Raw genomic sequence first — 127,792 nt, forward strand, 5'->3', positions numbered from 1 at the left:
GAATAATATAGTGTTATTCTTATCATACTGTGAAAATTTTGTAATAGCTTTTTGCAACTATTTACGAGAATATGATTAAAACTTGCTTAGTGAAGCATATCTATAAATGGGAAGAAAATGGATGTTTGTTTACATTCAAGAGCGAAGAGATTTTTTGTTAGGGATTCCCCTTTAAAGCATGGTACTCCTTCGTCGATAAATGATGTAGACAAATTACGTTAGAGAATATAAAAACAGAGACGAGTAAGACACTTACTCTAATTAAGATAAATAATTGTTCATATAAGTCCGACAATATTAATTTTCAACTCATATTTATTAAGACTTTTTTTCTTCCATTTTGTGAATACTACCTACCCTTAAAATCCTATTTTTTTAAACACCCTATATATGCAAGGTATCTGGGATCTATTGGAAACGAAAAATTATCAAGATTAATCAGATCAAACAGAGAAAAAAAAATCAAGTACCATTTTGTAAAAATCGCATTAGTTGAGTTATTAATGATTGAAGCGATAAATATAAGTATATTGAATTTTAAACCCTGAATCTTGACCTGTTGCTAGGCACAGTAACCGTCATATAATTGTAGGTTAGGTTATTCTGAACAAAAATAGTCCTTTACCATTTTGCAAATAAGCACGCAAATTTTCAAGTTATCGATTAAAAATGTGGTCATTTTCAATCATTAATAACTTAATAACTATCGTGATTTTTGCAAAATGGTACTTGACATTTCTTCTCAGTTTGATCTGATCAATCTTGACAATTTTTCGTTTCCAAAAGATCCCGGCACTCTGTATATATATATATGTGTATGCATGTATCGCACACGCGTGATAAATTTATAAATTATTAGCTTCTTATCAACTACCAATAATAGAATAATAATAATTTCTACAACCATAAATTTCCAAATTATTAACTCCGTTATCCTATCCTTTATATATATATATATATATATATATGGAAAATAATTTCCGCAACAGCTGTCGAATTATTATACAAATCGACCACCGCATGCTGACGCGTTTCACTTCCCGCGTCATCCTGTGTCGTTCTCGCGATATGACGCGAAAGATAACGGCATACTCCACAGATGCATGTTGTTTCACTTCGACCAGAAACTTCAGTATCTTATGTGAGGTCCCCTCGCCCACTTTACAACTGCGGCAGGTTATCTACCCGCGGGCGAGTCGATTCTTCTCTCTCTCTCTCTCTCTCTCTCTCTCTCTCTCTCTCTCTCTCTCTCTCTCTCTCTCTCTCTCTCTCTCTCTGCTCTGTGTACATCCGCACCTCGAGTTCGTTCCTCACCTGCACTCACCTGTCTTCCGCTCACTTTCCTTGCCCTACGTGGACAGCGCTCTACTTTTGTTGCATTTAAACGACGCGACTCGCGCCAAGCCGCGCTGTGTGCTCGAGTTTTCACGTAGCCGTTCGACCGCTATTCGGACACGCTCACGTTCCAACAAAGAAGGAAGAAAAGCAAAAGAGCCTTTCTTCATCACTTTCTGCTCGTGCCTTTTGCATTTTCGTTTCGCCGCGTTTCGTAACGTCCAGCGTGTCTCTTTTTTGCATTTTTCGGCACGCTCGAAGCCAACTTCGTCACTCCGGTAAATAAAAAAATATCGTGTCATCGTTTTGTTCCTTCCGGATTCTTCCGCCAGCCTCGCGATTTCGAGAGGCATAACCTAATAACACGTGTCGCGCGTCGCACGTGCAGTCGTCTATTCGCAAAGTTAGAAAACTGTTTGTCGTGTAAGAGGAGGGCCATCGAGCACTTCTGTTCATCGAAGTGAGCGATTCAGATCTCGGATGCGAGGAGACGAGAGCTCCGCGATCTGTGCGAGAGGACGTATCTGGGAGATATCTATCTAATCATTGTCCATACCGAATTTCGTGCATCGGGTTAACGAATGCACACACGACTCCGTCGCGGAGATCGTTGAACCCGAAAAGAGCCGCTGACAGGACAGAGAGTCCCCTCCTACATCGCGGAACACCACCAAACATACAGGGTGCCCGGAAAAAAAAAAACTACAGAAGCAGGTAGCAGCGGAACTGCGCTTTCGGACAGCTTCTTACACATTCGCAGGTCCCTGTCGATTGTGCTGAAGCAAATTGATGATTAAATTTCACCGAAGACTGCGGATGCGGTTGAAGATCCGTTCTTTCTACTTTCTTTCATCGGTCGATCATAAGAAGGACTTTTTAAATACAACTCGTTGTATTTTATGATAATTTTATGTAACTCTCGATGACACGCGGGATGATATCGAAGTGTCAGTAATCGCTGACCATTATGCTATTCAACGTTTTGACCTTCTACAGCCTGATTGACGTTGAAAATGACGTAACGGGAATGCACTGATTGTGGTAGCAATATAAATCGACAGCCAAGTTTCGATTTATTTAATTACCTCCAAACGATACGTATTCCGACACGAGAAGCGGGAACTAATAGTTGTTGTAAATATTATTTGCTGGCGATATTATTGCTTCAGAGTTGTAAAGACACATAATAGTGAAGAAACAAAATCAATCTTGTAGATACACGGGCGTGTAAGTTCGAAATTACATGGCGTAAAAAGAGTCGAGTAATTCTTGAAGATAAAAAACTCCAGGTATATCAACCTTTGGATTCGGGTCGTTGAGAAAAAATTTAATCGGATACGAAGAACAAAATTCGAAGGAGCTTCGACGTAAATTTCCACGTCAAGTTACAAATTTTTGCACGGCATTTCTACGAAAAGGTTTCGTTAGGTTACCAAAACCACAACAAATGGCTTGTTAATGTGAGATAGCAAATGACTCCATTGTGGTAACAGATGATTTGTTACTCATGACTTGTTGCTCTAACCAACAATTTTATAATAGGAACAAATAATATTGTTATGTTAATCCAATAAATCATAAATTTTTTATCTGTTGGCGATACAGAAGATGAGCAAAGATTAGAAATTATATATAAGCAAATCAGTTGTATTAACTCTTCCTTACCAATGTATAATGTATAGTAAAATACGTAAAATAATTGATAAGATCACATACGCAATGCTACACTAGCGCGTATCATAATTAGATAATTATGATAATTCAAATTTAGCTCCATTACATCCAATCAAACATTGGTAGAGAAGGGTTAACAAAATAAGAATGCTGCATAGTAATGCGTGTTTTGCAGGAATTCAAGGAAACAAATAGAGCAGTGCATTATTACATTAATCTTTATTTTTAGCACGACACATTATATAAAATTAATAAACTATTAGATGATGTTAAGTAATGTTAAGGGGGATATATATACACAAAGGTTCGTAATATAAACGTACTTTTATCAATAAAAGAAGTCTAAAAGTGGTCCGTAGTTGCTTAAAATAGCTTGTAAATCAGCTTTAAGAGATGCTTTTATCTATAGGGTGTCTGGGATCTTTTGGAAACAAAAGATTGTAAAGATTAATCAGATCAAACTGAAAAGAAAAGTCGTGTGTTATTTTCCAGAAATCGCAATAATTATTAAGTTATTAATGATTGAAAATGACTATATCGAGAGGCTCTTTTAATTAACAACTTGAAAATTCGCATACTTATTTGCAAAACGGTAAAGGACGTTTTTGTTCAGAATGACCTAATCTACAATTGTATATGACAGCTATTTTATCTAGCGATAGATACGTGTATGTGTGTGAGTATATTGAACTTTTGAAATTTGAATCTTGAACTTGTCACTAGACACAATAGCCGTCATATAATTGTAGCTTAGGTCATTCTGAACAAAAAAATCCTTTTCTATTTTGCAAATAAGTACACAAATTTTCAAGTTATCAATTAAAAAAGCTTCTAAATGTGGTCATTTTCATCAATAACTTAATCATTAATAACTTAATAATTATTGCAATTTTTGCAAAGTGGTACATGACTTTCCTTCTGAGTTTGATCTGATTAATCTTCGTTTCCAAAAGATCCCGAACACCTTGTACGTTACGACGTTGCTATTCTTTTTATTAAAATACATCCAACAAACATACATGATTTGCATCTCCAGCGATGTATATTTGTTAAAATTACAAATAACAAGAAATGATATGTTGCGATAACTGTTTGATTTGTTCTCCGTACAATTATCAAACAGTAAACGTTCATTTGTTGTGACAACAAAAGTCCTTCTTTTCTTTCAGTATGGAGAACGTACTTATGTATTTTTAAACTGGGTATGTACTGAACGAACAAACAACGAACATTCGCCGTTCGAAAATAATCCGGGTTCAAAACATATGTACGTCTTAACAAATTCGAAAGGAACGTTCGATTATCATATATATGTATACAGTCTATAAAGTAAGAGCGTGCACGGCATAAATGGCAGTTGGCTTCAAATATCGTCCTAGTTTTTTGTGAGCCGATAGATGAAATCTTTGTCGTGAATGCTTTGTCACAAAAGATTCAGTTGGCGTCGAACTCTAACCTGAGAAACACGTTAACCGCCATGAGTGCCGCATACGCATCGTGCTACGAGGCTGTGTTCCTTTGTTCCCACCCCAAAGGACCAAAAATGTCATATGCAGTGGCTGCTAAATACATGGGCAAGTCAAAGTCGTTCGTCGCTAAGTGGGTTCAGCAATATAAGAAGATAAAAAATGTCGATGACTTGCCAGAACATGGCTCGATAGGCAAAATGACGCCGAATATGGAAAAAAAATTGTGAATTTGTTTAAGCGGAACCTGACCTTAATGCTTAAAATTTATGAGGAGTGTTTGTTGCCGACTGCTGAACGATGCTTCATAAAAGAAAACGAGGACTGCAGGATCTTACAGGAAGACAACGAGCCAGAACACCGGAGCAAGCTTTGCACCGAGTGGAAAGAGCAGTCTGGCATCGTCACACTTGATTGGCCATCGCAGTCGCCAGATGCAAATCCCATTGAAAATGTGTGGGCGTATCTCAAGCATAAGCTTCGAGGAAAAAGAGTGTGCACTTTGAAGCAGCTGACACGACAAATTCGTCTCATTTGGAGGTCTTCACCGAACGAATACGCAGTCAACTTAGTGGAAAGTATGTCTCGGAGATGCCAGGCAATTATCAATGCCGGTGATGACTGGACTCATTATTAATGGTATAGCATTTTTCTTCTCATGGAGTACAACAAATTCATGTACTTAAAAATCATTAAAAATAAATTTTTCTACACATTAACCCGTGCACGCTCTTACTTTACAGACTGTATATATGGCTGTTTATCAAAAAGAGTTTGTGCGCACATGTATCGCACACTCGTATGCTCGCTGTTGATTATAACTCAGTACGTTCCTTTATTGTATGGACATTTGTAATTAGCATAAAAATGGAGTAAACTGGAGAAATTACCGAGATATCAATCGAAATGCCTATAAACAGCTCGAGTGTTATGAAACCTATTTTATCATAAAAGAATCTATTTTATCATAATAAAATAAAAAAAAATCTGATACATGCGGAAAATTAGTAAAAACATGTTCAAAAGCTCTTGAGATGTTATATCTGTATGAGTAGAAGTAATGGAAATCTGATAAAAATGTAATTATAACGAGACCGGCACTTGCAATGATTAATGACTACTCGTCTGACTTTTTATACCACGCGTGGCGGACATTCGCGTTCGATGTTCATTCGTTCGTTGTTTGCAGGTGTTGTAACATTTTTTGAAATAACTAGGCACAGATGCGAATTTCAGGTAAATAACTATGTGCAGATATGTAGATAATGTGTGAATACATTTAGATATATTTTAGATATTTTTCAAGTCATGTTGGATAAAGACAAAAATTTCTTTTTGTTCTATATGTTACTGAAGTTTGTAACTTAAGAAAAGTAGAAACTTTTATAGATATATAGGTGTTGTAAATGTATAAATTGTAAATTTAACAGCTGTCTCAAATTACGAATCGCATATAGAAACAATAAAATATAAAATTTTATCGTTTGGTCATGTTTCACATTGTCGTATTTTGGCAAATGTTTGCAAGAACAGTGTAAAGAGTTAAAATCTCATTAGGTGAGTGCAAAAGTTTTAATAAATTTTATGGTAGAGAAATGCATCAAGTAATTTTGTTAAAAACGACTCATTCACTTTATTAAGTGATCGCCATTGTTTTTTGTTGTGTTTTTAGTGTATCATATACAGGGTATTTAGGATCTTTTGAAAACGAAAAATTCTGAAGAGTAATCAGATCAAACTGAAAAGAAGAGTCAAGTACCATTTTGCAAAAATCACAATATTTAGCAATTATTAAGTTATTAATGATTGAAAACTACATCCAGAGGCTCTTTTAATTGAGTAAATGATTGATTTGTTTCTTGTACAATTATCAAACAATAAACGTTCATTTGTTGTGACAACAAAAGTCCTTCTCTCAGTGTGGAGAATGTACTTGTGTATTTTTAAACTGGGTATACACTGAACGAATAAACAACAAATATTCGCCGTCCGAAAAACAACAATTAATCATTAAGTTATTAATGATTGAAATTAGGTTATTAATGATTGAAAACCACATCTAGAAGCTCTTTCAATTGATAATTTGAAAATTTGTGTACTTATATTTACAAAATGGTAAAAGATTTTTTGTTCGGAATGACCTAACCTACAATTATATGGGAGTTATTGCATTATATATAATTATATGGGGGTTATTGTGTCTAGTGATAGATATGAATATATTGAACTTTTAATCCTGAATCTTTAATTCTGAATCCTGAACCTATCGCTAGGCACAATAGCCGTCATATAATTGTAGCTTAGGTCATTCTGAACAAAAAAATCCTTTTCTATTTTGCAAATAAGTACACAAATTTCCAAGTTATCAATTAAAAAAGCTTCTAAATGTGATCATTTTCAATCATTAATAACTATTGCGGTTTTTGCAAAATGGTACTTGACTTTTTTCCCTCAGTTTGTCTGATTAATCTTCACAATTTTTCGTTTCCAAAAGATCATTTCCGGACATCCTGTATTGTACCTTCATCTAAAGTGAAATTTTAAATATAGATACGAAAAGAAAGATGAATTCAGAGAAAGAAAGAAAGAGAGAGAGAGAGAGAGAGAGAGAGAGAGAGAGAGAGAGGGGGAGAAAATTATAATTAAAATTATCGAACTAAAGAATGTTAAATAAATTACAAAGGGACATGCGCAACGGAAAATGCCCAAAACTGTAATTAGATACAATTAGATACAACTGAATATTATATTGCAACACCGGTCGTTCGTTCGCTGGGCGTTTTCAGACGCAAAGAGCTGTGTGGAATACGTTTCTACGTTTTCCGCGATGTACCTGTGCTCGGCCGCTAATGAGGGAAATTGATCAAGATGAGTTCTCTCTCTCTCTCTCTCTCTCTCACACACACACTCTCACATACACACGCACACATCCACAACCTGGGGTTCCTCTTGCAACTCCTCCCCTGCATCGCATTTCTTGTTACATCCAGCGGCCAAGCGGCATGCCGGGCGTGTCGGCGTCGCACGCACGTATGCATTTTCTTTCGTGTTCGCTCGTATCAACGATACGTCCGCGTGCTTATCGCGCTTATCGAAAGCATCCGCCTATAAAAGTAATACGACCTAACGGGCGACACGATAGTGTGACGAAGGGGGAGGGGCAGTTGCTGATTAATGCTCTAATTCCATAATAATGATCCGAAGCAACAATTCCGTCCGAAGCTCGCGACGGGATTTTCCTTCACCCGTTCGTTCGATTCACCGGACGCCGCTCACGCCACACTCATTCACGAAGCGACGGAGATTCGGTGAAGGCTACGGATTCTGATTTGTCGACTATTTCCGACTATTGCCGACGAATTTGGCGCAATGTGATCTGCTACATTTACTTTGTGCAGTGCCATCGCGACTGCTCGCTAGAATCCGAGAAGGCCTGCTCGAATTCACGCATAGAATGCGCCAGGCTTCTCGAGAAACGAATCTCGCGGGCGCGAAATGCCGACGAAACGATTTTGTCACGTATCTTCGTTCTATACGTCGCTCGTACGATCATGATAATGTAAGCAAAATTATCTTGGCGCGAAGCGCGCGTAAGAGCGGCAAATTTATATTGGAATTTTCCTCGGATTTTCCCAGATTGCACACTTTCCGATTAATTACAATTAAATTAATAATAATATATTGGGGACTTGAATAAGTTCTCGCTGTTTCCCGACAGGTGGTGTTGTCTTAGCCTTTTTGGCAATACTACAGCCAACTTCATCGTGAAGCTCTACCATTAGGCTCGAAGTAACAATATATGTTATTCCGCCGAAGCGTAAACAACATATTTTTTCATAGTGTTAAACATGTCGAATTTCGTGCCAAAAAAAGAGTATTTGCGGGGAATTTTACTGCATTACTTCTTTCAAAAAAAATCTGCAGCTGAAGCACATAGAATTCTTGTGGAGACTTACAGCGACCATGCTCTGTCGGAAACAACATGCAGAGATTGGTTTAGACGTTTTAAAAATAATGATTTTGATGTTGAAGATAAAGAACGCTCTGGTGCACCGAAAAAGTTTGAAGACGAAGAATTGGAAGCATTACTCGATGAAGACCCATGTCAGACGCAAAATGTACTTGCAGAATCATTAGGAGTTGATCACACAACAGTTGCCAAACGTTTAAAAGCATTAGGAATGATTCAAAAGCAAGGAAATTTGGTACCGTACGAATCAAAGCCGAGAGACGTCGAACGGCGTTTTTTCACGTGTGAACAGCTGCTTCAACGGCAGAAAAGGAAAGATTTTTGCATCGTATCGTGACTGTGGCGATGAAAAGTGGATACACTACGATAACCCGAAGCGTAGAAAATCGTGGGGTAAACCCGGTCATGCATCAACATCGACGGCAAAGCCGAATATCCATGGTTCCAAGCTCATGCTCTGTATTTGGTGGAATCAGCTGGGTGTAGTATATTATGAGCTCCTCAAACCCAACGGAACCATCACGGGAGATCGCTATCGACTACAATTGATGCGTTTGAGCCGAGCATTGAAGGAAAAACGGCCGCGATACGAGAAGAGACACGACAAAGTAATTTTGCAGCATGACAACGCTCGGCCACATGTTGCAAAACCGGTCAAAACCTATTTGGAAACGCTCAAAAAGGAAGTCCTACCTCACCCGCCGTATTCACCGGACATTGCTCCTTCCGATTACCACTTGTTCCGATCGATGACTCATGGTCTGGCTGAGCAGCACTTCCATTCTTATGAAGATGCCAAAAAATGGGTCGATTCGTGGATAACCTCAAAAGATAAGTCGTTCTTTCGACATGGTATTCGTATGCTGCCGGAAAGAAGGGAGAAAGTAGTGGCTATAGCGATGGACAATACTTTCAATGACATGTCCTTTACTAATTTTTTTAAATAAAGCATTCATTTTCACGAAAAAACAGCGAGAACTTATTCAAGTCCCCAATAATTTTTTTAAATAAAGCATTCATTCTCACGAAAAAACAGCGAGAACTTATTCAAGTCCCCAATAATAATAATAAATTTGCCCCAAAATTGGAAATCTGGTCACGATATCAGTTAGGAACCTCATCCTTTTCATCTTGTGCAAAATATGAGACTTCTGTTTAGAATTGAAGCAGAAATATCAATTGTAGGAACTCCTGCTTTTTTCAATTGGCAACGTCAGAATTTTTATTTTTATCAAATAGTGAATGTTTATTTCATTTTCAGATCGACTAATGTATCCAACATAATAAAAAACTAAATCAACTCAAATTTTAAAAAATCAAATCAAGATTAAAATTGGATCGAATCACAAAGTCCGAATTAAAAGAGTAAAACTCTAATAGAAGACTCTAAACTTTTAAAATGTAAAATGTAAAACTAATGTAAAATAAAAACTGAAAAAGATATTGGAAAGAGACATTTGAGTTTCGCGCTCGGAACGGCACATATTTCGAACATTATATTCACAGCTGAAGTCTGCGTAGATTTCGACAGATCCCAATTATTAAATCTATAAATGGATAACCCAAATTTTTTAGCTAAATTCAAGATTTATTTTAAAAGAAAGTAAAACAAATTTGTCAATCAAAGTATTCGCCGTTGTTTTCTATAGCTTTGAGCCATCTTTCAGGCAGCTGATGAATTTCATGTCGGAAAAATGTGTCTTTGGATACGATAAAGTCGTCAAGCCATTTTCGGATCTTATCCACTGATTTGAAGTGCCGGACAAGGCATGTTGCATCGATCGGAACAAGTGATAATCGGTAGGAGCGATGTCTAGTGAATACGCCGGATGCTGCAAGATGCTCCCAGCCAAGACTCATTATGATGTCTTTTGTCGTGGAAGCAATGTGTGACCTAACGTTATCATACAACAATTTCACAGAACGTTCTCCTTTGCCACTATATGGGCGTTCTCGTTCTAATTCTTGACTCAAGCGAATTAATTGGTGTTGGTAGCAGTCCGAAGTAATTGTTTCATTCGGTTTTAATAACTCATAATAAATCACGCCTTTCGTATCCCATCAAATGCAGAGCAGAATCTTCTTTTCCAAGTGTTTTAGCTTTGCGATCGATGTTGATGGTTCGCCAGGATTTACTCATGACTTTCTATGTTTCGGATTGTCACAGAGTATCCACTTCTCATCGCCCGTAATAATTTTCCACAAGAAAGGCTTTCTACACTGCTTATTGAGAAGAGAAAGACATACTGCCATTCGTCGATTTTTGTTGGCTTCAGTAAGTTCATGCGGAACTTATTTTCCTTCTTTCTGAATCTTCCCCATCTCCTGTAGGTGTTTGGAAATAGTTTGTTGCATTACTCTTTTGCAGCTCTGCAAGCTCTTTTTGCATTTGTGCTGAATTCTCAGCGAGCAGTTGCTCCAAATCATTGTTGCCGCACTTCCGAGAGACTCCAGGACGTTCTTTGTTACTCAGACTGAAATCACCGTTTTTAAACCAAAATGCATACACATCGTGCGATACAACATCATCGCCGAGAAAGAAACAAATCGATTCGCATGCTCTTGCGGCATTTTTTCCTTGTTGGAATTTGTAATTAATGCAGTGTCGGATATGCACTTTATCTATTGCCAGTTTTGACTGTACTGAACTGAATAATTTTTGAGGTTATGTTGAGCTTTCCGCCATATTAAATGTAATTTTTAACAGCTATATGTCAACACTGCATAACCGTGAAAGAGCGGCAAAATTTGATCATTTGAAACTTAATTTCTTAGTCGCTTAAAAATATTTGGATTATTTTCATTTGTACACCTAACAAATCCCAGGAAATTCTCTAAGCGGTCGTAACGTTCACGTTTAATCGTCTCGCGAGAACAACGCCGCCTTTGAAGTATCTATGCATGCGATCGGGATGGATTTAAGAAACACACACGCATCCCCTTGCATAATTGCGGCGTTTATCCGACGCATGGCGAAATAATTCAATATCCCGTTATAGCGAGAGTGCTATGGAAAAGAAAGAACGAGACAAGGAGAGAGATGCAGCGGGCACGCGCGCGTGGCGCGCAGGATGGCGCGCAGTCGCGAGGAGGTCACGCATTATCTAAAATATTTCTCGGTTTTTTATTACATCGTACGAGGCGATTCTTGTGACATTTATAACCGCACGAAATGTGCTTAGCTCGCGGCCAGCACCTGCGCTTTCGCAACAACAGGCAGAAGCAGGTTGCCCGAAAGATGCCACGTAATTTCTTCCTACATCAGATCCAGATCCTTCGAAAACCCAGGCGCGACGCAGCCTCGCAGGCTCCGCTACAATTTTCAACCGTGCTATAACCCCGATAGCACGGCCGAAAATCGCAGTAACCCTGATAACGCAAGTGGTGATGCTATTACGTCGACCTCTGTTCGAATCTCGCAACGTGACTGATGCGCGATATACGTGCTTAACCATCCATCAACTGCCGTGCACTTTTAAAACTACACATACACATATGCATCTATGCAATTTGGGCAAAGATGTGGAAAATATTTGTCCCAAGCTGAAGTCTTTTCGAGCCTAAAAGAATTGCAGGTCTATGAAACTTTTAATCTAAGATCGCAAATTTTTAATCCTAACTTTCAAGGATACATCGCCAGTCATTGGTTTCCGCCTCTTGTTTCCGTAATAAAATATTTATAAATTGTAATTTGAGTACTAATTTCTCTACTACGATCGTAATACGCACGGTTTTCTTCTATGGTGTTGGAATTTTGTAGGAAAGGATAAAATCGGGTTGTGGGAAATTAAATAACTTGAAAGAAATGTTACTCTCGGCTTTTTCATCATACCAGTCTCAGTGCACAGGTCGATATACAGTATAAAATCGATCATATCGAGCACAACACACGGACGCGAAGCAACGAGCGACGTTAGTTGGGAAATTAATATGCATATGTATTCGATCGTTCGGGAGTCTGACGAAAAAGATCGAATAAACGAAGGGAATACATAATGCGAAGAGTGACCCCTGATTACTGACCCTTCACCTTATCCTGGCCAGGTGTAAATTATTCATCAGGCTGCTTAAAAATTAATCGATGAACCTAGCGGAATGCTGACCCCTCTCCGAGACGAAAGAAAGAAAAAAAGAGCCGAAGAAAGTCTTCAAGCAAAATTCATGAAAAAGAGGAGGAAACGTAAATCCATCAATAACGTAAAAGAAATTCAGTCATATGAAGGATGTACGTTCTTTCTGGCTCAAACTTGCGATTTAAAAGGTGATTCGGGCAATTCGATGGAGCTTCTCGACGCGAAGATCGTAATTCGATCAATTATTTATATAACACGGTCAATATATTCCCAATAAATTTTCCTATTAATTTATATACCGGGTGAACTTTTAAAAACCACGCACACTCTATTGTCCTGAATTTTGGTAAAAATACTCAATATGATCTGAAGTGAATGCCTTTAGATAAATTTATACCGGAAAAGAAATTTAATACCAGAAATGTTTAAATATAACATTATATACTGCTGTTATAGTATTACGTTACTTTCTCAGATGAATCTACATGCCATAGTCGTAAATTTGTTTACTCAAGGATCTAAATAGAAAGTTTACAACTGCAAATCACCAATGATCTATGTTATAAGCGATAAATAATAAAAATATGTGAATATTATGTACTATGGCAGTATAAGTTAGGTTAGGTTAAGTTAGATCAATGATTTTCAACCAGCACATCGCGGCAGTGCCGTGGTAAGAATTTTATTGTTATCTTTTTATTACAAATTATAATAAATTGTTTTGTTTTATTTTTTGACCGTGATAGTGCATTTTGTTTGTGTTAATAAATAAATAAAAAAAGTATATCCTTTTTTATACTCTTCTTTTGATAATTTAAGTGTCCTGCAGAAGTTTAACTACAGGTTCAAGTGTGCTGTGAGATAAAAAAAAGTTGAAAAACACTGGGTTAGATTAGTATGCTATAAACTCTGATTTAAAAGTAACCATATTTTTAATTGATAACTTGAAAATTTGCGTACTTATTTGCAAAATGATAAAGAACTATTTTGTTCAGAATGACGTAACCCACAATTATGATGATTGTTATTATGTCGAGCGACAGATTCAAGATTCAGGATTCAAAGTTCAATATATTCATATCTATCGTTAGACGCAATAGCCGTCATATAATTGTAAATTTAAAAAATTTGCGAAATTGTAAATTGAAAAAGCCTCTGGATGGTCATTCTGAATCATTAATAACTTAATAACTATTGCGAATTTTACAAAATGGTACATAACTTCCAAGGTTGGGAAGTAACACGTTACTTGTAACGCCGTTACTGATATCGTTACTTTTTTGAGTAACGATTAGGTAACGCCGTTACTTTTTTGTGTCAGTAACGAAAAAGTAACGGCAATACATTTCTTTTGTAACGAGTAACGAAACGTCCGTCACTTTATTCGTTACTTTTTAATTTTTATAAAATTAAACTTAATTGTATTTAATTTCTATGCATTTTTTGGTTTATGCTGGATTTAGTGAGAACCAATAAAGATGGACTCATATATTGTCATCCATTGGCCGTAACTATACAGAAAGGTTTAAAAGAAAGGTAAGTTGGTGTAATTTGGTTAATACATACGTTCATCAAACAACATTCATCTGATCGAAAAGAAAAATCAATATGTTCATATTTAATTTTACTGATTTAACTTTAGGTTTTGTACTACATTCGAAAAAGAAGAATTGATAATTGCCAGCTGTTTGCACCTCAAATTGAGTTGGTTAGTCGGAGATAAGCGAAAACTTCCGCAAACATATTTAGAAGATTTATTAGGAATTCCTTCAATTGAAAATTTTTTTATGTCTGATAAGCACAATGATAACGATGACTTTTTTAATTTCAAATAGCAAACATCAAATGAAAAATCTGCCTATGATGAATGGCAAAGATTTTTAAAGTCAACAGGCACTAATGTCCAATTATTAAATTCATAGCCACTAATTAAGAAACTTTTCATTAAGTACAACACTTAATAACATAAAATAATAAAAATATTTAAATATATATACATATATTTCTAATCGTCTTATATCCGATTTATATCTTGTCCTAGCACCTTTCTTATAATCCTGGATTTACAACAAAAAAGGGTAACGGAAAGTAACGAAATAAAATATCGTTACTTTCAAGTAACGGTAAAGCGTTATTTTTTAAGATCAGTAACGAGTAACGGTAACGAGTTACTTTTTACCGAAAGTAACGGTAATGGTAACGTGTTACTTTTAAAAAGTAACTTTCCCAACACTGATAACTTCTCAGTTTGATCTGATTAGCCCATTAAGGACCCATCATCTTTAGACCAGTAGAGATATGAAAAAAGAATTGCGTTTCTGACATGGGTCCTAGTAATGATTATTGGTGCTTCAAATTGATTGAAAAGAAATTTGAAGCACAAATAATCATTGCTAAGACTCATGCCAGAAACCCAATAGTTATTTTTTTTCATATCTTTACTGGTATGGGCTGGAGCGAGTACATCCATATAGAGATTGTTTGTAATTTTTTGACAACAAATGAAGCGGAAAATCGAAAATGTAACTCATGTTTCTTTAGTGACTTTTCCCGCAGAATCGATTGGCGTGGTTACTTTTCCAGAAAAATTAATTTTTCTTAGTTTGTTTACAACAAAAGTCGGTTTACAGAAATTCTTTTTCAACCAATTTAAAGAACCAATAATCATTGCTAGGACCCACGCAAGGAAATCCAATAGAAATCCAATTTTTTCATATGTCTACTGGTCTAAGGATGACCCTTAATGGGTTAATCTTCACACTTTTCGTCGTTTCCAAAAGATCCCGGATAAACCCTGTATAAACTTATTAATCTATGCGACCACGGTCAATATTCACAGACGAGATTTTTTCTCATTTCGTCCGGCGCGCCGAGGAAATTTGGCGGAGAGCGGTTGCTCGTGAGCCGCATCTCGGCGAATTTTCACGGAGGAGCGCGCGCCGCACGCAGATGCACGCACTCACGTCCAGATGCGTCCACACGCGACGGCGGACGCTGGTGTACATCGTGATACGTGCGCACATTACGTGCGCGCGCGCACACCGCGCCGTGTGTGGGTCCACCTGAGTGAGCAGACGAGTGAGTGAGCACGGCGGAGAAGGTGTCTCACATGGGTGCCTCTGTTCCCTGCAACACGAGTCCCACAGATGGGGGAGACATCCGGGCAGCTGACGTTCAAATGAAACTGACTGACTGACTTCGGCTTAACCGACTCCACATCCTCCTTCGATTAAGGAGAACTACGTCCGGAGAGCCTGGAGAACGCGAAGCCGAGACGAGGGCCCCGGCGAACGGAGTGGCCCTCTGGCGGGAAGAGGGGGGCGAGGGTGGGGGGATTTGTACGCCATCAAATTATTTCGTCGATGCCACCGCGGCTAGAACGCGACGCTCTCTCCGCTGTTTCCTTAAGTATACGTCGGCTGTGTGTATGTGTGTGTGTGTGTGTGTGTGTGTGTACATCGTGGGAAGAAGGGCGTTTACGGTCTCCCTTGGTCTCCTCTCGAATTCCGATTATCTCCGCCGCGCGAGAACGTCTCTCGTTAACACGCCGATGCGCGCGGATCTCCCGAGACTCGCGACTTCGCAGCCCGCCGATATCGTGATTAGACACGGCGTTATCTTTGCTAAGTACTCGGACAGTCGCTTGCGGACTTCAGAGGTTCGCTTCGATCGCGACTCTGAAGCGGAGAGACCAGCGCACACAGTGGGCCAAGTGCTGGATAAAAATCAATTTTTGCACTTATTTCCAAATTTGTTTTGCAATATATTTTTGTTTTCTCTACCTCTTAAAGTAATATTTCGTGTAAGCATAACGTCTTCCGTGATGTTCTTCTTTTCATTTAGTACTATCTCAACGTAGCTCAAAACTCAAATTCTGTAACTCTCATATGGTATCTTATATGGAATACATATGTATATGTTTGATAATTGAATGCCTTGAGATGAACATTTAACAATGTTTTCAATATAACTATTTTTAATATATAAAGTTATAATTTATGTGATCATATTTTGAAAAAAATTTTGGTTTCTTAATGTAAAACATAATAAAAAGAACATTCATCATTTTCCTTGTAACATATTTTGAGTATTCCACATCCTTCCATTTAGCGATAATATGCATTTCGTTAGTTAATACCTCAACTTTAAAATCACGTCTTCGTTGCGTGCGGAAACGTGCGTTTTTAAAAATAACATAATAACTATGAAAGCGGCATGGCATATATTGTAGGATGAGCGGCTCGGCAAATAAAATTATTAACGTTTTTCAACAAATAAAGGATTTCGCTTTATTATTAAAAAACTTTGTTTTTCTATTTATCCGACACTTCATAAAAGTCAATTCCTTTGAGATGAGTCTAGGTTTTCAGGATTTCGAGAGCGACGCCAATTACTGAGTATAGCCAGAGCTGCCAGATTCTGACGAATTTACAGCAAATTCCTATTTAGCTGTTCAAGAACAAACTATTATTATTATTTTTTTTTGTTATTCAACGGACATTTTTTAAGTCAAATTCGAATTCAGCAAAACCTCAAAAACCCTTTATAAAAACATATTTTTTCATTTACACGAAGTCTTGATTTTTGTCCAGCTTTTGACCGATTTCGGTCCGCTGTGCAGCGTTCTTCTCTTGCGGATTTGCTAAGACTGTGAATCCGCCTTTACGTAAACTCTGTAATATAGCAAGTACAGTCTGTTTGTTATATCGGCGGATATTTCTTGATGAACTTTTGTGACTTTTGTGACGCCATCGTATACTGGAGATGAACACACGCGCTTTATAGACAAGACTCGACGAGTTACCTCGCGGATTATTAATAACAAATTTATTGGTTCGAAGTCGCTAATGTGATAAGTTGAAGTTAAATATTAAAGACCACCCTGGGTGAAATGTTTTATCCCGTATGAAGTTTCATTTTGATCTTACCAAATGTTAAATCATACGTTGCAAACAATAATTTCTCTACTGTTCACCTAATATTCAATAACAATAGAACGCTTAATTGCATTCGTTCGACTTTTTTGATTTCTGAAATAAAAGAAATATATTGGAGTGAACCCAATTAGCAGACAATATTTTTTTAACGTTTTTCACATATTTATTTTATATATTTTTACATTTCTTCCATTTATTGTACAAAAATATTTATTTAACGTTTATTTAATATATATTTTATGTTAAATCTTCATTTAAAATAATGTTTAAAAAAATATTAATTTGATGTTTATTTAATATTTATTTTATATTAATAACTCTTTCAAAATTATTTTTAACGTTCTAAAAGTGTTTTTTTTAACATTTTGAAAACATTTTTAAAATATTTTTTTTCTGATTGGGAAACTTCACCCATGATAGTATTAACATGATTTTCCTTTAAGGGTTAATATACATTTACAAAGTTTACCGGTAAGAACAGATTGTAAACCTGCAAATATCATAATGGGAGAAACAATCTTTTGTCACATACGATAACCGCACAGACGATATTCAATGAGTTCGTATGTAGATTATTAACAAGATATCAAGTTTCATTCATTCAGACACATCAACAACAAATTGAACATTTGCGACGCATTACTGAACGGTAAGGACAGATTGTGAGCTTTCAAAGTTATAACGAAAAAGGAAGGAATTTCTTTGTAAAACAATAACCGCAGCGGGAATAAAGGTTATAACGATATGTGTGACAATGGCCGTGAAAATATATAATGGTTCTCGCGTATAATAAATTACCGCAACCATGAATGTGAAACGGAAATTTAAGCTGGAAAATTAATCGAGATATTGCCTTAGGATTGCTTTATCTACGTAGAACATACCTCCCTCCTCCCACTCGCCTGATCTCTGAAAGAAAGATAACATAACAGCGCGAAATAGTCAAATATTAATCGCGATATGTAAATGTTAATATTTATGTTTAAATTTCTAATATCTACAATAATTTAAATTTATAATATTTACAATAATATTTTCACAATATTCAGTCTGATGTAAGAAGAGATAACTAACGGTTATTACACATTTATAATGGCAATATTATAACTTAAAATAACAGTAATATTCCAATTAAACAATTAAGATTCGATTTAAAAAATATATAATAATTGGATATAAAATAATTGAATTACATTTAAAAAAAATATATAATGTATATAAATAGAAGGGGAGAGAGAGAGAGAGAGAGAAAAGTATGGTGCGTTATATAAGAGTTAAACGATGTTATGTAAAAAGATATAAAGTGTTACATAAGAGCTAGATAAATTTGACGTATGTGACAATCAAATTTAATGGCGGGACGAAGGAAAGACCGCGGGACTCGCCCGTCTCGCAATTTCATCAACACGTTATTAACGCGTAGCCTCCTCTGTGCGCTCTGTAATCGACGTGAATGGGTATTTAAACAATTGAATTAGGCTCGCTGTTTTGTGTATGTTATTGACTGTTACATGATCAGAAGCTAGTAAAGCCGCGGAGCTTGTCCAGTATGTTGATCTCTTCATCCGATTAGGTTCGTCCGGAGAAACGGCTATTCCTCCATATCATTCATCTCTCTCTCTCTCTCTCTCTCTCTCTCTCTCTCTCTCTCTCTCTCTCTCTTTCTCTTTCTCTCACTTCCCTGCAGTACTTTTTCTCTACCTTACTCCTTTATGTTCGTTCTTTCTTTCGCTTCGCTTTGCCAACGAGATCCATAAACAAAATCGATACGATCTTTTCGTACTTCATGTACATGCCTTACAGTTTGCGCACGAAACGAAACGAGCGGAAATTTCTCAAAACCACACATATATCAGCTCGCTTACGTTACGTTCCCTTTCGTTGGATTGCGGTTGTACTATTATTATTAAATGTATCAATCTCTGAACTTGCACTTAGGAGCACTATAAGAGAATATTATGTAAAGCCTGATTACAAAGAGAACCTTCCGACAAGTATTTAAAACATTTAAGACCGGACAACTCTTCAAAATTAAAATAAATTAGCTTAAAGTTAGTTTCTCTCCATGACGAGTATACATATATAACGAGCCAAACATTTTTATAAACCAAACTTTTACCAGTATATTTTACGTAATAAATTTCTAATAGACTCAACTAATTAAACTAGCACTTTGTATTTCTCCATAACTAAAAAACCGTTTCATGTTTTCTTATAATTAAAAAATGACTCAGTTCGTCATGAATGTGAATAATTTATTTACTTCTCACTGCAAAACATCGATAGAGGTAGCAAACTTTTGCATCCGTTACGATGATAAATAAAAATTATTTATTTTAGAAAGAGTATAAATTCGTTGTATATTTATAACTAAAACGTCAAAAAGCGCACAAAAATAAATTATTATTTTATATTGAGTGAGTGAGTGAGTGAGAGAGAGAGAGAGAGAGGAGAGAGAGAGAGAGAGAGAGAGAGAGACACCTTTGGATTATTCTTATTCGCATATTAACACGACAAAAAGTTTAATCCTTCAACAGATGTATGATTTACGAATATAAGATTACATACCGTTAATAAAAAATGTGTCGTTTGTTTCTAATATACATAGTCTATTGTATTTATACGTATTTCCGAAAAAAAGCCTATTGTAAAAAATGTCTATTATACTTATACGTATTTACGAAAGAAAATACATCTTAGCAATGGAAGATTTTATATCTTATACGGGGTGTCCGGAATCATTTCCGGAAACGAAAAATTATAATGACTAATCAGATCAAATTGAGACGAAAAGTCAAGTACCATTTTGCAAAAATCGCAATAATTATTATTATTAAGTTATTATTGATTAAAAATGACCACATCTAGATACTTTTTTAATTGATAATATGCGATAGATACTGATATTGATATCATAGCGATAAATATGAGTATATTAAACTTTGAAGCCTGAATTTTGGACCTGTCGCTAATCATAATAGCTGTCATATAATTGTAGGTTAGGTTATTCTAAACAAAAAAATTTTTTACCATTTCGCAAATAAGTACGTAAATTTTCAAGTTATCGATTAAAAGAGCCTCTAGATGTGATCATTTTTTAATCATTAATAACTGAATAACTATTGCGATTTTTGCAAAATGATACTTAACTTTTCTTCTCGATTTGATCTTATTAATTTTTACAATTTTGCATTTCCAAACGATTCCGGACATCCTATATAATGGTTTTAAAAGTAAAATAGAAATAAACTTTACCCCTGGAGAGCGAACGAAATATTGCGGTCTCTTCAATGATAGAATAAGCGGCTAAAGTGAGATAAAAAACGCACGCGCATTTATTGAAGGGTTAAGGACGCGACCAGGTATTGTTACTTTTACCCTGTTATTCTTTTCTCTACGCTCGTTCGTGTTCATAGCGTAGCTCGTCGTTTGTTTGTTCTCCTCCTCTCCCGTTTTCGTCTCTCTTCACCTCTTAACTCGTTCCTTTTCCTCTTGTTCGCGCGCACTCGTTCCGACGAGTCAAAATTTCTCTTCTCTTTCTCTCGATTATTTTCCAACCACGAACGAGATGGTAAGCCGCTCAGTCCCTAGGACCTCGAAGAAATCATCGTACGGACGTGTAATTTTTCTAAGTGCCCGCGTTTCGAAAAGTGATACGCGAATTCGACAGATGGATATCGATAGGAATTATAATAGCCCTTTCCTGGCAAATATTGGATATTGCTGTGCATATGATTAGATATATCTGCACCGCGCAGCGTGCATTGCACGCGTGTATTGGTATATGCGCACCACCTGCTACGCACACCCGCTGTTAACCGTCACGTCGATTATCCGGCCACACCAGGAAATTTCGTTAAGTCGATGTCCGGGACACACAGAACGGAAGGTGGGATATCGATTATTCGATATTACCGGGAGAGAGAAGGACGGAAGGGCAGAGAGAGAGAGAGAGAGAGAGAAAGAGGGGGAGGGGGGAAGGGGGCGATTCCTCCCTGATAAACAATTCATTAAACAAGCCGTCCACGACGGAGAACGCACGTTGAAACGTAGACGCATAGACAATAGATGCGTAAATACGCGTGTCTTTCTTGCGCGTTCCCCCGACGCTCGAACTAATTTCCACTGCACTTTTGTGCGTGTGGTCCGATAGAAAAGTTTCCTCTCTGGAAACACAAAGAAGCCAGACGCGCGCTACAGCGCGCTACAAAGAGGGACTTCGGAGGAGGAGCTTGATCCTCGGTAAAGCTTGTGCCCGACTCTGGAAATTCACTGCAGAGAATTGTGTCTGTCGTACATGTTGCGATGTCTACAAAATACAAAATTTCAACTTTATTATCATACGACAAAACTGCAGGGGTCTTTTTAACATAACCTTTCCTCTGCAGTGATATAATAATAATAATAATAATAATAATAATAATAATTTTCAATAGAACGTTTTCTCGACTAAGATGAAATAACATGTATTTATAGTCGCTTACAAGGTGTAAAAATGTCTGAAAATAATTATCATAGGACAAAAAACACAGAAAATATTTTTGGAGCGTGTATATGCGCGCGTTTGTGAAATTCGAGCACTTTTTTCCACGCACTGGAAGACACACAAAGAGTTTACGATTAATCGTCGAATTGACAAACGAAAGAATTACAAATTTAATGAGCTAGAAAAAACGCGACTATGGGTACTTCCGATATAATGTCTCTTTGAATTAATTTCTTTAGGAATGAAATAAATGACAGGCACAACCATCTATTATCATCGTACCTCATGACAACTCAATGCTGTCTGGTATCGCATTGAGTTGAGTTCGGTAATGTCGTAAAATCTTACTAATTATAAAAGTATCTCGTAATTAGCAAGACTTGACGAAATTATTATCTCATAACGTATCTGTTATGTTACCTATATGTTACCTGCTGCCTGCTGCCTGCGCCTGCTGCCGATTCCACTCAATGCGGTACAAGACATGCCCTGCATTGAGTTGTCATAAAGTATGATAATAATAGATGGTCATGCTTATATCGTTTATTTCCTCCCTACAGAACTAACTCAAAGAGGCATTATCGGAAGCACCCAGTGTGTTACGTTTAATTACGTTTAATTACAGAGCAACTTATCGGAACGAGCTGAAGCTCGTTCCTCGGCGAGAGGACGCCCTAGTGGACGCGCGCGTGTTAGCAGCTTCACGGAGTTACGTTACCGACGTCGAGCGTTACGCGCGCGCCGGCGACGCAGCCGCGTCGTGTGCGTAACACGCCCGCGCGCACGCACGCATGCACACACACACGCACGCACGCACGCACGCACGCACGCACGCACGCACGGTACGTCCATACGTACGTGCGGGCGAAGGGGACAGACCGACAGAGATAAAGAGCACTTCCGGACGTCCGCGACCGCGCAGGGAGAGACCAAGGTCCGCGTATCTGTTGCTGCTGGCAAGGAGAGGCGTAGGAGAACCCGCGGGAGAGTCACACCTCAGTGCCCACGCATCCTCTTATCCGTTCCCTCCCTTTTGTCTCCCGCACTCGTTCGCTCCCGCTCGCTCTCACGCGAGTGTTCTCCTCTCCCTTCCTTCCCCCTGCCGTCCCCGCCTACCCGATCTCACCCTCCTCACCTTCACTCTCACCCTCACGCCCTTTTACTCCCCTTCCCTCTCGATCCTCTCCCCCCACCCCTCACTGCCAACCGCTCCCCTCTCTCTTTCTATGTACTCATCTATCAATCTATCAATCTATTCATCTGTCTATGTGTCTCCACATTATGCATGGAATAACACGCGGGAGATCAAAACTCGACGACCACCGGCCTTCCGGCAGTCGGCAACGCGTGCCAATCGAGTTGCTGAGCGACGAAAAAATAATATCGTCTTGCATCTATATTTTCCCTGACGTTGGATATTCGATTGAATGTTTGCGAATTTGTACGACGCTCTGCAGAGGTTGGCACTTAAGCGGTCGCTACCGTCGGATTGATTGCGGATAGATCACGTGTGCTGAGTCCCAAAGTGGTTTAAACACCTTTTTGGAAGAAAGGCCAATGATCTGGCAAAAGAATTTATTCCTGGAAAGTTCTCGGAAACTAAGTTCTCTCCCCTTGCATTAAGGAAAAGATTCAAGCCGTGAAATCCGGTACACACAGCGAGACGAGAATCTACGCGAAAGGATCGAACATTTGCAACCTGCCCTTTTGCTTACCGCCGTTCAAAGTATCGCGAAACTTGCTACATCGTGCGATTTGACATCTCCGCGTGTTATGCCCGTATCACGGACCAGCGATCGGCGACTGCGCCTGCGTCGCGAATACGATTGTCTCTTAGCCAATCAGAAAATCATCTCTTAGGCGATCGTGAAAAATAGACAAATGGCTAAACGAGAATCGTGAATCGCGAACGTCAGCAGCTTTTTCCTGATTGGTTATGAGACAATCGCAGTTGCAAGCGCAAACGCAGTCGCCAATCGCTAGTGTGATACGAGCATTATGCGGACGCGTTCACACGGGCCTTGAGATGCGCAGCGGACGGCTGCTTTTCCGGAGCGTGAATTAATCGCGACGTTTTACCGAGGAATTAACCGCGACGTCTTATCGAGGAAATCGATAATTTTGCACGACAATCACGATGTACCGACGGAACGCCGCGGAGCTTGTAATGAAAACGTCTTATCGTAGCGGCACGCTCCTTGTGCAAAGTTTCACATCGCAACGTAATAAGTTGCAATTACAACTGTAGTAATACGCCCGGCACGAAAAATCGGCTTTTGTCCAGCTGAAATTGCGTGATGTGCACCGGTGTACCGGTCGCGCGCATGCAACCACGCAATATCGCGCTTTCAGAAAACGCGCCGGCAGAAGGAAGATATCAACGAGACAAGAGCACGAGTGTCACGGAGTGTCTCCGTATCGAGACGCTCGATCTCGTGGAACACGTGTCAAGCCAATAAAACTCCCGAGCGCCGATCGAAAATAATTTGTGCGTCATCTCGCGTCGAATCTCGCGCATACGGAACACCCGCACCCTCGTCCCTGCGAACTCTTCCCCCCTCCTCCCTCGCTCGCTTTCTCTCTCGTGAAGCGACGGTCGCGGAGAACTTTTGCGAGGCTCTCTTCACCGGAGGAAACACTCCTCGTCGTCGTCGTCATCGTATCGTCGTCGCTCGCTGGCTCGTTCGCACAGGATACCGTGCACAGCACGACACGAGAGATGGTGCGCGCCATTTGTACGAGGGGAGAACAGAGGAAGTAGAGAAAAAAGAGAGATAGTGTACCCAGGGACGGGGAGTAGCCAGCTCTGAGCGAGAAAGAGAGCGACGATAAGGTGAGCGAGGGAGCTCACGCAGAGAGAGATGAAGAGAGCGAGAGAGCGAGAGAGAGAGAGAGAGAGAGAGAGAGGAGGAGGAGGAGGAGGAGGAGGAGGAGGAGGAGGAGGAGGAGGAGGAGGAGGAGAGAAGGGTAGGGAGAGGATGGGGAAAAGGGGAGAGAGGGAGAGAACGAGAGAGGGAAAGAGAGAGAAAGAGAGAGAGGAAAGAGGGGACCGAGTGGGAGGGAGCAGGTCACGGGGAGAGGAGAGAGGAGCGAGAGGGAGGGAGAAAAAGAGAGGAACGATCTCGATCGACATAGACGATTAGAATGCATGCTTCTTTATGCGCGCGCAGTGCATCTCCGTGTGTAGCGCTAGAATAGAGTAAACTGCTAAATTGTTACGTGCTAAATTGTTGCGATGCCCCTCTCGGTATAAGCCGCGATTACATCTCCGGCGTTACCATGACCGCAGGCCGAGGGTCGGTCGCGCTAGAGAGGGAGGGAGAGAGAGAGAGAGAGAGAGAGAGAGAGAGACAGAGAGAGAGTGAGAGAGAGAGAGAGAGAGACGAAGGGGACTAAAATAATTACGGGAAACCGAGGTTTAGAGAGCACCGAGGAGGAAAGGAAGCGAGAGGAGACGCGCGAGACGGAGGAGAAACGAGAAGAAAGATGCCGGAGAAGCGATGCTAATTCCTGGCTCGGAGAGTCGGGAGCCTCCGAGAGGTTTCTCACCTTCTACGGTTTCCCTCTGCCAGCCGACGTTGATGGGCACTCGTCGCACGCCTGGGATGTGACGACTCCGCAGCTTGGCGCAACTAATCCGCTGACTTCGACCCAGACACGATTAATTGATTTTCCTGTATAATCTCGCGCGTCTTAATCTTCTCGCTCTGAGGAACGTCGGGTAACGTTAAACGTTGTTTAACGCGATCGATATCGATCCCCGCCTGCTCTTGCAGACGCGATAGCTGTATCCCACGTAATTGACGTTTAGGCATTAACTTATATCTTCCACGACTGATGTTCTCTGCGTTGTTTTTTACCAGCCATTTTTTACCAGAAGCCAAAGAGAATCGGATTATGGAGTTAAAAGTGCAGAGCTATTTAATATCAACTCGTTTGTAAACAAGTCTGTGATGTAACGGGACACAAGTCTTACCCAGTCAGAACCACAACGTTGACTCGACGTCGATGAGGGTTGAATTGACGTTGATTCGACGATTATCGACCATTTCAACGTCAAATCAACGTCGAATCAACGTTACGGTTCTGATGGGGCAGTTATTTGTTATTAATCAAAATGAAAATTTATCTTATATATCTGTTATATAATGGAAGCGAAAACAGACATGTAATGTACAATAAACACGAATATACATCCAAAGATTTTATATTTATGTGAGTGAAATTTATTCAGAATATCAAGACACAAATTTGTCAATAAAAGCAAAGAAGTAATGTTTCCCTCTCGTTTTCTGACACTTTCTTCTCTAAATGCATGTAAATAACAAGAAATTGTTCGTTTCGATCGTTACTGAACTGATAATAAGATAAGGACGTAATATAAAGAAATAAAATAAGGATCGTGCGAGATCAAGATACGACTCACGTTTCCGACATTCAAGTGTTACCAAATGTCTGATTGGACTAATTTGTGTTATTAATTAATTGTGTGCGATTAATATTTTTACCTGGATATCTTCACGAGAATGGTCACCAAGATCGTCATTAGCGGAAACCGCGTGACATCTAGCGGACGCCGTGTGAAACGTGTGATGCTTGGTTGAGAGGTAACGCAGTGTACAAAAATTCTTACATAAATTCCACTAATCTTTTCGATATTGCATCAATCTCGATAAAAATTCACTCCTCAAATCTGTCTTTGCCGAAAAACATGACTATATTCGCTGTATTTCTGATAAGACGACCAAAATATTATAATAAACTAGTTGTAATAAATAACCAGAAGCGCGCAGAGTCGGTGGACATAAGTCTATTTGATAATAACTGAAATTACAATTGTCGGAGATCAATGTAATAGCCGGAGGAGTTGCCATCTGTTCTTTAGCGGTTCGTCATTTAGCGGACGTTTAGCGGACAGTTACCCCATCCCAATACGAGAAATGCTGCACTCATCCACCCTGACGAAGCAGAACGACCGTTACACCGTGAAGCCCATCGCACACAAATTTACGTAAATATACAAGCACAGCGTATAAGTATCTCGATTAATGAAACGCTCAGAAGAAAAATTCCGTCAAACGAATATTGCGAAGCATCTCATTCGAACGAGACGCGTTTGCGCGCTAATTCTTACAGCAATTCGCCTTACGACGATTTTGTGTGCGGCTCGTGTCTGCTCCTACGAAGGTTGAGCCTTGAGGTTAAGTTTTAACCTTTAAACTCTAGCCAGACAAAGGCAAACCCGAGTTAAGGTTTAATCGACGTTGGCGGAAACGGATATCACACCGTCGACCGGCTTGTCTTCTTTCTGTCCGCATCAATCACAGACTTCTACAGGGTGAAGAAAAAAGATGGAAACCCTTAAAAATCTCGAAAAATATCAGTTTTACAGAAAAATGTTTCAGACAAAAGTTATAAGGCTCAAAACGATGTATTTATTGATTCTATCAGTTTGAGCGTGAATGGCGTTGCCAAGGTCAGGTCAAGGTCAACTTATTTTTCTTAAACAGAAACCCTAACTTTTTATTATATCATCTTTTTCCACCAATTAATTTGAACAACTTTTGTTTGAAACATTTTTTTATTTACCTAATATGTTTTGAGATATTTAAGGAAAACGTGATGACTTTTTCAATATTTAGCTTACGATATCTCGCTATTTGTCGGAAGAAAAAATAGTACTAGACTTTTTTACTCTATTTAGTCTCAAGAACTTATTGTTATAATAGTTCCCTAACTTATGTTAACTTATTGACTTTTGGATATTTCAAAATTATCAAATTAACAAAAGTTAGGGTGCTATTGTAACAATATATTCTTGAGACCAAGTAGAGTAAAAAGTCTAATAGCATTTTTCTTCCGACAAATAATTGGCGAGACATCGTAAATTAAATATTAAAAAAGTTTCCAAGTTTTCTTTAAATATCTCAAAAAATATTAGGCAAATAAAAAAAATGTTTCAGACGAAAGTTGTTCAAATTAATTGGTAGAAAAAGATGATATAATAAAAAATTGGGGTTTCTGTTTAAAAAAAAACAAGTTGACCTTGACCTGACCTTGGCAACGCCAAGGTAACGCTCAAGGTCAAACTGATAAGATCAGTAAATACATCGTTTTAAGCCTTATAACTTTTGTCTAAAACACTTTTTTGTAAAACTTATATCTTTCAAGATTTTGAAGGGTTTCCATCTTTTTTTCTTACCCTATATATTATACACTAAACCGATAACTTGTTTCTTTAACACGTCCCCCAAAAGTATGTATTAAAATAATTTCATTCGCATGTGCATTGCAAGGTCCCGAAAAGAATATAACTGCACTGTACTGCACCGTTCACAAGCATTTTTCTCCAGGAAATGTTAATATTCAATATTTCCTCTTGCAACGTCACATTCAATGACACATTCAATGTTCACATAAATATTGAATATTGGATAAATATTAACATTTTCTAAAGTGAAAATGCCTATATGGTACAGTTATGTTCCTTTCCCGACCTTGCAATGAGCATGTGCGTACGATTCTATGTTTTACATTAGGGACGCTTTTATACATGAAAACCAATGGAAGTTATCAGTCCAGCTTATATATAGAAATCTATGGACTCGACTCGAGCGTCTCTAATATGCACTTGGTTCGCGGACGCTCAGAAAGTTGTTGCGTATCTCTCTCGACAAAAGCACTTCCCGAACGCCCGAGTGAAATGTACTCATTTAGATCGAACTGCACCGATGTCGATTAGTACTAATCGCGATTAATTTTCCCGATGCACGTTACATGCGCATAGCTGGCTCCGTGATCAGAGGATAGAGAGTCGTTAACGAGATTATACTATATCGAGAAAAAATATTATATGGTAAAATTTTACAATGAAGTTACTGTAGAATTTTGCAGCCGAGAGACATATCGAATCGAATTACATTAGATTCGATTCGAATCAATCGATCCGAATCCCTATGATTCGAATCCGAATAATTCGAAAATTTCGAATCGCAAAGATTCGAATACGAATCAAATACTTAGCGTTTGCGCGCATCAGCTACAAAACGGGCTACCTGGGCCTGTATGTTTGAACCCCTAACTTGTAATTAACTTAACTTATAATTAATAACTTAATTATAAATTATTTTAAATATTTAAATATATATTTTACTTTAAGATGATATTACAATATTAATATTCCCTTTCATATTAAAATCTTTCATCATTATTTACATAATTTAATGTGTCATGTTAAATTTTTTAATGATTCGACTCGATTTCATTCAATTCGATTCGAATTCGAATGAAATTTCATAGATTCGATTTGATTCGAATTCGAATTTAAAAAATGAGATTCGATTCGATTTGATTCGACATAAAAATTCTTGATTCGCACATCTCTAGTCGGTATTCATAGTCAGGTATCTTATATTTAAGACCGTCTTAAGTTCACCTTCAGATACCCCGTGTCAATAAAATAATTTGTACAGCATCTGAAGATGAACTTAAGACAATGTTAAATATAACGGTCCGGCTATGAACACCGGCCTATAATATTTTTTCTCTGCGAGTAGAATTCAAAAAGTGATTGAAGCATTCAACAATATTTCAACTCAATTTTCAAATTTTATATTGTGTTCATGAAATACCTCTAAGACTGAATATTTCTCTAAATTAATATGTTGCATCTACCGACAATTTCAGCATGATTTGATACTGTTTACGCCTCAAGAACTGAAATCGATAATATAATCACAGTTTAAAGAGAACAACTCAATGTGTTGCTCGCGACTGACGGAAGTCGTCAATACCGTAATGTTCGGGTTTAAACCGGAAGTAAAATCCGCATATATCGTGCACCGCAAAGCCGTCGCAGAGAAGGGGAAAAGAGGCAAAGGACGGCTTTATACTTTCCTAGTAAGCGACTCAATAAATCGATCACGTAAAAGAAACGTATACGCAACTGTTTTTTGCATATTCATGCGTGAACATTAATTTAAACGGATGCACTGGCAGCCTTTAATCCAACTCATCGACCTAGTATGTACCTAATGTATTTGCATCATGCTGTAAAAGTGTTAGAAAAAGGACATTTGAACGTGATTTCACGTCATATTTCAACCGGGGACTTTGTTTAACCAAATGGCTCTAAATTCATCAAAAGTATCATAAACGTTTTAGGTAGATCGAAGCAAACCGATCAGACGTGGCGGGAAAGGAAACCAAAAATACCACTCTGCACTAAAGTCATCTTTCGAATCACACATTTAGCCACAACAATAGTATTTAGTGGAATCTACGATCATTTCGGTAACAAAAGGAAGTGAAGCGATGTTTCTACGAAAATACGAACCGTTAGCACACCGTCAGCTATCCGTGAAAACTTTATAGATGGTTTCTGATTAAAATTCCTACGCATATCTTGATTGAGACCTTTGCAATTTCGATGAAAAGCTTGCATAAATTAAAGCAGTCTATTGATTAAAAATAAAAAAAAATATGCTTTTAACGAGGCCGAACGTAGTCTTCGTGTCTTCTTTTCTTGGGAACTTTTATGACTTCTGCATTAACATAATACAATTTTCATACTAAGTTCGTATATAATTGACCTGTCTTAAAATCGTGTGAACCAAAAGACAGTATTCCTCTCGAGAAACAAATAAATCAATGAATAATCGTACTTTTCCTTTTCCGCCACGAGAGGAGAAGAGTCTCTTCGCCAGCGTGCTCTCCTTTCGGAATGATCGCGACTCGAATGAACCGCGTGGCCTCTCCGGCTAAAAGTAAATTCTGGACCCATTACGAGTTGCGCGAGGCGTTTCCCTCAAGCCGAGCGGTGCGGCAACGAGTTGAGGCCGAATCGCCGCGATCTGCCTTTCCCAATGAGAAAGCTCAATAAAGCACCGATCGCGGCGATCACGATCTCACCGCATCTAAAATCACCCGGCGGTCCTCGTGATTGTATTAATTCACTTGACGGAATACAGAATACGGGACGCAGGGTGTATACAGATGCCGCGGGAGTCGCGCGTGTGGATGTGTATTGTCTTCTCGGCTCCTTTCTCGCATTAGCATAAGAATTCAGCGTGTGCCTGATGCGCCTATCAATCGAGCCCTCCCCTCCCCCCCTTTCCACCCGTCCCTCAGCGGCCCGCTCGGTGAATCAAGACTTAAATCTTGCGCCATGATCAGCCGGCGATCCGAGTGTCGAAACGCAGCGTCATCACCGATCGAAATCGGAGACGCGTTGATGAGTCGCTAAAAGCGAGTACAGCTTCGATTCCGCAAACGAGCCGACTTTGGCTCGAGCCGAGTACACACGCATGATTTCGGCTGTGTTCTGAAATATGCTGATAGTACTGACTAATACGTACTGATTAATACGCTGGTTTCAGTAGAGGAACTCTACTGAAACCAGCGTATTAATCGCCCCAAAATCGTCAGTAAATGGTAAGCAGCTCGGAAAACGAAACGCATTTGCACCCATACAGCACATAAAATTGAAAAAACGTTGCTGCAACATTGGAACAGTATTGCAATGTTGCAACAACGTTACAGCAATATTGGTGCAACTTTTGCACTATATGGGCAGTATCATGCAGTGATTGGCAAAATAGTACAACTTATTAGAATGCAAAGATTGAAGGTAAATTTGTGTAAAATTACGATCAAATCAACGCCAATTTTACTCGGTGCACAGAAAACCGCAAATTTGATTGAAAATAATTTTCAAAATTTCTTATCGGACGATGAAGAAAATATATCATATGTTTTATTTTCACTTTTGTCAATTATCGTATATTTTACTAACGACGTTTTCTTTTTACATTTCTTATTTATATAAATCTAGTATAAGTTAACACAGCCCACAGCGCCACACAGTGTACGTTTTTGGACAAAAATCACTCGCCAGCGTAAAAATTAACCAATATTAATGAATTTTTTTTTAAATACGGGGGAAAACTCCAGCAATAACGAAGTACTGTGGAAAATTGGTTATTTATAAACCTAATCTATAAAAAACGTATTTTCTAGTATTTGCAATACTAAAGCTTTAGACTTTTCCAAGTCTACCTATATTTTCATGTTGATTAATCTATAATTGAAATTACTTTCGTATTTATGATACCATTCTAGCGCAACAAATTTGTTACTAAAATTATTACTCGATTATTTGTCCTTTTCAACCAATTTTCTCAAGGAATTGATTTTTGGCGAATAAACATATTCTTCTCTTAATGCTATAGTTTGATTCTTATAAATTAGCAGAAATTATACTTTTCCATTTATGTACAATTAAAAAATTATTTCAGTAATTCATTTAATACCAAATTGATTTCCATGAATAAAAGTCCTGCTCTACGTTTCCTATATGTGTTTCATTATAAAATAATTAACTAAGATAATTTTGAACTTCAAAATACAAGAATCGAATTGTGCGTAAAAGAATGTGGGCTGTAGTATTCAAAAGTTCTTAGTGCAGTTATGTAATTGTCGAATATTTCTGAAATAATTTTTTTTTCCACAATAATATCCCACTAGAATATTACTACATAAAGGTCAAAAGTTTGAGCACTCATAGTTGGAAGGTTGAAAGGTTTCGGGGTTAGAGGGTTTCGTGATTTGGGATTAAGTGAGGAAATTCTCGAGTTTAACGTTCGAGGATTTCAGAATTTTTATGGATTGAGGTTTCTAACTAAACGTTTGGGTTACAAGATCCTTAAATTTATGAGTGTCTATCCCATATGGATTATATACGTCTTTTATAGGTTAGGTTCATAAGTACCCAATTTTTCGCAATACCTCGTTATCGCTAAAGTTTTCTCCCGTATTTAAAAAAAAAAATTCATTAAGGTTGGTTGAGTTTTGCGCTGGCGAGCGATTTTTGTCCAAAAACGTGCACTATGCGCCATATGCATCACTGAACTTCTCCTCCTCGGGATATGTGAAATTAGCCGGAAGTCAATAATTCTGTAGAATCTATTTTCGTAAAAAACGCAACAAGTTTTATTATCTTGCAACATAGTGAAAATTAGAACACGAAAAGAATACTGTTGGTATCGTCAGCACATTTCGGAACGCAGCTTTCGAAAATCACTCGCGTACAAAGTTTTCATCCGAAGCTTCGACCCCGACGGGGCTTGACGAGGGAGGATTGATCGCCGCGAGCCCTCGCGGTCTCAGAGCGCGGAGCAACTTTTGGTCTGTTCTTTTCAGCTGCACTACGGAACTAGTGCAATAAGTTAGAATGAGACAACTATATTTTTTCTCACTTTAACTTATTGCACCAGTTCAGTAGTGCAGCTAAAAAGAACAGACCATTTGAGTTTGCAGCTCTTGGTCCTCGCTACGGAACTCTCGGTTGATGACGTCAAAAGCGAGGAAACTCATAATACAATTCCTACGGATCATGTCATGTCATGTCATGTCATAAAATAAAAGGTTATATCCGCAAAGTGACATTTGCGATCGATTGAATACATTTCTCGAATAATGCTGCGATCAGTTTTCTTTTACTCTGATAATCGTAATAAATAACCGCAAAGTTGACATAATCTGTAACCTTGTTTTTTTTTAATTACCTTTTCTCTTGATTTTGTTACACTGATTTCTCGTTCCTTTGTTGACTGCTTCGGGACTGAAAGAGAAGCTCTTGAAGGATTTTAGATATGTACATATTCAATCGATTGCACAAGTGCCATTCTATGGATATATCTTTTTGCCACAACATAATTACAAGGTAATTAGGAATTTTTGGCACAGATTTCTTCGTTTCTAATGTCATTATTCAAGATGGCTGCGATGAAGACCGATTTGTAATTTCTTGCGGAAATTACTGAAATTTATATAACAATGCATTTTATATCTTTTATAGACGTTGAACAAAATTGAAAAAAAGTTAACATTTTTTTCAAAAACCCGTCATTTTGATCGTTTGATTAATTGTTGATTTTGGTGCTTGCTTGTTGCGCTTGTATTCATTTATATAGTCAAATGAGTTTGAAAAATGCAAGACGTTTTCTCGATGACTTTCGCAACGCATTTTGTATCCAATGGGAAAAGATATATCCTGGAAATCCCAAATTTACCTGCTGGATATGTTGCAAAATTCGTCGAGAGAGTGTGATATTGTCATTCGACCGTACTCAATATATCAGTCAACTCGTAATGTAAATTTCTTGACTATTCCTGGTGTAGAATATGAGAAACAAATGGACATAACTTTTAGATTTTGCGAGATTTCGTCATCTTCAGTATGTGTCTCCCAATTGGATAATCCCCAAGTTGTAAATAAATAATTGAAACACTTAATGCTCTTTCAGTTCCGGCAACCCGGGAGCATACGAGTGTACAAGCTTAACCCCTTGACTGTGGATAACGTGTATAGCCGCATGAAAAAGTCGTGCCACCAGTGTGGGTGTATACACGCATCGAAGAAAAAAAATAGTAAAACTATTATTTTTTACATACAGGTGGATATCTATATGTTTTTGGAGTCGCTGAATCCGAATTTGATATCAAAATTTCGAAATTCAAAATGACGGATCCAACATGGCGAGTCAAAATTATAAAAATAATCGGATTTTTATGAAAGTGGGTATCTATGTTTCTGGGGTCGCTGAATCCGAATTTGATATCAAAATTTCAAAATTCAAAATGGCGGATCCAACATGACGAGTCAAAATTATAAAAATCATGAAAATCTGATTTTCAAAATTTAGATCCGCCATTTATAATTTTAAAATTTTGATATCAAATTTGGATTCAGCGATCCCAAAAACATATAAATACCGACTTTCATTAAAATTTGATTATTTTCATAATTTTGACACACCATGGTCGATCTGCCATTTTGAATTTTGGAATTTTGATATCAGATTCAGATTCAGCGACCCCAAAAACATAGATACTCACTTTCATAAATATCCGATTATTTTCATAATTTTAACCCACCATATTGAATCCGCCATTTTGAATTTTGAAATTTTAATATCAAATTTGGATTCAGCGACCCCAAAAAACCCTTATTATAAAAATATCATAAAGAAAATTCGACATTTTTTCCAACACAAAAATGGCACTAGTACATGACTAGTACAATGACTAGTACATTTCTGCCTCCACAGTCAAGGGGTTAATATCAATGTGTAAAGGCATACATACACGCACACATCGATAAGTTAAAACTTAAAATATGAATGCATATAAAACGGTAGTGTTACGTATTGTGAGTAATATCTATTACGTCATCAAAGTGCAGAAAAGTTTGTGGCAATTTCAGTTGTTTTTACCCGTAGAACCGTTTCCTCTCTCTCTCTCTCTCTCTCTCTCTCTCTCTCTCTCTCTCTCTCTCTCTCTCTCTCTCTCTCTCTCTCTCTCTCTTAAGCGGTATCTTATAACTCTGCTTGGGTCCTCCAATAAAAGATATACGACGAGCGGTTAACGAAATCGGAATACCACAAGTCGACGATTTGTTTATTTCCCCACGTGATTCTGCTTTCACGCAGTAATAACGAATGATTAAGTCAGCAATACAAAATCATCGACAGAATCTAATGGCTCGCGCGGAGCGTTTTATCGAGCGAGACTGCAAGTCCTCAAGTGGAATTTATGTGCTGCCTTTTTAGGTGAGCGCATATGTGCGCGCGCTGGGCTAGAGGGCTGGGAAGTTCGATTCGTTCCGGCGCGAATATGCGCCGCGAAGTCGAAGTGAAGAACGAAAAGATCGACGATCCGGTGGCTCCAATCCCAAGAACAGAAATTGTTACGTGCTCGCTCCAGCGGCGTGATTCGAATGCTCATGCGAGCGGCGATCAGCCGCGGTCATCCAGAGCCGAGAGGAGAGACCCACGAGAGTCCCGTAGCGTTACTCAAGCGCGGAGGAGCTTTCTTCGATGGCCGGCACACATGCACGAATGAACAGTGCCGTAATAAACAATCGACGGGAAGAACAAGGAAAGCGTTTCAAGACAACATCCCTACAGCGTAGAAATGTACGCGATGAAAAAACAATAATACTAAAATATCGAGAAACAATATTAAAAATGAAAATAATAATACGGATAATAGAAATGATAAACAAATATTATCAATATGAAGACAATAAATTATAAAAGAAACCAATTGTGAAAGTTATAAAGGGAATATCAGTTGCAATATTGTAAAAAATAATACAGACGCTGGAAATCCCGAGTAATAAGAAGTTAATGAGAGTAAGCAACAAGAAAGATAATCGGAAAAACAATGAGACCAAAAACGCAATCGCCGATAACAAAAATCCAAACACTCAAGTATAAAAAGTAACAAGACAAAACTGTAACTAGCTTTTCTCATAAAGGCCTTAGTGAGCGCGAATTGTCATATCCTGGAAGTCTTCCTTGCGGAGTTTCTTCTCGCGGAAACCTGGAATTTGAAGCAAACAAAAGAAGAGGAGGAGTTAAAACAATTTAAACGCTTTAAAAATGATTTTAACGCGTTGGGCTACGGAAACACTAGCGACGCTGCTGCGTATGTGAAAAGGCGATTGTCCGTCCATGCGGAAGCAGAGAACCACACAGTTCTGCATCTATCCCTCGATCACCTCTCACTCGCAGGACACGTACTCGTCGTGTCCCCGTACACGTCCTCGCGTGTCGTGGCTGTGCGTGTACGCATCGTCTCCGCCCGGGGTAAGTACGTACATACGCACACACACACACACACATACGCGTATACATATATGCGCGCTAGCGCAGCGACTGAATACATGTATGCATGTGTGTGTGTGTGTGTGTGTGTGTGAGATGCCGAAACGGCCGACCGGGATGTCAGACGAGAATCTGCGCGTCGGCAATATCGAGGGCAGCTTTCGCGAAGAATTTAAAGAACGGATCGATCGTAATCTCCGGCACGCCCTAAGTCTCCTCGTGCGCGCCCGCGTTTGTTCGCGCTACCTCGGAACTGATCTCGGAATTACTTGGATTTTTCAACAGACGCGCGAGACGACTGATTATTCGCGACCGTCGCATCCCTCGCCGGCTCTCCTATGGGCTTCGAAATTCTCCCGTGACAGGAAATCGAAATGCTTAATTGTTGATCGTTGAGGCGCGACAAGCGCGATTAGCGGGATTGGGAGAGTTACTCGTTAGAGACATAATGACACGCGATGATTCTCGTTGCTTCTCTCACGAGTAGGATTGCCAGATGCCAAATCTGGACTATTTCCGGGGTATTTTTTAGGTTAAAAAATAGGTTGTTAGAGAATAGTTTTAGTTAAATTTGACAGATAGAGGGATAAGACAGTTAAGAGATCTCGTTGCTTACTTGCAATGAATAAATGTGTGAATTACGTAGATACTAGCAGAGAGAAGTTTAGACATAATTCATACGATTGATCCTTTCTTTCTTTTTTTTATTTTTACTATATGAATAGTTTCTCAGATCGCACGTCAAATTTTTCGACTTTATAAATTCCAATGATTGTTCTCACATCAAGCGACGCGGGAGCGTCACATACGTTGAATATTATAAAAAGAAATATCGATCGATGTCGATATGGCAGAAGTGATAAGACATGACGCTACCGCTAATATTTACAGGAAAGTTCGCGTCATCTGACATATTTTGTAAAATATCTTGGAAACTAAAGCAGTATTCAAAATTATAATGACATCTTTCTTATTAAATGTCGATATAAGCTTTCGATTGAGCCCTTGTTGACAAAAATTGGTTTAGCTAATTTCGAGATATGGAAATCTGCAACCCGAAAATACAAAATTATCAACATCATTTTGTTAAGATACAACATAAAATTAAAGTGCGTGGTACAACGAATCTGAAGCTGTTTCGATGCCGCGTTGCGACCGGCTTCGTGTCGCTTATAACTGTTATCACATCACAGTAAAGTACCGCGACAATCCGAGCGATGAGTTATATAAAACGGCATAAAGACATAGACCCATATTCAGAACGTGCTTATAACTATATTAGTGCGCTGTTAACCAATCAGAAGGCATATTGCGTGGCTTTCCATTGGTTTCATTGGTTAAAAGCGCGCTAACATAGTTATAAGCACGTTCTGAATATGGGCCATAATGTACACCCACAGTAAACGATTCTATCCCTTGGAAATTTTCATAAACTGAGAAGTGACTACGTTTCTACACTACTCACAGTCCATGCACGATTAATAAAATAACTAAAACTTACGCTCGCTTATGGAAGATTGAGGCCTGGTCTACAATACGTGTCGTAAGTTGTAAGCCGTAAGAATTGGCGAATCACAGTCAATTATTATAAAAATAATCGGCTATAATTAGCCACTTCTTACAGCTTATAGCTTACAACATCTATTATAGACCAGGCCTCAATCCTCCATAAGCGAACGTAAGTTTTAGTTATTTTATTAATCGTGCATGGACTGTGAGTAGCGTAGAAACGTAGTCACTTCTCAGTTTGTGAAAATTTCCAAGGGACAGAATCGATTACCGTGGGTGTACAACGCATAAAGAAATCAACCAATGCAAAACTAATATAGATATTAAAATATATTAATATATTAATATATTAATATATTAATATATTAATATATTAATATATATATATTAATATATTTCTAAAGCGGAAAAAAATAACGAAACAGATATGTTTCAAAATATTAATTCCACAAAATCATTAGGAAGTTATCTTTGGAATATTGGAATGCGTATGTTGAATCATAGGGAATGTGGAGCACTTGAAGCTGCTGATACTTTATTAGGAATTCCATTATATTGCACTGATAAGGATACTACTATAAGATGGTTAGATGTAAATATAATTAGAAATAGAAAACTTAAATCTCGCAAAGAAATCAAAATGTTAGATGATGAGTCCACGGATATATTTTATCCTTCTTTAATAGATACTTATTATCCAAATAGACCTGATAAACTTGAATCTATTAATTTATGATTATGCAAAGTGATACAATATTACCAGCCATGTTATAAGTCCAAGCCATGTTATAAGACAATTATAAGACAATAGAATATTACATTCTTGGTAAATCTTTATATTTAAAAAAATGTAAACGTGGATATCTTATCAGTCACTATAGATACAATGTTCATACTCAACCAGAACGGTATTATTTTTCATTATTACTTCTATTTAAATCTTGGAGGGATATTAATGAATTAAAAAATGGGTATGATATTTACGCAGAAGCATTTTCAGTAATGCAATTCCAATTTGAAGATGCTCTTCGATATCATGAAAAAATAACTGATATTCAGCAGGCTATAGGTTACGTCAAAGAACTAGTCGAAAAAAAAATATTAGAAAATACAAAAGATGAAAATAATGATTTTAATGATTGTGGATTAGAATGAGTTCCTGTTGAAGTCGAAGAAGCTATGAAGGACTTTAAAGATGCAGGGAATAATTTTGAGGTAGATAACATCGATGAAATGATAATAAAATTAAATACCGATCAAAAACGAATATTTGATAAAATTACTGCTAATGTAACATCCGAAAATAAAATTCTTAGACTTTATGTAAGTGGTGAGGGAGGTACAGGAAAAAGCTTCTTGATAAAGGCTATTAGATGCTGGATCAAAACATGTCTTAAAAAATATATAGCAGTACTGCACCGACAGGTATAGCAGCTTTTAATATCGATAGACTGACCATTCACAGATTGTTTCAGTTATTAATAGAACATGGTCATACTGCTAAATATACGCAACTTTCTGATAAAGTTCTTAAAATTGTACGAGATGAATTTAAAAATATTGCTCTAATAATTATCGATGAAGTTTCAATGATATCAAACATTACTTTAATGTACATACATCTTAGATTAACAGAGATATTTAATACTGCGGATTTTGATAACGGGTGGTTCGGTAAAAAACATATACTTCTTTTTGGTGATTTATTGCAACTCCCACCTGTACACGAAGAACCACCCTTTATTGAATTATCGACAGAGAAAATTGAAAAATACATAGGAGCAATGGGCACTGCGAATTTGTGGTTTTTGTTCTCCTGTGATGAATTGCAAATTAATATGCGACAAGGTGATGATTCTTATCGGCAAATATTATTAAGAATACGAATAGGAGCAATAACAGATTCGGACACAGCTATTTTAGAAAAGAGAAAAATAACATTTACAGAAACTACCTGTGATGACCATTTACAGGAATTATGTAATTATTTGCAAACATTACCAGCGGATACAGTTTGTTTACTTCCAACTTGTGCATTATGTGACACTCTGAATAGTGCAATGTTAAATCGCATTTCTTCAAGTGAAATACAACTCGTAGCTCAAGACGTCACAGATTGTGCATCATATTTGAAAAAAAAGTTTTAAAAATATTAGATAAGTGTGATGAAGACAGTTCTCGAACAGCTGGATTAGCGAGAATCATAACGGTAGAAGTAAAAGCACGTGTAATGATTAGAAAAAACATTGATATTACTTTAGCTCTTGTAAATGGTACGGTAGGTACAATTTCTTCTACAATTTCTTTCTAGATGCGCAACTAAGTTTCCGGGTTTTTTGATCAATGAAAAATGGAAAATTTCAAGAGAAATACAAAAAATGGTTTATTCAAAGTATCGTCCCTCGCTAGCTACACATTTTTGCCATCTCTCTGGCAATACATGAATACCGCGACGATAAAACGACGCGTCTTTGGACCGAAACCATTCATCCAACCAATTTTGCGCTTCTTCGAAATTGGCCAAGTGTTGCCCAGCCAAGCCATGCGCCATCGACCGGAACAAGTGATAATCGGAAGGGGCCAGGTCCGGCGAATATGGCGGGTGCGATAGCAGATCTCATTTCAGCGTTCTGATGGTGTCTTGGACGATGAAAGTGCGATGGCACGGAGCGTTGTCGTGCAGCAATTTTCTATTTAAAAAATTATATTTTTTCTGCAAAGAAAATATATGCATTTTTAGCATTTCGAGGCACTCGTTCGTGTCTCGTGTCCCATTCTGGCCGTTTTTCGAGCAACGCATGGTTCAAATTGATCAGTTGTTGTCGGTAGCGATGCCCATTGACAGTTTCGCCCGGTTTCAGCAGCTCATAGTACACGATTCCTTTCTGGTCCCACCAAACGCAGAGCATTATCTTCTTTCCGAAGCGATTTGGCCGTGCCATCGATGTTGATGCTTCGCCAAGTGAAAGCTACGATTTTTTGTGTTTGGGATTCTCGAAATATATTCACTTCTCATCGCCAGTAACAATTCGATGCAGGAAACTCTTTCTTTCATGCCGCAAAAGCAAAATTCCGGAAGTGGCTCTTCGATTTTCCATCTGTCTCTCAGTCAACTCATGCGGCACCCATTTTCCTTCCTTTTGAATTTTTCCCATGGCATGTAAACGTTTAGAAATACTTTAGCGAGTCATGTTTAATGCCTCCGCAAGTTGACCTTGTGTTTGCGTATCATCTTCATCCAATAACGCTTGCAAATCGGCAGATCCTCAATTGTTTTTGATCTTCCGGAGCGCTCCTTGTCCTCAGTGTCGAAATCGCCACTTCTGAAGCGTTTAAACCAATCTTCACAGGTAGTTTTCGATGGTGCATGTTCGCCGTAGGCCTCCTCAAACAAACGACGTGCTTCAGCTGCACTTTTTTTCAAGTTAAAGCAGAAAAGCACAGCTTCCCGCAAATGTTGTTTATTTGGCAAAACTCGACATCTTCGTTGTTAGAAGAAATATTTTTGCGTTGCGATATGTGTTGGTATTACGACTGGTTATTGTTAACAGATGTCCAAGCTATAAAAAAAACAAATTCAGACATGTATGTCGACTACATGTGTCGTTAGCGCCATCCATGTGTGAAACCCGGAAACTTAGTTGCGCACCTAATATTATACGAACTGATAATAATGATGTAGAGAAAATAAGAATTATGTTATCATCGAAAGTCAAGCATACGATAGAACGCTTAAATATTAAATTTGAAGTAATGGACAGAGTATTTGTTATAAAGAAACAATTTCCGATTTGCCTAAGTTACGGTGACTATTCACAAAAGCCAAGGATTAAGTTTGAAAAATGTTGTGGAAGCTGGAAATTCTATATTTACTTGTGGGCAAATATATGTTGCTTTTTCACGAATAACTACGTTAAGTGAATTGCATATTATAAATTATGATCCTTCACCTGTAAAACCAAATGAATTGGCTATAATAGAATACAATAGATTGCGAAAACAGGACAGACCAGACCTTGTACATATTAGTACTTCGAAACAACGTCCTAAAAAAGTACATGATATAATTTGGACAATATCAAAAAATGTTTTAGAATGTCCAATTAATAATAATGATATTATTGATTATAATTCTTGGTGTATAAGAGGATTTTCGAATAACAGTAATGTATCATGTTACGCAAATACTACGATTCAATGTATATTTTATTCTTCTGTTCTTCGGCGAGTATTATTTCACCTTGAATATTCAAATAATATGAAAAAATTAATTGACTCTTATGCTTCAAATAATAAAACAACAAATATGACAATTTCAATACGTGAATTAGCAGGTAACCAATATCTTACAAATATTCAACAAGATGCTGGTGACTTTATTGCGCATCTTATTAATAACATAGATAGCATGAAAAATGCAATAGAATAACAATACACGATGTAAACAGTGTGGTTACACAAGTATAGAAATTTAAAAAAATCATATTCTATTACTTCGATTACCAGAAAATTTAAATAAATCGCATACTCTTCAAGAATTAATAGAATATAATTTTTTACATTGGCTTAACGTTTCAAAATTATGTATTGATTGTGGAGCAAACTCTGCAATTGAAAAAACTGAGATGATAATAATAACAAAAGATATTTTCATTTTTCAACTATCCTTATTTAAAATTGTTAAAGGAAATATATCTAAGATTACAAATTTAAAAATTAAAAATGTACCAACAGCAAAGATACATATAGAAGAAAATACATATAAAATTACAAGTGTAATTTTTCATCATGGCAAAAATATAAGTAATGGACATTATACAAATATGATGCATGCTAAAGGTTCAGAATGGATATCACGATTTAAAAGTTGGTAAATGCAGTTGGCCTCGAAATGCTAAAAATGCATATATTTTCTTTGCAGAAAAAATATAATTTTTTAAATAGAAAATTTATATTAAACAAGTATATATTATTTCCAAATATATTAGAAAAATACATTTATGCCATCTGAAATTAAATCTTAATTTGTACACGATAAATTTTGTAAAAAAAACAACTTATTAAAATTTTAGAAAACAATCTAAAAGAGAGGCAAATTCAATACTACATCATAACTAAAGACTAAAATATTTTTTAACATTAAACTTTTTTTATATGTGAAAACAAAAAGATGTGAAATCACCAAAAAATTACTTCAAAAAAGTAAAAACATATTGAGTATTATAAAAAGAACAATTAACGGAAATATTGAAAAAAATACAAAAAAAAACCTATTAAAAAATAGGAAAAAAATAGATACAAAAAAACCCATTAAAAAAATTTAAAATAGATAAAATAATAGATAAAAAATCGATTCAACAAAAATCTTTAAACCTATAGAAAAATTATATTTAAAAAAGATATGAAATCAATATAAATTGTTGAGTATTTGAGATTATATTAAAATCTTATTTTGAAAAATAACCACTAAAATCATCATTTTGAAGTGTCTATTCTATTGTTGTGAATTTACTCAACGTGCCTGGGTCGCATTATATTTAAATGAATGACATCTCATGATAATAGTAATTATTAACATTTACAGTTACAAAAATTATTATAAAAAAGAAAAGCCAATGTGCAAAATATAATATGGCATAAAATAATAATAATATACATAAAAAATAATAAAATAATAATATAATAATAATAATATAATAATAATAATATACATAAATTAATAACATTTTAAGTAAAACATTTTCGAAATATTAAAATGCTTCCGCACGGAAGCACGGAGAACTGTATATCGGAACAGAAGACAAGTATACTATAAAAAGTAATCAATTAAGACCTGAACAATTAGTTATCCGTTAATGCGACTTGGGTACGTTGAGTAAATTCACAATAATAGAATAGATACTTCAAAATGATGATTTTAGCAGTCATTTTTTACAATAAGATTTTAATATAATAATCTCAAATACTCAACAATTTATATTGATTTCATATCTTTTTTAAATATAATTTTTCTATAGGTTTAAAGGTTTTTGTTGAATCGATTTTTTATCTATTATTTTATCTATTAAAAAAAAATTTTTTAATGGGTTTTTTTGTATCTATTTTTTTTTCTATTTTTTAATAGGTTTTTTTGTATTTTTTTCAATATTTCCGTTAATTTTTCTTTTTATAATACTCAACGTATGTTTTTACTTTTTTGAAGTAATTTTTTGGTTTTCTATCTAGTACCAGTTAAAAACATGAATATTATGATTATAATTTTCTTGAAATTCTGATTTTCTGGGACGAAAAACTTAAATTCCGAGACACGAAACAAACTTCAAAAAATTCCGGGACAATCCCGGAAATCAAGGCCATCTGGCGGCAACCCTACTCACGAGTGACTCTAATCAGGGAGTAATGACGAAATTATTGCCCGAATCGTTGCTGCGATCTCGGCAGTTTCCGCTTCTCCGTACAGTTTTCTCGAATTCTTCTGGACTTTACTCTTTACTCGCGATTACCGTAGGGAGAGAATGGAATGATTAGTCTCATTAAAATTACGGTCATTCGCTGTATACCGATCATAGTTTTATTTTGTCAAAAAATTAATATTAACAACGTGCATATGTTTAAGTTATTATCATTAATACTGCAGGAGCATTTACTACAACATAATTACAAACATAATTTCACTGTTTATTATTTCTTCATCGTGCGATTATTTATTATTACTTGCAAATATTATTAGTCATATTATTATTAGATATAATTATTATATCACAATGATGACACACAACCTATTTTTTTCAGTAAATAAATATCTTTACGAAGAATCTCTAGGAAGATTCTGCTGTATTGAGCAAAATAAGCAAGCATAAATGTCGTAATATTTTACTCGTCATTATTTTACTACATGCTACGTACTATATACTACATTTACGTAATATTTTACTCATCATTGTTTTACATTAATTGATTTGATTCCTGAGTTTATGCGGCGTTCATCTTGGATTTGTTTCTGACGTTTACAAAAATTCGTTTCTTCGCTTCAGGGAGAAGAACATCCAAAAACTGTAGCGTAGTATATTACACTTTCAGAATTTGAGGAAAAGTATACATATACTTCTTCTCAAATACACATTCGGTACAAATCGTAAAACTTTTACATGAGGCAAATCTTTACACCAACAATTCAAAATGTCAACTCAAAAGTTTGCATCGTGTTCATCATATATAAAGTTCCGATGCAATGTTCCAATGTATTTTTATATGTCCTTTCATTGTGTAAACTTATAATCCTATGCAACCAATATTACAAACTTTATAGAAAAAAGTTAGCATTCCGTCGGTAAAGTTTTGAAGTATATGCCCTTACGCATATTATACAAAAATACTTTGTATTTATACGAGAAGTTTGCAGAAATATTTCTGTACATGTTTGATTATGTTTCCCTTTAAATGAGATAAAATAAAATAAATCAAACAGTATTTATATAAGATCTGTATGCACAAAAAATACGAAAAGTTAGCATGATTGTTAATGCTTATTTGACATGATGTTTTGAGGATGTTACATACGTTTTTGGAGTTAATTACGCACTTTGGCATTTCCTTAATTATACAGGGTGGCCCACATAACTCTTAACAGCTGAATATTTCAGAAACTATTTGTCAAATCAAGAAATTGTTCATGAGAAAGTTTTATGTATTCGAGGGGCCTTTCTAACTACATAAATATTAAGTTACTCCCTTCTCCCTTTTTTGCCAACTTTTTGATTTGACAAATAGTTTCCGAAATATTCAGCTGTTAAGAGTTATGTGGGCCACCCTGTATATACTTCTGGTTTATGTTATATATTTACAATTTTGTATTGGTTCTACTTTATGATCATCTATTAAACTATTAATAATACATTTTTTGTTTCCTTATATTTTTGTGGCTCCTCTGTTATTATTTTTTTTACAATATCACAGTTATTCTATTTTCATTTTCTTACAATTTTGTAGTTATTCTGTTTCTTTTTCAGTATATTCTTCTAGAAATTCGTTTTTTATTACTATAAAGTCCTGTGATTGCTCTGTTCCTATTTTCTTATATTTACATGGTTTCCCATCAATTTCCATTTCCCTACAATTTTGCTTTGTGTCTTTTCTTTTATAATTTTGTAATTGTTCTGTTTCTAATTCATTACACTCTTCTGGTAACTCTTCTTTTATTACTATATTATTTTGTAATTCCTCCATTTTTACTTCATATTTTTCTGTTTTCTCCATATTTATTTCATTACAATTTTCTGAATATTCCACTTTTATATTTTGACATAAATTATTAGTATTTGAATCAATTGCCTCCACTCTTACTTCATTTTTTTCTGTCTCCTCCATATTTATTTCATTACAATTTTCTGGATATTCCACTTTTATATTTTGACATAAATTATTAGTATTTAAATCAATTGTATCACATGAATATTGAATAACTTCTTTCACATCAATAGAATTATCAAAATCGTAAACAATTTGTGTGCAATTATTTGACGTTTCTTCATCATCATCATCATCAATCATTTTCAATTGTCTGAAAGAATAAATAAAAATTTTTATGATTAAGTCGTTACATATATATATATATATATCATTTGTACAAAGTGTACTACTAGAATCCCGACAAAAACGTTTTATCGGAAAAGTCGTTCATTAGAGAAAATATTAAAGATAGAAAAGAAATGCTTTTATATTCAATTTAAAGGATTTTTCCTAAGTTTTCTTACTCAATGTAGTTTCCCTGCGCCTCGATTACCGCCTCAATTCTCGTCCTAAAGCGCGAACATGCTGCTCTCAACTGGGCCCGATCCATGGCCGCGAATGCCGCCTCAACAGCGGTCCGGAAGGATTCCACGGTGAGGTGCTCGGATTTGTTAGTAACCCTCTCGATTACACTCCATACGTAATAGTCGAGAGGGTTCAGATCGGGGCTATTAGGAGGCCAGAATTCCTTGGACCAGAACATATCGATATTGTCCGAGAGCCAATTTTGTACCACATGGCTTGTGTGAGTAGGTGCGTCGTCTTGCTGAAAGATATATGGCCTCCCTGAGGCCACAGACTCCATCCAAGGCTTTACCACTGTCCTCAAGACCTCCAAATAAATCTTCTTTGTGACTGTTTCTCCTTTTTGGAAGAAGTGCGGCGGCATAACGTCGCCCTCACTCGAGACGACACTCAAGACATGGACAATGGCCGGGAACTTCGTCTTAGCCACTACGGAGATATCCTCAGGGTCGTGAGCGAGCCAGTAGCTGCTCTTCTGGTTCATTTTGGCATCCATAATAAAGATTTTCTCGTCAGAGAAAAACTTGAAACAGCTAGCAGCTTCGTTCTTTAGCGAACATACGAGCAAACTGCAGATGGCAAGTCTCTTGGCCTTGACGGCCTTGGAGAGCATCTGTCGAACTTTGTGGACGTAGGACGTGTACCTGAGGTCTTCTTGGACGATCCGACGAATTGTGGACTCAGCCACCCCCAAAATGGCCGCTAATTTCCTGAGCGAGGTCCCTGGATTTTCCGAAATGAGGTCTTGGGTTTTTTGGATGAGTTCCGGAGTCCGTGTCATCTTCTCCCTTATTTGAATTTTCCTCGTTGGAGTGCAGGAGTTCCCCTCGGACTTTTCTGAGGTCGCATACTTTCGAGCAATATCGTATACCGTCGACCTGCTGTATTTGAAAAACTTTATTATTTCGCTTGGTGTCCTTCCAGCACGAAGACTTTCGATAACCGCCGCTCTCCGGTTATATTCCGAGCTTGACCTGACCGACTCAGTCATTTTGAGGTTATGAACTACGTATCTCGTTTACTTTTTACTTTACAGTTCAGTACAGTTCAGTTCGGTATATGGCTTTAGGTAGAAAGGTGTACTCATACGCTATTCTCCTCTACTTTACAAGTCTTCTATGATAAACTGTTAAGCCCCTTGCACAATGTCAGGCAACAGGCAATAAGAATAAAAATGGACCAATCACAATAGATTATTCTTGTAATAGTCGAATAGTTGTGACTGGTCTGTTTTTATTCTTATTGCTTATAGCCTGGCATTGTGCAAGGGGCCTTAGTCTTGAGCAAATTGACCAATCACAATTGATTATTCCAAGAAAATAATCGATCGTGATTGGTCAATTTGCTTATGGCTCAAAATTAACGACTTGGGCTGCGTTCCGATATTCACTGCCAGTATTGAAAATATATACTTTATGTCACATATATTATAGATTTTCAGTACTGGCAATGAATATCGGAACGCAGCCTCGTTCTAGAAGTGACATCTACTGCTGAATTCTAATATAGCGGGAATTTCGAACTCAATTTTGTCTGGATTCTAATGGCGTGTGCAGTTTAGCGGCCTGTATACAGTTTAGATTGATTAAAAAGAGAAACAGAAAGAAAGAGAATGAGCGCGAGAGGTAGTGTAGAAAATATGTCGGAAAAGAACGGACTAAATAGCATTTTGAAACTTCTATGTATTTGTGAAGAATCGTTCGACCGATTCGACGATTGAAGAATACGTCGCGAAAGGATAGACTAAATAGCTTTTTTGGAATTTTTATGTGTTTGTGTGAATCATTTCGACGAACTCGGTTGAAATGGATGAGACGAAGCGTTACGCGGCGGGAAATGAGCGCAGCGCGCTCTTCCATCACAAAGTGTCATGCGCTGAAACTCGATGATGTCCTTTCGCCTTGTGTCCGAGGTATTTAGTACGTTCTACTCACCAAACAGGTGGACGCTTTTATGAATGCGACTGGCATTGTCCGTGAGTGAGACCGCCGAATATGGACACCGGCCGAAGAGAGATGATCGGGAGCGATGAGACTGCTTAACGAATAAGGACGTGACGTAGCCGCGACGTGACCTATAAGGCCAACGGATCTGCTGTTAATAGTCAATATGCATTAGAGAAACAATGAGCGGATCTTGGGGCCGCACACGATGCCGATCGTCTCCTTTGCGACGACGTTGCGGAGATTTTAAACGGCTGGAGACGTATTCGCAGAGGCAAAAGGATATTTTTGAGAAGTCACTTTAACAAGTGTTATAACTTCTCTGTTCTATACGCGTGTATGCATGTATGTGTGTGTGTGTGTGTGTGCGCGCACGCGCATGTGCGTTATTATTTACAGGCGAATTTTTATCTCAAGATTCAAGGAAGTTTCGAAGAAAAGTCACAATAACAATATTAATAGTGTGATTTAGTTTTGAGGGTTTCGCAAGAGATAGCACTAATGTCAGTTCTGTCGAAAACGTTCCAATCATAGCTATTGGTTCCTTACATTTGTTATTGTTCCTGTTGCTTTAATATGAATTCTTAGGCTGTGTTAGTCCAGTATTCACTGCCAGCACTGAGAATCTATAATATACGTGACACAAACTATGTATTTTCAATACTGGCAGTGGATTTTAAAATACAGCTATGTCATTTACTAACTAAATGGACGCAGCAACCAGTCTTTTGTTCGCCTCCGCGGCGGTTGGATGTGGTTCCCGTAACTACGCATATTTTTTATCTTGGATACTGCGTATACGCGTTGTCCCTGTTTCTCTTTTATTTCTAAAATCGTTGTGATTGGCGTAAGAGAAGGAGTGTAATAACTCTGCCATATATTGAATGAATGAATGAATGAAGGACGCAGTAAACATTATGTTGATACTAGCTTAGAAATGGAGCTTCCTAAAGAGCATTATCGACACGCGTTGCTTTTCTTTTTTAATCAGAAGAAAACGGCGGCTAAAAGTCATAGAATTCTGACGGAAACTTATGGCGATGTTGCTCCATCAATTAAGACGTGTGAATATTGGTTTAGACGATTCAAACGTGGTGATTTCAATATTAACGACAAAGATCGCTCGGGACAACCGAAAAAGCTTGAAAATACAAAGTTGCAAGCATTATTGGACGAAAATCCAGCACAATCTACTTCAGCATTTGCCAGGGCATTAAATGTTGATCGTACAACAATTACTAAACGTTTACACGATATGGGAAAGATTTACAAAGAAGGAAAATGGGTTCCACGTTAATTATCGGAAGATGTCAATATATGCTAATATATAATACAGAAAGGAAAAAGCAGGTAAAAGAAAATAATAAGTGAAGAACGTTTTAAGGATTTTCCTTTGAAAATTTCGGAGTCACAATTCATTTTGTATTTTGTAACATTTTCTTTTAGGGAAAAGTATTGTAAAAGCGAAGCTGAAAATGGACAAATGTCATATGTTCTTCCCTTTTAATCTATTATCCTTTTAGAATTTTGCTAAAATCTATCTCACGGAAATTATTGTTATATTACGATGAATCATATCGATATATTAATTAAGTATATTAATGCATTATCTATTGATGTATTGATTTAACCGGTCACTTCCATGAATGAAAGTTTTCTGCGACAATCTTTAGCTGAGAAATTGTTTTCCAGCGATTTTGCAGCAAAGTTAGTAGTGTTCGACAGTCGATGGCTCGACAATGTTGACAGTTGATAATTGGCAAATTTGCTCCAAACATTCACAGACTCTTGTTGATCCTCCGATTTTCCGAGAGCCGCATCGAGATTTCCTTTATTTTCGTCGCGCAATTCTTTGTCCGTCATTGTCGCGAGTTTCTTCGCCCGCAGCATTTTATCCACGTTATATTTCGTCCAGCAACGTTCAAAATTCATAAAGATATCCTTCCAGAAGCACAGTTCCTCCACTAAAATAACATTCTGTTGCAATTACTTAACATAATGTTTAAAAAAAGTAACGTTCCACTGTACAATTACGTTAACATGTAATTACACTTGATATATTTATATTTTTGAACATTTAAATGTCACAATTTCGAATAATCGAATTGTGTTATTTAGATTTAGCGTAACGTAAGGACTTCGTGAGACAGATAGAGAGAGAAATATCCAAGAGTGTTGAACTCTGTATGTGTGTATGTTTTATATCTCTGTACCGTATATAAGTAACGTTATAAATATAAAGAATCCCGCGAATATATTTGCGTTGGGTAACACCGTGTACGCCAGTTCAAAGAGAGTCGGTCCTTCATAAAAAACTATTCCTTCGATAGTGCTAACAAGCCATGGCACATATAAATATGGGACCCGATACACGTCGCCTATTGTCAGCATTACCGTCGATATGAATGCCGCGAGCACGTTTGTCACCATTATCTTGACTCGTAGATCTGCGTTAAATAACAAGCAATGTACCGTACATCATCAGTACTCGCGCGTGATATAGAAAGAAAAAAGCGGGAAAGAAGAAATAGTGGATGAAGATTGAAGTTTCGAGGTTTTCCCTTCGAAAATTCGAGCATCACATTTCTTTTTGTATCTTGTGACATTTCCTTTGGAGGAGCGACAAGTAATTTAAATAATCAATTTCATTTTGTATTTTGCAACTTTCTTTTAGGGAAGAATGTTGAAGAAACGAAACTGAAAATGGACGAATATTGTATATTCGTTTTCTTCTTAATTTTTCGTCTTCTTAAGGTTTTGTCGAAATCATCTTGTAGAAATTATTGTTACATCACGACGAATTATGTCGATATATTAAGTGTGAAGCTCAGTTACTGTAATTTCGGCGCAATAGATTGTTATAGACTGCAAATCTCGTCGGCGAAGTAGAACGGAGCGGTCCGCGTGAATCGGCTTCTAAAGCGATCGAGCTTAAACAATTAATTACGAAACACATCAAGCCTAGATATAGCATCTTGGCCTAGAAGGGATACAAAAGACAAGACGAGTTAGTAAGATTTTATCGAGCAAACAACAGTCATTTTTAAGTATTTTCATCCTTTGAGTCACACTCTCAGGAAATGTACCTTAGATCTCTTTGCGTTATGGTCATCTTTAATTTTTGTGTCGGAGCTCGACGATCCCGAGTCGAGAATCATTGCGAAAGGTTTGCAAACTTTCCGTTCGAATTTCCCAGGAATTTTCCTAATCCACTGTTACATCGGTTACGTAATGTTAGCGATATTAATTGGTTATAATTTGTCATACATGTGTCACCCATAATTCACCGGAAAGTTTAACAGTGCAAATAAAAGACAGAACAAGCGATAATTAAGAAATAGTATCCAACTTCAGTCATCATATATATGTTTTTCATTCTTCCTCGTTTACCTTGAAAAATACAGAAACTTTTATGAAATTTAAGATAACTTTTATGAAATCTTAAGACTCTATGAATTTTCTTTTTTATCGGTTCTGACATATATAATTCTTCAATTTTATTTAATTTTATCAAAAATTTTGAACAATGACATTTGGAAAATCTGGGAATTTTTAAGACTCTCACGAGATCAAGAACATCCTGTTACATAGATATATGTAAAATTGTCTGCCTATAAATATTACAGCTATTTTAATATATTTTATTCGTGATACTATTGGATATGTCAATTGGCTGTTGGATAGAGCATTTCTGAAGTCTCTAATACTTTTTCCGAGTATCCTGACAATTTTCTATCCGACGACCAATCAAGAAGTTTGTATGTTTTTTTGAAGCTACTCACGCCAATCGGCCAATGTGGCTATAATAATCAATATTTTTATTTGATGTTTTAGGAAAAACTAATTCAAAATATGTACTTTCTCGTATTAATACAGATATTTTATAAATTTTACCAGAATAAAAATTTACCAGAAAAAAATGCTTCAAAAATAGATCTTTTTTGATCCTCCTTAACATTGAGAAATACATAAAAAACTATTCAAACCAGAAAGAAGCTTAAGAATAGCTATGGCTGCGATTTTTTGAATATTATACCATTGATAGGATTAAAAAATATATATACTGAAATAGTTCCATCTTGAAAATATGTGCATATCACATATCAACTAATGTCTCCACACAATCTAATAAAAAATACTGATATAGCTGTTATCGAATAAGCTTCTTTCTGATAAAAGTATATAAAAATATCTATAGACTTTACAAACTTACACAAATCTACTATAATTTACTGTAACGCTACTTATAAACATCATTGCTATATCGAATATTGAGATATAAAAATTAATAACCTGATTTCACTTCACAGAAATAGCAAAAACATTGTGTTATTAAATATGTTTGTAGGTATTTATCTTTTAATGAATAGATATTTAAAATATCTTTTATTAGAAATATTTTCAGGTTAACAAAAATATAGGTTTCTGGAAACTTACTGATTATTTCACTTGATACTTAACATAAGATATTACTTTTTTATCTGTCTTTAATAAGCACTGATAATGAAAATAAATGTGTTTTAAAGATATTTCTCCTATTTTTTAGTATAAACAAACTTAAGTAACTGTTTGATAATTCATGTAAGATGTTCTCCTGGTACATATATATGACACATCATTTATGTAGCTTTAAAGAAATCTTCTGAACTGGTTGTATAAATATGTCCTTCACACAGAAGGAATTCTAATATCTCATCTAAACGAGATATAATGTGCTTAGACAACTTTGTTAGGATATCACGTTTTTCAATACCACATTCAGCATCATTTGCTGATCGAATGATTTCAAGAACTGTCTTCTGTTCAGGTGACATGCCACTCATTGTATTATCAGACATCAACATATCAGGCATAGCTGATTCTTCTGCAGGTCTGCTGAACTTCAACATAAAATATATCACTTCTACAAAGTGACATGTTAACTCGTTTAAATCTTCCAAGGGATATATACGCAGAATCAATATATGTCGTTGATTATTTTGGTCACGTATCAATCCATGAACACGTACATACGTGTTAATTTGTATATCCTCTATAGAATTCTTATCTGCTTCCAACCACATCATGGCTGTGAGAGTATCTATCATAGTGAAACAATTTATCAGTAAAATAACAAGAGCTTAAAAACATAAGTAAATATAGATAACAAATATGAAAATATATAAAATATTGCATATTTATGTTTGATATAATTTTTGTGCAATATATGAAGACAAATTTATTCAAAAAATAATATATATATATATATATCGATTTATCAAAATCTATAATTTTATTATAATTTTATAATTTTATTATATAATGTCATGTCAAAATCAAAATAATTCGCACAAATAAAGCACCTGTATCATCCTGGATGTGATAGGAGATCTTTGTTGTCTCTTGCTCGATATGGCGTACGATTCCGACGAATGTCAAGGTATTCACAGTTTTACCAGCGATCTGTAGATCTCCCGTTGTTGAAGTAATTTGTTTTATCAGCACTGGAACGATACTTCTATCGTTACTCTGCGCTCCCTTTTTGCCGCCAGTCTGCGCGCCGCTCACACTCTCGTCCAAAAATCCACCTCCGAGACCAACGGAGCTTTCATTCCACATGTTTGCAAATTGTACGAATCTTTGGCGATTACCGGGATCAACAAATATGCGACAAATACCTGGAAGCTCAACTTTTCGGTTAACACCTCAAATAATGCGGCTGACGGTCGAGAGTTACGTATCAAACGGTGCTCAATAGCGCCCAGATTTCGAGTTCAACTGGGTCGGGTGAGGTTAGGTAAGATTAGATAAATTTAGGTTAGGTTAGGTTAGAGTTAAAGGGCCAGAGCACAGACCTCTGCATAACGTATAATACACACGCATGAGAGGATCAACCAATCAGAGTTCTTCATTTCTATCCTGAGGAGGGAAATGAAGAAAACTAATTGGTTTATTCTCTTATGCGTTATGTATTATGCGTTATGCAAAAGCCTGTGCTCTTGCCCAAAATCTTGGATTTGCGATCGTGCCATCTTTTCTATCCGTAACGTCGCATTTCGTTTACATGTAAAAAATTTTTTTTTGCGTTCGATTACACTATTTAGGAAACTCAACACCGTGTTGAGAAGGAAGAAAAACGATAGCGTTATTAAATATATATTAGGCATGATGATCGTGCAGTTTTCTGTATCGTTTCTGTCGAAATTTGTGGACATAGCTTAACAATCGCGGAATAAGCAGGAAAATACAAAAATGAAGACCTCTTATAAATGTATTTATGCACAAACATATAATGTTAAATTAATGCTCGTGATATCGGAAATTCTATAAACAAGACCATATAAACAAGACATTCGTTGACACGGAGGTCTGTTTAAATTTAGCGGGAAGGACACCATACTGATTTGTTTGGCCACCAAAGGCGCTTATTTCAATATCCTCGTCGATGATACGGCAGATTGTCCGCCTTGCGTTCCAGGAGTCGAAGGAAGTCGGCGGATTGTCCGAATCCCTCTGGTTTGTTGATTTTAAGTTACCATAAAAAGTATCATGGCGTCTAGGAGCCATGTGGACAACACGGTGAATGAACGCCGTTTGCGACCGATTTACGGTATGTATAGCTCCGTCGACGGCGACCGGAGCTGAAATTCGTCATGTCTACCTCCGTCAAGCCGTACCAATCATATCCGCGAAACCGGCAACTAGGTTATGTAACATTACCCAGTGGAATCCTGATTTTCAGACTGGTTGGACAATGGGAACAATAAGAAAGCCCTCCAGGAGGCAGACAAGGTGCTTAGGAAGCAACCGGGTAATCAATGTGCTAGGGTACTCAAGGCCTTGGCCTTGCTGCGGCTGGGTAAACAGGATGAATGTCATGTTATCATGGACAAAGTACAGTCTGAGGTACCCTGTGAGGATTCCACTCTGCAGGCAATGAGTATATGCTACAGGGAGACACTTCAGCGTAAGTTCTTAGCTAATGTGTCAATTTACTGATTATTAATTCATGATTTAACCTCTCTGAGTTGATTTGTTTTGATGAAATAAGATGCAATAAGATTATTATTTGTGATATTAAGACTATATATAACAAGTTGTATATATTGAACTTGTTCTGCTCTATCAACGTGTTGAATTTACTTGTGCACAGCGGACAAGATTAGTGAAGTTTATGAAGCTGCTGCAAAGGCTGATCCACATAATGAGGAACTCCTGACGCATCTTTTTATGTCGTATGTTCGTCTTGGCGATTATAAGAAACAGCAACAAACTGCCCTGGCCTTGTATAAAGTAAAACCTAAGAATCCATATTACTTTTGGGCTGTTATGAGTATAGTAATGCAAGCTACTCATTCGGATGAAAAGCTAGCAAAGGGAGTCATGTTGCCTTTGGCAGAGAGAATGGTTCGTACATTGTTCTTCATGTGTAATTATGTTCTTTCTTTAACTTGCAACTGATTACTGTTGTGTACAATTGGACATATTTATAGAGTCATGAGATTTATTATATATTTAGATTAAAATATTGTGGGGATAATTAATGAGATGATTTCTGTGAGTACATTAGGTCCTAAAGTTAGTACAGGAAGGCAAAATGGAAGCAGAACAAGAAGTACAGCTTTACTTGATGATTTTAGAATTACAAGACAAAAACGAAGAGATATTAAACGTATTGTCTAGTCCCTTAGCTTCACATCTTTCATACGTACCACAACGAAAGGCTACACTTTTACTGAAGTTAGAACGTTTCCCTGAAGCTGCTGAAGCATATCAAGAACTTATTAGAAAAAAGTAAGAGCCAGATCTCCTATCGGTACTTTTGGATATCTACAATAGAAAAGAAAATTCGATACAGAATTATTATTACACAGAATTATAATCATACATTTTTCATACACAGTACTGACAATTGGACGTTTTATCAAAATTACCTTTCGATGGCCTTAAAGTTTCAACAACCGACGGAATGCTTGGATTTTTTTAACGATATTATTAATATGTCCGAGAACAAAATTCGCGCGCCATACCTGGCGCGCTTGGAATTACTGAAACGTACTTGTACTAATGGAGATGCACAGTACAACTTGCAATCTGTGGATCTTATGCACCAATATTTTTCACAATTTGGAGGAAAAGGCTGTGTAGTTAGTGATTTGCGACTATATCTAAATATACTCACACCCGAGGGCAAGGTAGAATTACTCGAAAGGGTAAGAAAAACACGATAGAACTTTCATGTATATATATATATTCTTCAAGCATATATCGGAGAATCGCATTAGCATTTTCCTTTTTATTTGTTAGTATCTTTCTTTTGTTTATATTTAATATGTCTGTTTTCTGTATGCTTGCGACATTGCAGATCGAAAAGGACATTGGCGTCGCGCCAGACGAATTTCCATCTACCGTGCAACAGATGCAGAAACACATTCATTTGGAGCAGTTGCGTCGTATTTGCGGCTTCCACCATTCTCCTTTAACGGACAAGAATAAACAGGAGGAACTGATAAAACGCCTGTGCGACTTGTATGAGAAGGGCAACGAGCTGTGTCCGGTGCAGGAAAGATTGCCAACCGACTTTTGCCCTGCGGATTCGTATATTTTACTAGCTTCCCATTTGTTGCATCAGTTATGGGTTGATACTAGTGACGCGTCTTTCCTTTATAGGTAAGGCTTGCTGTATGATAATATCTCGAAGGTGTATACAAGTTTTTATAGCGATGGATTTACAGGGCGATATCGTTGTTGGAACGTAGCCTCCTGTCGAGTCCTGCAAATTTTCATGTAAAAATTCTGCTCGTGCGGATGTACCTGGAGGTTGGTCTAGTAGTCGCAGCCGATCGTGCGTTCGCGTTACTCGACGTCAAGCATCTGCAGCTAGACTCACTGGGTCATCTCCACGTACCTCTTCTAGCATCTCTCGGCGACTTACCGTTGGCCTCAACGACTCTCGATCACACAGCGAAATTTTTCATCGCCAACTATAAGGATGTACGTATCTCCAAGCGTGACAGACTAACTCTCTGCTGTTCTACGTCGAGTTCACTTCGACATCGCGTTATTGAAAAAAGGAGCCGAGAACACATTTCGAACCGCAAAGAGTTATAAACGCAAGAATGCACGTAAATAACTCGACTCAAGTCTAACTCGTGCGTTGCTTTGTCTTTCTGTTTCAGAGTGCCGATCACTTAACATTTGCATACAAATACGGGAGTTTTGTAAAGATACAGGAATTCGTGGAGTTGAGAGAACGCCTAGAAAATTCGTTTCACTTCGCTACGACAACTGTAGATAAAATGCTGCTCGATTTGTGTTGGTGCGACAGTACTTCCTCTTTCTTTTCTAGTTTGAATAGTATGCATATACAACCTAATAAAGATTCGGTTAGATGGGATTCTCTACGAGACAATCGTAATTTGGAGGTAAACATTTTTAAAAGTCGCGATATAATTCGACGAAATGTCGGCGAGGCCGACATTCGACCAGACATGATAAGTTCCATAAATTATGGGATTAAATAGGTTGTTTATGGGTGGGAGCCGCTTAACCAGAGCGAAGGGGATCCAAGAATGCGGGAGGAGACACGTTTATCCATGCTAAGGCTGCTCGGGGCGAGAAGTCTCATGTTGCGCATCTTGGTAGCGAGTGCCGAGTCGGACTCTTCTATCCTGTTCTCTCAATTATCCGCCGAGCTTAAGCAATTAGACGACGAACATATCCCACATATTCTGCAAAAGTTCGATGCGGACGGGAAACAGAACAGGCCATGCAATATCTTGGTGCCACTGGATGCCGTGGAGAGATTACGAGAGGCTCATTGTTCCGAACAGTTAAAGACCATAGCGCGCCTTGCAAAGTCACTGTCTCATTCGCCTTGTCCGGACTCGGATTGTATACAGATGCTGCGGGCGTCACCTTGCCTGCAGACGTTACTCATCCCGGTGCGCGACACGCCAGTGTCCTTTAAGAATTTCTTACTCAGAGCAACAACTTGCAGCGAGTCTTTGGCGGTCATTACCGCTATATGTAGCAGCACGTATGCGATACAGTCGAAGCCACACGCTGCGCAAAAGAAAAATAGAAAGAAATGCAACAAAAAAATTGAGTCTGACATGATAAATGAGACTAATGAATCTAAGGTAATTACTGTAGTGTTTTTCAAAAATTTATATCAACGCAAAGGGATTATTTTGACGATCGCTCAATGCTTTAGTCACTTAACAATCGGAAAAAGCAAAGATTGTATGTATAATGAGCTTGCAGATTGAGTCGAACTGAACAGAAAAGTCTCTTACCATTTTGCAAGAAATAAAAATGTAAAATTTTGAGTTAATCAGAGAAAATATTGGTATGTAATCATACATACGATCAATGTCATCACTCTTCTTTAGTCAATAACCCAAAGTTTGTTCGCAAAATGGAGGAATTTTTTGTTTACTTTGACCTAAACTACATATACATGAAAGCTTTATGTATTATCATCAAACACCCTGTGTATATACATACTTATTTTTTCAAATTATTTTAGGTATAACAATACATAATAATTATTAATTATTTTAAATATAATAATACATAGTAATACATCATTTATTTTTCTTGCAGACTTGGAGAGAAATAGCAATGTTATTATCGGAAAGAATCCGAGATTTAGATGCGGTTTTAACGGAATTCGAAAAGTATGAATTGTATACAGGATTGGACGAGAAAGACGATGTGAGTGTCAGCATCGCGAAACGCGGTCAAACGAGTCTTGGACAAAGTTGCAGAGCCCTCAAATCTCGTGCCCAGCTCACGTTAAGGTTTCTAAGTAACTTGAAGAGCTAAAACCACTCGACAATATTTGTACAAAGAGGATCTATCCGTCTACTTAATAATTTTCAAGAACGATTCAAGGATGATTCTGTACATAATACTTAGTCTTAATCAATTATAAATATTGTATGAATGGTTTAATGCCGATTGAGATACCTCTAAGACTATCTTCATTTGTGAAAAGTATTGCGCGATCATTATTACACTGTACACTATCATCTGATCACATGTTTGCAATTAACACATTGAGTGCCACACTGTATTCAAGTACGAACTTCGTTGGAAGGCTTATGCTGTAATTCTTAATGGTCCCTGTCAACAAGAACCGCTAAAAGTTACAGGACAGGTCTCTACAGGTTCAAATTCTCCGGCCGCTACGCGTGGTCTTATACAAAGTTAGATTACTTAATACATAGCCAAATCGCACAAGTTGGCAAAACACATCCGATTAGACAAGACACATGTAATAAAATCATTCTTAATTGTGTAAGCAGTCCCCTCTCCCTCCTGGCAACTCCAAACGATTGATAAGAGCCTCTGCAGAAACTCATACACCATCTAAACATAGGGGAGATACTCAACGTGTTAATAACACAAATATATATGTCATCTTCTTTAAGTAAATGTATGAAGGCTGTAAAAGTTCAAACGACCATAGAATTTACTCTCAAAGCTTCATACGCCTAAAGGTGTCTAAAATACGCGACTATTTGATCGATTTAAAGATGGCTTGATCTGCTGTTGGTTATTTGCGTTTTTCTTCAATTATTATTCAAGTAACTACACAAAAAAGAGAGACACCTTAGGAGGAGTCTGTTTCGTGCGTCAGGCTTTACTCATATAATGAACAAATTATTTTCCCTTTAGACACTTTTGCATAGAATCTGTAACAAGGTTTTTTTTAAGGGAGGAATTATATACGGAAGACCGTTTTCAAGGCTATTTTTTACGAACTTTTTAACAGATATACTGTGAAAATTTCAAGTCCATTGATCCTACCGTTTCTGTTAAAAAAGTTCGTAAAAATAACGGCTTGAAAACGGCCTGCTCCACATGTAATTCCTTCTTTAAAAACAACGTATATTTTATCATATTTTGCAATGTTATATATAATATTGTATATATATTATGTATATGTATATATATATTATGTATATAATATATATTATATATATATATATATATATATATAATATTACGATACATGTACACACATACAATATATTCATTTGCAGTGACCGTTAAAATAAAAATATAGACGTATATAGATGAAATATCGGGATAATCATAAATCATACAAGAAACAATAAATTGCAAATTTTTACATACTCCTATGCGCCCTTTTGTATCATTAGAAACTTTTTTTTTAGCATATTTTGATTGTATTAGAGGTACCAAAATATAATGTTTTTTTTGCGAAGAATGTAATTCCGAATTATTTGATTTACCTAAAGAATATTTTATATCCAATATAAGCACGCACACATTGTTTTGACGAAAATAATTTTATTTACACATATCACATTCTACATTGAAATATGTACACACACGTAACTCTTTATACAACTTTAATTGCTATTAATCATGTTATCACTAAAATTAATTTACTTAAAGTTACTAACTTTTAGTTATTATTTAAAAATTTATTTTTTATACGCATATTCATGCTTCTGCATGTAGATACAGGATATCTTATTGATATTCATCATCATTTTAGCTAAAAATTCATTATTATAACGCAATTACATATAAATTATGTTTATGAGTGGTGCTTTCGCTTCAAAGGAAGTGGCAATCTAATTAAATAATAACGTCAAAATCTGATCATTGATCACTGCTGCTTAACTTCATTTAATAATTATATAGAAAAGGTTATATACATCCCGAAATTTTTTAATTTTAAAGCATGTTATAAATTTTGAGTTATTTATACCTTAAGTCATGTGGAGATCGCATGTAGTTTTTAAGACATATTCCAAAAGGTGTTGCAGTTTTATCTTCCGTTATGCTGAGTCGTTATCGTTTTAATCATGTTATTCGTGTTATTCTTCTTTATTTACATTTCTCATATCTACGTAAACTAAGTAAATTTCTGTAACAATATTCTTTAGCTTCACTAAATTGACAAGATCTATCATATATTAAATCCCCAAGAAACTAGTAAAGGCTTCTACATAACAACGTCCAAAGAAATATTTTGATGATAAGTTACTCAAGCTCAAGTCTTGCGTGTAAGAATACAAATTCTTTTCCTGGTCCTGTTATTTCAGTATACGACAGAGTTGTCAGTTTAGTAAGGCGAGAGACTCGTACATTTTTAACAGGTGAGCTGCAATATATTTTAGGAGACTGACACACATAAACAACAAATGTACGAGATGCAAACAAAAAATAGCATATGATTGGGCGCGAGGGTAGCAAGGAGTAGTTCACCTTTTTTGAATACAATCAATTCATTTATCCTCGATATAACATAAATCTTTAAAGCGACACCTCAGAAACTACATGCGCCCCTATGTAGTAGTAAAAATGGTTCAAAGAAAAAAATCCGGTCTTTGTAACATATATTAAGATCCAAGAAATACTCGGGACGAATAACCTTCTCTGCATAATTACCTTTAATTTCCTTTTGTGAGAATTTTATCACGGTCATAATGAACTACATACTAAGCTGTGACTGGCAGATAGTCAAGCGTCTACGACAATAGGTCTGAAGAGAACCGATTACAACCCCAGTCTCCCAGGGGTGTTGCGGTACGGAGCGGGGGTGCCGGGTTCCCTGATGCCGGGTGTTAGAATCTCCTTCTTCCGGACTGACGCCTGCTCGCGCTCGAGCTGCTCTTGAGCGCGCGCCTTCATCTCCTCTTCGGCCTCCTTCATCTGATGCTCCATCTCGTGCAGGTGCTGCATCGCTTGCCGCCGCTTAGCGCGACCGCTCCGACCGGTCTCCTTGACGCTGAAGAACATGGGGCCCAACTCGGCCAGCCAATGGCCGTCGACCGCTGTGACGCACTGCATGTACTCCTTGGCAGTCATCACGAGCTCATGGTAGACGACGTAATCGGGCGTGAAGCCCATGCCGAAAAGAGCCGAGGTGGGATGAAGGTGGCACGGCATCCCAGTACGACAGTTGACATACTCGCCGATACCCTTAAGGCGCGCCGCTTGGTGAAAGTACGCCGAGCAGATGCATTTCCGTACAATGTCCCAGTCGGTGCCGCAGCTGACCACGTCCATTTTCTGCTGCTTCAGGATCTCCTCGAGCTGCGACCGCACTTCTCGTACCTTGCGCATCGCCTTCGCATGGATGAAGTGGTCGTTGCACCACGAACTCGAGTACCCATTCGCCTTCCACTGATTGTACACGTTCAGGTATGTCAGGTGGTCAGACTCCGGCACCTGGAATTTCTCCCGCGCTGAATCAGAGTCCTCCTCGCGGCCCTTCGGCCGATAGAAGATCGACGGTACCGACAGCATGGAGACTATAATGAGGATGTCAGCAGTGCAACCGAGCTGGGAGGCGACTATGAGCATTTGGCATTGCGGCGGATCCAAGGGGAACTCGGCCATCTGCCGGCCGAGAGGAGTCAAGCGTCCAGTATGATCGAGTGCGCCTAAGATCCACAACTGGTACAGCGAATTGAGAATATTGTCCTGCGGTGGCGGGTCCATGAAGTGGAATGCTAAGAGGTCCTGAACGCCCAGAGACTTCAACAGTAACACCGTGTTGGCTAAGTTTGTGCGTTGTATCTCAGGGACTCCGGTGAGCAATAGCTCGTCTAAGTATTGTCTACGCGTGTACAGTCGATAACATTGACCAGGACCGGTACGACCCGCTCTACCTGATCTTTGATCAGCATTGGCTCTCGACACAGGATACACCTGTAAAGCGTCCATGCCTATCCGCGGATTGTACACCTTTAATTTACAGTAGCCCGAGTCGACGACGAAGACGATCCCGTCGACCGTCAGGGACGTTTCCGCGATGTTGGTCGCCACGACGCATTTGCGAAGACCTCCTTCGGAGCGTTGGAAGATCTTTGCCTGCAAGTCCGACGGTAATTGCGAATAAATGGGCAGTATCGAGAGAGGTGGTGCTGACTCGATCTCGGCCAGACGCTCCTTTAGCGCCTCGCAGGTAACCTCGATGTCCTCTTGGCCGGGCATAAAGACCAGCACGTCGCCGCTTTTGGGTTGTAGATGGATTTGCAAGACTTGCTTCACTGCTGCGTCCACGTAATCGTCGACTGGGTTCTTCGCGTGCAGCACTTCCACGGGAAACGTGCGCCCGGGTATTTGGAACGTCGCCGCGTTGCCGAAGAAAGCGGAGAACTTGCTACAGTCCATTGTCGCAGAAGTGACGATCAGCTTCAAGTCGTGTCGCCTGGCGACGACCTGTGAACGTTTTAATCGAATATATATCAAATTTTCTTACATATCATGTATATTATTAGGAGTGTGATTTAGTTTTGAGGTTTTTTTTTTCTCAACAATTGATTTACTCAAACAAGATAATGGACGAACACCTTAACCAAAGTATTTTCTTTCGTTTATTACAATTTCTTCCCATCTTTCTGGCAAGAGATGAATTTCACGACGATAAAAAGATTTTTCTTTGGAGTTGATTCAATTTTCAACAAATTTTCGCACTTGTTCCAAGTTATGAAAGTATGTATCCTCTAGAGCATGTTGTATCGATTGGAGCAAGTGATAATCGGATGGAACAATGGTTGGAGAATACGCGAGGTACGATAAGACTTCCCATTTCAACTCTAATAGCGTTTGCTTCACTGATAATGCAATATGAGGTCGAGCATTGTTGTGAAGAAGAATCACTTTGCGTCATTTATTCGCAATTGATGATTGTTTTTGGTCTAATGCTCGCTTCAATTTGTATAATTGTTGTCGATAACGATCGGTGGTGACAGTTTCATTCGGATTTAACAGTTTATAGTACACAACAACTTCTTGATTTCAGCAAATACACAGCAATATCTTTGAACCGTGAATATTACGCCTCGAAGTGGATGTTGCTGGTTGGACTGGATCAACCCATGATTTTTTTCGTTTGGGATTATCGAAATAGATGCATTTTTCATTCCCAGTAACAATTCGATACAAAAAAACTCTTTATTTTTTGTCTAGTAATCAACGAAATACAACCGGTTCGCAATGGCATTTTCCGATAATTGATGTGGAACTCATTTTCCTTCTTTGTGATTCTTTCCTATCATATCATGTAAACGTTTAGTAACTGCTGTACGATCAACACTTAATGCTCTGGCAAGTTCCGAAGTGGATTGTGCTGGATTTTCGTCCAATAATGCTTGCAAATCTGCATTTTCAAGTTTTTTTATTGTTCCAAGAGATCTTTGTCGTTAACATTAAAAAATCGTCACGTTTGAATCGTCTAAACCAATACACATGTCTTAATTGATAGAGCGACATCGCCATAAGTTTTTATCAGAATTCTATTACCTTCAGTCGCCGTTTTCTTCTGATTAAAAAATAAAGCATATCGAAAATGCTAGTTAGAAAGCTCCATTTTTAGCCATTTTTACCATCAAGATGGTATTAACACGATTTTTATCATGTTTATTGTTAGTAAATGACTAAATATCATGGATTAAAGCATTAAGAAACAATAGCTGTGATTGGAATGTCTTCGACAAAACTGATATTGGTGCCATCTCTTGCGAAACCCTCAAAACTAAATCACACTGCTAATAAATTACATGTGTGTGTGTGTGTGTGTGTAATGAGAACAATAAATAATATATATTATATATTAGGATATAAGGAAGTGATGCGCGTTACTTGCATAATTCACAACTTATTCACAATTATTTTCGCATAATTCACAATTATAAAAATAATTATACGAATTTTTCTTTTTTTAGCAATGGCGTTATTCTTATACGTTAATAACAATATTTATAATAATAATAAAGTAGTTACATTTTTGGGTACGAATTTAACGGTAACGAATATAACAATCGTAACTTTACACCGCTATCTTGCATATAATAAATAATAATACAAGTTTCATATGAAACATATCTTTATGGGATATATGGCTAATCATAAATAAAATCTCCAAAGTTGGATGAGAAAAGTAATAGCAAAAAGATTGAAAAATAACGAATTATTGAAAAAAAAAATAGATAACGATAACAGTGTAATAAATCATTTTCTTTCCAAAGAGTAACAAAGCAACATGGTAGCAAGTTGCCTTCGAAAACTAACATTCTCAATTTTGATATTGAGCTAAAGAGTGCTTAGATATGTTTTAAAAAATGAATTACGCCAACTGTACCTCTCTAAGAAGACCAAATAATACATCAGTGGAAAGTGACCGTTCGTGAGCTTCGTCCATTATAATTACACTGTAACGGTCCAGATCTCCCTCCCTCAAACTCTCTCGCAGCAAAATACCATCGGTCATGTACTTAATCACCGTCTGCAAGAACAAAGCTAATACTACGTAAAACGCATATAAATGTAAAAGAAATGAATAATAATTGCACTGAGTTATCCGAGAGATTCGTATGATACTTTTTGGTTAAAAAAAATAAAAAAAACGTTGCATGGGTATTTTTCAGATCGTTTATGATCTTTGTTATATCTCGCGGACTATTTTCGATTAACGCCTTGATTTGGTCATCATCCACAACCGAAGATCATCTAGAACGCTCCACATCTTCCAGGTGAACGATCCGCTTTAAATTTAACGAATAATTAACGAACTAAATTTATAAAACAAACGAATTAAATTTAACGAACGCTTCCAGACAGTTAATAAAGCGATGAATGAAAGCGTATTCATATATTGGGTGAACGCAAAAGTCCTGATAAGTCCCTTAAGGACTTCGTGACTGATGCAGTTTTTATGGCAGCATTCCCAAATATGCAAACATATATCATACCGCTGAACAATAAAAAACAATGCCGATTATTTGGTGGAATGAGAATGTGAATCGTCCTTGATAAAATTATTTGGTCCATTTTTCTACCGGAAAATCCATCAAAACTTCTGCAGTCATCCTTCGGTATTCCTAATCACTTCGACAATTTTGCGCAGTTTTACAACGCTCACAGAGAGACTCACACTGTGTGTTGAAACTCACACGAACCTCTCGAACGAGTCGACATGCTCTGAAAAAAAGCCACCGAATACTTCACTTACGTCTTTAGACGTGCAATCTTCGAAACGTATCGCATAACCGACTTTATCACCCAGGGCGGTGGCCATCTCGTCGGAAACTCTCTTCGCGACGGACATGGCGGCGACTCTCCTCGGCTGAGTGCAACCTATGATGCCATTGCGACTGTAACCATCCTCGTGAAGGTACTGTGTCAACTGCGTGGTCTTGCCGCTACCGGTTTCTCCGACTATTACGACGACACTGTTTTCCCGAATAACGTTGAGCAGTTCCTGCCGCACTGCGAACACCGGCAGACTTCTCCGCTGATGCTGAATGGACCTGTGTTTGGCTTCCCCGGTCACTTCACCGGCTCCTATGTGCCGAGCATACTTCTGGCCCGCTTTGAAATCTGTCTCTTGTCCCGCGAGCTCCTTGTCGTCCTTACGTCGGTCGTGTACGCCCATGATGTTGCCGATGTGTGTGCCGGCCAGTTCCCAGTGTTTCTTTTGCGCTCTCCGTCTCTCCTTCTGCTCACGATAGGCGCGCACCAGCGCTGAGCCTTTCCTTGCTACCAGTGCCATATCGGAAGTGGGATCGCGCACAGGCACGACCGGTTCCGGCTGCTTTGTGAACACGATGCGGCCGTCGAGGAACGGCGGCACCACGTTGTGCACCAGCAAGTGCACCCTGGCCTCGCCCTCGTCGTCGGGGTCGTCGTCGTGGTCGAGGGAGCTCACGACTCCCGATGTTAGCATGCGGTTACGCTCCCACAACTCGTTGTCCTTGTTGATCTGTCGTTGTTGCGCCGAGACGCGCTTCTGCCTCCTGGCCTCCAGCTCCATCTCCTTCTTTCGTGTATATTCCTCGGACACGTTGCCGAAGGCGTGATTCTCCCCGTCGTCCAACGCGTACCACTCTCTGTCCAGTCTTTGCTGCTCCTCCTCCCACATTTCCTTCTCCTCCTCGTCTATCATCGGGGTGGCACCGGAGTTCTTGAAGTCTTTGTTCCAAGAATTGTACTTGTAGGATGGTGTGAACTCGCTCCTCACGCTGTCACGACCGTCCCTGCCACCGTAGACGTTCGGTGTTGGGTGATCCCAGCTCGAACGCTTCGGCTCCTCATCCTCATCATCGTCCCAGTTGCTCTTCGAAGTGGGATCTTTCGTCCGGAACTTCGGGGTCTGCGGCTCATCCTTGAACCTGAACGGCGTCTGCCTCATGCTGTCCCTGGATCTGCTCTCCACGTCCCTCCGCCTGTCGCGATCTCTCTCGCGGTCCCTGTGCGAACTCCTCGAGCTCCTGTCGTCCGCATTCAATCTCTGACGCTTGAGTCGCGACTCCAATCTCCGTTGCGCCTCATAATTCACGCCACCAGTGTGGGTAGGGGTTTCTTCTTCATAAGATCGATACTTTCTGTCCTTTCCTTCGGATCTGGACTTTGAGCTGGTGGGCTCTTGCGACTGTTCCTTCCTTTTACGCTCCGCAAGCTTGTCGAGGCCTAATATAGACGTTTCTGGTTTTTTGAAAGTATGATCTGAAGCTTTCTTGCGGATCACCAAACCTCCAGTTTGATTCGCATCGGTCCCTTCTAATCTGTACAAACTCGAATCACCCGACATTTTCTTCTTGGTGTAGCTCTAACTGAAACCTACCAAGATATTGTTATATTTTTAAATAAATATGTATCTTACAGTTAAGTATACAAAATATATTATTAATATGCATCGTAATTTATTGATGACACTATGAAACTGTTGGGTTGTTCGGAAAGTAATTTCGGTTTTTTTTTAAAAATAGATAGTATTAGGTGCCTTTTTAAGCAGTTAAGCTCGTTCTAAACCAGAAAACCATTTTACATTTTTACAACGTACGTTCCATTTGAACGCAAGCTTCATTTGAAAAAAAGTTTTGGAATCTGTCAAGTTGTTTTTGTTTGGCGTCGCATCAAAAATGGAAAACTAACGTGAGCATTTTTGTCATATTTTGCTTTTTTATTACCGTAGAGATAGTGCAAGCAAGAAAAAAATTGTATGCCGTGTACAGAGAGGATGCGTTGACTAAACGCCAGTGTCAGAATTGGTTTTTGAAATTTTGTTCTGAGAATTTCGACCTCAAAGGTGCACCACGTTCTAGAAAGCCAGTTGAGGCCAATAGAAATAAAGATATCGATGGATGCAAATCGTCATTTAACAACACCAGAAACTGCTAAGAGATTGAATTTATCAAATTCGACCGTGCACGAACACTTAAAGCAACTTGGTTCTGTTTCAAAGCTCGATATTTGAATTCCACATATTCTCGACGAGATTTGATTCATCGCACTACCATCTATGATTTACTATTGAAACATGAGAAAAATGATCCATTTCTGGAGCGACTCATAACTGGAGATGCAAAATGCATTGTGTACAACAATATTAAATACGAAAGATCATGAAGCAAATATGATGAACCAGCTCAAAGCACATCAAAAGCTGATATCCATCAAAAGAAGGGAATGCTCTCTGTTTGGTCTGGAAAGGACTGGAAAGTAAGTTTTTTTGAGCTACTACCAAACGATCGATTCAAATGTGTATTGTCATCAATTAGACAAATTGAGTGACTTCATTAAATAGAAGAGATCAGAATTGGCAAACAGAAAAGGTGTTGTATTTCATCACGGCAATGCCACATCTCACACAAGTTTAGTAACTTGTCAGAACTTATTAGTGCTTGATGTGATTTACTACTGCATCTACCATATTTACCTGATCTGGCACCATCCACTGATTACCACTTGTTTTGGTTACTACAAAATTCTTTGAATGGTAAAAATTTTGATTCAAATAAAGGTGTCAAAAACTACTTAATTCAATTTTTTGCCAATAAAAATCAGAAGTTCTATAATCATGCTGTTACCTCAAAGATGGTAAAAGATTAAAACAAAATAGTCAATATTTAACACAATAAAACTATTTTTTTATTAAAAACATCATCTTTCAGTTTCATGTAGAAAACCGAAATTACTTTCCGAACAACCCAATATGTGTAAATTGTTGACTATCAAGAAGAGGTAATATGTCTTTAAAATTGCACTGATCTAATCTATATTAATATTCTTCTCAAATAAAAACAAGTATCATAGTTTAATATATAGAATATACCTTCATATAATATACAATATTAATATATTATTAATACATTCCGTTTCTTCTGTGCATTATGAATCTTGTTGATGCGGTTAAAAATTGAGGTTAGTATAGTGTAGATTGTATATAAAATTCCCATTTAATGTCTAATTATAGAAAAATAAGAGGTTATGTCTTCAAAATTATATTAAGTAATTGTGAAGAATACGGGTCTCCTCATCAATTTCGCTGAAACTTTGCACAATTGTGTATTTTGGTGCGTAGGACGCGAATTTGAAGGAAAAAAGGGTAATTATTTAGAAGACTGACATCACCTTGGATTTCGACGAAAAAATATTTAATTGACGCGTTTTTGCAAGAGAAACAACTTTTCTATTTGGAAAAATCGTCGCTCTGTCTTGTGGAACGATATATAAATTGTTAAAGTTGATAACAATTTAGGTTAGGAAATCTGTCACGGAGGCGATAAATAAGCAAGATTCCGGATGGGTTTGCAACTTTCCATGCGCAACTAGTACGGCGAGGGTGCGGGAGGGGAGCCGAAGACCTCCCTTGCACACCCCGTCTGTGTATTGTGTGTGTGTGTGTGTACATATGTTTAGTACTGTATGTTGTTGAGACATTTTCATTTATTAAACATATGAATTTTTAGCTTATGTATCAGTGATTATTTTTGTTGTGTAATAACCACTGATACATTGGATCATTTATATTTTAAACTATTTACTTTTACATTATTTCATGTTATTTCTAAGAATAATATCTAAGAATATACATATTATAGAAAAATATTAAAGCATTGTATTCATAAAACTTATTTTGTTTAGAACTTGCCAATAAATATTTGTTTATTAACACTATCTTTAACGATACTATGCTTCATGAAATATTATTATTTACAAAATAACTGTTTCATTTAAATTAATTTTACACTTTGACACAGATGCTTCTCCATCTGTCCCTTTCAGCTGCACTATTGAACTGAGTTTAGTTGTGCGACTAAAAAGAACAGAACATCAGTCTCTGCATTACCGGTATGACAGATTTCCTAACCTCGTATGTGTCATTTTTTAGCTTGTATCACGAACAATGTATCACTTTATAACTTTCGATTTGAGAGCGACACTTTTTTCCTTCAAATTCGCGTTCTACACACTAAAATACACAATTGTGCAAAGTTTCAGCGAAATTGGTGAGGAGGCCTGTATTCTTCACAATTATCTTATATTAATCTCATGTTTTTAATACACGTGCAAATATATAAATTCACATTAATATATAACATACCAGAAGATTGTCAACAGAGGTTGAACATCAAGAAAGAAGCATTGTATTTCAAGAGTGTAGCAAGATTTTCACTAAACACTTCCAGCAGTAAAATGAGAACACTGTTGCTATCTTGAATAATTTGAAATTATATATTGACGACAGTTACGTAAGACGATGTAAAAAATATTTGCAATATGTCACTACAAAACAACCTACAAATTATTAATGAGTTACAAAATGACGAAAAATGCATGCAGGGAGGCACTATTAGCGTTGGGGCCATCGCACACAAAATGACATAGATGCATATATGTAGCATAAGATTGTCTCCATCAATGAGCATCTAGGAAAAAGTAAGGCCGGGTTTACAATAGGTATAGTAAGCTTTAAGTCTTAAGGAATTAACCAATCCTAGTCGACTTTTACAAGAATAATCGAATAAGGTTAGCCAATTTCTTAAGGCTTAAAGCTTACTACACCTATTGTAGACTCGGCCTTATATTCTGCAAAGGTGCCAGTACATGGGAGCGTCGAGCGTCAAAGCATCCAACCAATCAGTTTTTCATTTCTTATTCCGCGGATAAAAACAAAGAACTTTGATTGGTTAAACGTTGATTGGTGGACGAGTCCGCGTCCACGTTAGGCCCACGATCAAGTATCTGGGGCTGACGCTAGACGGCCGGTGGGACTTTAAGGCCCCTTCAAGGGCCTGGCTTCCCGGGTCCGAAAGGCAGGCCTGGCTCTAGCCGGCCTGATGAAGACCCAGGAGGGCCCTGGATGGCACACTCGCCGCTTCTATATAGGTGTGGTCCTCTCGATCGCCCTCTATGGGGCGCCCCGGCTTATGATCTTCGGCCGCAGCAAGGCACTCCTACGCCAAGTCACGCGGTCGGTGGTCGTAAGGGCGATTCGGGGGTACCGCACCGTCTCGTATAGAGTGGCGACGGCCCTGGCCGGCTCCCCCCTCCCGTGGAGCTCCTAGCCGAACAAAGGCACACCCTCCACTGGAGGGTGAAGGAGCTCCGCGAGGAGTGAGAGGGTTTATCGGCCAAGGGCCTAAGGGCCCTAAGATCCCAGACCCAGGCTCGAGTTCTGGAACGGTGGTCGGCCATACTGGCCGACCCCCGAGAATTTGGGCTTCGAACGGTCGAGACCGTCCGCCCCTGCCTGCCAGACAGGCATGCCCATGGCGGGCAGGAGGGGACGCGGACTCACCTTCCATATGGTGCAGGTGCTGACCGGGCATGGATGCTTCGGTCGGTACCTGCACCGGATTGGAAAGGAACCCACTCCGGGATGTCACCACTGCCCGGCGCGGGAGGACACGGTGTAGCACACCCTGGCGGAATGCCAGGCGTGTGACGAGCAGCGCCGTGTCCTCGCCCGGGCAGTGGGGTGTCAAGGGGGGGCCTTGTCGCTCCCACGCATGCTTAAGGCGATGTGCGGGGGCGAGGAGGTATGGGGAGCGGCGGCCTCCTTCTATCGGGACGTGATGTCCCGCAACGAGGCCGCCGAGTGGGAGTGGGCCCGAGGTGGCACTGGCCGAGGAACGGCCTCCGATACCTCGGAGGCGCCCTCAGCCGCCTCGGGCCCGCCTTCGACGTACCGATGGGAGAGGGTGGGAGAGGGGGTAAGCCCTCTCGTCCACTCCGGGCGTCGGTGATGGTAGGGAGAAGGGGAGCGAGGACCGGTTGGAACCGGGCCTATAGATATAGGAATATAGAGATGGAGCGTAAGCTCGGAGGGGAGAAGCCATTGCGGGGAGGGTGACGAGGTAAAGTGTGAGCACTTTCCATTGGTTGTTATTGTACGCATGCGTGTAGCATATATAAACAGAGAAATTGTGAAGAGGTTATAGGAAGTGAAACACAGCAGTGTAGATAAGAAATAAAATTAGATTTGTTATTACAAGAAATAATTGTAAGCTTTCCTGATAGGTAATAGCCTAGATAATACAAGATATTCAAAAATCGTCCACCATAATATATCCAATGATGAACATAAGTAAAGAGTAAAGAATATCCTAAAATATCCTAGGAGTATCCTAAGATATCTTAAGTGTGTCTAAGACAATATTAGGGATAATTTGTGGTATCTGGGTGCAATTAATTATTTTTAAAAAGCAATTTTTTTAACCCTGAATGTGTGTATGTATGTGTTTATAAAGTCATATATTTAATAAGATTGTATTATTTAAAGGTATGTAAATAATGTAATGTATGTTAATCGGGCCTTGTAAGAATATACATTAGAATGTGTTGTATTCAGCGCCACTGCGCCTGTGCATCATTTCATCCAATGAAAAATGCTCACACTTTACCTCGTCGCTTCTCCCCCAATGGATTCACCCCCCTTGTCTAAGTACTGAGTTCACGCTCCATCTCTATGTTCCTATATCTATGGCCGGGTCTCGCTCCCCTGCCCTCCTAACCTCCCAGTAGGGAAGGGGGAAGGCGGGGCGAGGAGGGAGGGCGGGTGTCTCTTCCCTCCTAATTAACAGGCCAACCCGGCCGAACAACTGACTGGGGCACCGCGCCCTCCCAATCTGGGAGGGGCGCGGTATTTGGGCGTGGGGCTCAATGAGAGCCCTGGGGCCGGAGTGTCAGGGAGGGAATGCAGGCGTAGTTCTCCTAATTCCCCCCACCACGGTCTGAGCGGTCGGCATCCCGCAGGGGTTTTAGTCGGTAGAAGTCCGACATAACCCCCGCCCTCCCCAAAAGGGCGGGGGTATCCATAAGGATTTCCCCTGCGTGACCAAAAAAAAAAGAGTGAGAAAGCAGGAGCGCGCGGAGAGTACTAAATGTTTATACTTTTTTACGATACTAATACCCGTATTCATAGTCCTTATATTTAAGACTTCCTTAAGTTTATCTTCAGGTTGTCTGTAGCCAATAAAATAATCCGTGCAGCATCTAAAGATGGATATAAGGAAGCCTCAAATATAAGGCCTGACTATGAATACAGTGGTGATACTACGTAATTTTATAGACATAGAAAGGCGTAAGCAAGGAAAAGAAAATAGATAAGATAGGAAAGTTGATGCTTATAATAATTCGTACTACCTAATAGCTTTTTTATGACAAATCGGGAATCTTCGGTTATAGAGGATTGTGTTATACTATCTTTAATGTTTTAGCTAAAAATGTTCGGCAACGGATAAAATAGTATAGTGATTTTTATGAAATTACTAAATATTATTTAGCTGTTTTGATATTTTTTTTATAGATTAAATGAATGTATACTGACAGCTAATATAACCTCATTTAATAATATACATAAGATTTTTTGTCATCTTTATCCTGTAAGTATACATTTTATTTATATATCTTATTATTAATAAGAATATCAATAATTATAATAAACTAATTTATTATTTTAATTTTTCTAATAACCTCTCTCTCTGTCTCTCTCTCTCTCTCTCTCTCTCTCTCTCTCTCAGTTAGTGAATATTAAACAATTTTTAACTAAAAAGGATTTATTAGAAAAGGAATTAATATTTGTAAAAAGAGAGAGACAAAGAGATAAACCACTGGATGCAATAATGAGAATTTTAATGGGAGAAGAAATAGAATAAGAAGAAAAAGAAAATTTACGATTAGAACACATATTTTTAAGAGATTGAAGCAATCCATTTGATTAGCATAAATCTCCTGGGGACGTCCAGAGACATTCCAGGGCCGCCCTAAGGATATAGGACCTCTTCAGGACATCCCTTGGATGTTTTCTGAACATATTTGCTATCAGGGATGTACGGTGCAATTAGGGTAAAATATTAAATAAAACCTTTAATATTAAATATAAGAAATGGAACAAATACAAGGTGGTTCAAATATGAATTTAATTTAATGAAGTAATTTTGTGTGTGTGTGTGTGTGTGTGTGTGTGTGTGTGTGTGTGTGTGATAAGATATATATATTCAATATAATATAAAATAATATTTACCCATAATTTCTTTTAAATTCATATGGATTTCACTCACTTTACCACTCCTTAATAACATTAGCAAGAACATAGACTACGTTTACACAGCCCAATTTAGGCCAAAGTTATAACATCGATGTTATAACTATTGACGTTAGATGCCGTGTAAACACTCCTTTACGACAAAGTTATTACATTGATATAGTAACTCAAAGTCATTTGGTGAAGAGGTTTAGAATTTCTACATCGACGTAAGGAAGACGTGTAAACGGACGCAGTGTAAATATGACAATAATACCAATATAAAAATTGAACATTTTAACTTGATTGTAAAATTGATTTATGTTGTGAAAATTGTAATACGGGTCCGAGATCAAGCAAATGATTTGGTGGTGTTAAATTCAACAAATGTTGTAATATAATTTCTTTCTGACGCTTTCGCCGTTTAATCAAAATATTTCGTACATATAGTATATATTGCCATATTATATCGTCATATTTTCTACTATTTTCAAATATATAGCAACAAACGAGCGTACGCTTTCCATATTTTCCATGATTAATTTTTTCCAAAATTGATAACCTAAAATTTTAATTTCATTTTTAGTTAAATCTTATATTTTATTATATAAATTTTACTATGTAGATATATACATATTTTATAATTTTCAAATTCATAATATAACCTAAAAGTTCACTTTATTTGTTGATTTATTTACATACTATTCTTTTCATATTCTTTTCTAATTCTTTTATATTCAGACTACAATCACAATCATTTCATTTTTCGGCCTTTTATATTGGTACTAATGGAAATCCTTGACTCACTCGAAAGTTATTAAGTTATTTCAAATAGATAAGCGTAAATGTGTAAACGCAACTCACCTTAAGTAGGAGTTATAACATTAGCGTTACTAAGTCGAAGTTAGAAGCCGTGTAAACGTAGTCATAGACAGTCTAAAACTAGAGAACGTACACCCACGGTAATCGATTCTGTCCCTTGGAAATTTTCACAAACTGAGTAGTGACTACGTTTCTACACTACTCACAGTCCATGGACGATTAATAAAATAACTAAAACTTACGCTTGCTTATGGAGGATTGAGGCCTGGTCTATAATAGGCGTTGTAAGCTGTAAGCCGTAAGAAGTGGCTAATTATAGCCGATTATTTTTATAATAATTGACTGTGATTCGCCAATTCTTACGGCTTACAACTTACGACACGTATTGTAGACCAGGCCTCAATCCTCCATAAGCGAGCGTAAGTTTAGTTATTTTATTAATTGTGCATGGACTGTGAGTAGTGTAGAAACGTAGTCACTTCTCAGTTTGTGAAAATTTCCAAGAGACAGAATCGATTACCGTGGGTGTACACACGTCATTATATAAACTCGTAAAGGTTAGGAAATAGATATAGAAAGAGCTATGAAGATCTTTCTATTTCCAGCACTTCGGATGACAACCGAAACAGCCCGATGATGCACGATTCAACTTACATAGTTACTTTCTTTATATAGACAGGAAATTTCTTTCTATTTCTTCCTCTATCATTTCACGTAGTTCCATGGCAGGTATAAATGTAGCTGCTTTCACACGTAAAATGCATACGCGTAACTTGCGACAACCAATTATTCATCTCAGCTATGATTTGCGTATAACAGCTGAGACAATTGATTGGCTGACGCAAGTTACGTATACGCTTTTTACGCCGCATTGGGAGGCAGCCTATCAAGTAAACTTCATAAAAGAAAGTGAATTATGAGTGTAAACTTCATATAACATTTGATGTCGATCAGGATTGGAAAAGTTACTTTTTAAAAGTAACTCGTTACCGTTACCATTACTTTCGGTAAAAAGTAACTCGTTACCGTTACTCGTTATTCGTTACTCGTTACTCTTAAAAAATAACGCGTTACCGTTACTTGAAAGTAACGATATTTTATTTCGTTACTTTCCGTTACTTTTTTTTGTTGTAAATCCAGGATTATAAGAAAGATACTAAGACAAGATATAAATCGGACATAAGACGATTAGAAATATATATATATATTTAAATATTTTTATTATTTTATATTATTAAGTATTGTACTTAATTAAAAGTTTCTTAATTAGTGGCTATGAATTTAATATTTGGACATTAGTGCCTGTTGACTTTAAAAATCTTTGCCATTCATCATAGGCAGATTTCTCATTTGATGTTTGCTATTTAAAATTAAAGAAGTCATCGTTATTATTGTGCTTATCAGACATCAAAAAATTTTTAAATGAAGGAATTCCTTATAAATCTTCTAAATACGTTTGCGCTAGTTTTCACTTATCTTCAGCTAACCAACTCAATTTGGGATGCAAACAGCTGGCAATTATCAATTCTTCTTTTTCGAGTGTAGTACAAAACCTAAAGTTAAATCAATAAAATTAAATATGAACATATTGATTTTTCTTTTTGATCAGATGAATGTTGTTTGATGAACATATGTATTAACCAAATTACACCAACTTACCTTTCTTTTAAACCTTTCTGTATAGCTACGGCCAATGGATGACAATATGTGAGTCCATCTTTATTGGTTCTCATTACATTCAGCATAAAACAAAAAATGCATAGAAATTCAATACAATTAAGTTTAATTTTATAAAAATTAAAGAGTAATGATTAAAGTAATGGACGTTTTGTTACTCGTTACAAAAAAAATATATCGCTATTACTTTTTCGTTACTGATACCAAAAAGTAACGGCGTTACCTAATCGTTACCCAAAAAAGTAACGATATCAGTAACGGCGTTACAAGTAACGCGTTACTTTCCAACCCTGGTATTAACCAAATTACACCAACTTACCTTTCTTTTAAACCTTTCTGTATAGCTACGGCCAATGGATGACAATATGTGAGTCCATCTTTATTGGTTCTCATTAAATCCAGCATAAAACAAAAAATGCATAGAAATTCAATACAATTAAGTTTAATTTTATAAAAATTAAAAAGTAACGATTAAAGTAACGGACGTTTCGTTACTCATTACAAAAAAATGTATCGCCGTTACTTTTTCGTTACTGACACCAAAAGTAACGGCGTTACCTAATCGTTACTCAAAAAAGTAATGAGACCAGTAACGGCGTTACAAATAACGCGTTACTTCCCAACCCTGATGTCGATACTATCGTCCTCAACAGATACGGGGGAGAAATACAGTGTCCTCGTAACTTCTATCTGAGTTTGTCTGTCCAGTGCTGCGATTCTGTAACTCGTTATTGGAGTTAACGACACTTTCGTTATCGTTGCGCAGCTTTTGTATACCGTAGAAAAGCTGCGCAACAATAACGAAACTGTCAACTCCAATAACGAGTTACAGAATCGCACCACAGTGCGTGCAAACTCTTATGGAGCGAAAATGATTAGCGTTAGCAGCGCTCTCTGAGATGGGACATGTGAGAAATCGGAACTAATTTATAGCCGCCATATTGCTACATAGTTGCGTTCGTTTTAATGCTTTAATGCTTTAAGCCTTCAATAAGGAAAAAAAAAGTATTACGAAGAAGAGGTGTTACGAGGAAGAAGCACGAGAAGAAGCAGGTGCGAGAAGGAAAAACTTTTAATATTACTGCCAGTAACGACAACCAAAGTGTAAGTTTTGTTTTTATATATTGTATTGTATTTATATATAAATATTATGCATTAGTATAATTGTCCACTTTTTACTAACAGAGACTAATAAATAAAAAATAAAAGTAAGCTTTGCTAACATAGCAAGAGCTAACATGCAATATGCTAACATAGCAAGAGTAAGTTTGATAAAGATTGTAGAAATTCTTAGTGATGCTTGCTTGCATGAAGTTTGTGCTTAGTTTCTGCTATTAATCTGCTGCTAAAAAAATTTGATACACCTTGTGAACGAGCTATTTCAGCAGATTGATGACTGAAAACAAGAAGAATATGTTATGATTATTCTTGAACGTAATGTTATATTAGCTAATTGCTTTTTGAGCATGAGCTGCATGCAGGCATAGATAGCTAAAATTTCCTCATGGAATCTACTCTATATATATATATAATTTATGAAGATATTTATGTACTCTCTCTCTCTCTCTCTCTCTCTCTCTCTCTTGCAGAAGGACTACAAGAAGACTTCAACAAGGGAAGAAGAAAAAACAAGAAGAAACAGTTACTCAAGAACCATCAAAATCTTTTCCCTGTTAGCGACAAACAACTTGTTTTATTTGAATATGCATGATACTGTAATATTGTATACTGATGATGCAAATATCCGTTTAACTAAATACAGGTTTATTTTTTTTATAGGTCTCATAACAGCTGGATCAAGATGATACGAGTATGTTGTGTACCAGGATGTTCGACAGGGAAGACAGCACCATCACATAAATTTTCACGAAATGCTGAATGTAGGCTACAATGGTTCAAGAATTTGAAAATGGAGCCAGTAGAGGGACCTGAGGAGAAAAAGTTATGAGTATGCTACAACCATTTTTAGGACAGCGATAATATACAATTTTATTACAAATTTCTTTTAATATTATTATATTAGGTGCGCAACTAAGTTCTCGTTGTTTTTCAAGAGATGGCTCCAGTAGTAAGTGCTGGTCGAATGTGACATAACCAAAACGTCATGAACCAAGCTTAGACATATGGTAAACAAACCACTTTGACACATTAGTGATTTTGTTTTTGCGTCATATACTTTTGGTTGTGTGAAAATGTCTGATTTTGTGCCAAATAATCGTCATTTGCGGGAAGTGTTGCTTTTCTTCTTTCATTCGAAGAAAACGGCGGCTGAAGCGCATCGAGAACTCCAAAAAGTTTACGGAGATGCTACTCTAAATGAAACAACGTGCCGTGATTGGTTCCGTCGCTTCAAAGACGGTGATTTCGATGTTGACGACCATTCGCGTGAAGGAAGGCCAAAAACCTTCGAAGACGCTGAATTGGAGGCATTGCTCGATGAGGATCCGTGCAAAACGCAAAAAGAGCTTGCTTCAGCATTAGGAGTTACCCGCCAAGCTATTTCCAAGCGATTGCATGCGTTGGGAATGATTCAAAAACAAGGAACTTAGGTTCCTTATGATTTGAAGCCAAGAGACGTTGAGCGTCGTTTTTTCGCCTGTGAACAACTACTCCAGCGGCAAAAAAGGAAGGGTTTACTTCATCGCATCGTTACGGGTGATGAAAAATGGATTCATTACAGCAACCCAAAGAGAACAAAATCATGGGGACTGCCCGGTCATGCTTCTACGTCGTCGGCTCGGCCGAATATTCACGCTGCGAAGGTTTTGCTATGTATTTGGTGGGACCAGGGCGGTGTTATTTATTATGAGCTGTTGAAACCGAACGAAACCATCACTGGGGAACGGTATCGAACTCAATTGATGCGATTGAGCCGAGCACTGTGCGAAAAGCGGCCACAATACGAGCAGAGGCACGAAAAAGTGATTCTACAGCATGACAACGCTCGGCCTCACGTTGCCAAACCCGTTAAAACCTACTTAGAAACGCTCAAATGGGAAGTCCTACCCCACCCGCCATATTCCCCAGATATTGCGCCGTCCGATTATTACTTGTTCCGTTCGATGGCACATGGTCTGGCTAATCAGCAGTTCCGCTCATATGAAGACATCTCAAAATGGCTTGATTCGTGGATAACCTCAAAAGACGAACACTTCTACCGTGACGGTATTCGAGCTCTGCCAGAAAGATGGGAAAAAGTTGTCGCTAGCGATGGGCAATATTTTGAATGATTCATTTGTAACCATTTTTTCACAATAAAGTTGCATTTTCATCAAAAAAACAGCGAGAACTTAGTTGCGCACCTAATAAAATTTAGTATTATTGACAAATTATTGTCCTTATATTTATATTTAAGGTATTAATATTTCCTTTATGTATACATATTTACATTTTTTTCGTCAAATATATACATTTCACAGAATACACATTATTTTTTGCATTTTTACTTCACACTAATATTCTTCATATTTCCTATATACAGGGTGTCTCAGAACTTTGGGACACGGGCTCCGTAGGGACATAGAGCTAAGTGAGAAGAACAAAAAAGTCCTCTACCATAATGTGAAAATCGTAATAGTTTTTTAGTAATAACCGCGTAAAGTTTGGCTCTTTCTACGCCCATTGCGGCCTATAGACGCTCCGCGGCAAACTGTGTACGTAGAAGCTGAGCAATAACGCGTCTCGCGCTGACTGTCGCGATGGCGTCTTAGCGCTTTGACGCCGCACGACGGTCAGCGCGAGCCGCGTTATCGCTCAGCCCCTACGCATACGGGCCAGAGCACAGATTTCTGCATAACGCATAATATACAACACATAAGAGAATAAACCAATTAGTTTTCTTCATTTTCCTCCTCAAGATAGAAATGAAAAACTCTGATTGGTTGATTCTCTTATGCGTTGTGTATTATGCGTTATGCAGAAGTCTGTGCTCTGACCCTTTAGCTTGCCGCAGAGCGTCTATAGGCTGCGCTGGGCGTGGATAACGCCAAACTTTACGCGGTTATTACTAAAAAACTATTACGATTTTCACATTATGGTAGAGGAATTTTTTGTTCCTCTCACTTAGCTCTATGTCCATACGGAGCCCGTGTCCCAAAGTTCTGAGACACCCTGTATACTACACGCACATACGTGTTACATGTGTGCATAGGCCGGTATTCAAAGTCAAGTCTTATATTTAAGATCGTCTTAAGTATAACTTCAAATACCCCGTAGCCAATGAAATAATTTGTATAACATCTGAAGATGAACTTAAGACGGTCTTAAATATAAGATCCAACTATGAATACTGGCCATAGACAGCTATACATACACACATTAGCCGCGTTCAGTAGAACAAAGTGATCAGAAAGCGCTTAGTGATTATTGTCTGTGATTGGAGCATTCTTTTAGATTCTTCATAGACCCAGAAATATTTACCAATCAGGAGCGAGATTCAGTGGAAAATCTAGTAATGTTGTCCAACTGTTGAGTCTGCTGAATGCAGCCAATGGTTACGTTCAGAAAACAAAGCGCTCACTGAGCGCTTAGTAACTATTGGTCCTTACTGTTAGATCCTTACATTCAGACCAATAACGTTGACGAATTACTCAACCGTTATGTAACCCATGGAGGTAAGAATATATAGAGGGAGCATATAGGAGAACTATGGGTAAGGGGTGTGATTCCTAAGACGTAAGGGGGATTATGTGTCACTATCTTGGATAGGAACACTAATACATACCCTTGAAGGCTCGTCTACAATAGCTGTAAAAGTAAGGCTGTAAGGCTGCAACGTAAGCTGTCAGCGAATGAAAATATTTCATTTCGTGTCTTGCAACCTTACAGCCTTACTCTTACAGCTAATGTAGACGAGCCTTAATAGCACAAATATCCTAAGAATGTCCTAAGGACGTTTTGAGTATGTACATCCAACGTTCTTAGTACATCCAACGTTCTGAGTACATCCAACATTCTAAAAATATCCTCGAGACATTTCTGGGAGATTGTGTGCTGTCAGGGTACGAACTTATATATATGTAATATTTTAATAATATTAATTACTTACAAATGATAAGTAACCTCACTTTTTGCAGTCGATTGAAATCGAGAACGCGGTGTTTTATTTTTACACTGCTTTATTATACACTGAGGCATTGTTTTAATATTATAATTTAATATTGTCAACAATGTGTACAATTTAATAAATGTCAATTATTTTATATTTTTTTTTTATATAGGAGACTGTTTGAATCATGCAGGTAAGAATATATGGAGAGAGCGTAATAACAATATCAACCAATGAAAATGTGTTCCTATACAAGATGGCTGCGATTGAATCCCCCTTACGTCTTAGGAAGCAAGGAGTCTGTTCTTTATAGCTGCACTGCTGAACTAGTGCAATAAGTTAAAATGAGACAACTATATTTTTTCTCATTCTAACTTATTGCACTAGTTCAGCAGTGCAGCTATAAAAAACAGACCAAAGGTTTGTTATTACGCTCCCTTCATATTCTTACTTCCATGGTGTAACCGTTGTGTTTTCTGAACGCAGCCATTGACACATGACGCCATATTGAATTTTAGTACCACCGAAGAAATGTCCCATTTCAGAGAGCGCCACAAATGTTGGGCGCTAAATATACACGAGAGTTTAACGGCCCTGTTCCAGTCTTTTTTAGTCTTCTTTGTGGTATGTGTAACGTATAAATGTTTCTTCTTTGATTTGTAATCAGCAAGATGAAAGTATCGGAGTTTGCCACCAAAAAGAATACCGCTGTTAAGGTTAGTGTACTTATTTCTTCTGATACAAAGAATGTGTGCATACAATATTGTAACGTTTCTGTTTGATAAGCTATAATTGTCTAATCACTTGCGAATTTGAAAACTATGTATCCGCTTCTCTGTCGCGGCAGAGTCTGCGCAATAAATTTTTCCTACTCTCGATTTTGCCGTTCTTCTCACCGGTTTGTTATTGCAAGCAAAGATATTTTTATCATTTCTTTTAGTATAAATAAGATGTTTCAAGGTGATGTCATAGCAGGGATACTTGAAATATAAGTATTTTGATGTATTAAATTACTTCTTAAGGAAAATAGCGTAAAAATAAACCAATTTGATAAATAGAATTGGTAATGTCGCTCCTGTGTGCATAGGATAAATATTAGATATAGATATTAGATATGTATATTTGTTTTCTTTTATCAAAACAGGATAAAATCATCAGAGAATCGTTGCACATGTTGCAGCCATCAGCCATGGATAAAGAAAATCTGGTTGCTGCTGGTAGAATACTCAGATCTAATAAACAAACTAAGGAAGCAAAGACTGAAAAGTAAATTAATTGGAAAAGACTATAGGATTTTATTGTAATGAGTTGACTAAATATCATTGTGATATTTCAGTGTTACATCAGGCAAAACAAGATCTAGTCCTTCAATTAAATCTAAGAAGATTACATTTGAAGACAAAGCTGTACAGACTGCTCGAGGAGAAAAAATAAAAATTGAGGTTGAGGATTTAACATCTCTAGGTATAATTAACATATTTTTAGTTATTTATATTTTCTATATAAAACATTTTAAATTATTATGAAAATATTTACTTTTTACCTTTTGTTTATAGCTGGTCCCAGTGAGAACTATTGGGAAGTCTTGGCTGAAAGACGGCAAATAGCGCTTGATGATGCATTTGATGAAATTAAGACACTTAAAGATCGTATAGGGGAGAAACAAAATGAAATAAATAAGATAAAAGAACAAAACAAAAAATTAGAAGAAGAAAAAATTGTACGTGAGGAAATGTTAAAAGAATTAAGGACACTTATTGAAGTATTGCAGGTAATATTCAAATGTTGCATTAATATTTAATGCACAGTGTTTATTATTGTCTTATAATTAACTGTATATTCTATATTTTATTACAGGATATGATTCAAGATGACAGCAGTAGCATAAATCATTCATTGGATGACAGCATGCCATGATATGAATACAATATATAAAAAAGTAATATATACCCTCTTACATGATTAACATGTTAAACATTAGTATAGTTATGTATATATAATTTTAAATATGACACATTTAGTAAAACATCAAGCAAAACACTCAATTTTCTTTCTGGTGCATATATATATACATCATGTTACCATTATTTTCTTTTACTTGGATTGAATTTCTGTACACATGCATGATCACATTATAATCTATGTGATCAACCTAATTTTTAACAACACAAGTATAAAATATCAAGTAATACATAAACATATAGAGTGTCCCATAACTCAGTATGAGGAATTCGTGGAAAGGGGAAGGATAATGCACCGTTCGTGTCTTACCACTTCTACGTCTCCCCATGTGCAGCGCCGACAGTTGCTAAATCGACCGGGCCGCACTATAGCCTGAATGACTGCAACACTTCAGTCAATCATCTCTGAGTGCACTCATTTGTCAAATTTCTGTCATTAATGACTTGTACCTATTGCAAATGTCGCAAAACTGATATGGGACTTTTATGTTTATCTTAATTCAATCTATGTCTCCATAAATTCCTTGTATTGAGTTAAGAGACATCCTGTATATCAAATGTCTATAAGTAACTAGACAAGTAGCTCTTGTTTGAGTATAAACATTTAATATTTGGGTGTATCTTTTCCATAAAGGAGATTTTACCACGATAGAAAAATGGGTACATAGTCTTGAAGTTTATAAATGATTAGATAATTGAAGCTTATTAAACAGAAATGTTATAATATTGCATGCACATATTTCTTATATCTGAGGAAATCATATAGAATAGATTGCTAATTGCAGTGCTGGAGATAGAAAGATGAGTAAAGTGAGATGCAGACATGGGAACATGGGGACATCTATATCTTTTTCAAGCAAGAATATAATACATCATAATAGAACCCTAATCATAATGATATAGTGTTGTCAGAATTTTTTTTATGGTTATATTCCTGTTATATTCCTGCTTGGAAGAGAGATGGAAGAAATCCTCATATTGTTTGCATCTCATTTTACTTGCCTTTCTATCCCCACCATTCAGTAATCAGCAGTCCATTCTGTATGTTGATGGAAGAAATAAAGTGTATTAACTTTAGCAGCAGTGTTCTTTTTAGCAGCAGACTGCTACTTCCATCTTGCTGGCTATAAATAATCAAAGAAGAAGAAATATTCACGCGCTGCATACATTAAAGAGAAAGCTGGAAAAGGCTGAAAACGGCTTAAAACAAGAAAAATTTATTCAATATTGTTGCAGTTCTGGATGTTTTATAGTTTATGATATAGCTACGATGACATATATCAGCAATGTAGTGATATTGCATTGTTTTGATAGCTCGGTTACGTATCCTACTACACTGAGGAAGAAAATGATATATGAGTGTCTATTGTTTTTGGGAAAAGACTATTGGTTATCTTAATGTTTGTCTGAGCTTATTAGTTGACCGTCCCAGGTACATATTTCTTTATCTAGAGTTCCATAAACAAAGATCTAAGGAAAATATAAAATATCCTAATCGGAGTGACCCTCGAGTTTTCTAAGTATACACTTAGAATTTATCTATGGGTTTGACATGCCTGAAGTGAATAACGGTCATAAAGCAAACATTTGGTTGATTGAATGAATTATATAGTTACTGTGATGAGTTGTTAATTGATTCAATGATTGCGATTTGATTAGTAACGTTTTGCTTTAAAGCAAAAAGTATATGAAGTGCTTGTTAATGACCTTCAATTATTACAACAGAGAATAATACATGCGTGCAACGAAATTTCAGTTGCACAATGTCAGTCAGCCACTCGTTCTGTTATTGATAGGTGCAATGTTTGTCTTCGCGCTGGAGGTCAGCATTTTGAACAAAATATTTAATAATTACATTAAATTGATTACTGTAAAGCAATAAAGAGAAAAATCCAAATTATTTCGATATTATTCATTCCTATAGTTCAAAACTTCAAAAATCAATATCTCTTCAAGGAAGCATTTGCGAGCAAACTTCCAGATAAAATATTTGCTTGTTTTGAGGTCTTAAATTTATATTTTAAGTTTGACTATTTAACCCTGTATATAGGAGGAAGAAAATAAGAAAACAAGAAAACTACACAAAGTTTCAAAAATCCTATTTTTCAGCGTAACGGATTAGCCTGCATATTCCTGCGGCCATTATATATTCTTGGTCGCAACGGTTTTAGTATCTCTACTTGTAAATAATATCTGTGTGCTAAATGTTCATTTTTTTACAACACTTAACAATGCATTATATAACTTTGCATGCTGACTCGTAAAAATTTCATACAAAAACATTTTTTCGAAAGCAGATAGACATTAATTTTCTCGCAAGAAGCGAGAAGATAGCAAGGTGATGAGTCTCTTAAGGGCTTTACTGATAAGATTTAAATTATTAACATTAATAAAATGAATATTGATACACATTAAAATTTAATATTACATATTAACGTTTACAACACATATGCGTGTGTACATTCATAATTGAGTATAAAAATTATAAAAAATGGCCAGCCATTAACATTGTAATGTCATGGCTAGAAATTATCCACGCGGTCTCGAAATATTTTTTCTCGAAACGCGTAGCGCATTGCGTGAAAGAAGAGAAAAGGCGAGACAAGGATGTTCGTTTAGTGATAAGATCGCCGCTAACTTGTCTGGCTTAAGGCCTTTGCATGTAAAAATGCGTTAACCGTAACCATAATTTTAGTAGTTTCCAACACATACAATTAAATAAAGTAACGCATGTGAAATTCCGTAACCGTAACTTTAAGGCTCGTCTACAATAGCTGTAAGAGTAAGGCTGTAAGGCTGTAACGTAAGCTGTCAGCGAATGAAAATATTTCATTTCGTGCCTTGCAACCTTACAGCCTTACTTTTACAGCTAATGTAGACGAGCCTTAAGACGGAACTTTCACTTGCGTTACTCTATTTAATGTGTGTTAATATGTGTTGGAAACTAAAATTACGGTTACGGTTAACACTTTTTTACGTACAAAGGCCTTTACCGCCACGCATCTGCTCATCGGTAGTGAGATAAAGATAAAGCAATTGGTCATCTGTCCTTTTTTAATTTACTATCTTTGGACAGAAGTACAGTGAACAAGAACTGTATACACTTTGCCGTTGCCATCAGGATGGAAATAGTGTGCATGCATTTTCTCAGGAGGCGTGTCGGAAAAAGCGTTGAAAAGCGTCCCAGGGTAACCGGCCCAATGGCAGCTCTCAGGCTCCTCTCTGCGATTATTAGGGCCCTCATACATGAAATGACAAAGATGCATATGCATAACATAAGAGCTTATAGACCACAGCCGGTATTCATAGTCGGATCTTATATTTAAGATCGTCTTACGTTCATCTTCAGATGTTGTACAAATTATTTCATTGGCTACGGCATACCTGAAGGTGAACTTAAGACGGTTTTAAATATAAGACTCGACTATGAATATCGGCCTAAGTCGCTATATTGATTTACACAATAGCATTTAGATGCTATCTAAATATTCATTGGTCCATAAGCTCTTAAGTTTTGCGTATGCATCTATCATTTCATATATGAGAGCCTTTAACTAGAGATGTTTGCGCAATGACTACTAGATGGCACTATTTTATGTCTAAACTATTCTATCAAGAATTTGACTTTTAATTTCTCGATAGTACTCATTTAAACATGTATTATATATATATATTCTCTTTGAAAAGCGTATATTGAGGTACCCTCGAGTGACACCACGGAGCTTCAAACAGGGTCTTTTTAATGACTCCACGTGCTCTGAGGAAGGTCCCTGGACCCGTGGCAGAAAGTGCCGTAGCATAATGGCTACTAGCCTCGTACCGTTGTTCACGAATGAGAAAGGAAGCTTTTTTCAGAGCTGATCTTTCATGATGGCTGCGAGAGTGTTGGTCAAAGTAAAGCTATGTGTAGCGACGCTTTCCTTGCCTCCATTTGGAGACTAAGAGATTGCGTTGAACTGAACAGGGGCCTACCAGACGAGGAAACTTCTCTTTTGTCAATGATAGAAAAGTTACAATATTTATATTTCAACGAACTTCAAACTGCACGGTATCCAGTAAAAAAACATATCTTGGTAATTATGCATATTAACCATTTGCACTATAATTTAAATCGTAATAGCGCGTGCCAAAATCAGTGATAAAGTTGTATCTGTAAAGCCTATTCTATATTAATCGTAAGTCGTAAGTCGCAAGGTTGCGAGCAAATTGACCAATTACAGTCGATTATTTTTCAATCACTAAAAGAATAATCGACTGTGATTAGTCAATTTGATTGCAATCTTGCGACTTGCAACTAATGTAGAATGAACTTAATGTTCAGTCTACACAAATTGCAAGTCGCAAAACGCAAATCGCAGACGCAGAACATTGACCAAAACACAAAAATTGAACCACAAGTCTCACTTGTGTTTCCTATCCACACAGCACACTTTATCTCAGGGACGTCCGACAGACATCATTCTGGGATACTGCCATGGTGTAATCATGGTGTAAGAATATAAGGTGAACCATTCCCGTGGATGCATAGTAGCCACCAATCAGAAATTTGCCCCAAACTTTAAAACACCAATATGGCGATACATTGAAACAAGTGAGGTATTTTAGTTGAGTGTATTTTTTTCGGTGTTTTTTATTGTTTGCACGCAAGATCAGTGTATATATATAATTATAAGGTAAGTTGGATATTACCGAACTGAACAAATAAAGCATATGTTTAAAATAAAACAATTGTAAATGCTATGTCAACAGTACATTAATCTACTGCATATTTGGTTATGTTTACAGATACAATGCCATCGTGTTGTATAAAGAATTGCAAAAGTCGTACATTTTACACCGACAAAAAAAATATAACATTCTTTAGATTTCCAAAGGAAAAAGTGATATTAGAGAAATGGATAAATGCTTGTGGAAAGAGTGAAGACAACATAAAAATTAATTCTGGTGAGTTGATATCAGTGATACTTTCTATATAATATAACATAGCTAATTGATCTGTAAGGCAATATTCAATCAGTTTTTTGTCTCTTTTCTTTAACTGAACTGGCTGCACTAATGCATAAAATATACATACACATTGAAGCAAATAAAGTATACATACAAGATTTTTATATCTAAGTTTGCATAAATTTCTTGTACTAGTACAATTAATTCAGCTAACAAGAGAACAAACCACTTATGTTTGAGGATGTTTTAAATATAAGATCACAAACTATAAATATCAGTCATATTATATATGTCTTCTATTTAACAAATGTAATTGTATATCAATGATTTAGCAACTTTCATTAACTAGACACAAATTGTGATAGAGTAAGAAGATGCAGAGCAACCAATAACTGCAAATAAAATTTACTTTTTGTGATATGATTTTATCATAGGTATATTATAGGACTATATAGAGTATAATAAGAATATTGTATAATTGTAGGAAGGATATGCAATCTTCATTTTGAAGATGACTGTTTTGTAATGCGATAGACACAGCCAAAATCTACTAAAACATGTATGAAACAAATGAAACGACTCAAGGAGGGTTCTATTCCCACAAAAATGTTACTATTGGATAAAAGCAGGAAAAGAAGAAACAAAAAGGAACAATATCAGATAGTGATCATGTTTCTGTAATGACAGGAAAAATGTATGTATTTTGCCATTGTTAACAGTAATATGTACAGTCTTTCTTTATGTCATTGTGTTATATGCATTATATACCACTTTAAGTGTTATTTATAGTTTCTGAAATATTAAGATCAAATTATGAATATTGTTAAATGTAATACTTTTATTATTGTTAATTATTTAACAATGTAATTATTTGTCAGGTTAAACACCGAAACATCTAAACAGCAAATGGGCGAATTATCCACTTGTCTACAGATTGAACAATGTATCCAAGAAAATATATATAGTGAAGAAGATAATTTTGATAAACAGAACTCTCTTATATCATTGAACGACGTGCTAAGAGGAAATGAGTACGTATTTGTATTTTAAACTTACACAATAGAGTTAGTGCGTATGCTGAGTTTGGTTGTAATACTAAAGTATTATTTTGTAAGATAATGCGTGAAAATAATATATTTTTGTGTTTTATAGAAACCAAAGAAAAGTGGAAACTATGATGTATTTGAGATGTTATTGCAAAAGTTACGATGTTTTGAAAATGAAAATAAGAAACTTTTACAAGAGAACAAACAACTCAAGAAGAAAAATGAGCAATTAAACACACAAGTAGAACAACTGCAGACAAGTGTTATGCAAAATGCTTCTATGATACAGGTAATGGAAATAGATAAAAGGAAAGAAGCAAATAAAATAGTCATTAATACGTTGCGAAAGGTATTAACACTAGGACAGGTAAAAAGTATTATGTCACCGAATAATATTCGTAAAAAATGGTTATCCGAGGATATATCTGCAATTGCTCTAAGATCATTGAGTCCAAAAGCGTACAGATATCTAAGGAATATTAAAAAAATGCCATTGCCGTGTGAATCACCATTACAAAATTGGGTGGCATCGTTCAGTATTTCACCTGGCATTTTAAAAGACGTGTTAAGAATTATGCATGATAAAGGATACAATCTCTCTACAGTGGAAAAATTAACCATTTTGAGCTTCGACGAATTGTATGTATCTAATAAATTGGATTTAGAAAGAAAAGAACAAAAAGTGTATGGGCTTCACAAAACTTGTCAGTTTGTTATGGCTCGAGGATTATTTAACACTTGGAAACAACCCATTTATTACAATTTTGATGAATCTATGAAATGTCTCGCAACATTTTATTTACTTTAACGCAAGATCTGTATTTGGCTAATTATGTTGTAGCTATTGTATGTGATATGGGACCGACAAATTTAAAATTATGGAGAGAATTTAATATTGGAATCAATACTAATAATCATCCCAACGACATAAAATGAAAAGCAATATTTCGTTATACATCCCGTAGACAAGTCATCAAAAATATTCTTTTATGCTGACGCCCCTCATTTACTAAAATCAGCAAGGAACAACCTATTTGATTCTGGGTTTTGGTGGAAAGATAATCTCGTGGATGCAAGGTGTCTAGAAGAATTATTAAAACTTAATACAGGCGATTTAAAAATTGTCCATAAATTAAGTAGAACACACCTTGATGCTAAAGGGACACAATGTCAAAAAGTAAAATTAGCAGTTCAAGTATTCTCCAATACAAATGCATTGGCTATTCGATGGTGTAAAGCAAATGGTCTTTTGCATTCTGATAACTGGGAACAAACCGCTTATGTATTAAAATTATTTAACGACTGGTTCGATGTATTTAATAGCACATTACAATATGGTCATCACAGTGGCTTGCACGCTTATAATATAAATATTGAGGAACAAAATAAAATAATTAATGAAATGGATATATTTATAAAAGAAATGTGAGTTGGAAAAAAACGAGCTTTATTGCAATTCCAAAAAGGAATTGCAATATGCAATACATCCTTACGAGAAATGTTTATACATATTCAAAATAAGTATTCGTCCGAAGAGTTTGAAATAAAATATATATACTCACTAGACGATTAAACCAAGACGTTCTTGAAAATTTTTTCGCATATCAGATCCATGGGTGCAGCATACAATCATCCGACGCCAGTCGAAATACAACATCGTTTAAAGTGGTATATCTTTAGGAAGCATTCCGGACATGTCATTTCATCACAGGAAAATACGGAAAGGGATTCTAACTCTTCAATGCTCATTGATATGGAAGACATACATTCGTCGGATAATCATGATACAAATTCTCTATAGATTATGTTAGAAAATGAAAGTATGATGGAAAATTATATATTAATAGGTTCAACATTAACACACAAAATATGAACACTAATGAACAAAGAGAAGAAAGAGAAGAAAATTCTATGGAAACAGAAAGTGGAGAAGGTATGAAATATTGAACGGTTTCCGTAATTATAATTATTATGTGTACAACTTTATTTTTAATCATGATACCGTTAATATTCTTGAGAAATATTATTTCTTTACTATTTATTGCAGCAACATAGCAGTCCCAGATAGCACAAAATCTTCAGAGAATATTCTTAGAATGTTCTTAGGATGTATGAATGTGCTTATAACGTTCTTAGAACGTCCTTTGAAGATTTGTGCTGTCTGGGGTACAATATATAATATGATCAACATAGAAATATTTTAATTTTTCATGTTTCTAGTGTGTAATTTAAGTACGTATGAACCTAACAAGGATGAAGCTAATTTATTGTATGACCTCGAACGAATAGATGCTGAAGACATGATTGAACGAAATGCCCTATTATATATTGCCGGCTATGTTGCACATAGATATAGAACTAAATTTACAGAGTTAGGGTGTTCTACAAAAACTCTTCCAAATGCACAATCTAATTTTTGGGTTTCCTTTATATCCAGGGGAAATTGTATTTATCCTTCAGAAGATTTTCAAGAAGCCTCTAATATTATGGAACGAGAATTTAAATTATTTCATAGCGATACTTTTAATAAAGAAGCATTTATTTTTAACAGATTAACGGACATTATATGTAACAAAACCAATAACAATTTTGCAAGAGAAGTTGTTGCTTGTTTAGTGCATACTAGGACATATATTCGTTTACGCAAAATAAATAAAGAAATTACAAACAAAAATATTCTAAGAAAAAATAGAAAATTATATGAAATATGTAATAAACAATAAATAAATGACATATTTATTAATAAAAAAAACTCGATATATATTGTAATTTTGTAACGTCTTTATACACCTTACTCTTATCTTTCCCTACGTAACTTCTCTTATGGTATTCCAATTATTACTAACAGCTACAATTTTTATATAATATGTAAAAATGCTTCTTCCTATAACATAGAATATAATATAGTACATTTATCTTATATGTTTAAAATATATTTTGCATTTTACAACATAGCGTAATATCTATTACTCAATATAGATAATCACTTATCATTATTTTATACTTATATTACAAGTTTCCATTAGTTATTACGTTTTTATATATTAATTTTATTACATATGTATATATAATTACATACATATATATAATTTTATATATTTCCATTTATCTATAATACTATTCAATATACATTTTCATTAAAACTGTGTTTAAATTCAGCGCTACTTTTGGGGCAAATTTCTGATTGGTTCTTGCTACATTCAACCGCCATTATGCGCAATGGTTCACCTTATATTCTTAGGGCAAGAGCACAGGCTTTTGCATAACGCATAAGAGAATCAATCAATTAGTTTTCTTCATTTCCCTCCTCAGGACAGAAATGAAGAACTCTGATTGGTTGATTCTCTTATGCGTTGTATATTATGCGTTATGCAGAAGTCTGTGCTCTGGCCCTTACACCATGGGTGTAATAAGAAAGGTGGACCATTACGCATAATGGCGGTTGATACTATGGAACAGCCAATCAAATTTTGCCTACAAATGTTGCGCGAGATTCAAACGCAGTACTTGTAAGACCGAACTATGGATATTCTGTTCTGAAACACGTAATATCGTAATGATAGCAAATAAAAATAAATAATATAAAAATATATATGAAGATTAATATAATAAAAATAATTATAAAATACAATAAATGCAAATTGTACATAACATGTATTATTTTATTTGTGTAAATACATTTTCTTTGTTGTCTAATTTATTAATTTTGTTCGCTTTTTCTTTAATGTGTTATTTAGAACAATATTTCTATTTATTTCTCGTAAACGTATGTATGTTCTAATACGCACCGGACACGCAACCACTTCTTTAGGAATAGAATAATTACTTTTTAAACAAACAATGTTTGTTAATGTATTACAAATTTTGTTTTGTGTAGAAAAGGAAGTATCATGAAATTTTATAAATTTTGCGTTTATAATTTTAGATATTACCATATGTTTCTTCGCATTTACAATACACATGCAATACGTATACTCTTTGGAAATATGCGCCTTAATTCAATTCATTGATATCAAAATGGCGGCTTCCGACTTATCTGCCACAATCTCCCTTAACCCTCTCTAAAGCCAGCAGCATACGGTGCTTGTTTTCGTGCTGGATTGCTTGCTGGATGAAAATACTGCGTTCTGATTGGTACATTTCCGAAGATGGATGAAAATGTACCAATCAGACCGCAGTATTTTCATCCAACAAGCAATCCAGCACAAAAACAAGCACCGTGTGCCGCTGGCTTAAGGCCTGACTACGGGTATTAGGTCCCATAGTAACCGGCCCAATGGTCGTTCTCAAGCTCCTCTTTGGTATCAGGTTGCACTATAGATGGCGCTAAAAACTATCACTAATTTTCAGAGAAGGAAATTTGTGCATCCTAATCCTTTAGGTTGACTGCTTCGTCTTTCTCATTTTTCATATCTTTCTCACTCATATGCTTCGTCCGATTATCTTTCCCGTTCATGCCGTTCATGCATTCAACATGTTGATGTAATCGTTTATGTATACGCCGTTGAGTCCGATTCGGTTAGATTTGCCTATGCACAATTGATACGAGTGATCGTTCATTACCATCTACGCGTAGTGCTAATTTTGAAAGGCAGGAATTAATAAAGTCAAAAGCAATATGGTAAGTCGTACATATTGTAAATATGGTATGTCGCAAATCGTGGAATATGGAAGTCATGGGTGATTGTTGTCGCTTGCAGATGCAATTCATGTTACTGTTCAGCCGTCAAGGCAAGCTTCGGTTACAAAAATGGTATGTCGCTCATCCGGATAAATTGAAAAAGAAAATCACACGTGAATTGATAACTACGATACTCGCACGTAAGCCAAAGATGTCGAGTTTCTTAGAATGGAAGGATGTCAAAGTCGTTTACAAGAGGTACATCATTAGATCTATTTTTTTCTTAGCCAAAGTAGTTAATACATTTTGTAGTTACAGTGCAAAAAGTATATAATCCTACAAAAAGAAGTTAAAAAGAAATAGGACAAGATTCCAGAGTGAATATTAGTTCAGTTAAAAACAATAAGTCTATTGAAACACGCAGTATACCTTAATTTCTAACTTCTCTTATTATATAATATGGCTGTAAAAAGTTTTCGTTAGTTTGTTTATAAAATTCTATGTTTATGCTTACAGATATGCAAGTTTATATTTTTGTTGTGCAATTGAACAAAATGACAATGAATTACTCACTTTGGAAATTATACATCGATATGTTGAATTATTGGATAAGTATTTCGGCAGTGTAAGTATAATTTAAATTTGTAAGTTGAGGAATGCAGTCTTGCTTTTCAACTGATTGCAATAATGATAATGTTAGGTATGCGAATTGGATATAATTTTCAACTTTGAGAAGGCATACTTTATCTTGGATGAATTACTTGTTGGTGGTGAGATTCAAGAAACTAGCAAAAAAAATGTTTTGAAAGCCATTGCTGCTCAGGATTTGTTACAGGAGGTTAGTTACGGGGATGTACCCCTTGAATTGTAACATGTTTTGCCTTACTAGCATAGTATTTGGACAGATGTCTTTTTAGATTCTTTTTACAGCCAGATTTTTAGATCGTTTTATTTCTCTACTAACTGCATTTAATGCATTAAGGACTCTTTTAGTAAACTGATATACAGATAGTACAAATGAAAACTTATGCCCTTAAAATTGTATAATATTTAATTGATATTTACCAATATAGTAAAACGACCTATAATCTATTGCTAATTCTTGATATCCATGCATTGTTTTCATGAAACAATCATGATACTGCAAGATTCAAGCAAATATAAATCTATTTGAACTAGGTGAGAGATTGATGGTTGAGTTTTCTTATACATTTCTTATACATATATTTTTAATTTTCTGCAACAATAGCTAAATATATTTTGTTATTTTTATGGAAATAAACAGGTAAGATATCAGAAACCTAACCAGTATTGAAACAATTCCTTTTGATGTACAGTTAAAAGATATAAAAACTTTTATTGATATTTATTTATTTAACACCTAGTAATGATAGATTTGTAAAGAAATATAAATATTTATGTGATATGCATGAAAACAATTATAGATATTAATAATTGCTTGTATAAAACAATGTAAGTTCCCTACTTGCTTTCATGTTGCCTCTCTTGCATAATAATCATAATTATGTACATAAGATGTATCCATCTATAATTATTCTATCTGTAGCTACATCAGCTTCTGTTGAGAAATTTTGTATTTTACTGATTTGATATTGCACGGTATGATGGACAATATTTTATGTTCACTTTGTATATATATATACACACACACACATATATATATATATATATGTTGTATGTGTGTGTGTATATGTGTACACACATATAGAAAATTTTGCCTGTATATAAAATATTGATTGCTGAACATTATATTCACAAATAATTACATGTGCTATTTTACGTATGACAATACGTAACTTTATTAATTAATTATTAAACGTTATTATTTAATAGAAAATTGATATTCTTTTATATTTTATCTCTTATTATCCTTCATTTCAGTTATCTTACAAAGATTACTATAGATATAGGGGCATTATTTTCGAAATTAGTAACTTACATCGTATTTTTTTCTATTTTCTCTTATTCTGTTGAGTACTTTTCTCTGAAACTTAACATGCAATTATCCTATATCTATTTTTTGTTAAGCATGACTATACAACATACTATCTGTAACGTAACATCAATGTTCACAATGGAAGATTGTAATAAGTTTAAATGTTAAATGTTGAATGTTTCTATAGACAATCGTGCGTGCATATACGCTTCTCATTTAATCCTTAAGCAAGCTTGTATAATATGTTTCACTGTTAACGTCTCTATTTCTCGCAACACTAAATATTTATGCAACAGCACCTGTAAATTGTTTGATAATAATATTGTAGCGTGACTTATATGACGAAATAAATAGCAATTTTCGAGGTTTTTGCACATTGATAAACATTTTGATAAATATCCAAATTGTGGTAATCCTATATCAATTTTCGAGCTTTCATATGTAACTATGCAGGTATATACATACTAGTCGTAATTTAAATATGAAAAAATATGCATGTCTTTATTATTTGTTGAAAGGCGTCCTCGCAAACAATATGCGTGAATTCAAAGTATTTTATATAATATACATAAAATATATAATTTGCGATTATTTTTGTTTGCTTGATAAAGTGATGTTACTGAATCTTGATTCTGTAAATATTCAAGGTGTCCGACACAACGCGCATGTCCACTCGTGTGCAGGTAGAACTCATCACATTGAATGGTAAAGTTCTGTATCATTTTACAAATAAACGCGATAAATAGTGAGATAATAATTAAAAAAAAATAGCGAATCAATGTGCGTCATATAGACGCGAGCAAAAGATTGTTGAGAAATTCAGATATTTCAAATAAAACTTTGTCAAAATAAAATAATTCATCTTATCATATGACATGCATAATTCGCTAATTTTTTTAAATATTTCCCTAATTATGGTTGCTCCGTAAAATAATACAGAACGTTCCATATGATAAGTTCTATAGATAAGCAAACATACTCAGATTCTTTGTATAATATAAGAGATGCTTTTCTTTATACATTTGCTCAGATAATAATTGATTTAAAACTTCTCTTGCATATAGATTTTATATAAAATAAACTATTGCGGAGTGTTATAGATAGAGCAAAATTTATTTGTTAATTCTGAATTGGTACAACAGTTAATCATGGCTGAAATTTTGCAATAATCAAAATGAACGTATTCGAAATTTATAAATAGATTATAGTATTAGAGAGAATAAGTGTGAGAAGAAATATATCTTGTATAGTTTATCTAACGTTTGAAGTTTCTCAAGCGTAAGCATTGTATACTGTATATTAATAAGGATGTGTTGTTTTCAAGATTACCTATAATATGCCATTTAAATAATTTAATAGTAGTACGGGGAAAGTATATATATACACATATATACATCTTACTTATTCTAGTCTACTGATAGCTTTTTCCCGAACTGGTGTTTTGTTAATATCTGAAGATTTTGCTAAGCATTGCTAGATTTGTTTTGTTCTTATATTTAAATGGATAAAATGTAGCAAAAAATATTGTGCTGTTAACAATTTTTATTGCACCTAGATTATCTCAGATTGGGAAATATTTAGCTAAATGGAAGATATTAAATAAGAAGAATACTCTACATTTATATTAATATTTATCGACGGTATATGAAAATATTTGGAAAGTTTAGTACAATCTCATAGCACACACATAACTATTTCTGATATTTTTTTTTTTCAACATCATTAACGTAGGAAATAATAGTGTCCAGTATGACGATCATAATATTGCGCATAATAGTTGATTTTATTTTGCATATTTCGAATACCTTAACTACGTTCCTCTCCATTATCCATCCATTTATACAGTTAGAATTCGAAGCAAACTATGTGCATGCGATATTGACAAAATGACAAGACATTCTAAAAGCGAATGGAAAATGTTACTAATAATTAGATCGCGGATTTGCTCAACCGATACGTTCGGGTGTCAGTAATCGCAATACGCGATAAACGTGAAAAGAAGGAAAAGGTACTTGTACTTTTATTCATATTATTTTGATTATTCTTGCCATACTAATACATTTATGAACGACAATAATGTTCCCAAAGAAAATCCAATTACAGCATTGATATAAATAGCTTTCTTTTGTTTTCTTCAATTTTCAAGACGTCTGATTTTAAATCGCAATGCCTTGTATATATTCCCCCCAGGGGCTCGATTACTGATGGCGTGCGAGTGAGATGCATATGCGAAAATGTACAGATCACGTTACATATAATATAGATTTTCGCATGCGTATCTCATTCGCACGCCGTCAGGAATCGAGCCCCAGCTGCCATTTTCACCTGGACCTTCTCATTCAAATTATCAGTGTAATAACAGATAATGAATAATAAAGACCTGTACGGTGGAGACAACCAAAGCACCAAATAGTGAATAAACACGAATGTGTAAAAGAGAAAGATTAATATAACGGCTCTCATTACAAATTCAGCAACTTAGGTACGCTAATCCGCGATCTGCTGTTAATTGCCATATGACTGTATGTCCGTCGAATTTGTACAAAAGAAGCATGGCACCAATGCAATGACTTATGCACTTGTACTTTCTCTAATAATAATAATAAGAATGGTATTAACATATATATATATATTGCCATATTAATAGTTTAAATTTAGTATCCAGGTCTCTATAGATTAATCGATTATTCCTTAGATTATAATCATGTGGTTGTGTGCTCCGCCACTAAACTAGAATAAATGAGAAGTGTATTATTATGTTTATAAGTAGAGAGTGTGTTGATATGTATATGTATATATCTCCAGAATTTAATAAATATTTTTCAACAATTGTATTTATTTTGTAACATTTGTGTTTCATGTTTCTGTTTTCCGGATATGTGACGATTCTATTATTCTCCATAACGATATCGAGTTCCATAAAAATTTCTCGTAGTTTTATAGTATGATATCAGCAGGGCTTAGAAGTTAGTGCATCTCTTATGATTGGCCTTTGTAAGACCATCCAGCCATATGTGCTGAACGAAATACATTCGACTATTCTGTCATGACTAATAACATACATATTATTTATTATAATAAAATGTAGATATATCGTGTTATTTATTATAATAAAATGTAGCGAGTCTGGGTGAGATGGTAACTTCTGAGTCTTTGTGTTATTAGCTTTTTTATACAATCTGTGCACGTATGTGTACGCGTGAATGTGTGTGTGATGTGTGTGTGTGTAAGAGAGGCATTTCAGACGTGAAAAATGTTCATTTTGGGAATATCGATTGTAGAAGCAAATTTTGAAAACCATTTGATATATCAAGTGCTTAGATAAATATTGAAGTTTTAAAATTAATGATCGGTTGAGGTTTACATACTTTGTTTTCTTAAGTTTAAGGTCTGGAGATACCTCTCTATTACGTTGCAAATGCCTCGTCCTGTGTGTGTATTTGATGAAATATGTAGATTCTATATTTTATTAAAAATCTGCAATCGATTATATTTATATATATCTTGAGAAATTTACTTTCTTTGCATAATTTTTTGAAGAAACTGAAACGAAATATCATGAATTACAAAGATGAAACACGTAAATGCTATAATGTCGTAACAGATTATATGCTAAATATTACTTTTATTATGACAATAACAATGCTCTCCGTAACTTTAGAGAGACTTTGTGATCATATTTTAATACGTATCATATTTTAATAATAAGTTTTGAGAAAATACTGTTGGAATCTATTGTGCTAATGTGTGTGAAGAGTTGATATGTTGTTTGTTTGACATTTGAAATGTTTATAACACTACAACGTACTATGTATATTAAATCCACGGTAGATACGGATACGGAAATAGAAGTTTAGCGAAGACTAGTTAGATTTTCTTTGTTTGTTGTGTAAGGATGAAGCTGTGGAAGGTGCTCTGCGGGAGATAGGGCTTTTATAGGTACTTCGTACTTTGCATGAGCTTCACGGACAAAATATCGACCCATACGATCGGCTGAAAAACCAGAAAAGGCTTTCCCACTGCATGATGCCAAAACAAAAAGTTACGGCTCCACTGTGTTATATAAATTTTCAAGTCAACTCTACTAATCGTACACAGAACGTTCCAGGCATCATGCATTTTTTCTTTCGACTAAAAGTCTCCTGACAAATTCGATAATTTACCATGATGAAAATTCACAGATGACTAGATAAGCTTCTTACAAAAGGAGAAAATGAATAAAAAAAGGAAGAACGAAAAAACACGATGCCTAAAACATTCTATGTATAACAACATATTTTTATATCAAGAGGATAATCTTCTATGTATCGAACAAAATGTTATGTTACTAACCAAAGGCTGAAATCTTAATTATAACGTACGTACTACTATGGAAACGACGTTATGCGCCATACATTAATCTTCAACTTTGGCAATAAAACTGTCTGTATCAATAAGTTATTTTTATGAGAAGATTGTATATGTGCTGTATTTTGAAGAGCGTCAGTATTAATGCGACTACATATAATAGAAGATATATACACACGTGTGTGTGCACACACGCATATATATATATATATATATACACACATCTATCTCTATTTACTTAAAAACATTACTTTAATTAGCAATTCAAAAATTTACCTTTATACACATTACACACACACACACACACACACACACATACACACGCACGCGTATACATATATGTATATGTTATACATAAGTAGCAATGTCAATTTTTAATGTCATATATCGATATGCTAAGTGTACTAGTAATAAATATATAGAATATAATCTTTAGTGTACTTGAAAATGAACGCGCACATAATACACCTTTTTCTGTCATCAGCCTACTAATCAAATTCAAACACAAATCCCAGGTAAAAGTAGCACTCCAGTGCATCTCAAATTTGTTAAAAGTTGATTGTTTACTGGGTTATTTAATGGTAACCGTGCGAAATCCATAAAAATCTATAAGCTTTCGTTAGCTCTGTAAGCTAGATATTTTCTTTATATATATGCGTCCTGAATTTCTCTACGAATTGCATTCATTTCCCCCATCACATCACGAGGATACTCCACAATCATGTTGCATGTAAAAATAAGCAATTTTTGCTGTCGCTTGAGATTTAAGTCAAAACAATCAAAATAAATATGCGCTTGTTCTATTACCCATACACAAGTATAAAGGTACTTGCTTATATGAAAAGGGTTCAGTTCACCATTTGAAGCTGCTTCAAGAAGAGAATTTATTATAAAGTAGGTACGTGTATATATACGTTTATATATATGTGTATATATATATATATATAATATTTTAATTTTTCTTTTTTGTAAAACAACTTTTATAAAGTGCAGCGTCAAAGTAATTGATCCCTGTTCATATTATTGTAAGATGCTTTGGGTGTAACGCCGATAAACTTGTTCTTCTTCGTGTTTGTTGCAGGAAGAAACTCCTCAGGGATTTTTCGAAGATCACGGACTGGGATAATATTTTTTAAGACGTATATAATTAATCGTAAGTGTACATTCCTGCACTTTTATTCTACTGCTCTACGTTGACGCAACTTGTCTTGTTGTTTTGACTCGAAGAACAAGATAAATATATGTATGTACGTTTTCGATGCAGGTATATTCGCATTTGTCAAATTTATATTATCTTTATATATTATTATTATACAGTCCAGAATTTATATTATCTTTATATATTATATTATTATATAGTCCAGAAACACAGACACATATATAAATCATTCCATATTTTTTGAGGCTACATATCTCTTTGACTTTGATACATTTCATGTGTTTTTTTACATATTACTCCTATTAGCCACTTTATTAGCCATTTATTGATTTGCATCAATAAATGATAGAATGACACAACTAAGCATGTTCTAATGTAGCAAATAAGCAAATTTGTTATCCAACTATTTTCTATTTTCGTGTCTCTCAAAAAAAGAACAAAAAAAAAGAAAACACCTGTCTTAAGTAGCAAAATATACAATTTGAGAATTTGTTTTTTATTGAGTAAGAGAAGAAAATGTAAGAACAAAATATTTTAGAATTATCAACGCGATAATGTAAAAATTCTATGCTTTTTTGACATATCATATAAAATAGATAAGTAAGTTTTCGTTTAAGGCTCTTATATATCTCTTATGCTTCTCTTGATTTTACCAACGTTGTTTTTACGAAAGAAAGTAATAGCGGAAATTTTGTACTTATATAATAATATGAGACGTTATAGTTAGGTGAAGTGAAGTTACATATAAGCTATTCGAATCAGGTTTAAAACTTTGTTTATACACAATCACTTGTTACGCGAGATGTGATGTATTGTTAATTAAATATCATATATTCTGTATTACATAATATATCATTAATGAAATTCCGGGTATTTCTCTGAACCTACATATGTAGATACGCTACAATGCTGTAATAGTGTGTTCTACAATAAGATAAATGTCGTCCCATTTTTAATTAATGTTAAAGAGCAAAGTGGGATATAATCTGTAGTACTATCTATACCAACGGAGGCAAGCTCTGTTGGAATGTATTGAGAGATATACGGACTGCGTACTGGAGAAAGATGGGAATCAATAGCTGACATTTAACGGTATATTCGAGGCAATTTATTAGTAAATATCAAAGTACGTAACGTTCTTATTATTGTCGATAATGTTATTATTGCATACGCGATGTTTTGTACTTTCTGTATGTTATTTACGAAATATTTTATCATTTTGGTATTTACATTCTCTCTATCTCTTCATTATGTATGATTATATCTTTATTATACCTTGCATATGCACGCGCCCACACAAGTTATACGAAGCTCGTTAAATTCATTTTCCTGGCAATAATTTGTTGAAAAGTCAAGTACAATAATGCGTATTCCCATTGTAGAATCATATCGTATTTTTGTGAAGCTTGAAACGTGCATACATGTGGCGTAGCGGAGGGACAAAGGTTATCAATTTTCCAATATCCAATTGTTGAAATCGAGATATTTTTTAACGTAAATCGTTGTCGTTGAATTGTGCGATTGAAATATATACAATTTGTATTGGAAATCTCAATTTCTACGCTCACAAGATACTCGCCGTATCAAAGATCAGACAATAAGTTAAGTATGTACTAAAATAATCGCTTGTAGCATTTACATGTGTCACGACACGCGCGTAACATATATTATACTAACATATAACATACACATATCCGATTTTCAATCTTATGTGTTTACGAACAGTATTTCTGTCTCGCTATCATGTAGATTGAAAATTGACAAAAACTCGAGGAGGGAGATGTTATAGTATTAAACAATATAAAAAAAAAGCTTTACAGTATATCCCTCTGTCTTTTTATATAACTTTATTAAAATTTGTTAGACACACACACACACACACACATATACACACACACACACACACACACATACACACATGTGAATATCGATATTTGAATAATATTAGACTACGTTAACGTACTTAAGATCGTTTTACGTTTCAAGGCTCCTTATCTTATTTTTCGCGTTTTCTCCTTTTCTTCTTACAACCAGCAACACTTAACATCACAACCTACATTTAACACATTTTGTACTCTATTAAAATTACGTAAGCGAAATGTTATACTTATTTGCATTAAGCTTACGGATCAACGTTTAGCATTAGTATATATATATATATTTTTTTTTTCCCGGAAATGAATCAAAAGTAGTTGTTAAGTTATCTTCACTTTGCTATTCCCGCCGTATTGGTATTCGACAAAAGGATAGAACAGACCATAAGACTATAAATAAGACGTTAAGAACATGAAATATGTATTATATATTAAGACCAAATGTTGCATTGACAAAAGACGATGCTTTGTGCTCCGTCCAAGATGAATAAAATGTATTAAAGGAAAAAAAAACATCTCGCATGTAATTATGTTTTTCATGTTTGTGCACCTTGTGATGTGTGTTTGACCTATCTTCAGTGCATCTTTGATTGCGAGGCGACTCCTGGAACTTCGATTAATGTAATCGATAATTAACTTTGATGAAATGCCAACAGTAATTTTTAATCACCTTTCGTCTAATAATAATCAAAAGAAATAATTCCACGCGTATTAATAAAATGGAGCATAGTTGTGATTAAGGTGAGTAGATGGTAGATATGAAAATTAGAAAATCCAAGTGGACTTTAAAAAGAAGTGGAAATGCAGTTTGTAAAAATATATTTTTTGAAAAATAATAATAAGCTAGACATTTTTAGTGTTAGCTACGTCTTGTAACTCTAGTTACAATACTCGACTGAGCAATTTTAAATATAGTTTGCAAAAAGGGAAAACGAGAATTTCTTGTTCGTTCCAAACCAAGAAGAAATCGTTTTCGACGTCCCACATTAATTCTGTCAACTGAGTCAATCATCGATTAGCTTGATCAAGGTTTAGAGCAAGCCGTCCTGCATATTGAATTCAAAACCTAACAGAGGCGATATTGATTACGGTCAGCCTGCACATTCTACATCATCACCGCTCACGATGATCGCTGTATACGTATGAACACACATACACACACATACACACGCACGCACACACACACACACACACACAATTAGGGTAAGTCCGGGATAGATGAACGTAATTTTTTTAATTGGAAATAACTCATCCGTATTAATGCAATAAATGCTCAACAACATATTAATACATTTAGTAGAGATTAATGTTGAAGGTACAGCAGAATTTTTGTAAAAAAAAATTCATGAGACGCCAAAAATAACGAAATATTAAAAATATTCTGTGAGAGATAGATGATCAAGTTTCCAGGTTAGATGGTCATATGTCAAGGGATAGTTGGACATACGTCATCTCGATAATGAATTTTTAGGTTAAATACAATGTTTTTTAGTCGTTTAAACCTAAGTCTAATGTTATAACTCAAAATAAACCGTATTCGCAAGGTATTATTCCAACGTGTAAAACATTTAATAGGAGGTTAATAGAAACATAAAACATTTATTTACTCATAATAACAGTGTTTCTGTGTATGAAGAAGAAACACACCTATCCATGGTACACTCAGAGGCAGGTATGGTGTCCCTCGGCGATGTCGTATACGCCTGTAAAACAATCGAAAGCCATGACAGGCATATACGCATATGCATATGGGCGTACTGTACAGCGCGAGAGAAGCGAAGAGGGAGAAGTGGTGGGAGACGTTCCGATGTTGCACCCTTATCGCACGTCGCACGAACGAGAGAGAAAGCATTACCAGACATGGTACGGTTAATGGTGTCCCCAATAACTGTCTCACTCTCTCTACGCTTGAATGCAGGCAATATGAGTGAGACAGCTATAGAGACACCGCGCTGTCTCTATAGGTGTCTCGCTCGCTCTAATAGCCATATATCGCGCTTTCCTCTTTTCTTAGCAGAAATGCCGATCAAGGAGGCAATCCTGTCTATAGGCCAGAAAAATAAGCTATTTTCGCGAATTTTTTTTTTCGAAAACTAAGCAGACGATTGATTTCAAACTTGATAAAAATAATAATATATATTTTATTGATGAGAATGAATTTTTATAGCGTTATATAAATAATAATGTAGCAAATATACAAAAAATAACGTGACGTGTTTAGGCGCGCGCCGTTTCACGGTTCCTATAAAATTTCGAAATACGGTAGACTGGGACAAAAAGGCAAGTAAAATAATTAATCTACGAACTTGCCGCTAACTCGTTTGAATTAAGGAAATAAAAAACGAACTACTTTTTTAATATTTTAAGGCATTTAAAAATTATATTTGAAAAATCGTCATAAATATCGATGATTTTACGTTAAGAATATTTTATTTGCAAGAAAACGATATTTCATGAAATTTACGAAAAAACTTATTTTATGCCGTAAGATATGTCAAATTGTGCAATTCTTTTTAGACGCAACATATCTTTACTTTTGAAAAGACTACGAGAAGGAGGGAGAATAAATGCAACATCTTCCTTAAAATGCTACTTAAATTATAGGTTCCGCTCTTGAAAATATAAAAAAAATTAGGAGACATTTAATAATAATAAAAATTACAATAATAATAACGAGACGCTATATAGCATTTCCTGAAATCAGAGAAAAAACTTTTTTTTATATAAAAAAGTCGATCGGTCGACTTCAGCATCTAATTACATATTCGAAACATGTCTATGTATCGTGTGAACTAGCGAAATAAAAAAATATTAATTTTTTATATGCACCGCGCTATCTCTATAGGTGTCTCATTCGCTGTAATAGCCAATGCCATTTATGCTCGCAATTTGACATATCTTACGGCATAAAAAATGTATCACGCTTTTCTATTTTATAACGCCATAAAAATTCATTCTCATCAATAAAATATATATTATTATTTTTATCAAGTTTGAAATCAATCGTCTGCTTAGCTTCCGAAAAAAAAAAATTCGCGAAAATAGCTTATTTTTCTGGTCTACAGACAGAATTGCCTCCTTAATCGGCATTTCTGCTAAGAAAAGAGGAAAGCGCGATATATGGCTATTAGAGCGAGCGAGACACCTATAGCGCGGTGTCTCTATAGCTGTCTCACTCATATTGCCTGCATTCAAGCGTAGAGAGAGTGAGACAACTATTGGGGACACCATTAACCGTACCACGTCTGGTAATGCTTTCTCTTTCGATCGTGTGACGTGCGATAAGGATGCAACATCGGAACGTCTCCCACCACTTCTCCTTCTTCGCTTCTCTCGCGCTGTACAGTACGCCCATATGCGTATGCGTATATGCCTGTCATCGGTTTCGATTGTTTTACAGGCGTTTTACAGGCGTATACGACAACATCGTATTTTCATAGGGTCGAGGGACACCATACCTGCCTCCAACTCCGATTGACCGATCGGTGTTGACAAATTTGACATTTAATGTTAGGTACCAGGGAAAAATGACAGTCGAATATATATATATATAGAAAATGTCGATCCAATATCCATTGCTTGCTATTTCTCGCTAAGGCTGCCCCCATCTAAAAAAATGCTCTGTCCATCTAAAAAAATGCTGTCCTGAAAAAAATATACCATCTATCCCCTTTTGGAGAGTTCGCGTAAAAATGCATATACCGCGTGAAACGTAGTCTCGGTGACGAATTTCGAGATTAAATATGAAAATACGATGTTTTTTAGTCGTTTAAGCTCAGGTCTAATATTGTAACTTATAATCAACCGTACTATCAACAACTCAAATAAACCGTATCCGCAAGGTATTTTTCCGACGTGCGGAACATTTTGGAGGTTAATAGAAACATAAAACGTTTATTTACATTTATTTACTTACAATAGTAGTGTTTCTAGGCATCAGGATGGAACACACTCGTGGTACATCCAACTCACAACTGACCAGCGCTGCCGCCTAGCATATATTGGGTGAGTGCAAAAGTTCGTGCGGAGTTTGTGAGTAAAAGTCACACAGTGATTAGGCAAACAAAAATTTTTATTCAATCAATGATATATTCTCCATCGTTTTCTATAATCTTTTCCCAACGTTCTGGCAGCATACGGATGCCTCGATCATAAAAACTGCGCGGTTTAGATTCGAAGAACGAAGAGACGTCGTTTTTTAAGGCCTCCAAAGAGTCAAAGTTTTTTCCATTTAAATAATTTTGCAATGACCGGAACAAGTGATAGTCAGATGGTGCGATATCAGGAGAATACGGTGGATGCGTTAAGACATCCCATTTCAGGCTTTTCAGTTTGCGCAGCGTCTTTTTCGAAACGTGTGGTCTGGCGTTGTCGTGATGAAAGACGACTCCCTTGCGATTTGATAAAATCGGACGTTTCTCTTTTATTTCTCGATTCAGATTGGTTAATTGGCGACAGTACTTGTCCGAATCAATCGTTTCGCCAGCGGGGAGAAGCTCGAAATAGATTATGCCCTTGCAATCCCACCAAACAGAGAGCATCACCTTCATCGGGTGCAAACTGGCCTTTGGCGTTGCGTCACCATGCTCACCTGATTGTTTCCATGTCCGTTTGCGCTGAACATTGTTGTAGAGGACCCATTTCTCATCGCCCGTCACTAGTCGATCCAAAAACGACTCGTTATTGAGTCGCCCGAGTAAAGAAACGGCTGCAGAAATTCGCTTGATTTTGTTCTTCTCGGTCAGCAAATGGGGCACTCATATATCGAGCTTCAAATCGAATCCCATCTTTTTTAAACGCCGAAAAGCGGTTGATCGGTCAACGTTTAGTGCTGTAGCAACTTCTTCTGTTGAAATTCGCGGATTATTGAGCACTAAAGTACGCAAAACATCGTCATCAATGTCAGAAGGTCGACCAGAGCGTGGCTCGTCTTCAAGGTTAAATTCTCCGCGCCGAAATTTAGCAAACCATTTTTCCACAGTTCGTTTAGCTGGTGCTTCATCCTGAATGTTTTTTACGGCTGCGGCAACGTTTATTCCCTTTCGAAACTCGTAAAGCATAACATGCCGTAAATGCATCTTATCGATACTCATTTTTAAAGTGATATTTCTCGAAGCAGTTTATATGAAAACAAATGATTTTTTTTTTAATAACAGCTGAAGACGTCACCTTTCCAACGTTATATAATATGTAGATGGAAGTATTAATGACAACACTTTACGACGCTTATAACTCCATCTATTGAAACTCCGCACGAACTTTTGCACTCACCCAATATTAACAAATTTATAGCAATTGACCATCTATCCCCTATGCCCATCTATCCCGGACTTACCCTAACCTCGTAAATTCCTTTTTCTCTGTTTTTTCTTCTGTCTCGCGCTCCGAATAATTTGGCAAAATTAGAAACGGTGGGCGACATCGGTCAATATGTTCATGTCCTATCAAGAACTGTTGTTATGTGAGTGCGAGTGCGTCATAAACCTACGCGTTGGGTCAGAGCGTGTAACCTTTAGCGCACCAAAGCACCTGCGGCGACCTTCGACCTCTGCGCGTCGAGTAACATTTTTGTGTGTGTGGACACGCTCTTGTATGATTTACATAGCTTACATGGTAGATTTACATGGCTATAAAGTTTTAGGGCTAAGCTCATAAATAAAATAGAAAGTACGGTATTACTAGTATGTATTACTAATTATTCTACATATGACCCTTGTATAAATAAAGTATACATCATTCCGCCAGCCGCTCCTGAGCCTACTGGAAATCCGTTGCTTCATAACTCCCACGTTGTGTTATTTCGTCCTGATATCGTCGAATCGTTGTCCTTTTAGCTCCGATTTCAACTTTGGAAACAAAAATCCGTCGGTGTCAAATCCAGCGAATACGGTGGGTAGTGTAGCACAGTAACAGATATTTTTTTGCTGAAAACTGACGATAAAAACTGCTGCATTGTAAGGTGTTACGTTATCATGTAGCAGGAATTTTCTTTTGTGTACAACTCCGGACGCACCCGCGCGATGCACTTCAATAGCTGAGCTGTATTCGAAAACACCACTCGTATGTCCTTTAATATGCACTAGCCGTTCGAAAATTATCGGAATGCTTTTGGGTGTAGTTGTTTGAAAACGTGAAAGGACCCTGCAAACACAGGTACATATCAGTTACATTGTCGTAATATAACATAATGTAACAGGTAATATAATGTGAAAGTTACATGTAACATACATGTTAGTTATAATTTCCCACTTATAGAAAGTTGCAGTTATATAACACAAACGTAACATGTTATTAAAATGTTACATAACTGTTTCATTTATTATTAAAAAGTTATATAACAGTTATATGAATTGCATAACAGTGATATAATAGTTATTTAAATGCAATAAAAGTAGAATATAAATTATGTAATCGTTATATAACCATTTCTTTATTTGTTATAAAATACACTAAGACTTCTCATTTGTCACCTATTATTTTTATCCTGTGCATATTATTTCTTCATGTATCACCATTCTGTGATCACTTGATCACAAAAAAGCGGGCAATTATGATCAAGTAATTAGAGAATAGTAACATATGGAGAGGTGATAAGCATAGGATTTATGATTTATATTGATAAAAATAGGTGACGAATGAAAAATCCTAGCGTAATAATATAATTATTATTAGGATAAGTATAGGAATAAAATAAAAGATAATTAACATATATTAACTAATCGGTAATATTTATATTAATAATAAGAAATAAGTAATATAGTATGTTATTATAAAGTAGATGTTTTAGTATTTTATAAAATAGAAAACATATTCTATAATATATTACTCTCTCTCTCTCTCTCTCTCTCTTTTTCTAATATAAATGTAGTTTATATATTACTTGTAATATAACAAAAAAGGAAATACATGTTGTAAAATCATTTTGGTATATTATATTTCCATATCACCAGCATTGTTTCCATCAATATTTTCCTTTGCTCTGTCTCTTTTATTTCGCTGGGTTGCGAAGCGTAACCATTCTGCAACAATATTTTCAAAATCTGTTTCCGTACATGTAGCATAACGCGATATCACGTCTCCTAGAAAGAAAAGGATAATACAATTAAAAACAACACGCATTATAGTAAAAAATTGTGATTTGTAATTTCAACATATCTGATATATACTTTTCATAATTTGTATAAAATGTAAATTTGATACTTTGAAATTATTTCGTAACCCTTTCCAAGAACATTTCATGGAACATTTGTTTGTTAAGGTCTTTTTGAGGATATGGTGAATATTGTTCCTGGCATCATTTCCACCTATCTTTGACAAAAACTCTTTCTAAAAAAGAAAGAAGAAAGTAAGTAAATTTAACATGTATTAAAATAAATCATGGATCGTAGAATATTGCAATAGGAATATACGATAAAATTTTGTATAATAACTTTTTCGTCTAAATGATTTCAATTTTTCAAATTGCTAAAATTTACTGATAAAAATGTAAGAACGCGGACAAATCAGAAAGAATTTAAGAATGGAAATTTTCAAACAATATCTACATCGTAATTAATGGTCGATCGTACTAAAACTTATATACTTACAAATTGTGTAACTGCTTCATGAGACGTTTTCAAGAGTACATCAAATTCTGTCATAACTTCAGTTGTTGTTAAGGGTAAAAATGGAGTTGTGAGATTATCATTAATTGTAGCAGGACTCAATGCGCGACGTTTAATGGCGTTTTCTACGTTTAATAATCGTCGTTGTATATCTTCCAGTGTAACGTTTGATGCTGCTTGCATACGCAGCATTTGTTGTATGCTATCTAAAATATAATTGAAAAGTTATGTGCACAAAGAACATTTTTAAATTGAATACAAAAATATACAGAAATGATTTACCTTTTATATTAAAATTGCTTTCTACAGGGTTTTTCAATTGGTGCGGGTCGATGTTGGCAGCCTGTGGCGGCCATGTTGTTTTGACGGCGTCTGTCTAACCTGTTGTTTATTATTCAGTCACTGATGCCAAATCACCATGACAAGTTACACGATTGAGCAGCACGTCTAAATGATAAAACTTTATTATCAAAATGAGTGTTCGTTAATACAAATGTTGCGCGTGTTGCGCCCATTTTACGGCAGACGCGATAGCCCTTCAAAGTCGATTCTCCAACGTTTGGTGGCCAAATTCGAGACGACCGGTTCGATAAACGATCAGCCAACATCCGTACGTCAAAGGAACACCAGATCAGCCGAGAACATCGCCGCTGTAAGTGAAAGTGTGCAGGAGAACCCGAGGCAGTCAATTCCTCGCCGTGCACAAGAACTCGGCCTTTCGCAGACTTCAACTTGGCGAATTTTGCGTCGGGACTTGGGCCTGCACCGGTACAAGATCCAACTGGCCCAGGAGCTCAAAGTTAATGACCATAGACAACGCCGTTTGTTCGCTGACTGGGCTTCGGAGCATTTGGAAGAGGATCCCAATTTTGGCCGAAAAATCATCTTTAGCGACGAGGCGCATTTTTGGATGAATGGCTATGTTAACAAGCATAATTGCCGTATATGGCACGACGCCAACCCACACGAAGTTCAACAGATAGCAATGCATTTACAAAAAGTTACTGTTTGGTGCGGATTTTGGGCCGGCGGCGTCATTGGCCCGTGCTTTTTTGAAAACGACGTTGGTGAGGCCATCACCGTCAATGGCGAGCGCTACAGAACGATGATAACCAATTTCTTTTGGCCCAAATTAAACGATATGGACGTGGACGACATGTGGTTCCAGCAGGGCGGCGTTACGTGCCACACAGCGGACGCCACGATGGACATTCTGCATGAACGATTTGAGGGTATGGTTATCTCTCGCAGAGGTGACGTGAATTGGCCACCAAGATCGTGCGATTTGATCCCGCTAGACTTTTTCTTGTGGGGTTTTCTGAAGTCGCAGGTCTATACCAATAAGCCGCAATCGATCGATGCCCTTAAAGTCAACATAACCCAGGCCATTGCTCAAATTCAGCCGGATCTATGTGGCAGAATCATTGAAAATTGGACCACTCGGATCCGTGCCACCGTGAGAAGCCGCGGCGGACATTTGAACGATGTTATATTCCACACATAATGGCATACATGGGCCTTTCAAATAAAAAAAGAATTTCGTTAATACCTCACACACAGCTTGTTTTATTCCATTGCAACATCGACCCGCCCTTATTGAAAAACCCTTTACGTGTTCAATCGATGGAGCGTTTCCTACAAAGTTTTAAGGATTTATATAATATTACAAAGTTAATGTTTGGTGATTGTAATGTTATAATTTATATACCTTGTAATATTATTGGTACATTGCACAGATTAGAATATTGATTTGAATGGTACGTCATAAATGAATCATTTTCTTCTTCTGAAAATATATAAATTACTATAATTGTAATTGCACCAATACTTATTTTACATTTTATTTTGTTATACAGATATACCATTATGTGGAGTTATAATATTTTTGTTTCCGCTTGCATTGGTAGCTTTTAAGACTTTGGGATATTCAATAAATTCTACGTTTGAAGAGCATGATGATGCTGTTATTTGTATGTCACTTTCATTATTGTTTAAAACATTGGAATCTTCAATAATACAATTAAAGTTCGAAGGACATGGTGGTAACGCTACTTCAATAATACCTTTACTAATTTGTTTTGCTGTAACCAAATAAAATAATTTCTTTTCAATATTACACATATACATAATATCCTTCATATACATAATATCCTTCCTATAAATATACTGTATCATATAGAGGAAAAAAATGTTTTATGTATTGTCTATACCAAATATCTCTCTTATTTTTGATTTTAGAGAAAAATGGTTCAGACACGTTTTGTATGGTTTCGAGGGGGTCATAAGATGGTACATTGATTTGACCTTGAAGAATCATTTGAAGGTCACGTGAAGGTTACTTCAATTTTTTTAGATGACACCCCCTATTTTTTATTACATATTCTTGTAGCTGACCTCAAGAGCTTCCCAAAACACTATTGTTGTGCCCGCGCGTGAAAGAAATAACTCGGGATATACTAAACGAGAAAAGCTTTATTTTCAGCCAAGAAAAACGGATCTTAATCAATTCCAAAATAATCGCACGAATTCGCTTTACGTCCGTACGCTGTGACAGGACTAGAGCGACTCTCTTATTATTCCAGTTGTTAGTAAACAAATTCCTTGACAACGATAACAGCTGTCAAACACTCTCTATATGCCTTCTTCACAGTCTTCTCCCAAGAGCGTGGGAACAATACGTTCCCCAAAGGTGTGGGCACAACACTATAATCAAATGTTTTTTGGTGAAGTATTTTTCGAGTTATAAAGCTCCAAATTTACAAAATTATGATAAAAATACAAAATATTTCGTAAAACATTCACTTTCCGATAGTTTTATCTTACATGATCCAACCAGTCAAGGCAAGATCCGAGCATGATCCAGCCAGTCAAGGCAAGACCCGAGCACGATCCAGCCAGTCAAGGCAAGATCTTCTTTTGTGTGTAATTACTTAAAGTGTTCAAAAACTTGGCCATTTACTTGTATGCATAGCTCTAGTCTATGGTGAAAGTCGTCCCTAACTTTTTCAAGAACACCTACATTAATATTTCTGCAAGCCTGTCTGATCCGTTTTTTCATATTTTCAACAGTTGTACGTTTTTGCGAATAAACTATATCTCTAATGTAGCCCCAGAAATAGAAATCTAGGGGTGTCAAGTCGGGTGATTTGGGGGCCATTCTTGAACTCGGCTGCCCATATCAATCCACCTATTCGGGAATCTATTGTTTAAATATTGTGTAACAGCTCGAGATCTATGAGCCGGTGCTCCATCTTGTTGGAACCACACTCGTCTGAGTAAATCATTGTCGACATGTCTCAAGAGGTTGGGTCTCAAGAGGTCATCTTGAAGAAATCTTAGATAGATTGCCGCATTGAGATTTTTTTCAAAAAAGTATGGACCAACAATAACATCTCCTAGGATGCCTGCCCAAACGTTAATGGACCACTACCGTTGGAACTCTTGGCTTCTCTGCCAATGTGGATTAGCATTTGAATAATAATGGCAGTTATGTCTATTAACGCCTTCTCTATTACAAAACGTGGCTTCATCAGAAAAAAGCGTATCAGCAATAAACCGGGGATTTTGTTGGATTTGATCTCGAGCCCAGTTACGAAAACGTACACGGCGTTGGTAGTCCCTCTCTTCCAATTGCTGAGTTAGATGAATGTGATATGGGTGAAACTTGTTGAGCTTGAGCACACGATTGGCTGTTGATTTAGATATACCGTATTGCCTCTCAATTTGTCTCGTAGAGATTTAAGGATTTAAAGCAACGGCACCTATAACAGTCAATGATGTGACTTCATTAGGGCCCGATTTTCGCCGGTTTCTTCTAAGAAAACTCTGTTCAGCTCTGTCGCAGAGTCTTTTTATTACTTTCCTATCAGGATGGCGTCTGTCTGAAAATCTTTCAGCATAAAGCCTTTCTGCTGCCGAATAATTATTCCTGGCCTCACCCAAAATGCGAATCATGTCCACAATTTCATTTGGTGAATAAGCAACCATAATTATAAAGAAAAAAAGCGCCAAAAACCAAAAATTCCTATCTTATCAAAAAAAAGTCAACGGATAATAATATGCGTCTGTCTGAGACTTCGCCAAAATACCGATAGTTGCCTAAGTAAGAAATTTGAAACAAGCCTCTTGATATTTGTTTCATTAAAAGAATTGACAATTGCACTTTCACAATTGTTACAGTTCATTGATTATCAGGCAGTACAGGATCTCGTCTTGACTGGCTGGATCATGCTCGGATCTTGCCTTGACTGGTTGGATCATGTAAGATAAGACTATCGAAAAGTGAATGTTTTATGAAATATTTTGTATTTTTATCATAATTTTGTAAATTTGGAACTTTATAACTCGAAAAGTACTTCACCAAAAAACATTTGATTATAGTGTTTTGGGAAGCTCTCGTGGTCAGCTACAAGAATATGTAATAAAAAAATAGGGGGTGTCATCTAAAAAAATTGAGGTAACCTTCACGTAACCTTCAAATGACTCTTCAAGGTCAAATCAATGGTACCATCTTATGGCCCCCTCGAAACCATACAAAAAGTGTCTGTACCATTTTTCTCTAAAATAAAAAATAAGAGAGATATTTGGGGTAGACACTTAAAATGGGACACCCTGTATATAGCCATGCATAAACATATATGTCCACAACAGAAAACATTGTTATGTAAAGGTTACACGACAATTTCCATAAAAAGGAGGGGATAGCGTCCATATATATACAAAAATGGCTAACACTTACAAAAAATCAAATTAATTTTCTACCGATTAGTAATGCGAGATATAGTAGAATGTTGGTTACCAGAAGTCTAATATATATATCATATATGTTCGTATATGAAATATTTAGTGTTAATAATGTATAGAAATTCAATTTTAATTACCTAGGTTTTTTCGTATTACTTCCATCCTCCCTTTTTTTATGGAAATTATAGTGTAAATATCAGCTAAAAAATGTTTATGTTTCTGGCATATAATTAAACAACGTTTAATAAAATAACATTTTTTTCTCATTTAGCATCATTATTTTCCAGGTAGACATATATAATTATATACGTTCGTATATAGCCAATATTTTGTATACAGGGTGTTCCGTAAGTCGAGGTCAATCGCTCGAGAGATGAATGGGGAATCACAAACAAGAAAGAAAGTTGATACAAACATAGGCCCAAAAATGCGTTGTTTTCGAGTTATCGCCATTTTTATGTTAAAATTTGAAATTGCTTTGCTTTCGAATTTTTTTGGTTTTGGAATTTCGATGGTTTTTATGAGTTTCAAAACACAACTAAAGTCAAATAAAAGTTGCGGGCTGCTTTAGCATTACCCAGGATGCACCGCGTGGACAGCCTGCTTAGCATCCCTTGGCAGAGATCAGGACCCCCACAGTTCGTCACTCCTGTGGTATTTAGTGACTCCAAACCCTCTCTGTCGTGTGTATGTGTGTGTGTGTATGTGTGTGTGAGTGAACGTAAAAATTATATGAGATGTTCGAAAACAAAGCTTGTATAATAACACTGTGGTATTTACCACAGGAATGACGAACTGTGGAGTCCTGATCTCTGCCGAGGGATGCTAAGCGGGCTGTACCTCCACGTGGTGCATCCTGGGTAGTGCTAAAGCAGCCCGCAACTTTTATTTGACTTTAGTTGTGTTTTGAAACTCATAAAAACCATCGAAATTCCAAAACCAAAAGAATTCGAAAGCAAAGCAGTTTCAAATTTTAACATAAAAATGGCGATAACTCGAAAACAACGCATTTTTGGACCTATGTTTGTATCAATTTTCTTTCTTGTTTATGGTTCCCCAGTCATCTTTCGAGCAATTAACCTCGACTTACGGGACACCCTGTACATAGGGTGTCCCATTTTAATGTCCCACCCCAATAACTCTTCAGTATTGAAGTTTCAAGGAAAATTATCTGAATAAAAGTTGTACGGATTTAAGTGAGCTACCTTATGGTGACCTTGACTTTGACCTTGATCTGTTTTCAAGGTTATTTGAAGGTCAACTTGCGTTTTTTAAATGGGAACCCTTATTTTTTATTACATTGTTTTTTCTACTAGTTAATTTGAACAACTTTTGTCTAAAACATTTTTTATTTGTCTAATATTTTTTGAGATATTTGAGGAAAACTTGATAACTTTTTCAATATTTAACTTACGATATCTCGTTAATTATTTGTCGGAAGAAAAAGTGGTACTAGACTTTCTTGCTTTATTTAGTCTCAAAAATATATTGTTACAATAGTGCCTTGATTTTTGTTAACTTACTGATTTTTGGAAATTTCAAAATCAAGAAATTAACAAAAATTAACAAAGATTAACAAAAAAGGGCGCTATTGTAACAATATATTTTTGAGACTAAATAAAGCAAGAAAGTCTAGTACCACTTTTTCTTCCGACAAATAATTAGCAAGATATTGTAAGTTAAATATTGAAAAAGTTATCAAATATTTCTCAAATATCTCACAAAATATTAGACAAATAGAAAGATGTTTTAGACAAAAGTTGTTCAAATTAACTAGTAGAAAAAACAATATAATAAAAAATAAGGGTTCCCATTTAAAAAACGCAAGTTGACCTTCAAATAACCTTGAAAACAGATCAAGGTCAAAGTCAAGGTCACCATAAGGTAGCTCACTTAAATCCTTACAACTTTTATTCAAATCATTTTCCTTGAAACTTCAATATTAAAGAGTTATTTGGGGTGGGACATTAAAATGAGACACCCTGTATATATTTTCGGATGACGATACTGTGAACGATAACGATGTATGATAATTAAATTGAATTATATTGCAACATAAAATATTTTGTGAACGCTTCGGATACTTTCATGCTGATAGCATCATTCTATCTTTGTTTACTCATTATGTGTCGATAAAGATGGAGTAATGCTTTCAGTTCATAAGCATCTAAATAGAATGCAATCATAATAAAACATTTATGTACGAGACGTTCTCAGATGGCACAGAGAGTTTAAAATGAATTCAGCGAATGTCAATAATTTTGAGTTCATTTTTAGATGCAAAAAGGATTCTCTTCAGACCTCTTTTCTTTTCTGACTTCTTTCCTTTTCACAAATGAGTTCTTTTTGCATCTGAAACTGAATTCAAAATTATTGACATGCGCTGAATTTTTTTAAATTCATTTTAAACTCTGTGCTGTCTGGGATTACTTTTGGTATATTTTCGGGGTTGATAAACATGTTCTTCTTCTTCTTCTTCTTCTTCATCACTGTTGAAACGACGATTTGGAACATGTTGCCTCTTTCCTCGGCCCAATCTTTCATTGTTAGTTGTATCATAATTAGAATCAGCTGCATTCTTCCGAGCTGACTCAACAGACACTACAGTAAAGAAATACACATTAACATTTAGATAACATGTAGAAAGCTATTTTTACCTAATGTTTTTATGCTAATTATTGTACACACACACACACATTATATTATTGATAATAATATATTATTGTTAATAATATTGATTATATATTAATATTTACTACAAAATTTTACGGCGTCCACTTCATGAGAATTTCAAGTGGAAAAATCGGGACTTGTACATGTCGTAATTAATGTTGCACAGTTTGCTGTGCGTGGAGGCGACCACCATTTTTGAACAGCCTTGTCTTTATACAACCAGGCTGTTGGAATTTCAGAAAATGTAAAATCCGATAAAAATTTTACGACAGCATATTTTTTATTTTCGCTGCTCATCTCGTATAATGTGGGAAATGTCCAATGTTGTAAAAACTGAAAATAAAAAGCAGCTAGTAAATATTAGTGTGACTATTTCTTAAAGCTAAGAGCTTATTAGATCCGGATTAATATAAATAATTACCATATCTCTATACTTTCTGTATCAAAATAATTATCGGTTATCTAAATTTTCATTTTCCTATTTCAATTGTATAAAAGAAAGCATAAAGTTTTCATATGTTAAAATATTATAAACTCACCTTTGCAATGTTATCATCCATTAATCAGATATCCGTTTAATATTTGTAGACTTCCAATATTTCTTTTGCGATGGTCGCCACCTTGTCGTGGTGTGAAGAAGCTTGATAGCCACAATGATCCAAAGGGATGGACTCGACTTGGAATCTTAGGATTCCAAGTTCGAGGATGAACCGAGGAGAGTGGCTACTAAGAGCGACTAATACATGTTCCGAGATGGGCAGCTGCCTCTCGAAGCATTAAGGGGGGAACCTGGTTTAAGAGGCTAAAAAAAAGGAGATTTTTATGAATTTTTTTTATTGACAATGATGCAGTTGAGGTTCCTAAAACTTTTATAATATTTAACTGCCTATTTGAAGATGTAAAAAAAATTTTTATATTGTAAAATAATTGCAAAATGGCGCCATGGTGTATCTCTAATCAAGCGCCTCGCCAACCGAGTTGCCAATCTGCGGGAAAAATGTAGCCTACAATTTTGATCTGAAACAAAAAAACCAAAAAGATTATTAATTTTCATGTATTTTTATTCTATGTGAACCAACAACATGGTTAAAAAACCGTAAAATATAAAACTTTTTAGCACTTTTTAGCACTTGAACAAAAAATGACAGTTTTGAGAAAAAATTTCCTCCGTTTTTATGCAATAACAATTATTTAAATTAATGTTTTTACCAATGTTTGAGGTTCACATAGAATGGTTGTTCATTCTCTAGCTAACGCACTTTGAATCAAGTCGATTGATCAATTAGTTTTTTCTCTATCTTTCCCGCAGATTTTAAGAAAGTACGAAAATGATATTTCGAGAAAAACGCGTTTAAAGTTCGTGGTACAAAAAAATATCATTTATTGGAGACTTCCGCAATCTTATGCTAATCAGCTATACCAGGGCCATACTGCAAGCCTTCAGCTTCTTCATAAAACTCGTTTCGTTGCATTTACTCCAGTCTACGAGCTGTGCGAGCTTCCTTGGTCGTGCTGCTTCGGCGTCGCTCCCCTCTCGTAACTCGCTGCGCATCGTAATTATCAGCGAACATTTTGCATTGCTGGCCGATATTGATTTCTAATAACTGCATTGTTAATAAAATGGCAGTATAGCCTTCATTAAAGATGTCAGTAGCCAAATATGCAGCGATTTGAACAATTTTAAAGCCCGAATTGAGATGTTTGGGAGCGATACGCCACACAGTCGAATTGAAGGATTTGTTGGAATTTTGTCTGTGCCCGCCTAAACATCTAGTCAAAAGATCTTCATTGGAAAGATCTTCATAGATCGAAGTAAGGTGTTTCTCAATATCAGGCTTTATAACTGGAGCAGGATGTTTATAGTTTACGAGTTGACCGGCAGCTTCAGCTTTGCGCCACTCGCACCAACTGTCGACGTCTGCGGGGCAATTTTCATGTTTCGGCTTTTCATCGGTCGAGCAATAGTGGTAGAGTGTTGCCATTATGCTTTTTTTCATATCACTTACAGAATCTATATTTCGTCTTATGGCTAAACCGTAGTAAGTGGTTAATTTTTTTATGACGAGATCGGTCAATCTCCCCTTGCCGCCAAGCTTCTCCTTTTTTTTATATTTCGAAGCCGCGTCCCCATCCGCTTCTGAACGTGTTCGACGCACTCACTTTTTTTTACGGGGCAATCTTCGCCATACGGATTCAAAGTCAAAATGGACTTATAAGTTTTTCTTTTTCTATGATTCTATAATAATGTAATGGATTCACAATAATATTATCAGTACCCGCTTAATTTTTTCGCACTGATGCTCTCGTCTAAATTATTACTTTCATTCTTGGAATGCTGGTTGCCACGAAATCTTCTTTTCGGCGGTTTCGAAATGCACTGCGAAGTACTTCTTGAGCCTTTTGGATACATATTTAAAACTGTCAAATGACTTTTGCTAAATAGAAACTCTTTACTCGAGAATCAGAGCAAGACTGATCGTTGAAACTATAAACTATACACACGTACACACACATAGACACGCATACCTTCATACACCTATGTGACAATCTATAGGAATGTGTAATCAAATATCGTGCTGGCATACAGCACGTATCTGTATCGGGTGAGCGCGCGGCCCACTCCAGCCGAGCGCTCGTATACTTGCGCAACGCTAACTCACCATGTATTTTATAACTTTTAAAATACTTTGAATTAGACTCTGAAACTTTGGGAATATATTCTTGAATAGTTTAACTATCGATTAAGCAAAAAAAAAATTCGAAAATCTTGACCCTATAAACCAGGTTCTCCCCTTAAGGGACTGGACGGCTGCTCTCGAGCGGCATGAAGGACCCTTCAGCGCAGGCGTTCGGACTCGTCAGCCTCGTCTTAGAGAGGCATCCGAACAAAAGGGAGAAAACCCATAACAAACCCGTGGCGATGAGGCCCGTTAGCCTATTTTCCAGGCACCCAACGATGGGACGAAAAACCCATTGTAAAAACCCAGGTATCGGACTCGTTAGTCTGGGAGGTTGCCAGACAACCCGACGAGGGGAAGGAAAACCTACTGTAAAAACCCGGGCTTGTGGGCTCGTTAACCTTGAGCAACCTATTCCGGAAATTGGAAACTCCGTTATCAAACCCGGGCGAGGGCTCGAGAGCTTGACTTCGTGGACAGGCAACATATGTGAAGGGGAGGAAGAACCCCAATACAAAATCCGGGTATCGGGCTAGTTAGTCTGGGAGGTTGCCTGACAATCCGACGAGGGGAAGGACACTCACTAAAAAAACCCGGGCTAGTGGGCTCGTTAGCCTCACGGCAACCTATTCTGGAGAGGAAACTCCGATCTCAAATCCGGGCGAGGGCTCGAGAGCTTGACTTCGTGGGCAAGCGACTGAAGCGAAGGGGAGGAAGAACCTCAATATGAAACCCGGGCGATCGGGCTCGTTAGTTTGATGATACCAGACACCCGAACGAGGGGAGGGAAAATCCAATGGAAAAACCCGGATGATCGGACCTGTTAGTCTGGCGGTGCCAGGCATCCGAACGAGGGGAGGAAATCCAAAGTAAAAGCTCGGGAGGTCGGACTCGTTAGTTTAGTTAGGCAGCCGGCCATGGTATGGATGAATGGAATCCTCTCAGCGGTTCTCGTGTGGTTTAATTCCTTCACATGGGAGTGCCTGAGAGGCAACATCCGGTGGAGCGCGCCGCGGACCCCGTGGGTCCTGGTCCTGTCGTCGAATCGGATGCCTTCTGGTTTCTGGGGGCGGCGGATAGTTGGCAACGGGGAGCGAGCGCTGTCGTGCACCCCTTGATCCGTTAGGCCAATGCTCTTGGTGGCTGGGGGGACCTTCGGATGCCGGGGGGCGGAGGATAGTCGGCAACGGTGGGCGAGCGCTGTAGTGCACTCACTGATCCGTCAGGCCGAGGTCCTGCAACATCCGGGGGGTTCGCTCGACGGTGGGAGCAGGGGTGCTCTCGGGGGACGGTGCGGGGGCTCCACGAGAGTGTAGGATGGCGTTGCCATCCAGAATAAATGTGTGTGTGGGGGGGAAGGGTTCCGGAGGGGGCTGACGACGACGCTGATCCTTGAAGGAATGGGGCTGTGGCGGTGGTGGCTGGGGTCGTCCCTGCTCCAGTGCCGGAGCGGATATGTGCGTCGAATGAACCAGCTTAGGTCGCCTCCGAAGGAGGGTTTTTCTGGGTGCCGGGTGGGCATTCCTTGAGGAAACTTGGGGGATGCACTCATCGGTGTCCCAGTATCACCCTCACAGAGGGACCGGACAGCTGTGGATGGGTGTATGGGTCGTGGAGGAATGCTACTGTTGGGAGTCGATGCCCAGTGACCCGCCCTGGATGCCGGCCGGACGGGCCATCTGGACCGTTGCCCGCCGGGACGGTGGCCTGGAAGGCTGGCTGAAAGGGGGGGTTGCGTGGTTGCGGCGGCGGTGATGGAGCCTCCTGGGTGCGTCATCGCTGGACTGGAAGACTCCCGTGGAAGACAGCTGGAGGGCTTCGCCTGACCCTGCGCCTTGGACGGTCCAGTAGGTGGTGTATACGGCCACACGATACCGCATCTAGAAGCAGTGTGTCTGGAACGCCGGTGAGCGTATCGGGATGGCGCATGGGTTACGTGCGGGATGGACGCGATCTAACCTTCCAGGCAATCTTCAGCGCAACACCCGGAGTCCAGGAAGCCTGGAGCACACACCCAGGGGTTGTCCATCCGAGTGAGAGTACTCTGGCGCCCGGCAGCTGGAGATAGTCGGCAACGGGGAATCCGCGGGGAGCGGGCGACCTGATCCGTCAGGTAAAGGCTGGCGAGCGTCGAGGCCCACTGGGAAGGGATGGTCGTTGGTTGTGCCAGGTTACTGGTCATCGGGTGGGGAAGAGGACCAAAAAATGTCCCCTTTTTACCTCCTCGATGTGGTGCCACCTTGTCATGGTGAGGAGACACAGGTGTACCCGTGATCCACTGGGGTAGTACCTTCGGTCCAACCGAAGGGATGGCCCGGTGGGAGGATCGCCTGCTAAGAACACTACGGATTCAGGGAAGGGTGGGTTTCAGGGTGGGGGGACAGGGGTGGGAAGGGGGTGGGTGTCAAGGGCCAGGGTGTTTGGCATCCTGGTACGGGGGATCCAGGCGAACCCCGGCGTACCCTAACCTACTACACCGTAACCCTAGATCATGTCTCTGGGGCCGGGGGTCTTGCCTTAACCGGCTGGACCGCGAGTCGGGTCCTCTATAAAATACCACGTAATCCTACGGTTGAGGAATGCCACGCCTATGGGATGAATGGCAGGCGTTCTGTCGCTAGTGGTTCCTCACCCGTGGAACCTGGCGCACCATGGGGACATGCTAGCCTTATCCCGGGTAATGCGGGGGCTCTATCCGGGATCGACGTCCCTTTCCCGCCGTACTCGTGGAACTCTATATGGATTCCAAAATTTTTAACACAAACTCCGAGCTTTCGCGCTCAGAGCCTTTGGACTCAAAGCTCCGTACGGATGGGCGTAGCAGCCCGTCCCAGAGCTTACCACCCCGGTAGAGGGTGATTTCTCCGATGATAGCTTGGGCGAAGAAGAAGAGGTGCAAGGAATCCGGCTGGTGGGTGCCTCCTCCTCACCCCCCGAGGAGGGTAAGGCCATGGACCTCGGGGGACTAGCTCTCGAGGGGTCATTAACAGAGAACCGACCACCGTCCTCGCCGGCGTGTAGCCGGCGGCTCTCCCCTGACCACGGGGATAGAGAGGTGAGCCCTTCAGCTAGGTTAAAGGCGGCCACCCATCGTGGGACCACGAAGTCCCTGGGGTCCGGGACCAAGACCCAGGGACCAACAGGCTGGGTCCCCTGGGCGGTAATTGGGCGTGGGGCTCCTGTAGAGCCCTGGGGTCGGGGTGTCGGGGAGGGAATGCAGGCGCAGTTCCCCTGACTCCCCCCACTTCGGCCCGATCGGTAGACACCGGTGGGGTTTTAGTGAGTAAGAGTCTCACATAACCCCGCCTCCTCCAAGAGGCGGGAGTATCCATGATGGATTTCTCCACCGTTATAAAAAAAAAGGCCCTCTGGTTATAAAATCGGAGGGCCTGCCTGCAGGCCCCCTCCCAGGAAGAGAAGGAGGGGAAGAAAGAAGGAGGAGGGAGGAGAGAAGCAAACCGGCAAGGGAGAGGTCAAAACTGGGGAGGCCCAAACCCCCGTGGAGATTCCTCCGGACCGGGTGTTGCAGGTGGGAGGTACCGAACCCGGTACCTTCCCATCGAGGGACCCCGCAGAGGAGGCGGGACTGGAGATGGTCCAAACACCGGAGAGGGACCAGGCGGACGACGAAAAGGTGGCCTCGACGGTCCTCCTCTCGCATCGAGCCACACTGGGTGCCGGTGAACAGCGCGAGCTGGTTCGGCAGCCGGGATGGCTCGGTGGCCATGGTGGCAAACCTCGCGGCGGGGACTCCTCCCTGCGAGTCAAGGGAAAGGGGGTCCTCGTTCGTGGCGGTCGACTGAGGGTCCATTACAGTGGGGGGGGGGGATTTACCTCCACCACCGTAGAAACAGACTCGATCTAGGAGATCTCGCCCTCATCAAAGGGGTTCTCGACAGGATCGGGGATGTGGTAGGTGCCACTTCCGATCCGTCGTTATCGCCGGGGATTTCAACGCCCACTCGGAAGGGTGGGGCTGCAGTCCCCGGCAGAGAAACCCCCAGGGCGAGGCGGTGATCGAGTGGGCAGCGGGATTAGGCCTCTTGTTAATGAACGAGGGGTCGGCCAGCACTGTGTGCGGCCGGGGGGGGGGGAGTCGGTCATTGATTTGACCTAGGTTACCCCCTCGGCCGCCCGGTTGTTCCGGCAGTGGAAAGTGGAGGTGGAGGGCGAAACGCTATCCGACCATCGGTACATTGTGTGGGCCCTCCGCCTCCCAAACCTCCACGGGTGCGGGCCTTCCGCTACCTGGGATGAGGGGGATTTTCCCCTCCCCAGGAGATGGGCTCTCAGTCGACTGGACGTGGATAGGTTTCGGGTGGCCGTCCTCATGGCCACCTGGCACTTTGAGATGAAGCTGGGTGAGTGGGCCCTCAGCCTCCTGGAGGGAGCTGAGGAACTAGTAGGTATCGTGGCGTCGGCATGCGACGCCGCGATGCCCTAAGCCCACCCCCGCCGTCGTCGGGTCGCCTACTAGTGGGCGGAGGAGATAGCGGAACTCCGCGACTCCTCCGTCCAGGCCAGACAGTATTACTACCGGGCCTGGCGAAGAGGCAGGGACGACACGAGGGCGAAGGAGGGCTACCTAGCTGTTAGGAATGCCCTCCGAGACGCCATCGCCGAGACTAAGCGAGCAGCCTGGGAGCAATTGACGAGCTCCCTGGACGACGATCCGTGGAGGCGCACGTACAAGAGAGCGATGGGAAAGATTCGCCCTTGGACGCTTCTACCCACGGAAACGTTGGACAGCCAGGCCCTCGAGGAGCTCCTCGACACCTTCTTCCCGAGTGTAGAGGGGGGCCCCCAGGATTCCCCCGGAAATGGGGGAGGGAGACTTTTTTTTGTTAAGGAGGGGAAATGCCTGACGCACACCCTGGGGCCCATGCAGGGGTGATCCCAGGGTAGTGTGGGGCTTGGACCCACTAAAACCCCCCGGCCCACAGCGTGCTGAGTGCGGAGAGCCCGGAAAACACCATGCAAGACGACACTTAGCCATCCGGACTCCCCGCCACATATGCGCGCCACAACGCCAGACTCAGGTGGGAGAGCCGCATCTTTCTCTACCTACCCCCGCCCCCCCGGGTCAAACGGATGATGTTGTTCATCATTCGGACCCGAAGAACCCCCCCCCCCCCGAGGACAGCGACGATGACGACGAGGACCATGACGGCGACGAAGACAACGAAGATGACGAAACGGACGAACGACGACGACGACCAACAGACGACGACGACGACGACAACGACGATAACGACGACGAACCCGACAACCTGGACAACGACGACGACGAGGAAGACGAAGACAAAGGCGCGGAGCCGGGGGAGGGAGCGGACCAACTCCGATCCCCCGATTGGGAGGAGGAAGAGGGGGAAGAGCCCGCGACCTAGTGGTCGGCGGCCCTCTCGCGAGCCCTCTCCGCATTCTCCTTCGATCCCAGCACGACCGCGGCGAACCTCGCCACGGCCGACCTGGCCCGACG

The 127,792-nt window shown here is 37.3% G+C and overlaps 9 protein-coding genes and 1 long non-coding RNA gene across 18 annotated transcripts; 5 read left to right on the forward strand and 5 right to left on the reverse strand.

Annotated features, from left to right (window-relative positions):
- Nucleotides 1-44,865: 44,865 nt before the first annotated feature.
- Nucleotides 44,866-48,016, reverse strand: LOC105180667 (uncharacterized). The gene is made up of 2 exons (XM_011136871.3): nt 46,873-48,016; nt 44,866-46,679 (listed from the first exon to the last, which is right to left on the reverse strand). Exons 1-2 carry the CDS (start codon nt 47,922-47,924, stop codon nt 46,109-46,111), a joined length of 1,623 nt encoding a protein of 540 aa, XP_011135173.1. The 5' UTR covers nt 47,925-48,016; the 3' UTR covers nt 44,866-46,108.
- Nucleotides 48,017-53,281: 5,265 nt separating this feature from the next.
- On the reverse strand, nt 53,282-54,667 carry LOC105180666 (Replication protein A2). The gene is made up of 2 exons (XM_011136870.3): nt 54,219-54,667; nt 53,282-53,956 (listed from the first exon to the last, which is right to left on the reverse strand). The coding sequence occupies exons 1-2, from the start codon at nt 54,472-54,474 to the stop codon at nt 53,496-53,498; spliced, it is 717 nt and encodes a 238-aa protein (XP_011135172.1). The 5' UTR covers nt 54,475-54,667; the 3' UTR covers nt 53,282-53,495.
- A 598-nt stretch (nt 54,668-55,265) lies between these two features.
- psidin (phagocyte signaling impaired) lies at nt 55,266-61,096 on the forward strand. The gene is made up of 10 exons (XM_011136869.3): nt 55,266-55,465; nt 55,598-55,822; nt 56,009-56,262; nt 56,426-56,649; nt 56,759-57,068; nt 57,221-57,525; nt 57,591-57,849; nt 58,035-58,280; nt 58,380-58,997; nt 59,464-61,096. Exons 1-10 carry the CDS (start codon nt 55,405-55,407, stop codon nt 59,683-59,685), a joined length of 2,724 nt encoding a protein of 907 aa, XP_011135171.1. The 5' UTR covers nt 55,266-55,404; the 3' UTR covers nt 59,686-61,096.
- Nucleotides 61,097-61,198: 102 nt separating this feature from the next.
- Nucleotides 61,199-71,384, reverse strand: l(1)G0007 (ATP-dependent RNA helicase l(1)G0007). 4 transcript variants are annotated; one of them, XM_011136864.3, is made up of 4 exons: nt 71,234-71,384; nt 66,860-68,466; nt 65,990-66,133; nt 61,199-64,068 (listed from the first exon to the last, which is right to left on the reverse strand). In XM_011136864.3, exons 2-4 carry the CDS (start codon nt 68,435-68,437, stop codon nt 62,398-62,400), a joined length of 3,393 nt encoding a protein of 1,130 aa, XP_011135166.1. In that variant the 5' UTR covers nt 68,438-68,466; nt 71,234-71,384; the 3' UTR covers nt 61,199-62,397. The 4 variants fall into 4 exon arrangements, with proteins under 4 accessions (XP_011135166.1, XP_011135169.1, XP_011135167.1 ...); XM_011136867.3 differs by lacking the exon at nt 71,234-71,384 and adding an exon at nt 70,878-70,896; XM_011136865.3 differs by lacking the exon at nt 71,234-71,384 and adding an exon at nt 70,261-70,558.
- A 7,093-nt stretch (nt 71,385-78,477) lies between these two features.
- LOC112589095 (uncharacterized) lies at nt 78,478-79,651 on the forward strand. The gene is made up of 3 exons (XR_003113257.1): nt 78,478-78,760; nt 79,246-79,328; nt 79,436-79,651. It is a non-coding gene; the product is annotated as an uncharacterized LOC112589095 (long non-coding RNA).
- A 2,923-nt stretch (nt 79,652-82,574) lies between these two features.
- LOC105181607 (geminin) lies at nt 82,575-86,553 on the forward strand. 5 transcript variants are annotated; one of them, XM_011138487.3, is made up of 6 exons: nt 82,575-82,656; nt 83,249-83,419; nt 83,848-83,969; nt 84,040-84,167; nt 84,260-84,474; nt 84,561-84,729. In XM_011138487.3, the coding sequence occupies exons 2-6, from the start codon at nt 83,375-83,377 to the stop codon at nt 84,618-84,620; spliced, it is 570 nt and encodes a 189-aa protein (XP_011136789.1). In that variant the 5' UTR covers nt 82,575-82,656; nt 83,249-83,374; the 3' UTR covers nt 84,621-84,729. The 5 variants fall into 5 exon arrangements, with proteins under 5 accessions (XP_011136789.1, XP_025156852.1, XP_011136787.1 ...); XM_025301067.1 differs by having other exon boundaries at nt 82,589-82,656; nt 83,371-83,419; nt 84,561-84,748; XM_011138485.3 differs by lacking the exon at nt 82,575-82,656 and adding an exon at nt 85,761-86,553 and having other exon boundaries at nt 83,371-83,419; nt 84,561-84,642.
- A 1,801-nt stretch (nt 86,554-88,354) lies between these two features.
- On the forward strand, nt 88,355-92,057 carry LOC109503694 (uncharacterized). Its single transcript, XM_025300917.1, has 7 exons — nt 88,355-88,737; nt 89,090-89,260; nt 89,450-89,608; nt 89,961-89,977; nt 90,146-90,289; nt 90,545-90,652; nt 90,764-92,057. Exons 3-7 carry the CDS (start codon nt 89,455-89,457, stop codon nt 91,463-91,465), a joined length of 1,125 nt encoding a protein of 374 aa, XP_025156702.1. The 5' UTR covers nt 88,355-88,737; nt 89,090-89,260; nt 89,450-89,454; the 3' UTR covers nt 91,466-92,057.
- A 2,834-nt stretch (nt 92,058-94,891) lies between these two features.
- AP-1sigma (AP-1 complex subunit sigma-2) lies at nt 94,892-105,154 on the forward strand. 2 transcript variants are annotated; one of them, XM_011138491.3, is made up of 5 exons: nt 94,892-95,278; nt 95,358-95,536; nt 95,795-95,903; nt 95,979-96,116; nt 101,130-102,009. In XM_011138491.3, the coding sequence occupies exons 1-5, from the start codon at nt 95,276-95,278 to the stop codon at nt 101,172-101,174; spliced, it is 474 nt and encodes a 157-aa protein (XP_011136793.1). In that variant the 5' UTR covers nt 94,892-95,275; the 3' UTR covers nt 101,175-102,009. The 2 variants fall into 2 exon arrangements, with proteins under 2 accessions (XP_011136793.1, XP_011136792.1); XM_011138490.3 differs by lacking the exon at nt 101,130-102,009 and adding an exon at nt 102,664-105,154 and having other exon boundaries at nt 94,894-95,278.
- Nucleotides 105,155-111,545: 6,391 nt separating this feature from the next.
- Nucleotides 111,546-112,524, reverse strand: LOC109503693 (uncharacterized). Its single transcript, XM_025300920.1, has 4 exons — nt 112,502-112,524; nt 112,202-112,425; nt 111,782-111,941; nt 111,546-111,694 (listed from the first exon to the last, which is right to left on the reverse strand). Exons 2-4 carry the CDS (start codon nt 112,409-112,411, stop codon nt 111,546-111,548), a joined length of 519 nt encoding a protein of 172 aa, XP_025156705.1. The 5' UTR covers nt 112,412-112,425; nt 112,502-112,524.
- A 1,543-nt stretch (nt 112,525-114,067) lies between these two features.
- On the reverse strand, nt 114,068-120,662 carry LOC105190869 (uncharacterized). Its single transcript, XM_025300922.1, has 4 exons — nt 120,175-120,662; nt 119,719-119,968; nt 119,393-119,563; nt 114,068-114,300 (listed from the first exon to the last, which is right to left on the reverse strand). Coding segments are annotated over exons 2-4 (405 nt in total). The 5' UTR covers nt 119,720-119,968; nt 120,175-120,662.
- Nucleotides 120,663-127,792: the final 7,130 nt, after the last annotated feature.

Source organism: Harpegnathos saltator, unplaced genomic scaffold (assembly GCF_003227715.2).
Source record: "Harpegnathos saltator strain DR-91 unplaced genomic scaffold, Hsal_v8.6 scaffold111, whole genome shotgun sequence".
NCBI lineage: Eukaryota > Metazoa > Arthropoda > Insecta > Hymenoptera > Formicidae > Harpegnathos > Harpegnathos saltator.

Bases quoted from the DNA above. Each gene is read 5' to 3' on its own strand.
- LOC105180667 (XM_011136871.3), bottom strand. From the start codon at position 47,924: ATGACTGAGTCGGTCAGGTCAAGCTCGGAATATAACCGGAGAGCGGCG. The intron at 46,680-46,872 runs GTAAGAAAACTT...TTATTCTTTCAG, and splicing joins GCGCAGGGAAACTACATTGA to ACAATTGAAAATGATTGATG.
- LOC105190869 (XM_025300922.1), bottom strand. The intron at 114,301-119,392 runs GTAATCCCAGAC...ATTTGGTTACAG, and splicing joins ACCCCGAAAATATACCAAAA to CAAAACAAATTAGTAAAGGT.
- AP-1sigma (XM_011138491.3), top strand. The intron at 95,537-95,794 runs GTACATCATTAG...TTATGCTTACAG, and splicing joins GTCAAAGTCGTTTACAAGAG to ATATGCAAGTTTATATTTTT. The intron at 96,117-101,129 runs GTTAGTTACGGG...TTGTTGTGTAAG, and splicing joins CTCAGGATTTGTTACAGGAG to GATGAAGCTGTGGAAGGTGC.
- LOC105180666 (XM_011136870.3), bottom strand. From the start codon at position 54,474: ATGTGGAATGAAAGCTCCGTTGGTCTCGGAGGTGGATTTTTGGACGAG. The intron at 53,957-54,218 runs GTGCTTTATTTG...TCACTATGATAG, and splicing joins TCACATCCAGGATGATACAG to ATACTCTCACAGCCATGATG.
- psidin (XM_011136869.3), top strand. From the start codon at position 55,405: ATGGCGTCTAGGAGCCATGTGGACAACACGGTGAATGAACGCCGTTTG. The intron at 55,823-56,008 runs GTAAGTTCTTAG...ACTTGTGCACAG, and splicing joins CTACAGGGAGACACTTCAGC to CGGACAAGATTAGTGAAGTT. The intron at 57,526-57,590 runs GTAAGGCTTGCT...ATGGATTTACAG, and splicing joins GACGCGTCTTTCCTTTATAG to GGCGATATCGTTGTTGGAAC.
- LOC109503694 (XM_025300917.1), top strand. From the start codon at position 89,455: ATGCCATCGTGTTGTATAAAGAATTGCAAAAGTCGTACATTTTACACC. The intron at 90,290-90,544 runs TAATGACAGGAA...ACTTGTCTACAG, and splicing joins AGATAGTGATCATGTTTCTG to ATTGAACAATGTATCCAAGA. The intron at 90,653-90,763 runs GTATTTTAAACT...TGTGTTTTATAG, and splicing joins GAGGAAATGAGTACGTATTT to AAACCAAAGAAAAGTGGAAA.
- LOC109503693 (XM_025300920.1), bottom strand. From the start codon at position 112,411: ATGCTGCGTATGCAAGCAGCATCAAACGTTACACTGGAAGATATACAA. The intron at 111,942-112,201 runs GTAAGTATATAA...TTTCTTTTTTAG, and splicing joins ATGAAGCAGTTACACAATTT to AAAGAGTTTTTGTCAAAGAT. The intron at 111,695-111,781 runs GTATATATCAGA...TTTTCTTTCTAG, and splicing joins TTTTATACAAATTATGAAAA to GAGACGTGATATCGCGTTAT.
- LOC105181607 (XM_011138487.3), top strand. From the start codon at position 83,375: ATGAAAGTATCGGAGTTTGCCACCAAAAAGAATACCGCTGTTAAG. The intron at 83,420-83,847 runs GTTAGTGTACTT...TTATCAAAACAG, and splicing joins AAAAGAATACCGCTGTTAAG to GATAAAATCATCAGAGAATC. The intron at 84,168-84,259 runs GTATAATTAACA...TTTTGTTTATAG, and splicing joins TGAGGATTTAACATCTCTAG to CTGGTCCCAGTGAGAACTAT.